The following is a 144,179-nucleotide window of genomic DNA, read 5'->3' as shown; positions in this document are numbered from 1 at the left end:
ACCATACCAAGGCAGATATTCAATAATTTTCCAATTTTTCTGCAATCATCGAAGAAAAGACGGAAAACAAAAGATAGGAAATCTTCCTGAATGCAGATCAGAAGTGATTGTTGTTGTACAGCACACAAATTTATTATGGCATGGTTATAGTTACTATAATTTGTATTATTTTAAGCCTGTTATTTTCAGCTTCGTCTCCGTTAATATGTAACTGCTATGTTTTTCAGTCTGAAGAAAATTATTTTGAGAAATTATTTTATAAAGTAGCTGCAAAAAATCATATGGCAACAGTATTGAACCCATGACTTTTGTGCCCTAAGAACATTATGCATAAATTAACAATTAAATTAAAAGTTGGATTCTTGATAGCATGGATTTGACACGTGACGAGGGGGTGATTACGTTCGGTCCCACGCTCTGGGGTACGTGACGTCAGCCACACGTGTCAACGGCGGAAGAATCTCAAGTCATTTTTGTGAACTATTTCAAAGCGCGTGTACATGGCGTGACCCAAGCCAAGTCAAAAAAATATAGTGCCTATCAAAGGGGGTCAATCATCTCACAAATCGAACCCGTAAAAATTTTAAATGTCCATGAACACTACCGCCAGAAATGTAGCAAGCATGTAGTCACTTTCAAAACTCTTGAAATTACAGTTTAGTTAAGTCAGAAAATTTATAGAAATTTTCTTGGCGGCCGAGGGAGATATCCGAAGAGAGGGGGTAACTGCTATAAATATGAAGGGACGCCATGGCGAAGTCTCCTTCTCCGGCATTTGTGATACAAAGCGGACGAAAAATTGTTGAGCTGCTCTGCGAAATCAAACCAACGAAAGTAGACTGAGTTCAACTGCAGATTTTAGCCATTGTGGCTAGGTCTTGTCTCCATGAGTGAAATAATTGTACCAGATAGGACGGTCAAAGTACTGAATAAATTCTAATGTGATTAAGTAATTCGTGTTCGGAAATAATTATAGTCCATCGTGTGCGCTCAGCAAACAAGTGAAGGGTATTTTTTTATGCTTTACTCCAGGAAACCTGAAGAAACATAATGATATGTACAGCCATGAATGTAAAAATGGCTAAAATAAAATGCCAGGGTCGCAGGTGAGCCCTATGATGAACAATGGTGTGACTACATGAGGTAGATGACTTTCCATCTTACTACCTCTTATATTTTGTCTCATGATCTCTAAAAGTGTATTTGAATGGAGATATACGACGCAGTGGTCACCCCTACTAAGTTTTGTAAATGTGAGAATACGACTAAAAGAGTTATTTGTTTTATTTTCCACTTGGATAAATTTTTGAAGTCTTGCGAGTGCCGTATAATGTTGTAAAAAGTTGTTGAATAGGGTTCCGAAGTGATATCACGTCCAATGTAGATCGTCATCCGTGTGAGTGTACTGCCTATATTTTGTGATGTCAAATTAAGATGTTCATTCGACGTAAAATTTTTCTGTCTGCAATTTGACGTTAATAATAATAATCCATAGTTACTCATTTTCTATCGAGTGGAAGCGCGCTGTCGGGTGAGAATCTAGGGTGATGAATTTGGTCACGGAGAGAAACGTTTTTCTAGGCCCATTTTAAACTGTGTCTGACTGACAATAAAAGATCTAGTAGAATGTTTCAGTCATTTTCTCGTAAAAATCAAGTTATTAAATACGATATCATTTATGCGAAGTTATTCATGATTAATGCATTGTGCGATATTAGACGTCGAGATTTCTAGTAAGGATTTTATTCCAGTTCTTTGTCGATAATAATTGTGGAGCTGGGAAACAGAGGTTAGTTTTGTTGATATGAGATTTGTGAATCAGGTTGGACCTGTCATTGAAGCCGGGACATGGAAGCCCGAGGAATGTTTTATATGAGTTGAGATGAGCGAATCAGGTTAGAGTCCTGTCATTGAAGCAGGGACACGATAGCCCGAGGTATATTTTATAATGTTGGGAATGGAAAGAAATACATAGAAATCCATCGCGGTATTAATTGGCGACGCGTATAATTAGTGTGGGCATCTTGAAGCATAATCTGTGCATTTTGTTGGTTAGAATATCGTATTTGTTTAATTATGTCGGCAGAGTTTAAAGGAGAGCATTTTGAGAAGCCAGTCAACTGGAATTAACCAGGTGTTTCATGTAACTGCCAAGCGAACTTGGGGACGAGAGGCCTCAGCTGTGATAACGGGACAGGCGTGGAATTGAGATTGTACTGTATTCTCGGCCGGGGAAAACGGTAAAATGCTGGATTTAGTTGAAATTCATAGCCGGCAATGATCCGAGTATTGTGAAATACTGTGAAATTTGTTTGATTAGGGACGTATTGAACATTTGAAACCATGAACTTCGAGTATAAGGAACAGAGTAACCAAGTTCAGGGTTGTCCAAAATATAGAGCGATGGTCGTGATGATTGGTTTGTCTGTGAGGGGTGTGCAAAATTCATAAATGGTATGACGAGATATGACATCGTAATTATATGGCGAGTTGTTTGGTTTGTACGTAGATCCTTAGGATATCCAAATGTTAATAACGGTTAGGACTAGATTAGATTTTAAAGTGTGAAATCATGAGACAAGATATATAACTGGACATGAATTATGTAACAAGTCTTTTCCAGCCAGATAAATATCACTAGATCGAATTCACATCACAGCTGCATAGGAATTTGTGAAGAAACCAGAGTCCGCGGAGATAAAATTTACTGATCTTTAACATTTCGTTAAACCATTTAAATTTATTTAATTATTAAATTCAGTGAAACCGCATTTTGAAATAACTTTAATCAACCGAATAACTTGGAGATGCATTCTGGAAATTTTAGTTTGTTTTTCTGGGGAATATTAAAACATAAAGTAACGATTAAGGGGACATATCCGAAGGAAATGGATTTTACTGCCACAAAGTTTGTGAGCATTGCTATTGTTGTAATTATTGAACTTTGATTGATTGAGCAGTGAATGTGCTGGGGATAGTAAAGTGGAAACTTGGGTCATCAACCGATGTAACTTAATCGTGTTTAGCCTTCAGCCTAGAAACATGGATAGTCAGGGGGTCATCAACCTCAGTGACTTAGATTAGGGCCATATGCCATTGTAGCATCATTTTCCTTGCGGTCATCATCCACAATGACTTTAAAGTAACTTAGAAGTTTAGATGTCGGTCCATGACATGGACGCAGGTCACATCGATTCAATTAAGGGTCCATGCCGTAGAACCACTGTGTGCCACACACCAATTGGACTGCCTTAATTATACCCAGAGTCCAGAGTTCGTGTTACGAGGGCTGGACCATAACGAATCACTATGATGGTGCATGTGGTCTCACATGGAAGCCGAATTTAAGGATTTCCAGACTTTCCTTTCTTAAATAATTAATAATTGAGACAATGGTTTCTAGTAAGAATGCCCATCAGGCAGTTACGTTAAAGTCTCACACCAGTGTTCTGACCATTATGTTAAAATGATTGTGGTGTCCAGTGGACACAGTTGACTTCTATGATACCGTTGACATATCAGATTGCTTCAGAATTTTCCTGAATAAATAGGAATCTTTTAAATAGACCTTTCATTCCAGTAGATAGATTAGAATTACTGAACCCTACCTTTACCTCAGGAAGTGACGAAGAACCCGATACGACCCAAGAGACAGATCTCATGAACTTTGCTGATAGGTAAGAAAGGTAGGTATCCCTCAATATGGACCAAAGGGTTCAGTATTATACCTGCATTCTATTTTAATTAAGTCGTTTCTGTCTCAGTTATACTACTGTTACCATATGTGTTCTTTTGAAGGTAGTTTATAAACTGATTAGTTTCGACAGGCTAAATATGATATGTCATTGTTTAGTAAAACTTCGGTGTGTAAAATAAATTTCCTCTGAAAAGGAGTTATTAATTAATTACTTAATTTATTACTTTTGCGGGTTTAATGAAGATGATAATGATTGTTGTTTAAAGGATTCTAACAGGTAGGTCATCGTCCCTTAATGGTACGACGTGCAATTAATGAAATGATATTGTAAAATTCAAAATATGTCCACTGGATGGAATCTAAAACGAATCATGACGAGAAAATAACCATGAATCCAAACCAATCGATGGATCCAGTTCACAATGCCGTATTTTCTGAGATGTTTGTTGTCCAAAGGGATCCAAAATCAAGGTCACTGGCCCCTCATAATAATACTAATCACTGGCAAAGAAGAACGATGGTGTTCCTCCTATAGTTGTACTAATCATAGGTAACGTAGGATCATGGCGTTCCTCGCATACGAGTACTACTCCCAAGCAACGCAGACGCGTAGTGTTTCTCACTTAGTGGGACCCAGAACGGGCACCGGCTAGATCCGTGATGTTCGACACATAGCGGTACTGTCACAGGCCACATATACTCATGGTGTTTCTTATATAGTGGTACCACCCACAGGCAACACATATATATGATTTTTCCTCACATAGTGGTACTAAGCATAGGCAACGTTGACCTACAGAGTCACTCACATAGTGGGTATTAATCACAGGGAACGTCCAGACCCGTGTTGTACTAATCACAGGCAAAGTAAACCCATGGTGTTCCACATACAGTAGTACTAATCACGGGTACTGTAAATCCTCAGTGACCCTCCCACGATTATCCTAATCACAGACCCATATACAGCCGACCCATTGTGCTCATCATGTTATGGTAGTAACCACAAGTACTCCTACAACAGGCAGGGAATTCCATGGGTATATTCTTCGTCTGCATCCCCCACCCACACAGTTTTTATTAGTTTAATGTCCTTCTGACTATCTTTTCGTTTTCGTTTTTCTGAAGCACTGAGGTGCCGGAATTTTGTCCCTGAGGAATTGGTAACGTGCCAGTAAATCTACGGACACCAGGCTGAAGTATTTCAATACCTTCAAATAGCACTGAACTTAGTGGGGATCGATCCTGCGAGCTTGAACTCAGATGGACAGCGCTCTACCGCTGAGCTACCCATTCTGGCAAGAAAAGAGTTGTTAGATTTGTACAAAATATATTACCTATTAGATTATCATATTTGTTTCGTTTAATTGTTATGAAGTACATATTATACGCAGGATGTTTTCATGATTTTGTTTTATATTCATCATCTATTAAAGTAAGCGTAATACAAGGTAAATACTCTCAATTATAGCGAGAGTTTGCAGTGCTCTAAGGTGGGGGATGAGTAACGTCAGAAGCGGTGATCAAAGACGGTAGCGTCAGTCAGATTTTAATGGCACCAGCCTGTATAAAAGGTCTCCATGTTACTATCTGATATTCTTTGTGAATGTGGATTCTGATAAAATTTACCTGCGTTTTCATGAATACGCACATTTACGGACGTTTATACAATGCACACACTCTATTCATTTGTAGAATCATCTCTCCATAGAAACAGCCTCTTTTTTCTGGATAATCTCACTTTGTGTTTCATGTATATATCCAGCGATGCTCCTTTTATCCCCTCTGTCATACTTTCTGATGATATGCTCGTAGCTTAGTTAAATACACAGAGGAGTTATTTTCAACCTCCTGGGCAGTAAAGAGATGCTAACCACACAAGAGGTTTGATAATAAAGCCTTAAGGAATTCGAAACATAGTCTGTATGCTCATTAACAAACACTGCTAGTCGTACAATTTCTTAGTAAAAGTGTAACAGATATATCCGCAACAAGAGAAAGCAACAAATATCTCGCAGATCTTGGTTTAGAGGAACAAGAACATCTTACTCGATAAACGTACTCACTTTCTGCTTACAACATCAGAGTAGAGTTTAGAAACCGCGAATTCAAGAGATGGCGTAAATGACTTCACATAGGAAAAGGTGTGGCGCTATTTGAACAATATAAGCCCAAAAGTGACTGGGTGAGGGAACAAAAATGAGTGTTAATGTGCACGCTGTTCGATCTGTTCCTGGCAGGTTCCAGAACGGAAAACTCTGTCGGCATTGCCCAAAAGAGAGAAAAACACTTCCTTGCGTTTAGGAATATTGCTCTCATGGAGAGATGCTGCGGAATGCCAGGCATAACAAGATTCGGTCTTTTATAGCAGATTCCCTCAGAAAGAACAATTATGAGGTCGCCGAAGAGGTATCCGGTCTTGCCGATAACGGTAGCAGTAAAGGAATTGACACCATATATACCACTATGTGGGATATATAACAGACCACACAGTTCGTTTTGATATCTCCACAGACTAACCACAATACGTTCACAGGTAAAAGAAGCTCAGGGCCGATGACCTTAGATGTTAGGCCCGCTTTCAACACCAAGGATCATAAAAAGGAGCTTACCTATGGACAGACCATAACTTATTGTAAAGATAAATTTAGACTGAAGGACATTTAAGTGATCGGATTAATGATGGGAGCTCGAGGGACTATTCCTCGATTCGTTGTGAATTTTTGGGAGCAGTTTGATTTAGAGGTTCCGGAACTACAAACTATGTCTTTGTTAACTTTACGAGGCTCCATTTGATTACTGAAAAATCATTGCTACCTGTTATAACTCTTATAGTTTAAATATGTTATGAGAATAATGTAATCAACAAAATTATTGTAAACCAAAATTATAACTTCATTTGTTTCGTTATGCTTTGTCAATTGTGGCAACCTTGAACTGAAGGAAGTTTTGTAAATGAAATGAAGGGAAGACTAAAACCCAGGATACTACTATTACTACTACTAAAAATTATACGAACCCCTGAGGTTCTGCAACGCGCACAAGTAGCATGTAGGGTGGTTAGCATAAACAAAAGGAGTCTTTGAGACGGCATCGAAATGCTGTTTGTTACTCTACCATTACAGTATCTCATACCATTACCTGTATGTTTTCAGAAACAGATGGGACATAAACAATGTATCATTGGTACTCTAAATACTAATGTACAGGGTGACCCAAAAGTCGCTTAACATTTGAGGAGACAATATTTTACGGCATATTGGAGGTAGAGGGGTAATAATTGGCTCACATTATTGGGATGACATGGGGTTCTATTGACACGAAAATAAAGTACACAAGAAGTGCCAAGTCTTCCGAAATCATCCGACCTCATTAGGGATATCAAAAGACAATATCGACGGCAATTTCTCACCTTACCTATGGATATGCTGTAAAGTTCTGTTCAAAATATTGTCCCTCGACTAAAGCTATTGTTGATGAATGACGGCCCACATGCTAAGCATGTGATAAATAAAGACCATCGTCTTTGCTAAACCTGGATTGTTATGCTAATTATTGCTTGTGTATCGTACGAATCGCCACCTGTTGGTCATTTTGTGTACTTTACATGAAAAAGTGATATGTTACCTCATGACAATACAATGCAGTAACTGGCTAAGATATACTGCTGTAAACAAGCTGAGTTTATAAGTAGTAGGGAGGGATATTAATAGGGCTACTCAGAAAATTGCTTCGACCCAAAGCCCTGGAATAAATGCAAAAAAACCAAATTATTAACCTCCCACTCTTCGCTGATGTTTCGTTCACTAACTGTCCATAGGAAGAATATTTCTGTCATGTGAGTTCTGTCTCAACACCATCCACCACTGATATCAATTTCAGGGAGGAAATAGAGGTAATCTGTCTGGCCCCTGCCCTGGGATGTTTACATCGGCGACGGGACTTAAGTATACGACGCGTATGGGAAACTCGCATCTGTATCTGATAGAGTCTTAGAGATAAACAAGGGATTTATTTTCTCTACCATTGTCCGTGAGGATCACACACACTGTGAATCAACAGACCTTACATGATGTTATCAGGTGTATTATATAGCAAAGGAAAAAGTAGGAAATATATTATATCTCTCAATATACAGACTCAGGTAGACATAAGAAAGCTGACAGCGTTTGGATTTCATTAAAACAATCATACCACGGTGATGCCGGGTTTCATTTAGAGATGGTTATATTTTTCAGTTTACTTTGCCTACCTCAGATAGAATAAGGATACATCAATCGCCTTGATTGAGATACCCGAGAATATATCGTATTTCAGTACTCTTTTCCATGAAATTTATATTTATTTATTTTATCCATTTACATTCCATGGGTTCGTTTTTCCTCCGGCCACTTGGGGGCAACCCAGTCCCACCACCTCAAGGGCAGTATACTGGAGCGTGCAGAATTTGGTTGGGAGTACAACTGTGGAGAAGGACCAGGGACCCTGTGGGGGATGCGAAGATAGGAAGGGATAGAGAAAGAAAAGCGAAGGAAGCGACCGTGACATTCAGTTAGGTACCATTTCGGCATTCGCCCGGAGAGGATGTAGAAAATAACGGAAAACCACTTCTAGGATGGCTGAGGTGGAAATCGAACCTTCAGTACTCAGTCGACCTCCTTAGGCTGAGTGGACCCGGTTCCAGTCCTATGGGGTTGGCGGCTAATCAAACTAATCACACTAACCACTACACCACAGAGGTGGACTTCTGACTGATATATTGGGTGTTATTAAAGGCAGGTCATAGTTTGAAGAGAGAAAGAAAATGAACGCTTTATATATTCAAGATTTGTAAAGTTGTTCTTAGCTTACATGTTCAGTTCATTTGCTGAAGGTTTATTGAAGGGTTGCAAAGATTTCAGGAGCCTGGGTTTTCTTTCCAGAGGTAAGTTAAAGCTGGAAGTTTTTATAATTGACAGCACGCTGGATAAATGTACTTTAATAACACAACAAAGAATCTCCAACCGTTAGCCACGTGTCTTCGACAGTGTAGCCAACATAAAGACAGTGAAATCTTCTCGTGATGGGTGAAAACCACAGCCTTCTAAATGCAATAATTCTAATGATATCTAGTTATGAAGCATGAGAGGTGAAAAATGAAATCCCTTACTTGAATGCAGGTATACAATGTATTTAAAAATTACAATGAAATAATTCGAAGTCGATTCCCTTAATAAATTATACGTCATTGTAATTAGAAAATTCCTAAAATTTAAAGAAGTTATTTTCAGATAAGATCATACTATTAAAACTTTTGCCCGGAATGGTTCTCTTAATGACCGGTGTGTTCGTGAAGTTGGTTATCTTTCACCACTTGTTTAGAGGTCTTTTGTAAATCTATCTTATTGTGAAACATAAAGATTACCTGCAATTTTTTACTTTCACAGTTCACAAACCCTAATTATATCATGTCCATATTATATGCTATATTTCCTGAAACGCACACGTTTGCATTCTAAAATCAGTCAGTGTTATTTACTGTACGTTAAAGGAAGAATCCTTCGGAGGTACAACTACAGTATATACTGACATAAATGAAAGAAGAGAAATATTGAGCATACCTATTATGAAATAATTCGTCATTGAGAACAAACTAAAAGCCACGAAGTGAAGGAAGAATTAATTTACATGAAATAAAATACTCACCAGACAGGAATAAGTAAGTTCATAGACTACTGAATGCAATCCTTACCTGAAACAAGAAAAGGCAATATTTAGATAGTTTTTGTAATGTCGCTCAAAAATTGAATTACATAAAATCTATATTCATTTGAACAAAATATGAGACTACGTTTTATAAATTAATAGGTACAGTTTTCCGCAGCCTATCACCGAAGGTTTGAGGCTCAGGTCTTTCGTTGGCGGGGGACATTTAGACACCCTTTTGTGTATCGTCGTTACGCCTTTGAAAACCGCTATATCACTCTGGTGTTGAAAATACTGAACCGCAGCACAAACCTCATTGACACGTTGGGCGCCATTCTTAAATTTTGCTCTGTGGGCAGAAACTTTAATTTTACCCTCTGCAAGTGAGCATTCGTTTCCGCCTTGGTCTACGAGGACATCCATTGCCATCTTGATAGGAATAGCGAAACAATCTCTAATGGAACTCTGTCGAGGTCACATTGAATTAAAACCACGTGAAAAGTATTGCTAATGAAATTTACCAGTTAGGATGAGTTTGAATTTCTCTGTTGACAATTCACTTCTTAATTCTAAACAAATTTACTCATTTTTGGACCATGAGTTGTGAATTAATTTTCCGTCACTGGGATAGTAAACTTGAGGACGTGATGAACTGTCAATCTCACATCGCAATCTGTAAGCGACTGTCTTGCCACCTATCCGAAAGGCGAGCAAGCACCATGCCTATTGATTGCCTTACATCAGAGTAAAATCACGGAGAAACCGGAAATAAAATCTAGTAATATTATTACCTTATTCATCTTTCTTTGATAACTGTCCTACAGTTCAGCTACTTTCCCGTTCTTCTTCTGATAATGCTATTATAATAATAATAATAATTATTATTATTATTATTATTATTATTATGGAAAAACTGTGATCATCGTCCTCCTTTTTGTAATTTTGCATTACTGTGGATTCTGCGGTACTATTTTTTTAATGATTAGATCCCTAAATTGAGGTATAGTCTACCGAAACTCAAATTAAAATACTATTTCAGAATTTTCAATACATCAGGGCTATACCCTAATAGCCTGGCCCTATATTATGCCTGCTCATATGCAGCATTGTCGAAAACAGAGTTCTGTTAGCGTTAGTGCTACGAAAGTCTTACAACAAAACTAAATAAAAATGCAATGAATAAGTTGAATATGATCGAGAGTAAATTTCAGTTGGAGTGAGGTGAATGAAAAGAACTAAACAAAGATTTGACAATGTTATCATCAGTTCTGTGTAACGTGTAGCGTCCGGATTTTTTGGCAGTAATAAACTATTAAGTTAGAATGCAAACTTATTGAAACGGGTAACAAGTATAGTCTACACTAAAGAACGGTTATGTTATGAGTCTTGCATAAAATTAAGGGGTACAGCCCATGAGAACCCCTAGAATGTATGTTATTCTTGCTACATAACTGGAGAACGTGCTAGACGAAACTTCCTAATAACCAAATAAGTTTGCATTCTAACCTATTATTGCATAAACATTTGGAGTGTTGTAATGTAAGTCTAAGATAGTCTGTGGTACGAAACCGTACTTTGAAAGAGATTACTAAATTAAAATCTTCGTGATTATTAATATTGCACTAGAATGGCTAAATTCCTTTATCTATGGAGTTCGAAGAGTTGAGGTGTGTCGGCCGCGGCTCGATACTAGAATTAGCTCGACCTCTAATGAAGGCAATTACAAGTTAGAGTTTGTTTGCTATATCAGGTCTCAACTCGCTAAACTGTAATGTACAGCTTATAAATGGTATTTAACCAGTGCACAGCAGTTAAAATTACCACTGATATCAAGGGTCACGGAGCCTCCGTGACTCAGGCACCAGCGCGCTGGCCTTTCACTGCTCGGAGCAATGGTTCACTCATGCGAGACTTGTGCCTGAAAAAGGATTTTCTCCGGGTGCTCCGGCTTTCCCTATCATCTTTCATTCTAGCAACACACTCCAATTTCATTTCACCTGTCAGTCATTCATCATTTCCCCAGAGGGGTGTGACAGTCTTCGGCGGCCGGCATAATTCCTATCCTCACCGCTTGAATGAGGGGTTCATTAATTATATTCCCGACCTGCTCGAATGACTGGAAACAGGTTGTGGATTTTAATTTTCATCAAGATTCATGCTAGGAACAGTGTAAATATGATGAAGCGCAAGAATATATACTGTGAAATTTTCAAGGACCAGATATTAAGCTATTTAACTTGTTTATATCACTAGGTAAATATATTTCAGAGCTTCAAATCCGCACAGCAAGAATGGAATCATCATTGAACTAACTGTATGATATAAATCCCATTGGGGACAGCTGTATCAGGTGGAATTAATAGAAAAGTGATATTAACCAACTTACAGTCCGGTTATTATAAAGAAGAATATAGACAGAATATTACAATCAGAGGATAACATCTGCAGTGTAACGTAACGGTTGGCGCTATTAGTTGTCTTCATTCGAACCCGAGTTCGATTCGTGGCACTGCTAAATATTAACGAATGGCAGGAGATTTGGTATGTGATTAGAAAATTGAAATGCAGCTTGCCGTTATTGGGAGAGTACCTTCATTATGAGGATACGCATTTACATTATAATGCTGGGAGCCCAGGAATGTCCGACTCGTTGGCTGAATGGATAGCGATGGGGCCTTCGATTCAGAGGGTCCCGGATTCGATTCCCGGTCGGATTGTTGATTTAATCGCGTCTGATTCATTCTTCTGGCTCGGGGGCTGAGATTTGTGTTTGCCCCAACACACTCCACTTCATATTCAGACAACACACCTCACTACCAACCAGCACAGAAACACACAGAGCGTCAGGGAGGGCACCCGGACGTAAGACGGGGTGAAATATACATTTTCTGCATAGTGCGCCCCGCGATCCCTGTGGGGAACATGGTAGAAGAAGAAAAATTCAGGGATCCTGGGAAACATTCTCGTAATTGTTTTCCCAGTTTTGAGCTTCTTTAGGGCAAAAAGATCTATTGATAAATATAGTGGAGCTTTCATCTAGGCTTTTGAGGAACCATTCGTTTGATGAGCAGTAAAGAACTTCAAAATATTGCAATTCAACAATGATACTGGGTTGCACATATGTGAAAAGTCCATCACAAGAGTCTTGAAAGTTTAATACTCGTTTTAGTATTTAATCTGAGTTATTTAGATCATTAAGTACAAATAAGGAAAGGAAAAGAATGTTTAGTTAACTTATTCTGGTCTTGGATAAGTAGGTGTAACACATCTGCGAATATTAGGGCGAGCAATATCAGATTAAAATCGTACGTGAGAAATACACCAATTAAAGTCCGGGAGTTATATTTTACAGCGAACTTAAGCTACTTTCTCAACCGGTTCTGACATTCACAAGAATATCAAGTAAAGGAATGAGAGAGAGGGAAAGAGATGAAAAGAATTTCACCCCGAAAGGTATTTCTAATCTCCCACATCCTTCATATTTATCTTCATTCAGGGTAATTCTCACCATCTATTACGGTTATTAGTTTCATTCATTTTTCCTAAGTTACAGAGAGAAAGGTGTAAGAATGGCGACATCACTCACTTCTTTGTTCCCACTATGTACCTCGGTTTGTTAGCTTTATCTACACTTTATAAAAGAAGTTTCACACCATAAAACACGCACTCACCTGCTGTGTAAGATGAAGAACCTTTTTAGAGTTCAACAGCACGACTTTTCTCTGCTATACTCAGTTGTTCTCCGACTTTCTATCTCCAGTAGCTCTAATAGGTTGCTAGGTGTCCCTTTTAAGCCACGTGGCCTCTTGAGTAATGGGGTGATAAGGACTTTCTCCATAATCGTTGCACCAAGTGGGGTTTAGTCGCCAGCTTTAGGATCAGCCTGCTGTCTTCACGTCCAGGAATTAACTGATTGTACATATCAATGCAGGCAGAGTAGAACCCCGGGGTAAGTAATAGAACTCATGCATTTATCAATTCATTCATTCATTCATTCATTCATTCATTCATTTATTCCCAGTTTATGGGATGTCGAACAGGGCAAAGTATACCACATGAATAGCGTTAAAATATGACGAACAGTGGTTGTTAAAATGAATTGTAAACGTGGTTACGAATAATTTGAAGTGACCCCCTGATCGATCCAGGAGGATGTTATTTGGAATCCTCAGTTTTCGTAGATTTTTCACACAAAATGTAGGCATTGATGTTCTAGTCCAATAACTTGAACAATTCTTGCACGTCAACTTTTTGAAATGAATGTCTTCTAGTCTAGAATAATAGATTTCCTCCTTTATCAAATCGGTCTTCAGTATTTAGTGTATGAACTGAAGTCTCCGTTGACAGCCAGAACTGTGCCCTCTCAGGTGTAAACATCCCTCACATAAAACAGTAATATATTTAACCTTGAAAATCTCCCCTGGTTCTTCAACACTCCACATTTTACAACACACCATTAGAAATTCCCAAATATGAATGTATTAACTTTTATTTACTAATTAAATTTAAACACAACGTATACATATAGGTTAAAGTTTAAAATTTGTCATTATTTTTCTCTTGGTACATCAATTCCTTTCTACCATTCCTTAGCAAGTGTTCTGATACGCTGTGTTTGTTTAGTACAGTTCATCAGGTTGTACCTAGCACAGGTCATGCCTCAAAGACGGCAGATATATTCTTCACCTGGGGTGTGGAATCTAGTGGTTAGGCATATTTATCCATGGAATAGTGGACACCGAAGCGTCTGTATACATGGCATAGTTTGTAGTTTGGTCCCCTCCACTCATTATTCTTCTGTTTCGTAGAAACCTTCAGGTGTCTGCTGGGATTTCTGTCCCCTATGTTCAAGGACTGAAGTCCATGTGGCGGTATCTGGTAGTCCGAATGTTTGTTTGATGTCTTCCAGAAATAATTTTCCGGCTGCTATTATGTATGCCATTCGATTCTCAGTAAATTGCGAGACTTGCAGGATCCGTTTCAAGTACCTGGCCTTTATACTTCCTATTCTTTTCATGTTTTCAACAGTTAGTTTGTGCCATATTAATGGTATCCCGTATGTAACTACTGGGGCAACTTTAAACTTGAGTAGTACTCATTGAGAGGTTCTGCAGCTTGGGGATCTCGTACATTGCTTTGTTTGCGGCCGCTGATTTTTCTGTTTACGTGCAGTGTGGAGGTTGGGCCTGTGGTCTTCAATGAAATGACAGCATCTCGAGTTGTTCATTTCCGTTACAGCAGACGTCAAATGTTTCCAGTTTCCCTCCCCTTCTAAATATCATAACATTTTGTCTTAGCACTGTTGATGGTTAGCGAGTTTTTATCCGCGCATTCTCTGAGGTTCAGTGTTTATGAATAATACGCGATAAATATTTGAAATTTATTGGGTGGGTGGTAAATTAAGAAATATACAGCTATAACAATAAAGTAGCCCAATCTTTCAAGACACGTTCCTCACACGGACAGGAAGAAAATATGTTATATGGACATGGATCCAAGAACGCATTTTTTCGGTGTTAGAACTCATTTTCTACAACTATACATAGAACATTAATCATGGGAAACCCACAGGGACAAAACGTACCAGCATACGACACGAACTATTCAAATTGCATCACACCGCCGCTGTATTGAATCCCGGATGTGCTGATGTATCGCCGAAGTTTTGCCAATGGTTTATCAGCCTTCCAAAGTACGTACACGATGACACCCTGTATCGTGTACCGCAGAGCTTTCAAATGTCCTCACAAATAAAATTCTAGTGGGTTTAGGTTCGGAGAGTGCGGAGGCCAGGGAATTTTCTAACTTTACCTACACATCTGTCACAGAGCCTATTAATTAGAAGCTGATGGAGATTAATACTGACATAAAGACGAATTTTGCCTTCCATGAAGAACGCGTTTCGTCTCACTTATAAAGGCACATTGTATATCAAAACCGGTAGAGTATTCTCTAAGAAGACATGGTAAGTTTGTTCGTTGAGCCTGAATGGAAGGACATGAGCACCTAGCAGTCAGCAACAATGCTGACCCAACCATTGACAGCAAATCTTTGTTGGTGCGTGATTACGTGCTTCAACAGTTGAGTGAGGAGTCGCGTAAGCCCATACGTGGTGATTGTGAAATTTACAACGTGAGCACTAGGGAAATGATTTTTAGGCACTAATTGGTAAGAATTCAAACATATTCAAAGAAAGCGAAAGTGTCTTCTAGTCCGCACAACGGTTCTGCGCAAATATTCGCGATCTGAACTACCAGAGCCCCTAAAATGTATGCAACCCACCTACATAACTCTAGGGCGGCTATTGATACTTGCGCCTTGTTCAAATAAGTTAGCATTCCAAAGTATTCGTGCACTAAAAGTTATTTTCGTACTGATCGCATTGAAATGACAGCTGATCCGAGCACAGCACAGTTACACTATGATCAGGGTTGATACAGTGTCGAATAAATTATTCGCTGAAGTGGTACACTGTAGTGCCTCCAGGTACTCAAGGTGTTTGAAGATGCAACAGGTTCTGATGTAACATTTACCGAACTGTCATGTGGTCAACATTACTTGCTGCAGCTAAATGTCTTATGGACACATTAGGGTCGTCGTCAACTGCATGAAGAATTGCCTCCGGAATAATCCTCATACAGCTAGAAGGACACTTGCACGACATCGCAACATCAACCAGTTGTATGTTATGCGAATATTTCAGTCCAATATATTTCACCCGTACCATCTGCAGTTACGCCAACAGCTCCGCGGATGTGATTTCAATGCTCGAGTAACATTTCGTCAGTGACCAATGACGCAGCCTTTCTCTCAAGATTCCTCAACATTTCATAACAATGCCACTGTGAATTGGCACAATATGCACTATTGCTACATTTATATTCGCATAAATCTGGATAGTTATAAAATCCACATTAAAATTACTTTTCCAGTGGCTGTCTCAGTGATGGACCTAGTCATGTCTTGGCACTGTAAGACATGGAATCTTGTACATTGTCTATAACATAATATGCACACAAGTGTTGTCAGGCTTGAGAAAGGACCTTGCTGAACACATTTTGTGGTGGAAGCCACTCACTGCCAACCATGTTACCACATGCCTTAAATCTTGTTGCGCTCAATGGACGCACTGATGCCGTTATTTTGATTCCTCTTCTCTATCGTTTTCTGTATGAAGATTTCATATCCTGCTGTGGGTGGAAGTAGACGTCCCAATACGCACTATTAGATCATGGAGACAGGACGCACTTCAAGTGCAGTGGGCAGTATATTTCTAGTGTGAAATCTTTGTTGACTACATACTATGACCATATTTATTGTACAAATATCTGACGGGAGCACTCTGCCTTCATTTTATTCAAAATGAACTCCCTTAGTTGGTTGAGAATGTGCTTCTGCTCAACCGATTACGAATATGGTTTGAACAGGACAGGATCTCACCCACAGATCAGAAGTCGTACGGGAGCAAACTCATCCCTCATATCCTAATAAATGTATAGGAAAGGGAGGACCCATTCTATGGCCAGCCAGATCACCGGATCTTACATCTCTTGACTTATCTTCATTAGTCACCTAAAACCGGTAGTGTATACAGCATACAGCAGCCACAAGATCGCGGTCACGTTCGACACCTGATCATCGAGGCATATCAAGCTGTTTCAACGAACAAGAATGTCTTTAAAAGGTTGTTCTAAAATCTGTATAAACCGTCGTGGTCAATATTTTGAGCACTTGCTCAGCTCAATATGCAGGGTAAACTGATTCCTACCTATCGACCATCACGACGTAGTCCATCCTCGCTACGTAACATCCAATCAAATAAGTTCCTTTTCAGAATCTAATAAAATTTCACTCCTTGGAACAAGTAGGTATTTGGCCAAATCGCAACCACTCTAAATGGCATAAATTGAACGAAAAAATACCAGCCTGCTATTTGAACCAGTTTCCTCGCAGCTAGTATCCGCAAGAGCAGTGATGTGCGATGTAGTTACCTTGGTGACGATAGCCGTGGTGTATGACTGGCAGGTATGGAATCTGTTCGTAGTCCTAATGGACACTTCCTGTCCAAACGTAAGATTTAGAGCTGATGACTTTATCTATATTCTCGAGAAAGAACTAAACGGTCCTCCTCTGTGGTGTAGTGGATAGTGTGACTAGCTGCCTCCTCGGGAGGCCCGTGTTCGATTCCCGGATCTGCCAAGAAATTTGAAAATAATTACGAAGACTGTAACGGGGTCCACTCAGCCTCGGTTGGCCAATGGAATAAATGAGGATACGATTCCAACCTAAGGCATCCTCGAAGTTGTTTTCTGTGAATTCCCACTTCTTCTCAATGCAAATGCCGGGATGGTATATACCTTAATGACACAGCCGCGTCTTTCCCTCTTTCATGCCTATCCCCTCCAATCCTCCCATTCCCCAACAGGACCCTGTTCAGCACAGCAGGTGTGGCCGCTTGGGCGATGTACACGAACTCCTTTCCAGTTGTATCCCCGACAAAATGGCCCACGCTCCAGAACACTGCCCTGGAGATGGTAGAGGTGGGATACCTCACTGAGTCCACGGAAAATTCAATCCTGGACGGTAAACAGATCAAACAATATTAATCTCAATGGTACAACAATTTTATTAAAAAATAAAAAATCAGGTACCAAAGATTTTTTGTTGGCTATGGCATACAGGAGTTGATGATATAAGAGTTGGTTGGGTCGCATATCTCCGAATAGTTACAAAAGAAAGGGGTGGGCGAGCCTCCCGGTATATTTAATGAAGTACACTGTAGACATGTCCGACTCGTTGGCTGAATGGTCAGCGTACTGGCCTTCGGTTCAGAGGGTACCGGGTTCGATTCCCGGCCGGGTCGAGGATTTTAACCTTCATTGGTTAATTCCAATGGCCCAGGGTGGGTGTTTGTGCTGTTTCCAACATCCCTGCAACTCACACACCACACATAACACTATCCTCCACCATAATAACACGCAGTTACCTACACATGGCAGATGCCCCCACCCTCGTCGGGGGGTCTGCCTTACAAGGGCTGCACTCGGCTAGAAATAGCCACACGAAACTATAAATTAGTATTGTAGACATGATACTGTATAGGCTTTTGGGCTTATGCCGTGTAAAGAAAATAAGGTGAAATTCTTTACGTTTCGCAGAGAACTGTGCTCTGCGTCATCAGAAGGAAATCTCGACTGTCCACGAGAAAGGCTTCTTAAACAATTATTTTTGAAATTAAGACGTTATGATAGAAGTGGAAATGGTACGTTCATTCGTCACCAGATGGCTCCCCGGACGTGGCACAGCGCAAGCGTTCGAAGCGGAAGCTGACTGAACCATCAGAATCAGTCCAAGATTGTCACATAACATGTGTACGTAACATATGACATTGACAAGTATATGACATTGACACAAGCCTGAAATGAAACACCTGGCAACGAGGAAAAAAACACCGAGACGAAATAACAATAGTGAAGGGACAGGGAAGGGACGTAAATCCGTAATGGCTGGCAACCAGGTATTACTTAATTACTTAATTGATAGCCAGTGCCCCTGTTGTATTCTATATTAATCAATCACCTTCATACAAAAGGAATGTTAATTGAAATACTAATTACGAAATAATTCGTCAAAATTAAGTTTTAAAGCTATTTACCGTATGTTTATGTTTGGAATAAACAGTTGAACACTCCTAGCGGTTTATATCGTTTCAATCTATTGAGCGTTACGTTTTTGAATCACAGTGGTCAGCAGACGTAAGCACCTAACAATTCATGCATGGTGGTCAGCGTCAGCACCCACCTGCTTTAACCTTTTCACCATTCACACGGTGGTCTCGTTACTAACCAACCACTCGTGTTGGGTAAACTGATATGCGAGTGATTTACAACAAAGCATTTTAACTCAATATCACATTTACACAAAAATAGCAATTTTCTGAGGTGAAAGTTCTTTGAATTAGCAGAATACGAGGGCTGTAAACAAAAAAGTAGGAGTGCAGTTGAGTGAGTAGCAGGATATCGGACTTTCGTTAAGGGATATGGGAGCGGTCAGGTGGTGCTGTTATCGAAGTGTAGTGTGTATTTGACGGGCATTCAGTTCGTAGTGTTTTTACTGTGTGGGGTTGAAGTGAAGAGTGTCGATTTTCTCGCTCTAAAGCAAATTTTCAAAATGTGATCAGTGTTCGTGGATTAACATAGAGTTGGCCCCTGACAGAAATGCATCAGATTGTTATCGAGGATTACGTGAAGCTTGTGGCGAGAATGCGTTACCGTATAGGATGGTTGCACGATGGAACACCCTCCGCACTCTCCAGACATGTGTCTTTGTGACTTCGACCTGTTTCCGAAGTTGAAGGAACCTCTCCGAGGCTGCCGATTTCCTGACGTTGCATCTGTACACCGCGCATTAGGGCGCTCTGTCGCTGACATCATCAGAGAACGTCTTACCAATCGTCCTGAATGCCTTCCCCACATTTGGCAAAAGTGTGACTACATTAAAGGACTGTGATGCAATTGTAGTTGTTAGTTCGGTACGTATCACGTTCTATCAATATTACCTCTATTTTACTTACAGCTCTCGAATATGAATGTAAACTCAACTAAATTAATTAATTAATTAATTAATTAATTAATTAATTAATTAACGTAATATACAATAAATAAATAAATTTCGTTTAATTTATAGGAGGTTCTGTTTCGGTACTAATGCGTTATTAAAATAGTTCCTTCCAATTACTGTTTATTTTATTCCTCCTTATTCATTGTCCAGTCCCCAGAAGTCAATTGTAGTATGAACCGAGACGAAAGCTATTTTAAATTTACAGCTGCGAGTATTATTCATTGTTACAGAAGGTTTCTTGAGCCTTCCGGATAGATCCATCCACCATCTGGGTTTATCACCTCGAGTGTGCAGCAATCATCTACTGTAAAGAGCTGCCTTTCTTGTTTAGAATATCTGAAGTTTCTTTCAGTTTATTGTAGATCCCCCATTCATCAAACGTAATCTAATAAAAAAAAAAGATGTAAACCCGAGGTTTCAAAATACAAGTTATCTTAGGAATTAAAGGGAAACTTCATTAAAACAATAAACTAGTAATCTTGGTTTATTTTCAGTCCACTGTAAAATATGAATCGCGGTATTACTTCTGTAGCTTTTGGAACATCTTAATCAGTATCTTCAGTCACCTTGGTGTGTTTGAGATAAAACATTTGCCTTTATAGCTGTAGTGGCGAGAGGGTAAGGTAGCTATCACCCATTGTGAGGTCGGTTGTCACACGCAGCAAGTTGCGTAATAGCATCATAACAGGCGGATTACAAAGTTTTATTGTAAAGTTTTATTGCAGCCAATGGCCATATTTAATAGAGTGTTTAAAGAACTATACAGATGCACAGAAACATGTGCACATACTCAATCTGTGCTTAGTTCAGTCAAGGAAAAATTCAGTTTCTTGCATTTAAGGCCGTGGTATCTGTCACACTGCCGATGACACCACATACACTGTGAATCTGGTACATGATACTTCTTGAGTCCTTTTGATGAGACCCATGTATGGCAACACGAGTTACTGAGTGCCTCAGTCTGTATCCACTATTTGCTCACAACACTATAACGTACGCACGAGTAAAATAGTTATTAATATTGATGTTTTTTATGTCTGGGGTTCATCTGAAAACTTGCGTCACGAAATTTACGACGCGATGTTACCCAGCAACCGAGAAAGCTGTGATGTGAAGTACTGATGGATGGCCATGACTGAGAGAGATATTATCAAAGAGGGGCATTAGAGTTCAGATGGTGGATATGATCATGAAGGCTGTGATGGGAAGTATTGATGGATGGCCATGACAGAGAGAGATATTATCAAAGAGGGGCATTAGAGTACAGATGGTGGATATGATCATGAAGGCTGTGATGGGAAGTATTGATGGATGGCCATGACAGAGAGATATTATCAAAGAGGGGCATTAGAGTTTAGATGGTGGATATGATCATGAAGGCTGTGATGGGAAGTATTGATGGATGGCCATGACAGAGAGAGATATTATCAAAGAGGGACATTAGAGTACAGATGGTGGATATGATCATGAAGGCTGTGATGGGAAGTATTGATGGATGGCCATGACAGAGAGAGATATTATCAAAGAGGGACATTACAGTACAGATGGTGGATATGATCATGAAGGCTGTGATGGGAAGTATTGATGGATGGCCATGACAGAGAGAGATATTATCGCAGAGGGTCATTCGAGTACAGATGGTGGATATGATCATGAAGGCTGTGATGGGAAGTTTTGATGGATGGCCATGTCTGAGAGAGATATTATCAAAGAGGGGCATTACAGTACAGATGGTAGATATGATCTTGAAGGCTGTGATGGGAAGTATTCACTGAGTGACATATATCTCTTACCAGAGAGACCTCTTCTCATCACACTCTAGAAAACTGATTACTTCATTCGCGGTAGTTTCATAGGCCCTCAATCAGTTCTCCCCTTTCGATACATTGAATCGTAACTGCTCCAAATTACATACGGATGTCCCTCAAAAGCGATTGGTTAGATGAAAATAGATTAATCATTATCAATTTGAGTGTCCTTTATTGATGATCAACTCATTTTCCCAAGGAGAAATTAAACCCTGTTTTTAAAATATGTATGTAGCTGTAAATAATGCATTTCAATCATTGTTTGTTTAACTTGTATACTTCTGCCATACGAAATAAATGAACAAATAAAATAATTAAATTCACTGCCGGCTCAAATTAGAGACATTCTTAGTACTCAGCTCTTCAAAAGAAGGTGTTGCAAATATTACTTATACATAAGAACATAACCTATAGCGCACTTAATAATAATAATAATATTATTTGCTTTACGTCTCACTAACTACTCTTTTACGGTTTTCGGAGACGCCGAGGTGCCGGAATTTAGTCCCGCAGGAGTTCTTTTACGTGCCAGTAAATCTACCGACACGAGGCTGACGTATTTGAGCACCTTCAAATACCACCGGACTGAGCCAGGATCGAACCTGCCAAGTTGGGGTCAGAAGGCCAGCGCCTCAACCGTCTGAGCCACTCAGCCCGGCAATGTATTTTCTTCATATCAATATTAACCGTAGGAAATAGACAATACGTTTTTTCGTTTAGTCTATAAGTTGCACAATTTTAGTACATTGTAATTTTTTTTTTTTACAATTTGTTTTACGTCGCACCGCCACAGATACTCCTTATGGCGACGATGAGATAGGAAAGGGCTAGGAATGGTAAGGAATTGGCCGTGGCCTTAATTAAGGTACAGCCCCAGTATTTGCCTGGTGTGGAAATGGGAAACCACGGAAAACCATCTAAAGGGCTGGCGACAGTGGTGCTCGAACCCACTATATCCCGGATGCAAGCTTACAACACCGCGTCCCTACTTGCACGGCCAACTCGTCCGGTGCGTTGTAGAATTTAACGCAGATTAAACCACCTTTTCGGGAATAACAACAGGCCTGTGCCACGCCAAAGAAAACAAGACGATAATTAATTCATTAATTAATTTTAAACCGTATACCCTCCTGGGTTGGTTTTCCTCAGGACTCATCGAGAGGTCTCAACTCTACCGCCTTAAGGGAAGTATCCTGAAGCTTAAGACGTTTGGTCGGGGATACAACTGGGAAGGGGACCAATACCTCGCCCACGCGGCCTCACCTGCTATGCTGAACGTAGGACTTGTGGGGATGGGAAGATTGGAAGGGATAGACAAGGACAAGGGAAGGAAATAGCCGCGCCCTTAAGTTATGTACAATTCCGACATTTGCATGGGGAAGAAATGGAAAACCACGGAAAACCCCTTCCACGATGCCTGAGGTAGGAATGGAACCCCCTCTATTCAGCTGACTTCCTGAGGCTGAGTGAACTCCGTTCCAGTCCTCATACCACGCGTGGCAGAGTCGAAAATCGAACCCGGGCCTCCGGGAGTGACAGCTAATCACACTAACCTCTACCCAACAGAGGCAGGACCACATGTTTGTACCCGTGTAATGTGAGCGATCGACTAACATCCCACGCTTGAATCCTTCCGCAGTCATGACAAAACAAGTTCCACTAACGCACGAGTTGTACAAATAACTATTGGACCTCACAATATATCAATAAAGTGGAAAGCTCGTACTTCGCTCTTCTCCAGTTTATAAGAAAAGATGAGTAGGAATTATTTATTTATTTTTTCCTGCGTCTGTTCCTAGTCGATACCCTTCTGATCTTTTAAGTTCGACGTTCCCGTCTGTTTCTCGTCTGACGTTTAGACACTAAGCAGCTTCTGGCCCTGGAGTCACATCTGACGTACGTTACCTCAGTTGCGTGCAATGGTCTAAAGCTCCTTTTTCTTGATAACATGTAGGAAATATGAGAGCGTCTGTTATATGGAGTTAGTGAGGAAGAAAACCTAGGAATTGAGAACTGTAAACCCTCTTCATCAGAATCGACAAAGCTTTTCCCTTACCTGATAACATATATCGCCCAGATCTTTGTGATGTATTTAACCACAACGAGGTAATAATGAACATGTACTTCATTTTACTGCAGTAAAATTATAATGTCTTATTTATTTAGGTATATGGATCCGGTAGTTCTCATTGAAGTATTTTAGAAATAATGCTTAGGTTCATTTAAGTTGATACGTACAACAATGGAATCTCTTACCAGTGGACGTCAGAAGCATATCCAGCAGCTTAGCTTTTAAACATGCCTGTGTCGAAATACTAGGTAAACATGCATGAATCATCAAATTATGACCTGAAAACACCTACTACTACCGCCTCTTCATCATAATTTCCCTCTTCCTTTCACAGATATTCTTCTTCTTCCTCTTCTTCTACTTCTTACTAATCCTTCTCTTCACCTCTCAACTGAAGGCGATATTTCGGTGTACTGTAGAAATGTATATATTTTCTAAACTTTTTCTTAAGTAGTTGTTATAGTACTCATTATTCATAATTATATTCTGCACTTTCGTACGATTTATATTATATAGATGATATGATCTTTTTTTAAAAGTGTGGTTACTTTTGTTAATGCTATTACTATTACTATTGTCCATATTATCATATTATTCTCATCAGTAGTTATTATTAAGTGTTCTAGGTTAAGACTGGTTAAGTGTAACAAAGGGAGTACATCCCTAACTTTGCCAGGATAAATAAAACATATTACTTACTTACTTACTTACTTATATTACTTACAACTTATAGTAACTTGCAAAAATGCTGGTAATATATAACATTGTTTTCATCAATGAGTATAATATTCACATTAATGCAAATTAGTTTATGTATAACTCTGGCTTTCTCCTATACTAGAAAATTGGTATTTTAATAATAAAAATCTCTTAAATGGAATTTTCAGAATCAAAATTCTGGGTTTTCATCATAACTAACTATCCATTAAATTTTGATGCACTATTTTCTTTAATATACAGTATATGAATACACGGTCTCTCCAACAGAGGAAGCAACCGACGCATTGACATTATTGCTTTTAAGCCATCCTGTTCTGAAGGTTTCACCATTGATCCAACAATTAGATTTGAGACCAACGAAAACAAGCCGGAAGAGGTCGATGCAGAAAAAAGAAGAATTTATGAAGAAACGGCAGACTTCTACAAGCGAAAATATAAGCTCTCATCCATTTCTGTAATCGGTTTGATGTTAGGTGCTCGAGGAACCATACCTACATTTTTTGTCAACTTCTGCAATACCTTTGGGCTAAATAGAGATTTTATCTATAACATCGCCGTTACCACACTCAAGAAGTCCATCATGATCTTCAAGAACCATGCTTGCGGACCTCAAATAAATGTCTGACATGCCTCACTCGACTGCCTACATTTAACATCATACGATCACATTATCTATTGTATCCACATCCATCATTGTTGTGAAGGTACTCTTTGTCTTTGGGCAACCTGCAGCTGTTGTAGGAAGATTGTATAATAATAATAAAACAATTTTAAAACAATATATTGATTTTTCAGGCACGTTTAGAACTGCATCCGACACAGCGAGTGGCTATGCGGTTGGGAAAACGTAGCTGTCAGCTTGTATTCGGGAGATATTGGTTTCGAACCCTACTCTTGGTACCTCTGAAGATGGTTTACCACCGTTTCCCATTTTCACATCAGGCTATTGTTGGGGCTGTACCTTAATGAAGGCCACGGTCGCTTCCCTCCTACCCCTAGCCCCTTCCTATTCCCTGGTCGCCATAAGACCATCTGTGTCGGTGCAACATAAAATAAATTGAAAGAACTGCACGTACTTTTCATCTGAAGAGCTTCTCGACAGGATGAAGCGATTTTACACCATATTCTAGATAAAATGTCACGAAGAAACTTAAAAATATCATAGGTTTATATCGGATAACTTATGATTTATGAGGGAAAAAATTCTTGAAAACATAATTTGTGGAAAAATGCAATAAAATATTTCGTTACACATTGACATATCCAGCACACTGACGTTGTAAATAAAAGTTAGAGCATGTTGCCTTATAAATAAAAAACTAAGATTGCAAGTATCAAATATTTTTTTCAAATATTCATGGATCAGTTATGAATAAGGCAAAAAATATTTTGAAAATTTGACTTCTAGAAAGTATTAAGATGTACCTCCCACATTTTCAAAAAAGATAATTCATGTAATTTTAAGTTTATTAATTTAGACAATTTTTCACCAAATTTCCTCCACGATTATTCGTACATTCGTGATAGATTTGCACGCAATTATTTAGTATAGTGTACGTTGTCAAGGTCATTTCTCACACAGCTTTAAATCATATCTAACACGATTATACCAAGTATCCTATGGTAGGTATACCAACAATATTTGACAACACAGCGTGCCACGATAAGTTGTACGTTTAGAGCAGTTCTCGGATATGAAAGAGGTTACTAATTCAAAATTTTGGACGTGCTGTGGAAGCTTCTCTAAGTAAGAGGCATTCCATTTCATCTTATTAGACTAATTGAGGCGCTGCACAACGTAACGAGCGTCACAGGTGTTTCGTTTTTGTAAAGGGGTCGGGTAAGGATGTGTAGTGTGTCCCCAGTTATTCAACAGCTATGGAGAGAACATTATGAGAAATGCACTAGATGGATGAAATGCTGGAATCTTCGTAGATGGAAGGGAGATAAGTAATCTCAGTTTGTTGGATAATACTTCTCTATTCTCCATCAGTGAGAAAGAGCTTTCTATAATGTTGGAAAGTGTTAAGACACAATTTCAGACGACTGGTTTTGGTAGTTCACAGTGGCAAGCTATTTCTGCTCACTTGTCCCTTGATGCACCATTTTTATATTTATTTTCATTTTATTTATTTACTTGTTTTAGCTGTTGATTTAACATTTCACTAACACAGGGAATGACTTGGAGGGGTAGAGTGGTTAGCTGTACGCCAGGCCGCGTTTGCTCTCATAACTACTCCTTTGTAGATATATTCATGTATATCTTCAAAATATATATTTTTTACAGGTAGCTTTCCATCGCGGCGCTACAAAGATACGTATTATGGTGACGATGAGATAGGAAAGCGCTAGGAGTGGGAAGGAAGCGGCTGTAGCCTTAACTAGGTACAGTCCCAGCATTTACCTGGTGTGAAAATGGGGAAACCACAAAAAAGATATTCATGGCTGGTGAGATTCGAACACACCATCTCCAGAATACAAGCTTACAGATACGTGATCATAACCGCATGACTAAATCGCTCGGTTTGACCTATCATGAAGGGAGATAGTGGGTTCATCCCCACTGTCGGCAGCCCTGAAGATGCTTTTCCGCGATTTCCTATTTTCGCACCTGGAAAATGCTGAGGCTATACCTTCATTAGGGCCATGGCTGCTCTCTTCCCATTCCTAGCTCTTTCCTATCCCATCGTCATCATAAGACCCACCTGTGTCGTTGCGAATTAAAGCAACCTGTAAAAAAATGGTATATATATTCAAAGGCTTAGTTATGAGCGATAAGACTATGAAAAGGAAATTAAAAGAAAAAATAGCCCTTGAACGCTTTTCAATATGTAAGTGGAAAATCATCTGGCATGATAAAGGAATATCTAGAAATAACTTTCTTTTTACAAGTTGCTCTACGTCGCACCGACATAGGCAGGTTTTATGGCGAGGATGGAAGAGGAAATGGCTAGGACTGGGAAGGAAGTGGCCGTGGCCTTAATTAAGGTACAACCCCAGCGTTTACCGGATGTGAAAATGGAAAACCACGAAAACCATCTTCAGCGCTGCCAACAGTAGAGTTCGAATTCACTATGAGCCTATTGCGAGTTCTCAGCTGCACGTCCCAAACCGCACGGCCAACTCAGTCGGTCGAGAAATACCAAAACCCACTTGTTGCAGACACTTACATTCTATCTTCTTGGATGATTGTGGAACCTCGATTACAAATCTACAGAGCATCAGAGTAATGACATCTTCGAAATTTGGTGCTGAAGAAGAATACTACGAATGCTATGGACATAGAGAAGAACGAATTTATCAATCAGGAATTAGCTGGGCTTCCGAATACACGAGCAGATCTGCTGTAAGAACTCAAACTAATCCTCTAATGGCAACAGTTATGCTAATAGTGAATACACGACATGACTGTCACTAGCACGTGTTCAGGGGTGAATAACACAAGAACAGCCAACTACATCATCATTACAACAAGTAGAGGCAGACAAGGAATTGTCATGACAAAACCCACATCGATCAGTTAATGACAGATGCATCCACAGAACATTAGTGCTTGCAAACTAAGCACATAAGATTTCATTTCCGGTTCTATCGCATCAGATCAAAAGCGAGAATATGATATCAATTAGACTCTGGACTTTTAGGTGGGAGCAGGTTAGAATGCAAACTAATTTGTTCACTATGAAATGTAGTAAAGCCCGATCTTTCGTAATGTAGAGAGAGTAACATACATTCTAGGGATTCTAATGGTCCGTACCCCTAAATTTTATGCAACACTCATAACTAGAGTTCGGAAGTTTAATGTCTATAAATTGCCCAAAGGGGGCCTTAAAATGCATAAAATGATCAAAAAGGACCTAAAAACTAGCAATTAGCACGTAAAAGAGCGAACCAAGTATTAATTACATATCTTTTTAGAACTTGCTTTACATCGCAACGAGACAGATAGGTCTTATGGCAGCGATGGGATAGGAAAGTTCTAGGAATAGGAAGGAAGCGGCCGTGGCCTTAATTAAGGTACAGCTCCAGCATTTGCCTGGTGTGGAAATGGGAAACCACGGAAAACCATCTTCAGGGCTGCCGACAGTGGGGTTCCAATCCACTATCTCCCAGATGCTAATTCACAGTTTCACGCCCCTAACCGCACGGCCAACTCGCCCGGTAAATACATATTAATGAAGGCATATATGGCTTTAAAATGCAAACTTCTGGTAGCATGCAACATGCAGTGCAAGTAATATATGGGTGAAATACTACTACTTTTTAGATTAACGTAATTTCAGAAAGAAATTCCGTGCTTGCAGAATTTAGAATGAAATGTTTTTGCACCTAGAATGAATTTAGCGAACTCGCAATGGACATCTTGGAGAAAAAAATTAGTACAACTGGAATCATATTTGGCTTAACAACGCTAGGGTTACAGTAATTGGAATTTGGACACCTTCCCTCAATTGGCTTTGCCGTATATCACAATTGTCATTTCCAGATTTTTAGGTACAGTTAATTATGTCAAAGTTCCACCTTGTCAACACGATTCAAAATGCATTATATATATTAACTTACATATATGTACACATATATATATATATATATATGTGTGTGTGTGTGTGTGTGTGTGTATCATATCGTCACTTTTGATCTGATGCGATTCAACCGGACGTGAAATCTAATGTGGATGCATCTGTCATTAACTGTATTTGATAATTTAGATAAATAATACATTTTGAATCGTATTGACAAGCCGGAACTTGTACATAATTAACTGTAGTAATTAAGTCAATACGGACCATTAGTGGCCGTCTTGGTCAAGGCAATAGATATAGGTTCTTAGATGTAAAAGATCATCGGTTTTTAGACACCACGTTGCTAAACATCGAGAAACCACATGAACAGATGTTAAAGAGTTCATACTTGAAGCAGGTGAGATCCTTCACTTCAAAAAGACTCACTTCAAAATTTTCTACTTTCAGTATTTCACTTATCTTGCACATAATTTGATACCCCTCCTTTTTTCAAGCTTTAGTTTCATTTCTCATTTCTTTTCATTGTATTTTAATTTCATTTTGTCCCCTACTACAGAAATACGTTTAAGAGGTAATGGGTGAATTAATGATGATTCGAAATGAGAATAGACAGTATAAGTATAGTGGAAAGAAGATGAAGATGCGGAAAAAGCCTATAAAATATCTAAAAAGACCAAAAAAGGACAAATAAAACCCACCATTTTCTAGCCTACAATGACCCAGCATGAACATATATTATGTTGGTGTCGTCTTAGGACACGCGAGAAAAAATGGACTTTTCCTCAAATTCTTGGCCCTCCTAACATAACCGTTGTGTAGGGTAGGCAATATTTGTTACCTGATTCAATAAGTTTGGATTCTAACGCCTTACTGAATAAAATCACGAGCCTTACTATAATATTAAATAGAGTAAACAGATATTTTGTTGCTTCATTTGAAGATTCTTTTTAGAGCACAATGTGTATCAACATCAGTCGTTTAACTCATTCCTGAGTGTTGTAACCCTATAATGTTGTATGTTTTGTTATTATTTGCGTATACTCTTGATGTAAGGATGAGAGGACATGCAGGCTAATAAATCGTTATGTACGAAATTCTATTTAAGCCCACTGCACATATGAACATTCAGTTTATCGTGTTCCGTAGTTCAACGTGCCTTTGTCAGTAGAGATCCGATCACAAGAACGGCTCACTTCTTCAGTTTCTTCTTTTGTTTTTGACGGTACTAAATTTATACATACTACAGAGACTACGTTTTTTGCTCTTCTCAATCCCATTCTTGCTGACTGAATGCTGAAAGACATAGCAGTCTTTAAGAAAGTTGTGTGGATGTCATTCTTAACCATACACTGCATAGTGTAGCGATTTCGCTACATAATATTCTTCTTGTAGTTCAATAACATGCAAACAGCTTGCAAACCAAACTATGTATATAATACATATGTATTTCAAAAAATGATGCTACAGAGGGCAATAATTTTCTCCATCTATGTGCTATGTTGTTTTTGTCTGAGACAGTTGGACATGTGTCACAGCGGCTGTACGTGTGCAAGCAGCATAGAAATATAATTCTAGGTCTAATAAACAACACGTCTGATATACTGTGCTGGGGTGACATTTGTACAAAAGTAACCTACAATTCCTGGTGTAGCGTTTTTGCACACTCCATAATTATCCCCCTTTTGCTCACCAGTATGATCAAATACATCAACAATCTGTTGCCAGTATGTTGTGACATATTCAATCTCCTTGTAAATATTTTTTCGCGTCAGAGTTGCGGGTGTAAATAAAATTATTCAGTGTAGGGTTAAGCTCATAATTTCGAAATGCAAAGTTCAGGAACACGATATTTCACCTGATTAAAATATTATCTGACAATTTTATTCTCTGATAGAGTAATATAGCAGTTCATTATTTTGCTTTCTGAATTCATATCTATTTTCTTCGGTATTTCCACTTTTTCGTTTCCCACGTTTCTCCTGCTTATTTATAAATTCCAATTATTTTAAACTCATTTCTTCTTTCTGATTTGAAGTGTGCTTATTTAGCTCCTTTTTTCTCACATCTAATATTTTGCATTTCTTATCTTTATAGCCTATTTGATGTATTATTATTTTCGTTCAGCGTGTGCTGGTCTTCTACATTACTATGAGTCTATTCTGCTCAGTCCATGATTCCAGAAAGTATCCTCTACCGAACTTCACCAAAATATACTTGAAAAATAGGATGAATTGCAGGAATATATGTAGTTCGATTCGTACCAAACATAATTTAAACGTATCTATTGAACAACGATTATTATTTTATATACTAGAAGTTCTTTAGAATCCTCATGCTTTTTGTACCGGGCGGTACAACTCCAAGCCCCTCATTCAAATATTGCGCCAATTTAAACTCCTCTACAGGAGAAGTTTGGAACCTTGAAAACTGAACTAATTCTACTATTTCTTAAAAGAGGTCACTACTGTAAATTTGGTAATCTTGTAGTGTTCTGAACTGTGTCTATTTTGATTTGTGTTTGTTTATTCCGTATCAAGAAGTGTGGACATTCTCTTCTAGATGTCTCTATAGAGAAAAAACTAGGATTACGCACTCTGTTGCAAAGGAATGAACCTTCTTGAAGAAGTTCTGTGTTCATAAGTTTTTGACCTTACTAAATTTTGTTCTGTGGCTTGTGGGTTGGCAACATTAATCATTTCTACCCGCTTGTTTTGAATTTATCCAATCCCGAATTTCTCTAATTAATTTTTGACCAATAACGTATGTCTTCTCCGATATGGAGATGTTGCTTTAAGCTATCCAATAAAGTTGAGGGGGGTGTGTGTACTCATTCTTGAAAGGTCTCGAATGTTCCACGAGGGTATATAAACTGCTGATTTTCTTGTCTCTGGGCCACTTCATCGACATCTTGCTTAGTGTGTGATTATGTAGCAGGGGGCGGGAAGCGCCTCTTTCATCGGGCAGCAGTTCATCCACAAGGTGATGGCCGCTTAATAATTTTCTTTCTTGCTAGCTCAGCAGTTTAACCCTCGGGGCAGGTTCGAAACTTTTCTCATGTAACCTATCTTTAAAATGTAATAGACATTTGGTAAAATTTCGTCTCTTTAACTATAAATTGGGATAGAGAGTGCCTAACCCTCTCGAGCTTCCACTCATATTGTTTTGAGGTGACTACGTTTTGTTAACCGTTTTTCTTCTCTTCGTAATGTAATAAAGTTTTCTTATCGTGTCACCTCCTTAGTATGGGATTAGCCCTTGCGTAAGCGGCCTAGTGCCAAGTAGGTTTTAAAAATGTATTAGGAGTGCAAGCTTCGCCTCCATTCTATTTTGTATTATGGGCCGGTAACTTAACCTGATGTTTTATTTTCCTCATGTAAAGGCCCTGTAGGTTGGGTATCAAATACCCCTGTTTCTTGGTGTGCCTTAAGGGCAGATAGAAATGAAGTTTGTTGTAGCCTTTGATAGGCTTGTCAAATTGAGAGCGGGTATGCTCTTTTTCTTAACACTGTAATTAGGAGCAAGTGCTCCTTGTACTTAGGAGTTTTATGCCCTTCAGCAATGGTAGTTGTGAGCTGAGAGCTCAGGAATTATACTTGGGGCTTGAAGCCCAGATTTTGGTAATAACCCCCGAAATCTTGTAATTTCTTTGTACCTGATTTTGGCTTGTTGCTGACTTGCTATTTGTTGAGTTTTGAAAGTCTATATGAAAATTGTTAAACCTTATTGTCTGTTGAAAATGTAACCTTTGTCAAAGTTTTAAATTAACTTTAATTCTGTAGTTGAGACCTATTCCAGCCAGCACCTTCTTTCACCTCTGCAAATCCACAAAACATCGTAACACTTTTATTTTACAATTATTAAAGTCGTCATCGGCATGACTAGTTTCACTTTCGTTCTGTGGAAATTACATCCAATTCTGAAATCCGCATGCATCATTTTCGTTTCGTTCATCCCCCTTTAAAATACCACTAACCAGACACGAGACTTATCACGTAACCTACATCTTAATTGCTAATTATAATTAAACTACCCTGTACATTAATTTTAATTTATCGTAATATGATATAAATTAATTACTAGTAGTGTAACTTGCGAATGAACTTCTTTACCACACTAAAGAGTTTAATACCCTCTTATTAATGTGACACCTCATCACTATCAGTTCTGATGGTAGGCAACGCTTCAGAAAGTTTGCAAAATTGGCTGCTGCTAGAGGGCATAGAGCTTCGCTTCGAGGTGAATAGCCCTCTCTGTAGCAATAGGCCAGTATTAAGATAACGCATTGATGTAACTTGCTATCTCTCACTGTCAACCTCAAGACATTATCTGGGTACATGTCCAGTGACCCTCCATGAACTTCGCCAACATTACCAATAGAGATGATACAAAGAGATAAGAAGGAAACATATTCCATGCTTCATGACAGCTGTGAACGTCACTGAGGACAACAAACACAATATTAAAGTCCGAATAATAAAACGTTTTCTTTCTCGTAAGATATCTAGGGACATATTTTGGTAGAGATCAGGAATTTGTGGAATAGATCAAAGAATAATGTTTCTAGATATCGTAAGGTATTATCATAAGCTGGGAAAATTTAATAAACTACCATAAATGATTTATTTTGTACGGATATGTTTAAATTTTGCAAAGTAGTGCACAAAAGGCGAACAAATGTTCGGATTTTGGCAATCGTAGAGAACGCAATGTGTGTGCCGAAAAGAATATTTATTTCTAGATTTTATCTCCTATGCTGTAAAATCGGTCAGTAGTTACCTTCTTTGCGATCCTCCAACAGGTAGAGAAAACGCTACACTCATCAAGTTTTATCTTATTAACTTACATAAATAAACTACGAGTTTGTGTCTGCGCTTTGCTCAGAATGTAAAAAAATGATAGTTGTATGTCGGGCATATCTAGAATAAAAACGAAATGCAATTTTTTCCTATCATCTTCATAACTCTCAGCCTTAAGACGTTATCTCGGTCTACCTTCAGTGACTCGCAACGAACTTCCCAAGAGTAACCATAGATGATACAAAGATATATGTATGTACCTCACGAAAAAACGGCTGAAGGGATTTGAATAAAATCGATATTTTAGGTCAGATGAGACGATAGTACCAGGTCGATTATGCACAGTGATATGATAGTTTAGTGGAAATGTAAAACTCCGTTAGGAATTAATTCCGTTGATACTGGTACTATCGATAAATGCTATGGGACAAAATTAGTAGAAAATTACATTTACAATTTTATTAATTAATCTTACGACGAATAATGACAAATACACTGGTGAAAAATGAAATACCAACACCAAATAACATCAGTTTTGAGGAATGCAATTTAGAGGCTACGCAAGGTTGAAGTATGAGCGAGAAGTCATATGACAAGGTGGTAGGTAATAACTACTTTAGTCTACACTTTTGAATGCAAGCATGAAAATATGCATTGTGTCGTACAGATGTCGTATGTCATATTGTAGGATGGAGTTCCACGCATGTTGAATTCGGTCAGTCAAATCAGCAACCGTTAATGTTAGTACTGGTTTACGCTGGATTTGTTGTCCAATAACGTCCACTACATGCTCAATGGGCGAAAGGCCTTGTGATCTTGGAGGCCAAAGCAGCTAGTCGACACTCTTTACAGCACGTCGGGTGACAACAGGGGTATGAGGAAGAGCTGGAGAATACTGCGAATGAATAGCTGCACAACCGATTCAATCGCCCGTCTGATATACAAATGCGCTCAAGGTTCTTGGATTAACAACAAGAGTGCTCCTGCTGTCAAACAGCTTGATTCCAATCGCTCACCTGGTTTCCTTCTTACCAAACTATTGTCATCATCGGTACCTAGACAAAAACGGCTCTCATTTGAGAACAGAGCAGATGTTAATTCGACCCTCCAATGAGCTCCAGCTTGACTCCATTGAAGATGGCAGTGATTCGGAGTTAGTGGCATCAACACGGCAGGATCTCTGGCTCGGAGCTGTCCCTCAAGTAATGGTCTTTTACAGTTCGCTGTGTCACTATGGTACAAACTAAAGTTCTAATGGCTGCTGGAGATGCAATGCAATCCACCACAGCCATCCGGCGAATACGGCGGTCTTCCCTCTCCGCAGTGGCCCGCGTGCGGTCAGATCCCGACCTTCTTGAGAAAGTGCCTTCCCGTAGCCACAGTTGCCAACACCGATGCACTGTGGATCAATCCGTGACATGCCTTTCTGCAATGTCGCGGGAAGAACATAGACCTTATCGTAGTCCTATTACATGGCCTCGTTCTAACCCAGTAAGCTGCTGATACCCCCTTCGTGCACGTGTTGTCGTACTGGTGCCGTATGCGACGCCTTGTAGAACTAGGTCAGTCATATCAGCAACGGTTAATGCTGGTACGCTTCTTGCATATACGCACACACATATCTTCAAAGTAACATATTGAATTTACACATGAGAAGTCACGAATTTATACTTTAATGATTTCTGCGACAAATGTATCAGGCAAGATATTTTTTCTTCTTCGTCTTTTGACATAAACATGCCTTATATGGCATGATTGACTCACACCTACTTCATAACGTCTACACTGGATGATGACTAACGCTCACGAAGCGTAAAGCGCGTATTTAAAGCAAACATGATTTGCAAAGTCATAATGGCACTACTAGCACAACTCTTCCTGCAAATCTGAATAGCAGTCTTCTTTCAGATGTGCTAGCACGCCTCCTAAATCTAGCACAACATTTTTTGGTACTGGGATTTGATTTTCCGCCTGTATATTAAGGAGTTTTAGAAATTTATATTCTGTGTCTCACCGAACCGATAGTTCCTTTTTAACGTAAGGATCTTCTATGCTTTATACATTTTCATCATAGAAGAAAGATTATCGACCTGGATACTCGATTTATTGCCTATCCCAAAGCACGCTGTGAGTGGTGAAAAATGACAATGTGTGGAACTCTTCATCAGATCAAGCATTTCTTAGCATAGAAATATTTCAACCCCATCGTTTGACTCCGTTTATTATATTTCAACAAGAATACTAAAGTCGTTGTCTGATTGACAAATATATTTTATGGCTGGTTGCCATCTGAAGTTAGCAGCCGCTGATAGATGACCATGATCGGGATATATATATATGATCAATTGATTTTCGTAAAGAGAAAAGTAGTTCCTTTCATAAAGTCTTCTTTGTTCTCTTTTATTACTTTATATTTTGTCTTAGCCTGAGTGTTTTCTAATAATATTCACGGCATTATATGTATAGGAATTAATCTTCATGGCTGGCCTGTCGAAGACAAGTACTAAAGTATAGCTAGCGATAGATAAATCAGTCACCGCCTGGGAAGACAAATCACATCTCCTTAAACAACGACGCATTCTATAGTTTTATAACTTCATTCATCCAGGTCTCATTTTGTTGTAACAAAGATTACACTTCAAATCCGGATTTTATGGCTGCTTTTATGGCCGGCGCCTTGTTATGTTTTAGAATTAAGACGAAGACATCGCCTATCAAAACATTTAATATCCCAAAGTTAAGAGTTAAGAACAGCTTCTTTGGTTCTTCGATGAAATTCCTTCTGCCTGAATGTCTCAAGTTTCTATGTGATATAATAATGTCATTTACTCGACGGATTACAAAACATTGCCCAATCCTCATTGTTAACCTGTGTCTGCTGAATTCAATGTAAGATAGTCATCTCTTGTTAAGATGCTATTTTTCTCCATGGGAGCCTAGATTTTATGTAGGGAGAATTTCACCCTATTATGCCCAGGTTAATTACAATATCGTATAAGGATAGTTTGCTATTACAACTACTTATTATGAACTCAAATTACTCTTTCATATCCAAGTTATAATCTAATTATGTCATTTGCTTTACGTACCGCTAACTACTTTTACGGTTTTCGGAGACGCCGAGGTGCCGGTATTTAGTCTCTAGTAGTTATTTAACGTGCCAGTAAATCTACCGACACGAGGCTGACGTATTTGAGCACCTTCCAGTACCACCAGACTGAGCCAGGATCGAACGACCACGTTGGGGTCAGAAGGTCAGCGCCTCAACCGTCTAAGCCACTCAGCCCGGCAAATGATAATCTTTCATTTATTTCAAGTATTTCATTTTAAATGACGTAATTGTAACAAATGACATAGGAATAGATTACAATCTATAGGTTTCACAAAGAATTACTTTTAATTTAACTATCAGTTAAGATGTGTTTGACACAGAAACTGGATCTGGTAGGAAATATTTGTTTGTCCACTCCTAGGTATAGGCTACTTTCCGTCAATTTTTATCGACATCTCCTAGAAAAAATGTGAATAATTTAAATACTAGAATAACAACTGTATTTAGGATTATTACATTCAAAGGCCTGCGTTCGCAATTTGCAAGGTTTGAGATCGATAATTCATGGCTGTTTGGGCAGAAGGTTATATTTTCCAACGCTCTTCCAATCCATTAATTTCCTTAAGACTCGTCACGCCTTCCAGCCACATAAGGATATGCAGTCCATCAAAATAATATTAGATGTGTTCATTTTCCTATGCTTACTCGTAAAGGAAAATGAACCTTAGCGTACCGCACTCTAGGAATGTGCGCGTGCGTAACTTATTTACGCACTTTCCCTTTATTCGTTAGCATAGGAAAATGAACACAATGAAAATTATTTTGATGGACTGCATATCCAAATGTGGCTGGGAGGCGTGACCAGTCATAAGGAAAATAATGGATAGGAGGAAGATTGTGAGATATGGCCTTCCGCCCGAACAGCGAAGAATTTAACTACATGAATAAATTAATAAATTATGAGATACAGTATATGATATTCAATAGTTTCTCATATTCTTTGGTATTTTTATTTAAGTGTGTCTTGCATGTACACATCGAATTTATATGGCAATGATTTCTGCGACAAATATGTTATGCAAGATATTCTTCTTCTTGTAACATATATTTGCCATCGAAATAGTGTCCTGTAAACAAATTTATGACACAATGTTACGTAGCAACAGTACCTTGAGAGCTGCACAGGCCATGGCCATCCGTCAATACTTCACATCACAGCCTGCACAGTTGCTAGGTAATATCGTGTCACATATTTTATTGACAGACATATTTATGATCAGTTGATTTTCCAAAGGGAAATTTAATGACATTTTCCTTCCTGACCACTTTACAGATATTGCAAAGTAAAAAGTAGTAAAATTTTATTGTGCGTTCAGAACTTCACTCATCGAGACTCACGTCGCATCTATGCTGGATGCCAGTAAAAATGTGGTGATTACGATTATAATACTCATGTTATTCATAATTATATTTATAGAACCAGTATCTTACGTTGTTTTGTTCAGATTTGTTAGTGACGAAAATAAAAATGTTGTACTTTTATGTCCATGAATGTGGTAAAAATGTATCCATCTTATATCTTTGCTGGACGATTGTTGTCAATGGCGTTCAATGCTTGTACGAAAGTAAGTCAAAAAGTATGTTTATCTACCTTATTACTCAGAAACAAAATAGGAGAGTTTACTACAATTTAAGTATCCGGCAATTGTCAGTTCCACCAAAAAGTAAAGTAAAGGTGCGCGAGACGGTAGAACAGGGTCTTCGCGATGAGAAAAGCATGAAGTCGCAAAATTATTAATTGATATGCTTGCTATTACATCGCCCAGGGGTAATGCACTGTTCAGAAAAGATTATACGGGATATGTATTACTTATGTCTATATATTTTATAATTAAGATGCTACATGAACTGAAATACTAGTGGAATATAAAAAGAAACGAATATACAAAACGTACGAATATTGCCCTTTGTCTGCTAAACATGTTTGAGCCGGGCTGAGTGGCTCAGACGGTTAAGGCGCTGGCCTTCTAACCCCAACTTGGCAGGTTCGATCCTGGCTCAGTCCGGTGGTATTTGAAGGTGCTCAAATACGACAGCCCCGTGTCGGTAGATTTACTGGCACGTAAAAGAACTCCTGCGGGACTAAATTCCGGCACCTCGGCGTCTCCGAAGACCTTAAAGAGTAGTTAGTGGGACGTAAAGCAAATAACATTAATTAATTAAACATGTTTGAATGTTTATGCACAGTGTAAAATATTAATTAATTAATCATCATCATCATCATCTTCCTTCCAAGTATTGGGCCATGTGACCCGTTACGGTCTTGCATTTTACTTTTTGCAAGACTTGAAATCAATCAAATGACCTTCCGACGGGTTGCTAGCCTGAAGGAAGTTAATTAATTAATTAATTAATTAGTAATTTAAAATCAGTAATTAAGTAATTAATCACTAAATTATATATAAGTGACTAAACGAAAAGTACGATAGACGTAAACCAAATTTCCCTTTCATCATAAATCTGTCTCCAGGTCATGGCCATCCAACAATGGATGCTATTTTCAGGTGGCAGCTAGCCATAAGACATAGCCTGCACGGTTGCTATGGTTACAACCTCCGCCACATATTTTGTCGCGTCACGTTAAACAAATTTTCAGACGATCCCCAGACATAAGATTTATTCGTATCAAAATAAATAAATAAATAAAAATAAAATCTTGAAATATGATTGTATATGAATTTAGGACGATGCAGAGAGTTACACTGGGAGATTATAAAAGAGAAATACTTTCTTAGTACGATCAGTAATTTAGTTACACAAAATAAATTCCCAATGATCTGCGTTTAAAACGTTTCCAATTTGTATTGTTCTGATATTCGCAGGAATTATGCTCCATTCGCGAGAAGTGAAAACTGTGAAGGACTTGGTGAACGAGGTAGTTCCGAGGATACGAATTTTTGCAGGAAGACATGTGTTTGCGAGAACCAAAATATGGACCTTGTCAACCTCCACAAGAGGATAGTGTCTCTATACAGAGAAGAGGTCATGTATGTACAATATGCGTGTGGAAATGGATTTGCAGTGAGTCAAAGTGTCATCAGCCACACTCTCCCGACACGTCATCTTCCGGCATCCCTCTGTCTGAAAGATTTCATGAAGATTTACGGGAGGACGACTTTCTAATATCGGAGAGGTGAAATACGGAAAGGCTCGACGAGTAAGACGTCAAATTCTATCATCGGGGAACTTATTAATTTGGATTAATTTTATCAGTGAAAATAATTGCGTTTCGACATTGCAAAACTTTCTTCAATCCCTTGTGCGTAAGTTGTTTATTGACCGGTCTTATTTTATGACTGTCAAGTGAATTGGTATATTTCTTATGTTTTGTAGCCTTATATAAATATATATGCGGGCCCCGGGGTGTAGAGGTAGCGTGCCTGCCTCTCACTCAGAGGCCCCGGGTTCGATTCCCGGTCAGGTCAGGAATTTTTACCTGGACCTGAGGGCTGGTTCGAGGTCCACTCATACTACGTGATTAGAATTGAGGAGCTATCTGACGGTGAGATAGCGGCCCCGGTATAGAAAGCCAAGAATAACGGCCGAGAGGATTCGTCGAGCTGACCACACGACACCTCGTAATCTGCAGGCCGTCGGGCTGAGCAGCGGTCGCTTGGTAGGCCAAGGCCTTTCAAGGGCTGTAGTGCCATGGGGTTTGGTTTGGTTTTATATATATATATATATATATATAGAATGTTTCTGTGTACGTGAACTATTGATATAGAATAGGTTTATGTTGGAATCAAACATTTTTAAGTTAAATATACATGTGAGATTTTACTCCGAGAAACATTAGTGAAACGGATTGTTCTATTCATCATCATCATCATCATCATCATCATCATCTGTTTACCCTCCAGGTTCGGTTTTTCCCTCGGACTTTGCGAGGGATCCCACCTCTACCGCCTCAAGGGCAGTGTCCTGGAGCTTCAGACTCTTGGTCGGGGGATACAACTGGGGAGAATGACCAGTACCTCGCCCAGGCGGCCTCAGCTGCTATGCTGAACAGGGGCCTTGTGGAGGGATGGGAAGATTGGAAGGGATTGGCAAGGAAGCGGGAAGGAAGCGGCCGTGGCCTTAAGTTAGGTACCATCCCGACATTCGCCTGGAGGAGAAGTGGGAAACCACGGAAAACCACTTCCAGGATGGCTGAGGTGGGAATCGAACCCACTTCTACTCAGTTGACCTCCCGAGGTTGAGTGGACCCCGTTTCAGCCCTCGTACCACTTTTCAAATTTCGTGGCAGAGCCGGGAATCGAACCCGGGCCTCCGGGGGTGGCAGCTTATCACGCTAACCACTACACCACAGAGGCGGACGATTGTTCTATTTTGTACGATTATTTTTTGTTCGTTTGTTCCACCGCCGCGTGATATATAGCTCGATATTCAATCAGTAAACTTCTGTTCCAGTGCGATACGCCTAATTTTGTTTTAATATTCAACTTCAAGGAAGTGTTTTTCTTGTTGAACAGGTTTTGCGTGCGAAGGAAGCGATCGTAGCCTGGTATGAAATTGAGAGGAACCATCTTCAGACCTTCCAACAGTGGGATTCGAACCCCAAGCTGACAACTACGTGACCCAAAATGCGCAGGCACTGGCTTCGTTATGCAAATTTATTTTGCTTCCAGTTTATGAATATAAAATTCTAAGTACAGTCATCTTTCACATCCCTACAGTGCAATCTGTGCAGAAATGTTGTTAGAATGTTGGCCTTCAATTTCGAAGTGCATAAGTTCAAAACCGTTGGACGTAGAAGAACTTTTGGAGGATGGAGGGGACAGATCACTCATCTCTCCTGTTCGATGTCAGAGTATGAATCATTCGGTGTTTATTTCTTTCTTCCTTTATCTGTTTACCCTCCAGGTTCGGTTTTCCCCTCGGACTGAGCGAGGGATCCCACCTCTACCGCCTCAAGGGCAGAGTCCTGGAGCTTCTGACTCTGGGTCGGGGAATCAACTCGGGAAGATGACCAGTACCTCAGCCACGCAGCCTCACCTGCTATGCTGAACAGGGGCCTTGCGGAGGGATGGGAATATTGGAAGTGATAGACAAGAAAGAGGGAAGGAAGCGGCCGTGGCCTTAAGTTAGGTACCATCCCGGCATTTGCCTGGAGAAGAAGTGGGAAACCACGCAAACCACTTCCAGGATGGCTGAGTTGGGAATCGAACCCACCTATACTCAGTTGACCTCCATAGGCTGAGTGGACCCCGTTCCAGCCCTCGTACCACTTTTCTAATTTCGTATTCGAAGATACCGAGGTGCTGAAATTTTGTCCCTCAGGAGTTCTTTTACGTGCCACTAAATCTACCGACGCGAGGATGACGTATTTCAGCACCTTCAAATACCACCGGACTGAGCCAGGATTAAAACTGCCAAGTTGCGGTTAGAAGGACAGCGCCTCAACCGTCTAAGCCACTCAGCCCGGCTCAAGGAGAAGTAAATGGAAGGAGAGACCCAGAACGTAGACGCATTTCCTGGTTGGAAAACCTCCACCAAATTCATCATGAGTTGGCTTATTTAGAGCAGATGTCAGTAAGGAGGTGTGGACCATATTGACTGTCAAACGTCCCTTGAGGATATGGCACTACCGGAAGTAGAAGAAGAAGAATATGGAGAAGAATAAGTGAGCTGTTTAGGAGGTGGATTTGTTAGATTCCCAATAACGGCGGTTACCCGTTGGATTCCTCTCTCTCTCTCTCTCTATCTCTCTCTTAGGATTATATTTTCCTTTTGCTATATTAAAGCTGAGTGGTTGAGCTGGAAAAGAAAATTCGTTTTTAAAATAAATAATTGTTAAAGAGAAAGGCAGAAAACTTTAAATTCCAAAAAAAAGCTAATGAGCGTTAAAATCGAATTAGCATTAGGAGTAGAATATCCTATTAAATTGTAATTTGTTAAAGGTGTACGTTAACGGCTGTAGTGAAGGCTGTGTATCTATCGATACTAGTATGGATCGATAGATGCGTGTGAAGCGGACCGAGAAATCGCCTGCAGGTAGCGCCGGCTTGTGCTGTGAAATCTCTTTCAAGCCAAACTCAGTGAGGCGGATCATTCTACCTTGCTTAACATGCAAACACATAACACAATGCATCTTCAGGTTCCTCGCCGCAAATGTCGGTTTATAATCGTTGAATATAACGTGATGTCTTGAAACATTTCTCATTTCAGCGTGAGAAGCCTCGAGAGACATCTGTGAAGAATCAGTTCTATGAATATCAAGGACAGTTTCATAACCAGGGCAGAATTTTTGTGAATGGGGTCTAAACTGAACATAGTGAAGGATGTCGTGTGTAATTGTGGTCAGTAGACAGAGGGAACCAGCAAAGGGTGCCAGGGCTCAATTAACACACAAAGAACTTCTCCTAAATCTAGAAATACAAAGGGTGGAAGTGAGACTAAAGGATGACATGAAGTTTGTCTACAAAGCTATAAATTCTACCATTGAAGACCCTGACTTTTCATGCCTCTTGAGCTTCCACATGTCCTTCTTTAATGCGAGGAGAAAATAAATGTAACTTTTCAGAATAAGAGTCAAAACAACTGCTCACAAATGTTCTCCACCGGGCGAGTTGGCCGTGCGCGTAGAGGCGCGCGGCTGTGAGCTTGCATCCGGGAGATAGTAGGTTCGAATCCCACTATCGGCAGCCCTGAAGATGGTTTTCCGTGGTTTCCCATTTTCACACCAGGCGAATGCTGGGGCTGTACCTTAATTAAGGCCACGGCCGCTTCCTTCCAACTCCTAGGCCTTTCCTATCCCACGTCGCCATAAGACCTATCTGTGTCGGTGCGACGTAAAGCCCCTAGCAAAAAAAAAAGTTCTCCACTTTACAGGCCATACATTGTCTACAACAGTGCAGTTCAGAAAAGTAATTCTTTGGAACTCTGTTTACCTCTAGACCTGTTTCTATAAAAACCCACCATCTCCATGACATGTTTCTAAATTACTTGTAATATAGTTCACGCCTTCTACATTAATCCCTATCCCAGAAATATAATCATACGAGTTATAAATAAAAGGAAGGGAAGTGAATATAACACAAAAATAGAAAGATGGAGATAATTCTATACAATTGCTAAAATATCAAATAAAGAGTGGATTACACATAGAGAAGAACAGCAAAATTTATTTGTATTTTAAATAGTATGTGTAAAAAAAGGAAATGAAAAACATAAAAACAAATACAAAGGAGAGGAATTAAGGATAAGGATAAGAGATCTGCTTGTACTAGAATACTGAAGGTTATTACTAGTAGGTTAAAAATAATGTCATTTGTAGTAGTATATAAATTGTTGTATTGTCGTGCCATTATATTTTGTTCATAATTCAGCCGGTAAGCAAGGAATGTTGTTAATGGTTGGATACTCCAAAAAAGACTTGTGACAAAGTAATTATTAAGAAAGGTAAGGAAAGGTACATGTTATTCTAGATAATATAGCATTGTTAAGGAAAAAATAAAATATATTTAGTGTATTAATAGTCAAATAATTATAACAGAAAAATATAATGCATACATAGAACTTTAATGAATTGCAATAAAAGAGTACTCTCTCCTTAATTTCAGGCTATCCGGAACTAGGAGATGGGAGTACTGTATTCTATTGTATTCTAATCAACTAAAAGAAAAGAATAGTTACCTTGATTTCCCCCCTACTCTGATACCCTCCAAGGTCCTCCATTCGCCTCCATTACCATAGTAATGGAATAATTGTTACTGTTCTTAATCTGGTAGGTGATTTACGAGAAAAGAATCAAAATGTTTCTGGTCAACATAATCACCAGGAGAAGTCCCTCCATGATGCAATTTTAAGCTTGCAAGAAGGGGCAACACAAATAATCATTTATGACCTTGACACAGGTACTTAAATTTTGTTAAAAGTTTTTAATATATGATACGTGAACTAGATATTTTATTACAATAATGATTCACTACTATAAATTTTAATACGTCAACAATCTTCTGATTTTCCTCCACATTATATTGTTGCTACGTTTTGTGAATTTGTAAGCGTGTTTTACGAACATTAATTCCAAGAACGAACTTACCAACAATTAAGGAATTAAAGTATATCCTAAAAACATCATTAATAAGAATGGATTTTATACGCTAAGTGTTTACATTTGTAGCAATATATTTGCAACCTTCACCTTGAGTCCAGGAAAACAAGAATGGTTTGCAGGTACATTTGATATCATTCATGAAGAGAATGGTACACATTGCATTGCATATGTGTAAAGGACAGTTTAGTATCCTGTTGTGCCTTCTTTGTGAGTTTACTAGTGTGCATTTACAGTAGTAATATCTTGCACATGAACTCGCCTGATGCCGCTGATGTTGTAAAAAGAAAACAATATTTTATTTTATGATTTTTCTTGCTAATTATCTGGAGTGTTGTAAACTATAAACAGTTAAAATGTTCTATACCTCAGAGAATTCGTGGGCAAAGGCATCCCTAAGATTTTAGTGTGATAAGGGCTACAGTAAGCGTATAGCATTGCAAATACTGATGCGAAAAACATTCAAAACTCTTAATATTATGACTGATCCTTTAAAATATAAACATTTATTTGGCATAAATATGTTTCTGTTAATCTATTACGTTTTCAATGAAAATACATCGTATTTGAAGGAAATAAAGAATTGCGCATTTAACGGTTAACTATTTCTTAGTGAACATAATAAATATTGACAGGGCAGACTCGTTAATAACCCGCTGTGCTTCATTTGATGATCTCAATCAACATGGACCTATATAGAATCGAAAATTTGCAAATTTGTTCATTCTTGTAAATATGTGAATAGTAATCATTTGACTGTTCTTTCCTTCCCTTGGTAGGGTTTGGCTAACGGTGTCAATAAAATATGCACATATGTGAATAGTAGTCATTTGAATGTTCTTTTCCCCCCCGTGTGTGAAGGCTCAGCTAACCGTGTTATGACTCGATTGATTTGAGAGCTGAAGAGAAGAACACCATCACATATGTAGGCTGTATTCTAATGGAGAACGGCTCATGCAGTATTCATGGTGGGAGAAAGGATTTGCCACCTGCTGGTCGTCGGACGTCATCTAGGATTCCGTAAAACCAAGATAGATCCCAGCCATTCATCTTACCACCCAGCGGCTGCATGCACATTCATCATCTCTCCTCGGGCTCCGCGAGTAAGGTTGTAGGGGTTAATCCCATACGCCGGCAGATGAATATGCGTTCATAATATTTAACTCTAATTCTGCTTGGCTGTGGAATGGGGTGAAACTCAATTATCGCTCATCTCAATGTCAAAATATTACTATAAAACGAGTAGCTGTTTCCGTCCGCCTATTATGTACAATAATTATTAGAGTCGTATACGTAGAGCAGTTTAATATAATGGTAATGACTAATGAACTATAATAATCTTGATTTCGTGGTACCGTTTCGAAATATCATTTTCATCCAAAATAATATTTTAAAATAATAAGGGACTGCATCAAGAGAGATTGAGCATGACTGCACAAAAACAATACAAAATGTTCGATGTTTCTGGTAATACTTACATGCTCGGGTAACATACACCCATAATCATTATAAACAGACTAATTTCCGTAACAAGAACGTCCCTGCAGAGTGAGGCGTCAAATCAGAAATCTTTATATTTTACGTCAACTCAGGGGGAAACAACTCGGAGCCAGTTTGATCCCCGCTATTGAGTAACGAGAGCAGCTGGGCGAGCATGGTGTGGAAGTGCATGACGTAATACGTACTGAAGACCAGTGGGGGTAAACGCTGTTCTCACTCCATACGGCGCTCAAGCCTATATTTATTTTCAATAAATGCGCGTATCCCAAAACTTTAGTCACTTAACAGTGAAAATGTATTTATTACGGACATATTACACACTGCTGTATTTGTTTTCATCGATGAATAATTTTCTTGTCCTGTTATAGTCTGTACCCTGATCGTATTGCATGATCCTTGCTCTAAATTATTATTATTATCAATATTATTATTGTCCATATGGAACTTTCTCCGTGTATTTACTGCAGGTACCACCACGGTATGCTGCTCTCTTCCCACGCGACACCAGTCGTCCAGAGCGGAGCAATTAGAGTCTGCTCCCTAGTGCGACTACTTGATGATATCTGCGGTAGACCACATCTTTCTTCATGTAGTATTTTTATATATTTTCATTCTGACGTGAAAACTTCTGTATTTTTTGTCCGACGCCGGGCGTTTTTTAGCGCTGAAATGCCGTAACAAAACGCGACGCCAAATTTTAACGGCGCTTCCTCCGTATCTATTAACGATTTTGGCATTCTAATTACATCGCTACGAATAAGAACTCTTCAACTACAAAAAAACACAAAAACAAATTATTTCAAGTCGCCTGTCAAAATAATAAGGCCGGTAGCGCGTTCGAGGGTAATCGTTAGGCGCCTTCTTTCCTATTTGGAAACGCAAAGTGCATTTTAGAATTCTATATAATACCCTCAAAATTGAAAAAAATTCATTTGTTGAAACAATTAGCGACGGACGTCTCTTGGAGAAAGTATTTGGCGAAATGTCTAACAAATTTCCATTTGGGCTGGGAAGACTAAGTGGTATGTTCCGATCCGTCATTGGAGAGAGGGAGTAGAATGACACTAGTACACGAATAAATTTGAGTGGTGTTTTAAATGTAGGAAAGATCATAAGATAAAGTTGGAATTCAAGAGGACAAATTGGTTCAAATATTCGTTTATAGGAACAAGAGTTAGGGATCCGAATAATTTACCATGTAAATGTTAAATGAATTTCCAAATTCGTTGCAATTATTTAAGGAACGTCTATCTAATCAACAGATAGGGAATCTGTTACCTGGTCGACTGCCCTAAATGCAGAAGAGTGGTGATTGATTGATGATTGATTTATCCTCATGTACTAATCACTTGTTTCCGAAGGAGGGCTACAACGTGCTGTATTTTGGATGCTGTGAAACAAGTAGCAGTCCTTTTACAGCACACGTTCCATAACTGAGTGCATTCGTAAATACGCCAAAGATGTGGAAAATAATATTTAATAACTTATTAATGTATATGTGTGTTGACATTCCACCCTATGAAAGAGTTGTTTGTTTGGAACAAAAACCAATACTGTTCTGCGAAGTACGTGTGTAGAAGGCAACACGTCTGTTTGGAGCTTCGGCTGCATTCTCACCAGATTAAAATGATGTCTGTGTTTTCTTCGTTGCAGATGACAATAGCCATTGTCGATATACAGACAGCAAATGCAACCGCCTACTACTATGCGATACAAGACGAGCCTTACCAATGCAAGCGGTTGCATTAGACGGTCAGCGCTGACGAAGGTGCTGCGGGCGACCGTCTGGTTCTTATCTCTTCATATTCTGATGTAACCTGCCTGCTGTCAGGAGTTTCCCTCTGAAAATCAGTTGGTAGATATCCCTTTCATCGTTTGTGCCATGCGGGACATTTATAAGTAGAAAGTACGGCGCTCGCGACCAGTCTGGAATATGTCTCATTTATTGTATATAATGCTTAAGATGACCTTAATACAGGTCGAGCCGGGCTGAGTGGCTCAGACGGTTAAGGCGCTGGCCTTCTAACCCCAACTTGGCAGGTTCGATCCTGGCTCAGTCCGGTGGTATTTGAAGGTGCTCAAATACGACAACCCCGTGTCGGTAGATTTACTGGCACGTAAAAGAACTCCTGCGGGACTAAATTCCGGCACCTCGGCGTCTCCGAAGGCCTTAAAAAGTAGTTAGTGGGACGTAAAGCAAATAACATTATTATTATTATAATACAGGTCGAAGCATGTTCTTAGATATAATGTTTAGACAGGCCATTTATTTTAAGTCGTAATAGTTTACTGTATTGAACAAGTGTACAGTACATACCTAAACTGTTATTAAGAATAAGTATGGTATGAAAATTAGACTTTCGAAGATTAAATTGATGTCAGTAGGTAAGAAATCCAAGAGAACTGAATGTCAGATTGGTGATACAAAGCTGGAACAGGTAGATAATTTCAAGTATTTAGGATGTATATTCTTCCAGGATGGTAGAATAGTAAGTGAGATTGAATGAAGGTGCAGTAGAGCTAATGCAGTGAGATCGCAGTTGCGCTCAACAGTATTCTGTAAGAATCGGTCTGTTTTGAAATCAACTTTGCTTTACGGGAGCGATAGCTGGGTGGACTCATGATCTCTTATTCATAAGTTAGAAGTAACGGACATGTAAGTAGCGAGGGTGATCGCTGGTACAAACAGGTGGGAACAATGGTAGGAGGGTACTCGGAAAAAGAAGATAAAGGCTAAGTTAGAAATGAACTCGATAGATGAAGCTGTACGCATAAACTGGCTTCGATGGTGGGGTCATGTGAGGCGAATGGAGGAGGATAGGTTACCTAGGAGAATAACAGACTCTGTTATGGTGGATAAGCGAAGTAGAGGGTGACCAAGACGACGATCGTTAGACTCCGTTTATTACGATTTACAGCCACTAGTCGCAAATATAGGATTGTGGCGACGTTCATAAAATTAACACAGTCTTGCGGACTGAACGCTGAAATGCATGACAGTCTATAATAATGATTTATGTATGTTTTTAATTAAACAGAGTATAATGGCTGCAAGGAGGTTGCATATACTTCCACAATTCTCACTTTATCAAACTGACTTATACAACTATAAACCAACATCTCCAAAATGGGCTAATTGGATCTTTTTTTAAGGTTGTGTCTCCGTACGTAGCCTTTAAGTAATCTGCTTATTGTTAGGGGAAGCCGATATTGACTTAATGTTGCCATAATAAATAATTAATGAATCGATCACTCATTTAAAAGACATTGAACGTTATGAACAAATAATTTCACTGCTATAACGTCTAGAGGACAGAGAATTTCCGGTTTATTTTTTACATCATTTACGTGCACGTTCTACAGTCGTGAGAAATGAGTCTACGTTCCATAAGAACTAATTAGAGTGTAACACTCAGCTGCCGGAATGTCGAAAGAATTCTGACGGACGTATTATAATGTTCGTTTCAATTCAAATTACGTTACGACTGAGGACTTGCCATTTCAATATTTAGACAAGTTACAAATCAATTGTGCGGAGTTCTCAATTCATATGTCACGGCTGTCATAGGCATAGAGTGTTACCACATCAAAGCATTAGTCTTGCTTGTGAGAACAGGCTGTCATTACTGCACGGCAGGAGAGAGTGTGTGTAGCTTACACCACGGGTCAACAGCTGACAGGTTCCTTCGATGTGATGTGTAACCCTGGAACCCAACCACATACATAGAGATCGAGGGTCGATACAATTTATAAGTAGCTGAGTCCAAATTTTAATGGTTCATCCCTGGTATTTACCAACACGTGTTCGTACCTAAACTAATAATAAGTATATCTTGATAAGTGTAAGTAAATAGCCTCGTAAATACTCTAAAGGCTGTGGCCTCCTGCAATGCAGAGATAACGCTCAGTTTAACTCATCAGGTGAACAAGTCCTGAAGAGCATTGTTATATAGGTTATTTCCTAGTTTGTTCGGTGAGAACGTATTGCATCGTATTGTACAATTGCGTAGTCTCACTAGTGGATGAAATGGTGTCTTTCGAGATCAACAACGAGAAAACCTATTGTTACATTATTGGTACTTGTTCAGTTTTTCTCAACGGAGGATTGAGATTCCTTCTTTACGAAAGTGTACCCCTAATACCCCTTGCATAGCTTCTCCTTAGAACATTTGTACAGGTGTGTTTTAAGTTCTTGTGCTGCTTCCCACGCAGAAATTCTCTATTACATATGTACCGGGCGGTACACCTCCACGCCGCTAATTTAAAATGTGCGCCAGTTGAAACTCCTCTGCTGGAGGAAGTCTGAACTTTATTGTCGGTATTAATTTTCAAGTTTCTCAGAAGATGTCACTACCTGGACATTTTAGAGTTTTTGAACTGTGTCATTTTCGACGTATTTTTGTTTCGCTTGTAGAAAGAAGTGTGAACTTTCTCTTCTAGAGGACACTACTGAAGATCAACAATAGTGCACCCTAGTGCGGAGTGAAAGAACTGTATTTTTGGAGAAAATTTTTATTTCAAAAGTTTGTTTCTTGTTAACTTTCTTTCTGTTATTGTTTAAGTTGGCTGTATACCCCTCTCTTTCCCCTTGTTTTGTATTTAACCAATCCCGAATTTCTTTTATTAATTTCTGACCAATCAGAGGTATCTTCCCCCAACTTGAATATGTTGCTGTATCCTACCCAATAAAGAGTTTGTGGGAGGGTGTTTTCATTCCCCTAACGCCTCGAACCTTCCGCGAGAGGATATAAACTGCTGATTTTAGGGTCTCCGGGCCACTTCTGTTCCATCTTTCAGTGTGTAAAGTACATAGCAGGGGGCGGGAAGCGCCTCTTTCTTCGGCAGCGGTCAACAACAAGGTAATGGCCAATTAATAACTTCTTTCTTTGCTAGCTCAGCAGTTTAACTCTCGGGGCGGGTCCGAAGTTTTTCCATTATGTAACCTTCCTTAAAAATGTAAAGAAACTTGTATCTATTCTATCTTTTAAACTACGTATTGGGATAGAGAGTGCGTAACCCTCTCGAGCTCCCACTCATATTGTTTTGAGGTGAACTTATTTTCTCAACCTATTCTTCCTTAACATTATGTAAATTTGTTCTTTTCTAAAGTCACCTCTGTAGTATGGGATTAGCCCTTGCATTAGTGGCCTAGAGCCAGATTAGGTTTTAAAAACAAAGTGTATTAGGAGTGCAGATCGCCTCCTCTCAAATTGTTATTTTGGAGGTCACGTAATTACCCCTTTTCATTTAATAGACCTCAGTAGGTTGGGTATTTTACCCCTGCGTCTATGTCCAGTGAGGACAACTTGAAGGTGGAGTTTGGTGTGGCCTTTGAGAGGCTTAAAGTTGAGAGCATGTGGCTCTTTTTCGAAAATTGAGTGTTGGATGCCTCGTGGAGGCTTTTCGGTGTAATTTGGAGCAAGTGCTCCTGAGCATGAATGGGGTTTTCTGCCCCTCTGTTAATACTCATTTTGAAGTAAGGTTGGGCTGATTGCCCAAGCATTGTGAAGTCAGGGCTCGAAGCCCAAATTCTGTAAATATTGTAATTACCCTTTTGACTTGCTACTCTGTACCTGCCATGTTTGTTATTTCTTCATTTTAAAAAGAAAATATAACCTTGTTAAATTTTACATTAACTTTGATTCCGTAGTTTGAGACCCGTTCACGCCCGCACCTTCTTTCACCTCTACCTACCACTAAAACACGGTAACAAGTGGTAGCAGAGCGTGGTTGAATGGGTCTCAATTTAGCCCCTTTTGACGGCTAAACATTGTTTTGTTCCGAACTCTAACAATTTTCTCAGTTGCTGGAATTTTTTTGATTTTTTCAAAATTGTTCTGTCATCATGCCCGGCCCTCGCGATGTTCTCCATCTTAACTATTTGCGCAAGGAGGAGTTAATCTATGAATTAACTATTAGAAATGTGCAATCTGGAGGCACGGTTGCAGTAGACACAAATAAGCTTAGAGAGTCCCTTGATTTGCCCATTTCCACCCCCACCTTGGGAGAGAAAGAAGTTGACGACTCTCTTTCCACGATCGTCGAGAATATTACTGGGCTAGCTTCTGTAGTTAGTTTTTTTGATGAAGATGATCCTTCTCCTAATCAAATTAAGCGTGTGCAAGCCAGGCTACATCACTTTTCAAATAGAGTTAACGATCTGTTGTCTCTGAAGTTGAATGACGTTCAGAGGAAGGAAGCTAGTACGCTGCTTGAAAATATTTCTGAATTGTCTAGCAAGGTCACTCAATTGTTAACGGGGGAGGTTCCTCCCAAAAGCGATCTACCCACCACAGTGAATGTAGGTAGTGAGGAAGAGCCTCCTAAGGGAGAAACAAATAGGAAAACCATCGCTGCTCAAACAACCTCTGCCCCATTGGACGAGTCTGAACGCCGTAACTCATTAAATAATGTACGTTCTGAATTAACTTCCTTGCCATTGAAACCTTTACTTACTATGTCACCCGGGTTTAGTAGCTTGCCTCATCCATTGGCAATGTTGCTCAGAGGTATCTCTAAGTTTTCCGTTAATACCACCAGTGACGTAATTTCATTTTTAAGATTTCTAGTTGAATTTCAGGATCATACCCTTGTGTTTTCTCTTTCTCCATGTCAAACTTTGCAAATTATGTATCCTTATGCAATTGGTATTCTCTCTGACAAAATAGTAAGAGCCACAGCTGAACAGTCATCTATTGAAGATTTTCATGCACACTTGCTTGCAAATTTTATTCCCGCCCGCGCGAGGTCATCTCTGATTCAGAAGTACTATTACCGTGTACAACGCTTGGATGAAAACTTGGCTGATTTCATACAGGACATTAAGTTTTATACTAGGGTGTTTGCTCTTCACTTCCCTGAGGATCAGATTGTACAAGCCATTGTGGAAGGTATCTCACCATCCTATAGGTCATATTTGTGTTTCGCGGCGTGCCCGCAAACTTTCTCTGAACTTGAAGCATTGGCCGTCTCAGCGGAAGGAGTTAGATACGCCGATTCCTTGCGTGTCGCGAAAGAACCCCCACCTTCCTTTAGTAATACTCGGCCTCCACCTCGCCGACCAGTCACACCCCGTAAATGTTTTGCTTGCGGGTCGCCCGACCATCTGCGCAATAAGTGTCCACTGATCAAGTCTAGTAGGGCAAACAATGGAGCTGGTTCATCACAAGGCTGTTTTAAATGTGGGGCTTTCTCACATATCGCCAAGAATTGCCCAAACTCAAATAGCACCCCCTCCTGCTCAACTTCTGGTGCAAATTCCACCAATGCCAATAATAAAAAATGACTAGTGACTTCGGCTGAGTCGACTAATCCTGCTTCCCAAGGCTCAGCCCCTGGCAAAAAGGTCGTGAATTCAGGGAACAATCAGTCTTGAAATTCATCCTTTGAATGCCCTAAAGAATGTCTTAGGATTGCGGCGGATACCCCTGCACCTGTTCCTTTTCTTAAGATTGAGTTAAATAACGAGCCTATAACCGCTCTATTAGATTCAGGCAGTGTTTGTTCAATTATTTCGGACCAATGGCATTCAAAATTTAAGTCTGTTTGTAAATTACCTGACTATGATTCATCTCCTGTTCAATATGTTTCGGCTAATTCATCCCCATTAGAAATTCTAGGTTCTGTAAATGCCAAAATTCGTATTTTTAAATTTACATGGAAAATCAAACTGTTTGTGGCTAAGCACTTGTCTTGCCCCATCATACTGGGAGCGGACTTCATTTCTCACACTGGTCTTGTGCTCGATCTCCAGAGTAAGTCGTGCACATTCAAGTTTGCGTCCAATTGTAAAATTCCCTTGTTAAAGTGTAATTCTGTATCATGTTCATCTATTTCGCCTACCCAGGATGAGATGTTGTTAGACCTTAGACATCTACCTGAGGAGCAGGCTGATAGTATTCGTAAATTATGTCAGTCATTTCCTGAGGTGTTCTCTGATACTCTTGGTGTTACTGGCCTTATTGAATACAAAATTGAGGTCACGGATTCGATTCCTGTCCGTTTTCCACCATATAGGCTGTCTCCACCTAAAATGAAGGCATTGAAAGAAATCATCGATCAAATGTTGAAAGATGGTATTATTAGGCCCTCTAAGTCGGCGTATTCTTCGCCTATTTTTCTAGTCCCGAAACCCCAAGGAGGCTTCAGGCCTGTCATTGATTATAGGGCTCTCAATCGGAAGGTGGTGTTACAAACTGTGCCCCTTCCTGACCTTCATTCTTGTCTTTCATGGTTTCGTAAGGCCAAGTTCTATACTATCTTGGACTTGAATCAGGCCTATAATCAAATTCCCCATGCCGAAGAGTCTAAACACCTTACAGCGTTTGCCACGGACTGGAACTTATACGAATACAACCGCGTGCCTTTCGGGCTCCCCACCGGAGCAGCTGTACTCACTAGGCTACTAGATAGGGTCTTCTCCGACATCAAATTTGAGTACTTATATCACTACTTGGATGATGTCGTCGTATTTTCCGAGACTTTTGAAGAACATCTAGATCATCTGCGAGAAGTTCTCGATCGCCTTCGTAAGGCTGGGTTAACTGTCAAGTTGTCCAAGGTTGCCTTTGCTAAGCCCTCTATGTCATTCCTAGGGCATATTGTGTCACCTGATGGTGTAGCAGTCGATCATTCTAGAACACAGGCCATCCGTAATTTTAAACCTCCCAAGGACATTAAAGGTATCGCCAGGTTCATTGGTATGGTGAATTTCTTCAGGAAGTTTATTCCTAACTTCGCTAATAGAGCGGCGCCCTTAAACCTTCTTCGTAAGAAAGGCATCAAATTCTAGTGGGGACCTTCTCAACAAGCCGCTTTTGAAGATCTTAAATTAGCTCTCTGTAATGCCCCTGTACTTGCTATGCCTGATTTCTCGAAGAAATTCATCGTCCAAACCGACGCGTCGTCGTCAGCAGTAGCGGCAGTCCTTCTTCAAGAGACTGAACTAGGGAGGCGACCCATCGCCTATGCATCTAGGACTCTATCGGCTCAAGAAGCCAAGTATTCCATCTATGAGCTCGAAGGTTTGGCAGTCTTATTCGCCTTAGAAAAGTTCCGTCTCTATCTGGAACACGTCAAATTCGACCTGGAGACAGATAATCAAGCTTTAAGCTGGGTCTTAGGTAGGCCGCGTCGTACTGGTCGTATAGCCCGTTGGGCCATCCGTATTTCTGCCTTCCAATTCGATGTCAGGCATATCAGAGGTACTGAAAATGCTGTTGCTGATGGACTCAGCCGTATGTTTTCCAACGACGTCGAGACCCTTGAACCGGTCGACAGTTCATTACCTCCCGAGTCCATACTATCTGATGTTAATGCCATCTTAACTGATGCTCCCATGCTCTTTAGGGATATCGAGAAATACCAACGTGAAGATCCGACGCTGGCTCCGATAATGGAAACCCTTTCTTCTGGGGAACCTGTTGTCCCTTATGTTCTGAGGAATGTTGTTTTATGTTGCCCATCGAGGCATGATAAGATGATGAAAGTTGTCGTTCCAGCTGTTCTTGTACCTATGATCTTCAAGTATTATCATGAGACCCCATTAGGAGGACATCTTGGTATCTTTAAAACTCGTGAAAAGATTCGTGAAATGTTCATCTGGAAAGGTATGGACGGTGAAATCCGTGAACTAGTGAAGGCTTGCAAACCCTGTTTAATCAGTAAACCCACCATGTCCACCAAGGTAGGCCTTTTGTCTTCGCATCAAGCGTCGCGCCCCATGGAACGCCTGTATATTGATTATGTAGGACCCTTCCCCCAGTCAAAGGGAAATGCCAACAAGTTCATCTTTGTATGCGTAGATGGTTTCACAAGATTTTCCTGATTATTTCCGACTAAGCTGGCTACCGCTCAGTCCACCATTACTTGCCTAAATTCTATTTTTGCCTCTTTTGGTCCGTGCCAATATATTGTATCTGATAATGCTAAGGCTTTTACATCTAATTTATTTCGTAAATTCTGCGTTGACCTGTCCATCTCTCATGTGACAACTTCTGCTTATTACCCTCAACCATCTCTGGCTGAACGGGTTAACCGTAATCTCAGATCCGCGCTTATTGCCTATCATCATGAAGATCATTCCAGGTGGGATACGTCCCTGCATTGGTTAGCTTTTGCTTTGAATTCGGCGGTTCATGAATCACATAAATTTACTCCAGCCTCTTTGATGTTCAAGTTTGTTCCCAACACGCCGCTTTCTAACCTCTTGTCTCTGAGTGACATTCTACCCGAGACAATAGATCCGGACAACATTAAAGATCTTTGGAAGATAGCTAAAGCCAATCTTAAAGTGTCTCATGAAAAGGTTAGGGAAAGGTATGATCGTGGACGGAGACCCACCCCTTTGAAGGTAGGTGACCAAGTTATTGTCAAGAACTTTGTTCCCGCGGGCAAGCTTGCCCCCAGATTTCATGGGCCTTGTATCATTCTCGATTTTCTTACGCCGGTTACGTTGTTATTAAGTAATCCAGCCACCGAGAGGATATTTAGGGTTCACCTGTCACAGGTGAAACCAGTGTAAATTTTGTGTCAACTTGCTTCATATAATTTGAAAGGAATATGAAGGTTATACGTTTTTTGAGTTTCACTTTTAAGGCTTTCTGCCCCTTCTAAAAAATTTAGTTTCATATGTAAGTATTTTTGTAAACCCTCCCCGCACCGTTAAACTGCCATTCTGTCCTTACCACGGCCATTACCACGCTCCCGTCTCCTGCTATACACACTGTGGCTTGCTTATATTAAATGCCATGGATATCTGCACGCCGCTGGCCCCTCAACCTCTCCACCAAGCCTGTGCCCTCAAAAAATGATGATGGTCCAACTATTCTGCCGCCTAGTTTTAATGTTTCAGTGCCCCCGCAGCCGCGTGGCGCCGTGCCGCGACTGGGCTAGAGGAAGGGCCCCCTCGACCCCAGCGAGGACGATATGTGCATGGCGAGCCGGAGCTCTCCTCCCGGCCAAGGCTGATGTGCGGCGCACGACCTGCTACTTGCCCGCAGCCTGTATATGTTCACCGCGGGCGCGGCGTGCTTCTACACCACTGCTCCCCTCATAGTGCGGGCGAGCGGTATCTCAGGGTACTTGAGGGGTCCGAGCGGCCTCCTCTGGACGCAAGCTGCAATGGCCGGTCTGGCCATCCAACTTAATCAACATCAACTATATGGACATTGCAGATCAACTTTACTACCTTTTCTTGGGTATTCTACTGCAGTTTTTGGTGGACTTAGAAAATTTTCCTCAACTTTAAAAACTAAAGTTTTCCTTCTGAATTCAACTTCTACAAACATAAAAACTTTACTTCTCCAGTTACAACAAAAATTGTGAAACTGAATCAAACCACATTAAGAAAATCTTATAAATTCTTCGGCAATTAATCTCCATATCTATATCAAAACTTGGACCTTGTTTTCAAACAAATTCATGTGTCACCCCTGGAGGAACATTTGGGGGGGAGGTCTGTACCGGGCGGTACACCTCCACGCCGCTAATTTAAAATGTGCGCCAGTTGAAACTCCTCTGCTGGAGGAAGTCTGAACTTTATTGACGGTATTAATTTTCAAGTTTCTCAGAAGATGTCACTACCTGGACATTTTAGAGTTTTTGAACTGTGTGTCATTTTCGACGTATTTTTGTTTCGCTTGTAGAAAGAAGTGTGAACTTTCTCTTCTAGAGGACACTACTGAAGATCAACAATAGTGCACCCTAGTGCGGAGTGAAAGAACTGTTTTTTTTGGAGAAAATTTTTATTTCAAAAGTTTGTTTCTTGTTAAATTTCTTTCTGTTATTGTTTAAGTTGGCTGTATACCCCTCTCTTTCCCCTTGTTTTGTATTTAACCAATCCCGAATTTCTTTTATTAATTTCTGACCAATCAGAGGTATCTTCCCCCAACTTGAATATGTTGCTGTATCCTACCCAATAAAGAGTTTGTGGGAGGGTGTTTTCATTCCCCTAACGCCTCGAACCTTCCGCGAGAGGATATAAACTGCTGATTTTAGGGTCTCCGGGCCACTTCTGTTCCATCTTTCAGTGTGTAAAGTACATAGCAGGGGGCGGGAAGCGCCTCTTTCTTCGGCAGCGGTCAACAACAAGGTAATGGCCAATTAATAACTTCTTTCTTTGCTAGCTCAGCAGTTTAACTCTCGGGGCGGGACCGAAGTTTTTCCATTATGTAACCTTCCTTAAAAATGTAAAGAAACTTGTATCTATTCTATCTTTTAAACTACGTATTGGGATAGAGAGTGCGTAACCCTCTCGAGCTCCCACTCATATTGTTTTGAGGTGAACATATTTTCTCAACCTATTCTTCCTTAACATTATGTAAATTTGTTCTTTTCTAAAGTCACCTCTGTAGTATGGGATTAGCCCTTGCATTAGTGGCCTAGAGCCAGATTAGGTTTTAAAAACAAAGTGTATTAGGAGTGCAGATCGCCTCCTCTCAAATTGTTATTTTGGAGGTCACGTAATTACCCCTTTTCATTTAATAGACCTCAGTAGGTTGGGTATTTTACCCCTGCGTCTATGTCCAGTGAGGACAACTTGAAGGTGGAGTTTGGTGTGGCCTTTGAGAGGCTTAAAGTTGAGAGCATGTGGCTCTTTTTCGAAAATTGAGTGTTGGATGCCTCGTGGAGGCTTTTCGGTGTAATTTGGAGCAAGTGCTCCTGAGCATGAATGGGGTTTTCTGCCCCTCTGTTAATACTCATTTTGAAGTAAGGTTGGGCTGATTGCCCAAGCATTGTGAAGTCAGGGCTCGAAGCCCAAATTCTGTAAATATTGTAATTACCCTTTTGACTTGCTACTCTGTACCTGCCATGTTTGTTATTTCTTCATTTAAAAAAGAAAATATAACCTTGTTAAATTTTACATTAACTTTGATTCCGTAGTTTGAGACCCGTTCACGCCCGCACCTTCTTTCACCTCTACCTACCACTAAAACACGGTAACAACATACGTTACACTTTTGTGTCCACTCTTCACTATGTGTTCCGTGATGGCTTATAAGTAGACCCCGGATGTTTATGACCTAAAAGTTTTAGAAATATGTTAGCATTTATGATCTTAAAATACATATATAAAAATATGACAATTGATATGATGAACATCTTTTTGATCGCATTTTTGAAATCTTCATAATCTTGCCACTGTTTAACCCTTAATCGGGCGCGTAGCGGTCTAAACGACCGACCACTAAAAATTTTGGTCAGGGAATCCATCTGAAGGTCAGCTATGCCCCCCTCCTCCAGACTATCTCCCCCAAGGGATCATCTAGCCACCTAATAGGGTGGCCCCTTCTCAGACACCCTGTAGACAGAAAGGTAGATGTTCGAGTCAGTCTGCAGTCTTTTACACCGATGCGCCCGCTAGTGTAACTTGTGTCTCGGTCATTGTGTGTTTTACTAGATTCGTTTAGTTTCGTGTGCATATACATCTCAATATGGATCCTACTGAAGAGGAAAGGTTCCTATTATTGATAGAGAGTGTCGAAAAGGAAGAAAGTGAAAGAATAACTGCATTTGTGAAAGACAGAGACAAAGCAGTAGGATGCCTATTGGAAGAAGTTGATGAGGCAGCAGAAGATACTTCCAGACAGCAGCCACAAAGTGATGATGGTGAAACTGACAATCTTCAGGTTACTGACCATGATACAAATAGTGAGCTATCTGGTGATGATGGATGCGTTGCTGGTGTTTCTGAAGTGGACTTGACAGGCAAGTACGGTAAGACAGAATGGCATGCGCACCCAACATTCGCAAGGACTTGCCGTGGACCAGGTAATAATATTGTAACACGCCTTAAAGGGCCTAAAGGTTTATCCAGGGATGTCAAAACTCCAATTGAAACCTGGGAGCTAGTTTTTCCAGACGATATTGTACAAAAGGTTGTCGACTATATAAATATTAGGTTAAAACAATGACAATAATTCTTCAGTGTGTTCACATAAAGGAAATATTGCAAAATTGAACTTGAATATGAACTCAAATATACGTAAGATATTCTATAATTCTCTCATATACACGTTTTTCATAAAGGTTGTTGTTATGCTGCAAAATTAGAAGTTTTTGATTTGAAATTCAAAATTTCCTGAAAAAACTGTGTTTTAATTTGATTACTTACGCCAGAAATATTACAGTGACAATGGATGAAGGAGAGGATAAATATATATCTACTTCAAACAGCTTCCATTTTGCAAACCAGAAAAAATAAATAGAACGAAAAGTTCTTTTTTCAAAGCTTTCAACATTGATTTGTAAATCAACTCAATTTTCAACAAGTTTTTATTTTTCTAATCCGGTCATTGAGTACGGAAAAATGTTTTAAATATTATCTAAATAAAAGTAAACTTACTTGCAACAGTATTAAAATTCAACATTTTTATTAGATTACAAGACCGTACGATAAATTATGAAAATAATCGCTGCGGTCTAAAAGAGCGCGCGCGCCCGATTGAGGGTTAAATTAACGTTATATTGAAAATATACTTTTAAAATCTAGAGCATTCAATGATAAATAAATAATTATTTTAATTTTATTATTATACTTTGTATAGACTTAATTACTCATTCCAGGGGTAACTCTGGACTCTGCACAGAATTAAATAAAAGTCACATTTTGATGGACGATCAGGAAGAATTATAATAGCAATTTACATATATTTTGAAGGTTTCAAATAGGAACGAACTTCTATTTGCACTTGTAAGGTGAAAAAAGACGCTCGACGTAGCAGGATGTTATTGACCCATATTTGAAATGCGTCAAATCACTAGAGTTAAGTTTAGGCTCACTATTGTGTCGCTTTATACGCATCTGTGTTTTTCTATACCGCTCACCCTCCTAATTCACAAAAATAGATATCTAAGAAAGATAATTGTAAGAAATTACAGACCACAATTAGATGTGAGGAATCCGTCCTTAAGACGACTGTGAGCAGGTATGCGAAAATGGAATTAAAAAAGATATAAATATGAAAAAAACACGAACATTCACGGAGAAATATGACCACAATATAAAAAAATTACCGCAAAAATGACAATAAACGTTAAAAGAGCCAAAATATGACTTAATATAATCTGTAAAAATTGCATAATTTTATTCACCGTAAATAAAATCATGCTCAGTTTGTGTTTTCCATGGGAACAATATAAAGGAATAAAATATGGCATGTCATGAACATCCAGGCCCTGCTTATAAGATCGTCAGTTCATGCGAACGTCTTAAAGTCTACTTGACACCAGTCGTGTTACTTCCCTGAGTGATCATGATTCCCTCTTCGTGGAGGCGTACTATAATATGATGTATATTTCACCCCTGACCTGAGGACGTACTGCAACATACTTTACATTTCCGTGGCTTCTTTCCGCATTGATGTTTTTTATGCTCACCACTTTATAAAAACCTTTTGTTGTATTCTTGGCATTTTTACTGTTTTATCCCGGAGTGATCAGAAAGGTGACTTTCAGGTTTCCCACCTTGTGGAAGCTCACTGTTGTATATTTCACACTTGCACAATGTCTATAATATGTATTTTAATCGACCTAGCGTAACACAGGGCTTGAACCAAATGCGAATCTCGTCTGATTAGATAACTCGTATAAGGTTACTGATTTCTTCGCACTATTTTTACCTACGTACTTCCACTCTTGCCTTGTCTTCGTCTCGCAAACCAGTCTGCCCATCTAGTTCTTTGCCTTCCCACGTTCCATCTTCCTTCTATGGAGGAGAAGGGATCCCATATTGTCATTTTGTGAGTCTATCCTTTTTGTCCAGTCTCGCTACGTGTCCTCCCCATTTCCACATTAGCTGATTGGCTGTCGACAGTGCTTCTTTCATGCCGGCTCTCCTTCGTATATCTTCGTTCCGTATTCTGTCTCTCAATGAGAACTGGAGGATTTTTATTCCCATTTTACATTGACATCTATGTATCGTTAGACTACCTTTCCTCTTTGTTTGAGAAGTGCATAGATTTTTAACACTGCATTAGGAACGTACTAAAAGTAGCATCAGTGATCGCGTCGTATCTGAGAGATACATGAATTTAATCCATCAACACACACCTATATCATTTGTGGAAGGTAGAAATCAACATAAAATTAATTTAAAGGTTTATTTACAACAAATCCATAGAAATTTTGAGAAAGGACACTGACATATTTGAAACAATGAAACTAATTTTCCGATTTTTCTTTTCACAATCTTCGGGATTCTTAGATCGTAGTTGGTCAAACAACTCACTGAAAAAACAAAGTTCTACAAATCGTATTTATTTTCAGTTTCAAAATATCTTGAGCTGCAAGCACTAGCACATAAAATAATGAGCTAATTCATTGCAAATGAAACGCATTTTAGATATAAAGATGATAATTACAAATTTACTCGCGTCGTGTCTGTGAGATAACGCTCGTGACATTTGTATTGCACAAAACTGCTGGGTGCCACCACTTCGAAGACAGAAAGCTAGGACGGGAGATGAGCTTCTAGCCGCAAACAAGCTCGAGTTGCAGTACATAATCCCCACCCTGTATCTCTAAGGTAACACGCGACTACTGTAGTGTTAAAGTGTCAATAACATATTTGCACGTTGGGCGAAGAGACATAGGAAGCTCCAATATATTACAATCAATCAATCAATCAATCAATCAATCAATCAATCAATCAATCAATCAATCAATCAATCAATCAATCAATCAATCACTACTGATCTGCATTTAGGGCAGTCGCCCAGGTGGCAGATTCCCTATCTGTTGTTTTCCTAGCCTTTTCTTAAATGATTGCAAAGAAATTGGAAATTTATTGAACATCTCCCTTGGTAAGTTATTCCAATTCCAAACTCCCCTTCCTATAAACGAATGTTTTGAATTCCAAATTTATCTTCATATTGTGATATTTCCTACTTTTAAAGACTCCATCCAAACGTATTCGTCTACTGATGTCCTCCCACGCCATCTCTCCACTGACAGCTCGGAACATACCAATTAGTCGAGCAGCTCGTCTCCTTTCTCACAAGTCTTCCCAGCCCAAACTTTGCCACATAATGGTCTCGGTCCCCGAGAATCCGATGATCGAGATAACCTAGTAAATCTATTAGTGCCTGAGGTAGTTGCTTTGTTAGCTGTCGTTTCCGTCTGTCAGTAAGTTGCAGAGAATGGGGAAATCATCATCGATCTCGGTGTCACAAATAAGTTGTTGAGCCTTAGAGGATGCCTTAAGTCGTTTTCGAGCTGTGCATGTTCATGGTACGTGAGAGATATTGTATTTCCCTCACACCCTACGGAAAACTCAGGCGAGCGCCAGTATCCGCCACCTGGGACGCGTCGGACGGGGAACAGGTAAACCCCCACAGGATGTACATTAGAACGCAAGAAGGCACTCAGAGAAGGAATGAAGAGATATTATGATGAAATCAAGAAACATTGCACTAAACAAGTTCAAACATGCTCCTTATTCGGGCATGACGAATCTGTATACGCAATCCTTAATTATGCTTGTCATTCAGAACGATATAAAGAAAACGAGAAGTTTTCAACAGGTGAAATTGGTACCTGTTATAGATTTCTATGTCTTCCTTACAGGAACAAAACAATAAATCTCTAATGAAAACGACTTTTGTACTTTTTGAAGAAAAATGACGCGTCTGAAGCGTCGCTGTTGGTTATTGCCAAGGAACACAGAATAACATGGAGTTTGCGACTCATAACGCAATGCATTCGCTCGCCAAGACCAAGATTTGTTTATTTTTTAGAACATAACGTTCAACCAGTATTACGAAGGAGCTCTGATATACACTGCAGATTCCTTCCATCATTTTTCTGGTCAACAGATGGCTGATTTATACCCAGGATGGGCTAGAAGTGCTCTACAGTCCTCTATACTCTCCGGACTTGGTATGTCCTGAAGGTTAAGGAAAACTGTTTGGCATTCGGTTCCGAACTGTTCCAGATATTCTTCAAACGGTATCTTCGCCCCATACAGATATCAAGCACTCTCGCAGACACACCAAGGATTCCGCTTCGCTGGCAACGAATTCTGCACAATACTGGTGACTACATCGAGGGGCTGTAAATGTTTCACTGTGGTATACCTTTTGTACTGGTTGTAATAAAAATTCACATGACGCTATAAAACTACCAACCCCCATTCTGACAATCGCACTTTTTTCATGAATAAACCAATTCAAAATTGGCATTCTTCACTTTTACTTCTCAGGTGAGACGCACTGAGGGGTGTAGAAAGGGACACAATGAAGCCTTTCCCACAAGGGAAACTATGTATGGACGTCTACGGAAAATAAAAGCAATAAGTCAGAGACTTAGTTCCGACCTTCGCCATGTAAGAACCTAATGCTGTATATAGATAATAGACCGCATCGTTGTAAGTGGTAATTATTTTTACGATAAGTCAAATACGTCAATTGATTTGGTGCTTCAGATAGATCTTTTTTCTTCTTCTACCTCTTATTCTTCCTCTTCATCTTCATATTCATTCTCATCATCATCTTCATCTTCATCCTCATCATCATCCTCATCTTCATCCTCATCTTCATCTTCATCCTCATCTTCATCCTCATCTTCATCCTCATCTTCATCTTCATCTTCATATTCATCTTCTTCTTCTTCTTCTTCTTCTTCTTCTTCTTCAAGTGCTATACCCGGTCCGACAAGCGTTTGTGATCACCTTGGAGGAAGCACCCCTTCTTTAGCTACCTTGGAGAGTTGTGTTCGGTCTTGTTGATACCAGTCCAGTCTTTGATATTTTGGAGCCATGTCATCGGTGGTCTACCAGTTCCTCACTCGCCTACTATCTAGCCTTCTAATATGAGGTCGTACTTTCTACCGCGGAGAAAATGGCCTAAATAAGCTGTTTTCATGGCTTTAATGATGTTTTCCAGCTAGAAAGCAATCAAATAAATAAGAAAATAATAAACAGAAACCGGGAGTTCACTTCACAGTTCTTCCATAAATTTAATTTTCGTAAGTCGAAATTTGTGCATTTGAATCACACATTTACCTCATTACGGGGCTAATTACACCAAAAGAAGTTGAGAATTGAGAGTAAAGAACTCGAATGGCCAAAAGGGAATAACTTTATCCGTTGCCAGGCTGAGTGGCTCAGACTGTTGAGGTGCTGGTCTTCTGACCACAACTTGCCAGGTTCGATCCTGGCTCAGTCCAGTGGTATTTGGAGGTGCGCTCAAAAACGTGAGCCTCGTGTCGGTAGATTTACTGGTACGTAAAATAACTCCTGCGAAACTAAATTCTGGCACCTCGGCGTCTCCGAAAACCGTATAAGTAGTTAGTGGGACGTAAAGCCAATAACATTATTAATAGTTCATCCCTTATCTCAAATCTCAAAATACGAGTTTCTTACTCCGTTCGTATATTTGCCTACCTGTTTAGCCTAAACTGTTTTACAGATTTTATATTTAATCCGTTTAAACCCCAGGGTTGGCTTCCCCCCCGGATTCAGCGAGGGATCTCACCTCTATCGGGCCGATGACTTTCGATGTTAGGCCCCTTAAAACAACAAGCATCAAGCCTCATCTCTATCGACTCAAGGACAGTGTCCTGGAGTGTAAAACAATTCGTCGGGATGAAACTGGGAAGGAAGACAAGTACCTCTCCCAAGCGGCCTCACCTGCTATGATGAACAGGGGTCTTGTTGGGGATGAAAAGATCGGAAGTGATAGGCAAAGAAGAGAGAGAGAAGTGGCCGTAGCCTCAAGTTAGCTACCATCCCGGTATTGCCTAGAGAAGAAGTGGGAAAACCACGGAACTTGGATGTTCACTGAGATGGGAATCGAACACCCCTCCAATCATTTGATCTCCCGAGGATGAGTGGACCCCGTTCTAGTCCTAGTACCACTTTTCAAATTTCGTGGCAGAGCCGAGAATCGAACCTAGACTTTGGGGGTGGCAGATAATCACACTAACCACTACACCACAGAGACGGACCTACATAATAAAAAATAGTCATTCAGTAAACCAGCCTAAGTCCATCCAACGATGAACGATCATCATCTTCAGATATTTTACACCTTCCCCAGAGCCTCGACCACATTACAGCAAGTCTCTGCCGCACTACGATCAATGTTAGTTCATTAATCAATGTCGTGGGCAACTCACCCCTTCCTGACATGATACGCACATCACCCGTTCATTAGTAACAATAAACTGCAGTTAAGTTATTATTAACTTCCCGTGATGCTATAAAACTGATATTCGATCAGCTGAAAGAGAGATCACCTGATAAATGGTAAATTTGTTACACAGCAGCTAATGCGTGAACTTTGATATACAAATTAGAAAGGTGTTTTTGAAGACTTTCGTCTGGAAAATGGCACTGTATGGGAGGGAAACATGGATGAAAACTAGCTCAGGAATAAATACGATAGATGCTTTTGAAATGTGGAACTAAAGAAGAACGCTGAAGGTGAGATGCATAGATCGAATCTCGAAGGGAGGAACTAGAAAGATGTTTTTGCATACCTTCGTCTGGAGCATGGCTTTGAAGGGAAGTGAAACAGGATCAAGAGATACTGAATCGAATTGGTGAGAGGAGATCGATTTGGCTAAATTTGACGAGAAGAAGGGAGAGAATGATAGTACACAACTTAAGAGATCTAGGATTTGTTCAGTCATTTTTGAGGGGAAGTGTAGGTGGTAAGAACGGTAGGGGAAGACGAATGTATGAATATGACAAGCAGATTAGAGTAGGTTTAGGATGCATTAGTTACATAGGAATGAAAATGTTAACACAAGATCGGGCGGCACTGAGAGATTCATCAAATCAGACAATGGACTGATGACTGAAACAACAACAACAACAATGCATGAACACTACCTAACAGCCTACGTTACAAACTAACTTGTATGTGGCCCCTTTAATTTATACTGCAGATGTTACAATGATACCCTAGAAGTTAGGTAACAACACATACACGATCTCTAGTAACCTGTACATCTATTCTTACACAATTCTGTCCAGTTATACAAAATGCTCCCAAAAATGTTGGAAGTAATCGAGGTGTGTATTGTACACCTCAAATCAACACAAATTATCCTTATTAACATAATTTTGTTCTGGGGTCAATCGTTTGCGAGTTATGCCTACTTTTACAATCAACCGAAATGGAGGGGATATATCGTATTAATTTTGGAGACATAAATTATCTCTTAAAGTATCGTATAAATTAATTTAGGAGTATGATGATATCTGTTATTTCTTCATGTCTAAATAACATTATGATCCTCTCGTTGATAAATTTATTCGCGATTCTCAAACACTTGAAAATAGATCGAAAGCTATAAACATTGTGACATATTTTAGGTACTTCTTGTTCACAGACATGGCTACAGCTGACCGAGGTATTCTGTGCCAGCTAGAGCTATTGCCAATTATTCCAGCACAACTTTCCAACGCTTTAACCTGTAAATGATCAAACAAACGACGTATGTTCATAGGGATACTTTGAGTTATTGCAGAGTGTAATTACGATGTCCCGCTTACTGCCCAGATTTTTTGAAACACCGTAAAAACAGATTTTATTACACGAAGGTCACCTGTTTAATACGGCCGCTATTTCTTTAATAATCAAAATCTTATACTGTATTATGTTTATGAAATGTTAAAATTCGTAACTTTTGTATATTCGTAGGTAGTATCCTTCTTTAAAGCAGGTATGACAAATTCGAAGGATTTCGGCGGAAAATATATTTTTTGTATAATAAAATTGCCCAGTCAATGATGTACCAGAGAAAATAATATATTAGTTTGCATTCCGACATCAATAATTTTAATAAGAGTCATAATAGGACAGTTCTGAGGTGAGGACATGGTTGTCACTCTTTTAGGTGTTGTTTCCTCGTTTTCACATTTTGGTAGTTATGCTCCTCGTAACAGAATTTTGCCCATAATTAGTACAGAATATATTTACATGTCGTTTTATATGTCGAGATTAACACCTGCTTTTGATGTTTTATATCCAGTGGGTGTAACAGCCTTAATTTTCACATTACATTAGGTCCATGCCCGTAAAAATAATAATATTAAAATCTCAATAACTATAAACCTACTGACTGCAATGATCTTTACAGAATTATAAAATGTATAGCAAATTTTATTTGTATACCCACGATGTACATTTTTACTACACTTGGCTCCATTTCTCAAGAAATGTGTCACTAGGACAGTATTTTATTGTGAATCAAACATCGTAAAAGAAAGAATAACTTCAAATCCAAACAACCGAAATGAATGAAATTTAGTAAACAGCTTACTAGTAAGAGTCTATGCATGTGACATAGTTCGAAAAATGTAGTTGAAGTTGGAAATTCCAGTCATGCCCCCCTTAAATGCAGAAATGCTGCTACAAAGCCTCAATTATATTCTTTGTAAACTAATTCACAACACACAAGTCACAATAAGAATATGCAGTATTATACGATAAATAAATAATAGTATATAAATTTAATTTTTGACTCGTATTGACAATTTTATATAAGTTGAAAACCTACTATACTGGTTCCACCTAGCCAGTTCATACAAGATTATTTACAATTCAAAGCTGTAAAAACATCATATTAGAATAACGTTACATGTTTCGACCGCATTAGGCCATCCTCCGCTGTCTATAAATAACATTAAATTTAATGTGTTCAAACTTTCAAAACGTGAGTACAATTTACATTAATATGATATACTTTTAAATTAAAATACGTGAATGTTGAAATATTTAAAAGTATATCATGTGAATGTTAATTTTGTGCACGTTTTGCAACTTTCAATACATTAATTTTAAGTTAAAGCTATGTATAGATAACTGAATATGGCACAATGCGGCCGACATGTGTACTATTTTTCTAATATGATGATTTTACAGCTTTGAATTGTAAAAATTTTCAATGTATTGACTAGGAGGAACTAGGATACTAATCTTTCAACTTTTAGATATAAATAAACATATAACACATCTTCATTATAGACTTTTTCGCCTTTTAACATCCGGTCTGCAAGTCTCTGTGAATTTATAAACCAAATACACAGTACTCTGTTTGTAACTAGCTCGTTGGCATCGTTTATTCCCATACCTTTTTATCTAACTGAATCTAAACACAGTCTTCTTTTTCTCCCGATACTTCACTTGCCCTCCATGACAGAATCCATTATTCTCCTCTATTCGGCTCACATGACCCCACCACCAAAGCCGGTTTATGTGCACAGCTTCGTAAATCGAGTTAATTCCTAACTTAGCCTTTATCTCCCCATTCCGATTATCCTCCAGCTATTGTTACCATCTTATTTTCAAGTCTTTTATGTCTCGCTTATGAATAAAATTATTCTGAGTCCATTCCAGCTTTCACTTTAATACAGCAAAGTTCGTCTGAAAACAATCCGGTGTGAAGAAATATAGTTTTATCCGAGAGCTGACTACTTTCTTACAGAATATTGATGATCGCAACTGCAAACTTTCTGACTTACCTTTGCTGCACCTTGATTCTATCTCATTTACATTACTAACATCCTGAGAGAATATACATTCCAAATACTTGAAATTATCCCCTTGTTCCAGTTTTGTATTCCCTAATGACATTTGTCTTGGACAGCGTGATCTTCATATCATACTCATTGCACATACATTCAAGTTCCATGATATTAGATTTTAGGCTTTCATCACAATCTGCCAATAGTACAAAGTCGTCAGTAGAGACCAAACTGCTTACTAACTGAATCCCTCTCCGCCACTTTATACCTTTCATTAGATGATCCATGCAAACTATGAACAACAAAGGTGAAAAAATACAGCCTTGTGTAACCCCTTGGACCAAGAGCTCAATCTACCAACAATTCTCGCTGTCGCCAAATTGTCAGTTACTAGGGGAGTGTCGACTTACTTTGTGAAGGAGTTAAGTTCATTTTTATTAAATAGATATTTTTAGAAAGATTATGTTATTCACGCGGATACAGTGCTCACATGAAAATGGAGGAGAACAGGAAAGTAAATTCTAGGACGTAGTATCTGAAGTATGCAGAGTTACTAACGATCCTGTCGAGTGTGTTTACGTAAGACAATTCTTTTTGGCCACATGTGGCAGGGACACTCACGTAGAGACCATTACCTGCAGCGACACCTGCCGCACTCCCACATTACCGATCCCGTATATGCTTTCTACCATCCACATACACTAATGTGCATAAATATTACAACCTACATATTATCATTAGTTTACAAAATACAGTACATGCAGAAGGAAAATTGCACATGATATAAACGTGTTCAACGATTATATTTCAAGATTTTCTGGGGGACTGAATATCATATTCACGTGAAATAGGCGCGTAAGAACGGAGGCCTGACACACAATAATAAGGGTGTGGTGGCCTCTCCTAGACACAGCCGTTAGAGTTGTGGCGATGATGATGATGACGACTGTTTAAATGGGCTTAACATCTAGGTAATCAGCCTCCCGCTAGACTTGCGTACGTGAATTGTCTGAGCTCTCTGAAGCGAATAAGAAGTACAGACCACCCCGGACAACAGTTCTGCTTTGAGATTTGCATAAACAACAGGGGCCTTACCTAATAGAACCTCTTGAAATTATGTCATTCCGCTACATTACTGAAGAGAGAAGTAGGCCACACTTCCCACTGTCCAACTTTTTTTTTTGCTATAAGCTTTACGTCGTACCGACACAGATAGGTCTTATGGCGACGATGGGGCAGAAAATGGCTGGGAATGGGAAGGAAACGGCTGTGATCTGAATTAAGGTACAGCACCAGCATTTGCCTAGTGTAAAAATGGGAAATCACAGAAAACCAACCTCAGGGCAGTCGACAGTGGGGTTCGAACCCACTACCTACCGAATACTGGATACTGGCCCATAATTAAGAATACGTAAGGGGTAAGGAAGAAGGGAAAGAAGAAGTCTGGTCCCGAATTAAGAATAAAGGAAGGCTATGAAGAACAGTAAGAATAAATGTGATTGCCATTTAACAATACGGAAAGGTTGAGGAATAATAGGAAAAGAAGTGTGATTCCGAATTAACAATAGGGAAAGGCTTAAGATTAGGATTATGGATAATCTGAGAAAGAAGAAGAAGAAGAAGAAGAAGAAGAACATTGATCCCGAATTAAGAACGGGGAAAGCCTAAGAAGAACCGTGACCACGAACTAAGAATTGGGAAAAGAAGAAAAGAAAGAAGAAAATAAGAGGAATGATGAGAAGAATCTTGACCAAGAATTAAGAATTGGGAAAAAATGAAGAAGAAGAAGAAGAAGAAGAAGAAGAAATAAGACCACGAATTGAGTTTCGGACTTTCATTTGATATGTCGTTTGTTTTCACAAGAAGTCAGCGCAGCAGGCTCCAGTTTCCGACGCACTTATAGCTATTCCTTCTGCAGATGAAATTGGTCAATTTTATGTCACAAATCCTTCAAAATTTTGTTAATTTATAGTCACGTTTCAATTTTTCTGGCATTTTCTGATAGTTCTCGTTACGACAAATTAAATGAGACCTCTGCTCAACGTTTAGACGTCAAGCTACACAGCGTGGTAGGTGAATTTCTATAGTCAATATCATACGTTAAATTGGCGCCCAACTCGTGGTGGCATCAGGTCAGTGACCACGCTCAAGATTCCTGCACTCATCCCTCTAATTTAAAATAATAGAGGTTCATCCAATTAACGCAGTACCGAAGCTGATGTCAAGCTATCACTTCTCGCCAGCGGGACAATACGAGGCAAACTGGAATCACTGCCTCGAACATTCTAGTGCGCTTCAGAAGTACTCCCCCACCAATAATCTATCTTCTTGAATAGATTCCTCGTGGAGCAGATTACGTTTACTCTAACTCCCGGTCCTTTCGTTGACATAAGACTCATTCCGTAGGTCGGAAATTGTAAACAGCAGCTAACATTGTTCGGTTATTTGGTGTTCCATATTAAATCGCTCCTGGAACTGTTCTTTAAGGTGAAACAAACTTGGCCCATTCTGGCACCCCACTCCGTGCTACTGGAAATGATACTCACTATAATAACCTTTTCTATTCTGAGAACCCTAATTACATGAATGACTACAACACTCGATTTACAATATACCAAAACATTATATACAATAAATAAATACTGCATTGCTACGGAAGTGTGGACAGCAGATGATCAAAAATTTCGGAGTTGTTTGTCTTGACATATACCGTATAACGAAGATATAGCAGATATCTTGGATTCAGGAGGTCAAATGGACTGTAACGTGATTGACTTCTCAATGGTTTTTGATACGGTGGATCATGGGAGACTACTGGCAAAAATGAGTGCAATTGGACTAGACAAAAGGGTGAGGAAATGAGTTGCTTCATTTCTAGAAAATAGATCTCAGAGAATTAGAGTAGGCGAAGCTTTATCTGACCCTGTAATAATTAAGAGGGGGAATTCCTCATGGTAGTATTATAGCACCGTTATGTCTTCTTATATAAATGATATAAGTAAAGAAGTGAAATTAGAGATAAGGCTGTTTGCGACTGATGTTATTATGAATGGAGTAATACATAAGTTACAAGATTGTGAGCAACTGAAAAATGACCTCGAAAATGTTGTGAGATGGACAGCAAGCAATGGTATAAACGGGGTTAAAAGTAAGGTTGTGAGTTTCACAAACAGTAAAAGTCTTCTAAAATTTAATTACTGCGTTCATGGGATGAAAGTTCCTTATGGGATCTCCATTGGGGTAATCACATAAATCGGATTGTAAATAAAGGGTACAGATCTCTGAACATTGTTATGTGTGTGTTTAGGGGTTGTAGTAAGGATGGAAAGGAGTGGACATACAAGTTTCTGGTAATACCCCAGCTAAAGTACGCAGTATGTGGGACCCTTACCAGGATTACTTGATTCAAGAACTGGAAAAAAATCCAAAGAAAACCACCTCGATTTGTTCTGGGTGATTTCCGATAATAGAGTAGCGTTAAAAATGTTGGGAAGTTTGGAATGATCATAATATGAAAATAAATTTGGAATTCAAGGGGACAAATTGTGGCAAATATTCGTTTATAGGAAGGGGAGGAGAGACTGGAATAACTTAGCAAGGGAGATGTTCAATAAATTTCCAATTTCTTTGATATCATTTTTTTTAAATCTAGGAAATCAACAGATAGGAAATCTACCACCTGAGTGACTGCCCTAAATGCGGATCAATAGTGATTTATTGACCATGGATTGAGCCAAGCCCAAATGACACGGGCCCAAATATCTTATCTCCTACCCCACAACTGAAGTCTTTCCTGCAGATACTTTAAACTCTCAAAATTTGCCGATTACTTCTTCCACACTGCATCAAATTAAGTTTTCAGACCCTCACATTTCTCATACTGAATTACTGGGATATTGTAATGATTACAGCCCGGATATTAAGTCAGTAACAGGTTAGAATGCCAACGTATTGTAGCGGGTAACATGTGTACCCTACACTGCACAACAGTTATGGTATGAGATTTGCATAAGTGTTAGGGTACGACGCATCAGAACCCCTAGAATATAAATGTTACTCTCGTTACATTACCGAAGAGAGGGCTACGCGACACTTCCTTGTTATTTGTTCCAATGTGCTTTACGTCGCACCGACATAGATAGGTCTTATGCCGACGATGGGAGAAGAAAGGGCTAGGAATGGGAATGAAGTGGCCGTGGCCTTAATTAAGGTACAACCGCAGAATTTCCCTGGTGTGAAAATGGGAAACCGCGGCAAACCATCTTCAGGGCTGCCGACAGTGACCTTCGAACCCACTATCTCAAGAATACTGTATACTGGCCACACTTCAGCGACTGCAGCTATCGATCTCGGTGCGACACTTCCTAATAACCACATTAGTCTGCACTCTAATCTATCGCAGTACAAAAAAACCGGAGCCTAGTTAATGATTGATGCTGCCATCGAACAAACATTGAAATTACAAAAGCAGTAAACACATGTATTAGATTTATATTCTCAGTTCCATTTTCTACTCATATCTTCCTCTTTATAAAATACTTTCATGGTTAGAAGTCGACAGACAAACTATGGTATTTTCGTATTGCAACTCTCGTATTTCGTCTTTTGAATGAAAACCTCAAAGTTTGATTTACTCTCCTCTTCTCATTAACATATGACACGATCGACGTCTACATTCTGAATACCTGTGCATCTTTTATCGCGATATTACCGCTCCTTTCAAGTGTCTGCTGCAAGGCTATGTAATTCCCTTCCAGTTAGTGTTGGGAATTGCACCTCTTTGGTATCTTTTTGAGATTACCTACTAAATATATAACCAAACCAAACCGCATGACACAACAGCCCTGGAAGAGCGACCGCTTCTCAGCCCGAAGGCCTGCAGATTGCGAGGTGTCGTGTGGTCAGCACGACGAATCCTCTCGGCCGTTATTCTTGCCTCTCGAGACCGAAATATATAACCAGTTTGTGTGAATATCAGTACGAATACGGGAATCAATGTGGTTAGGATTTTATATAGTTTAATTATCATGTTTTCCGAAGTTCTATGTATTATTATACAATCACTTCTAATTTGAACAAAGGGTACACTTGCACTTTTGCTACAGTGCGAGTCCCAGCCGCGTGTGGAGGATGGAGGAGGGCGTGATGCATGGGGCGAACGGGAGTGGGAATTTTTTACATTCCTTACAGACCCACAGCTGAAAAGCAGTCAGTTATAACTTCAAATGGCGATAATAATCTTCATAAGTGACAACAATGGAAGTGCAGGATTGATAGTCCGGTTATTCGACTTTGAGACATTCCGCCAGAGATGAAATCTGTTACATGCAAGTTTAAGAGGAGGGGGGGGGGGGGTGAGAGGTCAAAATTTCACCGCTCTACGAATGTGTATTATAGGAACTCAATAATAATAGAAATTGAAATAAATACTATTAGACAAATTATTAGACATATTAAGTGACAACTACTTAAAATATTCTTTTTCCAGATTAAAAATTATTTATTTTATACCAAAAATCAGACAATGCGGCGAATTTTTGCCCACCTCCTTGGTAGTTCTAGGATCAAGTGTAAGAGAGGGCCGTGAACCCTTACTTCACCGCAATTGAAGCCATGAGGCGGAAAGTAATATCCAAACACAAAAAAGGGGCTGTGCTAGATTAACGAACGTTGGTAGCCGTGTTTATACATCTGAAAGACGACGTTGATTCAAATTTCCCGCGAATTACATTAGCGTGGCGCTAGTAGCGGCCCCGTGACTTTCCACATCAGGTTTGCTTTGAATACGGGTTGTACTGTGTGAGATTGGACGTATTCACTCTCAGTGGGTCAAGAATGAAATGCCTTTACGACGACGAAAAGGCTAGTATAAATAGCTCACTGCGGTTGAAAGGGGCGGTAGAGTAACGTGAAGGTGGATTTTCCTTCCGCGCTATTGCAGAACAACTTGGCAGTAATGTCTCCACTGTGCACGAGAAGGTACGCTCGCAAGAAGACCGGGCTCCGGTCGTCCCCGTGGCTCCACCGAGAGGAAGGACCGCCGTATTCAGCGTATGGCTGTGGCGCAGCGGACTGCATCTACAGCAGTAATTCGAGCCGCAGTTGGCACCGCAGTGACGCAACGAACTGTTCGAAATCGGTTACTTGCATTCAACAGTCAGACGATTCCACCAGTTATTAATGGATATTAACCTGTAGTCTTGTACCTTTAATCAATTAAATATGTTACCTTGACAAGCATATTCAGAAAATTTCCCTATTTTACATTCCTAATTTCATGGTGTTTGGATAAAAACATCCGTCAGTGTAAATAAGTGAATAAATGGATAAAATGAATACCAATACCAGTGATAAGAACGTGCCTTTCACTAAAAATATTCTAAAGAAAACATGGAGATATGCAAAATAGAAGAGAAGCACTCGTAAATGGTTTTCATTCAGAATATAAGATGAAGAGACTCAAATTCTTGCGATTTAATGGGTTTCTGATTATTAACTCTAGGCTTTTCTCTCCCTGCGCCGCACTACCACAGGAGAATTATTTATGTGCAATTCTTTCGTTCTTCAAGCTTGCATGAGGCAGGGATTGAAAGGATTTTCATCCGACTCGACCTCATTTATAATAATGCTGTTGTTGTGAATGGGACAAACATGTTTAAATTAGTAACAGAAGCTTTTAAGGTGCTTTATCTCGCACAGTGTATCTCATTATTTTCACTGTCTTGAATTTTAGAATTCCCGCTTTGTTTTACCTCAGATCTTGTATTAATCCTTAGCATACAGTAAAAAGTGTATTTTTCTCGTCCTGTCTTGTTTTCAAGTTATTGGAGTCGGCACCTGCTAAAGTTTTACGTCCGCATGCCCTTTCGAACGTAACCCTACATGGAGGAATATATCCGCTAATGACACCATACAGCGAATTCCCTGTAATTTTAAAATTGTACACTCTATAATTCCGAAGGAGTCCCACTCCATGGTTCAATGCTTAACGTTCTGGCCTTTTGTACAGAGGTCCTGGGTTCGATTCCCGGGAGGGTCGGACATTTCAGCCATCATTGGTCAATTCCGCTGGCATGGAGGCTGGGTGTACGTGCCATGTCATCTTCATCATCATTTCATCCTCATCACGACGTGCAGGTCACTTAAGTGCATCAAATCAAAAGACCTGCACCTAGCGAGACGAACATGTCCTCGGACACTCCCGGCACTAAAAGCCATACGCCATTTCACTTTTTAATTCCGAAGGGACAAATGACATCATACATTTCTCTACAAAAATTATAAATGTACAACTGACAACTCTGAATTATTGGCACTTTTAATATTTCATACAGTAAAGTACACATTGATACGTTATAATTAGTCAATTGTGGTAACACGTAATTGCCGGATGTCGCTGATTCGTTCAATAATTATATATAGAGTATTTGAAAATAATTTACGAAACGTTTGTGGGCATCATAAATCCAAAATTATAAGAGGATCCATCATCCATTTTCCCTAAACCGTTTTGTTAATAGCCAGGGGTAATTTGTTCAGATCTCTTGTATTCTGTGACGTAGTGCACTGAATTCGCAACAGGAACTTCAGGTTAAGAGTGATAATATTAGGATTCAAAATTCCCAAGGAAAATGCATGGGGTTCGCAGAAGTGATCAGAATCTTTATTGTGAACGGAGTAATGACAGGAGTGGCTGACTGAGGACCACACGGTATGGTCCGTATTTATGTCCTGTTGGCAAGTAATATAGTAGAATGCATTGCGTGATTCAACGTATGTTGTGAAGGGGGGGTGGACAAGCGGGGCGTCGGGAAAGAGAAAATAAAAGCATCATGCCCCGTAAGTTGTGCCCTGCCCCGGGTGAAATACACTACAAAAATGAATTAAAAATATTAATGTACACAATAGACTATGTAAGATACACAAACAATTAAGAAAAATCAATTATAACAAAAAATATTTCCCCAGTGGCCTCAGGACTCTAAAATCGAGCTGTAAAATTACGGCCTGTTTTACGTCAGGAAATCTAAATAACGTAAAGGAAGTATTCGGCATTAAGTGTGTGCCCTTATGGTTCTTCTTCTTCTTCTTCTTCTTCTTCTTCTTCTTCTTCTTCTTCTATATGCATTTTTAAGTCTCCCTGACGTTTCGGGACTCAGTTGATGCCGTTTATTTCGAAAATTTCATTTAAGAATGAGTTCCATGTGGTATCCTCTGATGACCCTATGCGCCATATAAAATACGTCGTGTGTTTTATCTTTATCCTAGCTCAGAAATTAGTGCAACTTGTGGTGATCTTTTGTATCATACAACCTGCGTTTTATCTTTGTAATTGTTCTATTGCACGTTATAGATGGCTGCACGGTGTAAATGTTAAAATATTGAATAGTCCCGCTTGTATCAAATGTGATACAACCAAAAATAACCTAAGAACGCCTCTCAAAAATATTTAAAAAATACCGTTCTTACAGCTGTGTTGTATTTTGCTCCTTACGTTCGAAGTGAACAGAAAAGAAATTCAAGTTAATGTCAAAATCTCTCCCCACAGGACTCCCATATGCCCCCCTGACCAAAAATTTGCCTCCAACTAAAATATTATTTTTACAGACTTCCCATATTATTATGGAATAGCCCATTACGTTAAAATGATTAATGAAAAAGTCTAAATTTGGTCTGGGTCTTTAGAGGGTATACCGATATACCAGGTGTATGCATACGTTTTTTTACAGTGTTTTAGTAAACAAAACATGTAATGTTTAAGGGAAACATTTTTTTTTTAATTCATAATGTTGGCCATAGGCTTCTACACACTTCACCCACGTTTCAGGTAAGTTATGAATACCATGCCGGAAGAACTGCTTGTCTTTTGCGGTAAAACATCCATCGAGCCATTTTCCAGCTTCCTAGAATTCTGAAGTTCTGCTCTGCGACCGCGTGCCCCTTTGATACGAAGAGGTGGTAGATTAAACCAGGTCGGCGTAGTACGGTGGATGCGGAAGGATGTCCTTTCCAAGCGATTTCAAGGTCTTTCAGTGGTTTTGCTGTGTGTGAAAAGGCGCATTTTCGTGTAACAAAATCAGTTTGCTATGTCTCAGGCCAATTCCGGGCGTCTTTTGCTCAATGCGTGATATAAATTAATCATTAATCATTTGTGGGCGATAGTGCTGTGCTTCAAGAGTTCATGATACACAAGACCGCTCTGGTTCCACCAGACACAAAGCATGGTCTTAAATTGGATACTTAACAGTAGAAAGGTGCGAAGTGCCAAACTTATGAACAGAAGTTATAACCAAAAATCTGTCCATAATGCAGTGTTTTAATTATTAATTCCTGAAACGTTTGTAAGTTATAAAGGAGACTTTCGTCTCATATATTATTGTCCGTTTCATGACACAGTTGGAATTGTTTGCTGCTGAAGGCAATTCAAACATCGAAAGGTGCAAAGGCCCGTCAAACTTTTCTAGGTGTTATGTCCTCATTCACCACAGATCTCCATGTAATATTATTTGTGCTCATTCCTTTAAAGATGAGGGATCATAGCAATTAAATCCTTCTTTTTTCCATCTTTACTAAGTGAGTTCATTGAGGAAATGGATTCAAAAACAGCCGATCAAATGTCTTTTGCATGTTTCCCCTTTTTGAGGACGTTTACCTTAACGACCCTTTCTATCTCCGTGAAACACTATTTTACTGATACATGTTCTACATCTGATGGCATCGTATGTGATGCTGACAGACATTTCTGGAGATTATCGCATCTGCCACAGCTCGAATGTTAAAAAAATGTGAACTATCCATGGAAATTACTTTGGAAGTTTTAACAACCTTTGATTCCTCGACCATTTTGCATAGGTCACAAGGTACAAATGCCTTCGTCAGTGACTTCCTTCTCTCTATTAAGCCAAACTCAGAGTCACAGGGAATAAAACTGTGCCCACTAACAAGACAGCGTTGTTCTATTCTTGTGAACATCCCATTTTCCACTAGCAAAATGAAAAGAAACACCAACATTCGATTCTTTTTCTGTGCAAGCAGTCTATGCATACACGTACCAGGCAGCGCACCAAAGATAAACAAAAACAATTGAATGGCACATTGCACTTTTCTTATGAAATCATCAGGGAACTTAGAACTACTGGCATCTAGTTGTGGTATTTCTATCAACTTGGAGTTCTCAGCGGACTTAGCCCTTTTGACAGGTAATGCTCCTCGGTATCCTGCACCCTTCAAACCACTTAACCACATTTTTCATGAATTTGGCACTTTGCACCTTTCTACTGTTAAGTATCCAATTATCAAAACCTTGTCTCACGTGTTATAATCGATGGAGCGTGCTCACTGTATGTTTCTACCAGCAAACTATGACTTTCCACAGCCTTTTTCTTTGGGTTAAATAAGGAAAGCAATGAATGCCGCAAATGTTCTTTTTCAGGCACACACGTCGACAGGATCACTGAACGATACAACACAGACGCTAGTGTTTGGCGGACTCAACTTGTGTGTGTTGGTAGGTTAATGTCAGACGAACAAACTGATGTATGTGCCAAATTCATACGCTGCGCACTGTTCGCTGGCGCCATCTCTTAGTGAAATCGAAAAAGGCTTATGCATACACCTGGTATTCTGTTCCTTTGTGTATCCCATAATTATGTAGAGTTGTGTAATAGGAGTACTAGCGTGGAAATAAACGGCTTCTACACCCAATCTTCTACGTTTAGCTACGCGTGCTGAAATGTTGGCAGTACCTTAGTGTTATACTATTCATAATGGGGGTGTAACTTAATTAAGGTGTAGGTGCTTCCTTCCCAGTCCTAGCCGTGTCCTATCATATCACCGCGGGAAGAACTGCCTGTGTCAGTGCGACGTGTAACCAATACTTAAAAACAACACAGTTCTAGCCCTTCAGGCAAGCAAATCAATGTTTAGGTATTCGAGCTTTGAATTTTAGATAAATAAAATATAATAACGCATGAGAATGTATTATTTATTTATTCCAAAAAATTGCAATCCATTTCTTAATCATCGCTTTCCGGTCGATCAGATTAGCAGTATGCCTTTTTCCACCACTACGAGCGCTAATGTGAGTCAACGCACGGTTTCACTCAAGCACTTATAACTGTATTTAGTGTGGACATTTTCCGAAAGCTCAAAAACCGCCTCGGGGTATTGAACCAAGGAACCTATTACAGAAAGAATAATGAAAATAAATTGATTTGGCTACATGTAAGAAAAGAAACAACCGATTTAGATTGTTTCTCCGGTACTGCTCCTAGGCCGGATATGATTTCCGAAATTTGTTTTTTTAAGTTTCATAGAGATATCAAGAACTCACTATTTGAAACCTACAAACGTAGGAGTTATTCGCAGTGTTAGGCTATGTTCTGTACAGTTTGTATCACTGAATTACACTTTTTGCTAACGATTCGTTTAAGGGCTGCCTGTCTGGGTTGACGACGTGTTCGGTTCTTCCTGAAAGCCGTGCGTTCGACTCCCCGTCAGGAGATCGTGAAACTTAAGGAACGAGATTTCTACTTCCGATGGCTCAGCCTAAACCAATAATGAGTAGCTGGTTAATGCCTAGACGAAAAGTGGCAGGTCATAGAGCTAACCCTTTCCCACTAAGTGCCGAGGTTAAGAATAGTGGAAGCCTTACATTCCACCCCTCAAGGGCCTTCATGATCTGTACGGGAACGAATGTAAGCTCACCGGACAAAAAATTATTCACCCCTGGAGAAATCACTACGAGCATAATTTAATAGCGTGTCACTCCACCTTTGGACTTGATAACCGCCTGTATTCGGTCAGGAAGCGAGTCCACAAGGTCGTGCAGGTCCGTCACGTGCAGACTAAGACCCTCGCTGAGGATTTGATCGCGCAATTCCCCCAAATTGCGGGGATGCTAATGTCGGAGTTTTACCCGCTGTTCCAAAATGTCCCACAGGTATTCAATAGGGTTCAAGTCAGGTGATTTTTCAGGCCAGTCTAGATGAATAGGGGAGTGTTCTTAAAGCTAGTTACATATGCGCCCAGACAGATGATTATTGCTGTTGTCATATTGAAAATTTGGGGTATCAATAGCATGCACATCATGCAGATATTGAGTGAAAGGCAACACCAGACATTCCACAATGTTTAAATGAACATGCTGGTTCACGAAAATTGTCACTTAAGTGAGCGGCCCAATCCATTATACGAAAACCACCCCCAAAACATAAATTTCTGCCGGGTTTGGAAGCGATTTTGAGTCAGAAACGGTGGAAAGCATCTCCGATCCCTCTCAGTCAAGATGTTCTTCCAACCACAATTCTGACGTCGTGCTTTCTGGCCACGTGTAGTACACCACAGCTTATAGACACGTTGAACAGTCCGCTGCGAAACACCAACAAAACCAGCAACTTCACACACCGTATGTCCATAGGCACGACCAAACACGATTGCCCCGTTTTGCCACTCTGTTACATCCTTGCATCGAAGCATGTTGAAGTACAATGTCCAACTGAACTTACGCTCACGAAGAAGCAGTGCGTGCGCACTAAAGTAACAAACTTTTTGTCCAGTGAGCCTTCTTTGCTTTTCTTTACTAACAATTCATATACCGTACGTCTGTATGCATCTTAGCTCTCGAAGATACGGAAGATTATAAAAGAAATTTCAAGAACCTTTTACACCTTTTCATAAAATGCTGTTTCTAGAACCGAAACTGATAAATAGAACAAGGGCCGGAAATTTATTATGAGGATAATAGTCTCAAACTTTGAGATATGAATGCGTATGAGGAGAGCCTGGCCGGCGAACTACTGCAGCCTTACCAGACCAAACTAGAGCTAATTTAATGAGAGATTCATGATAAACTAATAATATCATGGAATTGCATACACAATTCTACACTGGCTTACAAACAGATCTTTAGTAATAATGTCACAAATGACTACATAAAATTAAACCCTCCATACTAATCCCAAAAGCGTTTGCACTGTGTTTCAATTCGAATAATCAAATTACCAACTCGATCAATAATTAATTTAGTCCTCATACAACCACCACAACAAATTCTGGCCACCGATTACGTTAGAAAAATATACCTGTCATTGACATGGAACAACAAATATTGATAACTGGTCCAGTCAGTGAGGAATGCGGGCCGGAGGGACAGTGTGTAGACATAAATAGGATTCTCATTAGTCGAAATTCAGAAATAATGTTGTTCTATAAAACGTTGCTTCAATCATAAAGTGTACGAATTTTTGGTATCATCATCTTATTCCAAGTACAATATCAGGTCCTCCTAACGTTGGTGGTCACTAGTGTCCAGAATCTAAAGCAGTAATATGTTAGAACTAGTGGACCCGTGCGCTGTTCCACAGCATTCCTTATAAATAGGTCAGATAACTCATCTTGATATGCCTGTTGTAGTCATATTGTTTTTCCTGCCCATTTCAATAATTTTATGAACACTTAATACCGATAATATAACTTAGTTTATGGATTTTCGAAAAATAAAAAAATTGTGTTGATTTTTATAGAAGATTCCAAATACCAATGTTAACGTCTGTAACATTTTCAGTTGTACGATCCCGCCCGTATGTGTGTCTTACCCTACAGTTTTCTTTCCCAAACAGTAAGTCATAATATGTTTACCATACTGATAGGGAACGAACTTCGACTTAAACAACATTTAGAGTGTCACAGATCATCTCAGCTACCCCAAAGACAAAATTCGTTGCTAATATCGTCATTTTCGGATTTTAAGTTTCACCCCCTTCCTTTAGGGTTGCTAGGAGTTTCTTGCCCCTAGAGTATTTTTTACAGATAAAAGCAGAAATAAGTTTTAAGGAACAGATCATAATCTTTACATACTGTTGGGTAGGCAACCCGCTGATCGGACTTGTCTTGCGGTTTGCTTATCTTCCCCTATTTTATTTTTCACCCCTTAGCGCCGAACTACCAATCAGATTGCGTTCAAACTACTTCATAATCCCTCTCAAATTTAATAAGTACTAACTGTGGAAATTTCAGCGAACCGGTCCAGTAGTTTTTGAGTATATTAGCTTCAAACATACTAACATCCAATTATATATATATATATATATATAAGATACAAAATTATTGAAACGAGTAACAAATATCCTATACTGCACAACGGCTATGCTATGAGATTTGCATAAACATTAGGGGTACAGCCATTCAAGACCTCTAGAAAATTTATGTTACTCGCGCTACATTGTGGAAGGATGGGTTAGTCGACACTTTCATTTTTTTTTACTATTTGCTTTACGTCACACTGACACAGGTAGGTCTTAAGGCGACGATGGGAGAGCAAAGGCCTAGGAGTGGGAAGGAAGCGGCCGTGGCTTTAATTAAGGTACGCCTCAGCATTTCCCTGCTGTGAACATGGGAAACCACGGAAACCATCTACAGGGCTGTCGACAGTGGGGCTCGAACCCACTATCTCCCGTATGCAAGCTCACAGCTGCGCACTCCCCAAACGTACGGGCAACTCGCCCGGTGTCGACATTTCCTAACGGCCAAATTAGTTCACATTCGAAAATGTTATTGCCTAAATTCTGGAGTTTAATGAACACATTGGTGAGTGTTGTGTTGTCTCTCGCCAGATGGAAATGCCTTTCAACAGTGTGAATACCTGTCAATTTGTTTGTTCCCAAATCACAATGTACGTCTCCTACCGACTCTTCTTCGACTTACCATTTTACCTTGTAGAATCCAGCGTTTTACCATCTAACACATCCATCGCGGTTATTACTATACTATATTATTATTATTATTATTATTATTATTATTATTATTATTATTATTATTATTATTATTATTATTATTATTATTAGCTCAGCTCTTTGCCTTCTTGTCGCGCCCCCAGGTTTTCATCCTTTCGGTGTGTGGCATATTCCGTGCAACAGAATGGACATGTATCAGTCGAGTTGGGACTTCTTCTTGCTGAGTCTAAGTTTGTGTTTCCGTGGTTCTCGGATTTGAATGCCTGTTCATGTAATTCCATCCTTATGAAGATCCTTACTGATCTCCACCAACTGAGGAAGAATAGTTTTAGGACATCTAAAACAGGATAACAAACGTTTACAGATTTTTTCACGTGACATTCTGAAGAGGTGAACATAAAAACTTATCCTTTTCCGAATTACGCTTGATATCTTTTCGTTGTGGGTGTATATTCATAAGTTGCTCCAAAATCTGCAAACAGCATATTTCATGTTGGTAACAAGAAATTTTTGGATAATCCTCGTTTCCTTCATGGCGGTTTTCAAGCAGACTGTGTGTTCGAAGCGTTAACCATTCTGCAGGTCTAATTACAGTTTGATAATGTCCAAGTTTTTGCATTTCTGCAGATATACTTTTGATTATATATGTTTTGAGTGAGTCGGAAGTCTGTTTCAAAATTGTTTGCTCGTTTGAAGACGGCGAACTTCTCAGAATAGTTGGATTTACCCCTCATAAATAAATTTGTAACTTTCTACTCTCAATATTCTACCTTGGATTGTCAGAAGATGTGGTGGATCATGTATGATGTTAGAAATGAAGTGGGTTTCGGTGTAAGAGATTTTGCGGCCAATTATAACTGCGCATTAATGAACGTAATTTATTTCTTACGTAACTAATTCCGGAGAGGAAATAAGGAGAGTTGAAGTCATCTGCAAAAGCAAGATGATGATGATGATGATGATTATTATTATTATTATTATTATTATTATTATTATTATTATTATTATTATACCGTAATCCGTTCCCTAAACCTTGTATACTACAAAAGGAATCATCAGTTAAAATGTTACAGGTTTTCGTCGTCTAAAGTTACTGAGTTATTCACTTTATGGCGTAGTTGCATTTTTAGTTCAATGTATGCTTTGCTACGTGATTCCACCAGACACACACACACACACGCACACACACACGCACACACACACACCTTTACTGAGCTACCAGTAGCTGAGAAGACAGACAATGTTTATATCAAGGAGACAGTAATTAAGTTACCCTAATTAAGTCTTGACAAATGTTCCGAGATCACTGGAGTGCATTTATCATGCTACACCGAACTTAATTACGTAGGTACGTCGCACTCAAAACTTGTTTTTAATGTCCGCTTCTTCTCTCTTTCTCTGTTACTCTTTCTTAGAGACTGCGGTACAAATTAAGTTTATGAAAAGGTATTATTCCATAACAAATATATTCATTATAAAACGTCATTATCAAACAGACCCACAATGCTGTTCTTGATATTATTTACCGCTGAGGAATCTATATGCACTAGTAAGCTAGATAGTAATTTTCCCTCAACAAAATCACCAGTTTCTCCACCATGCATAAGCGTTCTGTAACAAGTGTTGCATAAATTGAAGGGGTGATAGCAGGTCGTACCTGTGCCCATCATGACACTCTACCTTCAGGGGCATAATATGACATGCATGACCCTAGGTCAAATACTTTTATGCATCAATCAAGTAACACTAAGGATATTAGCAAGCCGTATATCTGTCCGATCTAAGAAGAAACCTGAAGGTGAGCATATAATATTTTCTTCGTTCATAAAAAGTTGAAGCGGCGTTTTTGATTGTTCTCTTAAGGGGAAAAGGTACTGGATTATCAGTTTCATTTAACACTGAGTGCCACAGGTCACACCGGTGACTGTTTTTGGATTTTATGCTAGGCCACGACGGACACGGGTAAAAGTGAAAGTGTCGGCCCACAGAGCAAAATTTCAAAACAAAACAAAAATGAAAGAATGGTACCCAACGTGTTAAGAAACACAATAGATAAAGAACAAGAATTCCACTGCTTCAACTGGATACAGAAATAAGAATAAAATAATGATTGGTGAGATAATGTAATGTCTTCTAGGTCTTGCAAAATGGACACAGTTAGGGTCAGAAAGGAACTATTTGAGCAAAGGAGATTGGTTCCGTATGATTAATTATTTGGAGTCCACTCTGGATAAGAGGAAACATTGTCAGATTTTCTTCAAGTCTCATACCTAGCCCTTCGATGGTGGAAAGAGGAAATACCTACAGTCAATACAAGGAATGAATTGCCATCATAATACAACATCTACGTATCTTAAGAATAACATTATTGTATAAAACAGACTTAATTTCCTTGAAACCGAATGTTTCTTTTTTTTGCAGAAAAATACCTTGCAACAATTCAGAAGAAATGAATTGGTGTAAAACATGCTGTATTTTACGTTATTATCAGAATAACTTTGCACAATGATGTTTGACATTATAAATAAGTTATATGATTGATGAACTCATCTGAAATTTGGGAGATATTGAGTTACACACTTGTGATATTTTTACCTGCAACATACGCAATATTCAACATAGAGTTATGTTCCACAAAATTAGAAAATAAACTCTGTTCCCTTAAGTGCATTGAACACTAGGTTAGAGATCCTAAATGGCGTGGCGTAAATGATGGATGCTAACTTGGAAAATGGAGACTTTACAAGACCAGGATAATAAAGAGATCATTATCTAGATTGCTTCGATCCGGTTATCGAAAAGACCACTGGGCTGGGTAGGTTTAGGTGCGATTAGTAACAAGTTCATTGAGCTAGAGGTAAGGAAAATATCTGTGGGGGCGTGTGTGCCCCACAGGACTCTCTTCCTGCTAAAATATGGCAATGCCAGTTATTTTCTCCTAATCAATACACGGAACACCGACGACGAATATCGTGCGACCGCACCCACTCCACGCCATGGTACTCTTCAATTCTACTCTTTCTTTCTTTCTTTCTTTCTTTCTTTCTTTCTTTCTTTCCTTCCTTCTTTCTTTCTTTCTTTCTTTTTATTTTTCCTACAGAATTTGTTAATTCAGTGGCCATACGTCATACGATCTCTATCGGAGGCAATACTCAGAGCTAATCACAGCTGGCCAATAGGAACAGGAAAAATAGTAGCAATCCCCACTTTGAAGCTGCCTCGACTGTAATGATTATGTATTACTACATTCAACAAGTTCGTGGAACTAACGCCTATAGTGTAGGCAGCAGGGCGTACACTTAAGTACTACAGTCAATAACTTTTTGGACTGGTGACTAGAGTGTAGGCAACACAGTGTACATCTATGTACGTACTACAGTCAATAGCTTCGTGAACTGGCACTAACAGTTCAGGAATCACGTAGTCTTTTGACGTGCCATTCCGCATCTTTTTTTCCCGTCGCGGTGATCCGGGCCATATTGATTTCATCATCTCAAACGTTTTGCTAGCGGATTTGACTACTGTTTGGCAGGACTTCAGGTTTGTCCATTGCTCACACTACGACATTCTCAAGTTCCGCAGCTGACATTCAACTACCCTTCACAACAGAGACCGTAGTTCTGCACGCAACTGCCTCTTGCTGGGACTAGCGAAGAACTGCCACGGCAACGTCCTGCTGTGTAAACTCTCCGCTGTAGTGTTCCATAGCAACACTAGACGGCCAATCCACGATTTTAACTTCGTATAAGTACTATTTGGAACGGGAGGGGTGGTGAGATATAGTAAAACCTGATATTTATATGATTCCAAAATCCGGAGCGTGTATAGAAGTATAACCTAGGTGTTTTGGGGTATGAAAGTGACTTACCACGATCTATTCTTACAAGTTGCTTTACGTCGCACCGACACATGTAGGTGTTATGGTGACGATGGGATAGGAAAAGGAAGGAAACGGCCGTGGCCTTAATTAAGGTACAGCCCCTGCATTTGCCTGGTGTGAAAAATGGTAAAACACGGAAAATCTTCTTCAGGGCTGCCGACAGAGAGAACGAACCTACAATCTCCCGAATACTGGATACTGGCCGCGCTTAAGCGGCAGCAACTGTCGAGCTCGGTAAAGAAATTTTATTTAAAGGATTATTGACAGTGGGATTCAAACCTGTGACTTCTCGAACGCAAAATTCTTGAAAGTTTAATTTTTTGTGGTTCAGGAGGGTAGAATGTTGCAGAAACGTGAATTTATAAATAAACTACTGCAAACTGCTGAAAGACAGAAGGAGTCATACTATCTTCTTATTTGCGTCAGTTCGACTAGGTTCAGTTTGAAAAGCATCATGCTGGAATGTTGTCAGACGTGCGGTGTGTTGCGTTTGAATTTTTGGGCTATGTTTTCATTTCGTGTAGTACCACGCTGTCGCCATAGCATGCAGTGTGCTCGTCACCAGTTGTTTACCTTTCCACATGGTCAGATATCCTGGAAACTAACAGCAATACAAATGTATACTGCAGTAATTAAGTAGAGTAGAAAATATTGGCACAGAACTGATCGTAATGGAAACCATAATGAAACAAGTGTATCCATTAATAACCCACACAACATAATGAGTTAAAAAAGAGGGGACTGATAGAAGAGTGGTATAGTCACTGAATTCTCATCAAGGTGGACGTGGTTCGAATCCCGTTAAATGCATGTGAGGTTTTACAAATGAAGTGTCACGTCCATATAGCCGAGATTTCATGTAAAATTGGTTACATGGTTACATGATCACGATATCGATAGTCACGTAAAATATAAACGCGCTAGTTTAGTTTAAATAATAAACCTTAATAATATTATTGGCTTTACGTCCCACTAATACTGTATTTTTCGGTTTTTGGAGATGCCGATTCGCCGGAATTTTGCCCTGCAGGATGTCCTTTGTGTACCAGTAAATCCACCGACACGAGCCTGACGTAGCTGAGCCCGTTCAAATACCACCGGACTGAGCCACGATCGAACCTGCCAAATTGAGGTCAAAAGGTCAGCGCCGCAACTGTCTGAGAAACTGAGCCGGGCAATAATAATCCTTAGAGCTCGCATGTTCAGGTAGTAATAAGTTAGAATGTAAATTAATTTGGCTATAAGGAGATGTCATCTAGCCCGATCTCCCATAATGTACCGAGTGTAACACAACGTAGGGTTCCCAGGATCCCTAATGATTATGCAGATCACAAAGCAGATTTGTTGTGCGGGCTTGTATACACTTGTTACTCGTTTCAGTACGTTTGCAATCTAGCCTGTAAAATCCTAAAAATTCCGGCTGTAATAATCGAAAAGCTAAACTGAATTATGTGGTGGGAATTTATCTTGCACTGAAACGAACTTAGATGTCGGAAATCGAGTAATTGCTCCTTGGTTGTAGTGGTGCAAAATCACGGATATTCTTTATGATCCAATTGAATCTTAAGGCAAAGGTACAATGTTCCAGTATATCATCCTACGGGTAATACTGTATAGAGCTGAATGCTGCCAGTGACGAAGCGACATGAGTAAGCTCTATATGTAATGCAAATAAAAATTGACCTTTGGGAGTCACGCGGATGAACCAAATCAAAAACAAGTACATCCGACATACTCTTGGAATGACACAGACTCCAACGAAATTGAGGGAAGCTAGACTGAGGTGGTATAGGCACGTAATCATAAGAAATGCAGCTTCAGATGGAAGAACAACCAGATGGACGACGACTAGAAGGAAGACCTCAAAAGGGGTCTGCTTGCCGAAAGACATGCAAGTTGTTGGTGTTACCCGGGCGAAGCAATAGACAAGAAAAATGAAGGACACAGTCGAAAACGGTGTACCCAACATGAAAGGGAAATACACCAGGAAGTAGACTCTTTTAAAATATGGTGCCTTGAGTGTTAGGCCAGCATTTCACCGCTGTTCTGACATCGTCATCAATACTTTGAAAGCTCACTCTGTAGCTTAGTCGTGGAGTGTTAGCCACTGGATCCCAAACCACGAGTTTGAAACCAGCAGAAGATAGCCGGATATTTGAAGAGCAGAAAGAAGTATATCCTGCACTTCACGTCGTATCATGACACTTATAACAGGTCACTGATGACACATTTGTTGCTAACCCGACAAAAATAAAACTCTCCCATAGATCTCCTAATAGCGATCCGTTTCTATGTCATATGGTATAGTAAATCAATTTCATTTTACATTTGGCCCTAGCAACATTCTGAGCATTTTCTTTTCTCTCCTCCGGATACCTTCAACCCCACTTTTCTCAATCATATCCAAAGTTTCTGCTACGTACGGACACCCAGGTTTAAGGGGAGACGTAGGCAGAAAACATGAAAAATCACAATTTATTTTTATTGGTTTTCTTGAAGGTATATATCAAGGAGAATATAATCCCAAAATTTTACATTGAAATTCGAACTACAAATGGCATTAAAAAATTAAAGAATCATGCAGTGCAGTATGACACGCCCACTACTCAGCCTCTGTGGCAGTACAAGATGTCTTCTTACACAGTTCTGTCAGTTAAACTGATGGCAACAATTTATAGAAGGCCAGATGTTTATTCCTTCTTGACCAGGCAGTTGTAGAAAGAAGCCAGCATGATATAGAAGGCTCTGGATGACAAAGGACTGCATTCAATAATTGTGTGTGTGTTTTGTAATTGGTGTAATTCAGTGGTTTAGTGATCACTTGGTGTAACTGAGCGCTTTAGTGATCCCTATATGTATTTACACAATGCCTAGGATTGATAAAGTGTATAAGAAGTATAAACACTCATATATAAACAACAAAAAGTCAACAAGACATGGTGAGGCAGGGACAGACCTGAAATTGTGAAACTGGATTCATCTGTAAGTTCTTCATATCAGAAAGTTGGAGCAGGGATTCTGCCAGAAGAATAAAATTATGGAGGAAGGAGTGGGTATAGAATTATTGATATTGTATTATTAGCAGAAGTAATACAGAAAGCTTGTAAGTGTTCTGCTTGTGGAGGAAAGGTGTCTTCGATGGATGATGAGAAAAGATCAGATTTAACATGTACATTACACATTTTGTGTGAAAATTCCAACAGTGATATACCATTGAATATATCGAAGGCCAATAACAGAATTTATGAAGCAAACATTACGTTTACTTATGGCCTAACGTGTGCTGATCTTGGTATAGAAGGTGGGAACTTGTTATGTGGTATTATGAAAATGTCTGCTCGAACATCAAGATTCACTGCTATGAACATGTCACTTTTGAATGCAGTGGAAGAGGTTAGAGAAGAGAGTATGAAATTAGCAGCTAGGTAGAGAAGCAGAGCAGACAAGAGAGCAGCAGGGGATGCTAACCAAGAAGAGGAGTATGGTTATGGGGAGTTTTAGGAGTGGTGTAGTCTTGAAACTTTAATATGGAAAGTTTTCTTGGATTTTCTGAATTTCACATTTTTCATACTTTAGGTACAACTATCTCAAGAACTACTTGATGTAATTTCATAACATTTTGAGCACAAGTCATCCAAGTATATTATTATTTATCGTATGATGTGCAAAGATAGATTATATAAATAAGTATACAATATATGCACAATATATACAAGCAGAAGCCTATAGTTCCAAATCAAGTCCATTGATCCATTTCAAGGCCTCCTCAGTTGCGTTATGAATGTCCTCCAAAGGACCTTGAAATGCTCTCCGTGGACACTCGGCAATTACATGGTGGATGGTCTGTGAGGTAGCTCCACAATCACACCCAGAAGACTTCTGCCAGCCCCATTTATAAAGCGTATAACCGCATCTTCCTTGATTGACTCTTATCCTGTATAGAGTCCTCCATTGACGTCTGGGTAGATGGAATCCAGGAGGTTGAACATGAGGTAGAGTCACAAGATGTTGATTGGGAACAGAAGACTGCTGTCATTGGTGTAACCAGGCGTTCGTGATGGAGAACCCAGATTCTTCCAGTGTAAGTGCAGTGCGCCAGGGTGGAGATCTAGACTTAAGTCGAGGAGGGGCAGGTTGAGTAATATCCTGGTGAACGGGGAGGTTGGAGTCCTGGCTGGTCTTCTTCCACAGTTTTAGAAGAGCTTCAGACCTTCTTAAGCAAGGTGGAGGAATATTACTGAGTGCAGGCAGCCAGGCCACGTTTGTAGAGTGAATACAACCGGTTATGATGCGCATTGTTTGATTTAGTTGAGCATCAATCTTCGCAGTATGAGCACTGTTCAGCCAAGTTGAAGCGCAGTATTCGGCAACTGAATAGCAAAGAGCTAGAGCAGTAGATCTCAACACTTGGTTGTTTGCGCCCCAAGATGTGCCGGCTAATTTTTGAAGAATATTATTCCGACTTTTAATCTTGGCGGCTGTGTTGTTAATATGATGTTTATATGTTAGGGATCTGTCTAATGTGACACCTAAATATTTTGGGAAGGGACAGTGATGTATATACAAAGTTTGAAGTGGAGTAGAATTTTAATATGTTGAATAAGAAAAATTTTATACATTAAAATATTTTTTTAAACTAAGAAAAAATTTCCATTAAGTGCAAAAAATTACAGAAAATCAACAAAAATATTTAGGAAAGAGTTACTGCACTTTAAAGTCTCTATGCTAGTGTAGATTATTAATATATTTTGAAACTGAAATTTAAAGTCATACCTTACTCAAAATGTGTACCGAAAGACAGTGGCGTATGAAAAATTTGATACTTAAATAACTTAAGGAAAAATTACCAGTGTTCCTTAAACATACACAACAACTCACTAGGTCATTTTTAATGAGTGTACGGAGTTTCAATTAGATTTGATGAAAATTGTGCAGGATATGTGTAATCAAACATGTGACTGTAATTCTGCCTACGTCTCCCCTTAACAAAAGCTTATAGATGCCTTGATTTAGCCCCGTACGATAGAACCTTTCTTTCTTGTAGGTGTGCCTCCACATTTAAAATGCCATTTCCATTTTCCTCTCCAGCTCCTTAATTGCATTCTTTAACAACTCATTTTCTCACAATTGTTCAGCCAAATACGTAAAATTTGTAACGCTATTTATTATTTTGTCTCCCAACTTCAACAGCTCTGTGGTGCCTCATTTGGTATTTATTAATATTGCTATTAGGTTCCTTGGCTGAACGTATAATGAACTGGTCTTCGGTTCAGAAGCCTCCAGGTTCATTTGCCGGCATGGTTGGGGACTTTAACTTTGGTTAATTTCTCTAGCTCGGGAAATGGATGTTTCTGTTCCTCTTAACACTGATATCCATTTACATACAACACATCACATTGTAAACCACTAAAGAACCACTCAGCAGTGAATACTTACCTTTACACACTGTTGATGACAGAAAAAGCATGTAGCCATACAAAAGCACTGACGCCACAGAACTGGGAAAAGGCAAGGAAGATGATGATGATTATTATTATTATCATCACTTTGAAATCTATAGACTTACATATATTTTCTGAATGCCGGAATGAGATCAACATTTACATGGTGCTAGGTCAGGAAAATACGGAGGATGTTCAAAAATGTTTCACCGAAACCAGTAACACCATTTTAGCACATCCACACATTGATTGCACCAAATGGGGATGAATTTCCATTAGACGGCACATTCCTTGGGTTGAGAAATCGACTAACAGGATGAACTACCTGCTTGGACCATTCCTCCAGCTGACCCTCCATCTTCAACTGGCTTTTATTACCAACTTCCTTTCGTTACCAACCGATACGAACATACCAAGTAAACGAAAAGGAAGTCCTATTATAATTGCAATCAATCTAACATCACACTTACAGATTATAAACATCTTGACAATTTACTTCATGAGTCCCCCTCGTACTCGCATCTTATATCCATCCTTCGTCTGTACGATCTTGTTCCTCTTAAAAATATTTTGTATTCCCATTCACGTGATCTTTTACAGTAACTAGCAGTTTGCGTAGTGTCAATTTTCCACTTCTTTAGTGATGAATATTGTTAACATGGGGATGATGTATCAACGCTCAAATTCCGGAGAAGTATTTAAAAAAAGCAGCACATGGCCCTCATCAAGTTTCCTCTCCTTTAACTTCCTGTGCTCTCCAGTGCGACAACCACACGCTAATTGTTTTGGTAGTCGCAAGAGTTCGCTGCTTCCGCACGTGAGTCGGAAATTGCGTTTAGCAGTTTCAATGCAAATTAAATTCGGCAAACCACGTGACAGACAGTCAGCGCTGCGCCAGCAGCACAGACTGAAATTAAAGTCGAGATAACGGAGTGCTCTTTCACCTGGTGAAGATGACATCCGGTACCTAAGCTAAAGTAATTGTTCCCTTTCATAATTAATTGAATGTATGAGTGAAATGTGCCCTGCATTCAATCAAGTGGATAGGACCATTATAAAGCGTACAGTATTCACTGTACTAAATTTTACAAGAGATACAATATAGTGAGTAGATCAGTAAAAGTGAAATGAAATTTTTTCAATGATCCGTTTTCATGAAATTCGATAAAAAATCATTCGGATATAATCAGGGATGTATTCCCATTATATTTACAGGGTATTTTTTAAAATTAGGCCATGACTAATCCCTACTTCCAGATCGCCAATGTCTCAAAATTTAGCGGTTGGTGCTTCATATAAATCGTACTGTATTTCTCGTAAAATGACGGCTTAGGCTTCGTAATATTACTGACATCGTTTTCAGATTTTCTTTCATGGCTCAAACTACCCATTTTCAACCAATAATCCATATTTCTTGTTGCTGAACAGCATGTTATATGTTCTCAGGCAAAGAAACTCTTACCCAACGCGTAAGTCTGTACAGGACAGTGTTGGAAACTCAAGAAATAATTAGTATTCTAATTGAAGGATCAAACTAATCAATTATGATATGTTATATGTAATTATAAAATATGCAAAGCTATATAATAACAGTACGATCCTATACGACAGGTAGCTGTTTTATACACTCTATTATAAAACACACCAGCAAAATGTATTGGTAAAATAACAATATTGGTAGCACTAGGTACAATCGGACATGCCTGATACCTTGAAACCTAAATTGGTGGGCTGAACTGTGTTTGCAACATCCGTAATCAACGACTGCTGTCTTACCCGTAACGACCACACTAAGGGTCGGTTGCTAATAGAAAGTTGCTCGATATTTCTTTGGAATACGCTCGAAAGCAAACATTAATTCGCAAATTATTCAACAGATTGCGGGAGGAAATTGGTACACACATTTCGTTCACGATTGGTATGAGCGCAATGCTTAATTATGACACTTTAAAACTTCGTCAAAAACAGCGAAATCAAATCAATAAAGCAAAGCAGAAAATATACGCTATAACTCAGAAGATATACTCTACTAAATGAAGTTAAGCAGAAGGCATACGGTGTATATCCACGTATAATCTCGATTATGGCCCTGGATGTAACACGATTTGATCTGTACAGTATGACAATACGATCTTTTGCGATTGTATTTACTTACTTCAATTATTTAACTTATCTGATGGGAATGAATGCTCTTATTACACATTATAAATAAGAAAGTGTATAAAATGGCCGTTTTTCATGTTAATTTTCCCCTACAGTGAGGTCTTGCTCCACCATCAAACTAGAAGTGAGCTCAGTCTGTCCAATATTGTCGTAAACGAATCAAACCTAATTTACAGTATATCCAACATTAGAATTCAGTGACCTTCCATTATATCCAACGGGGCATATAACATGATTTTCACCGGCGATTTCTTTTACACAATGAACGATATGATGCCAGTGTCAATATTTAAAAACCGCATTTGTACTAAGGAAATATGTCATTCGAAATATTCGGGTTGCGCAGCACGAGAGACCACAAGTAACTACACAAAATCGCATCAGAATCGATCTTGTCCATGAGTGGATATCATACGGTTTGCAAATATGCCAAAGAAAAAACTGGAATTCTCAAATTGAAGTCTGATTTTAATTTCAGGTAAGATAACGTAGCGGAAAGTATATTATCGCTGCCCCTTGAAATACCGCTATGTGACAATGTTGAGGGGACAAATACTGACCCGCAGTACATGTAAGACAGAACGAAAATTCGTTGATTTAGTTCGTGCAATACTGAAGCCTAGATGACAGAACCTTTCTGGTCAGAGTTCGAAGCTGAAATATTATCACATATTGGTTTTATAGTCACTACGACGTTAACTTATATTCAATATTACTATCACTAACAACTATTAAATAACAGTTATACTTTCAGTAGCACCAGAATGTAGGTACGATGGCTAGTTCTTCTTCTAAACTTGTCAACCGGCAGGTTGGTTAGCAGCAGTTCTCCAAGACACTCGGTCTTGTTCCAGTCTCTTAAGCAGCCCAGCTCCCTGTCTGCTAAGTAAGTCAACTCTTCCATCTCTTTCACACTTCCCCCTAGCAGATTGATTTCAACTTCGATAAGGTGCCTGCTTTCCATAACTATCCTTGTCTTGTCCGTATTAATTTCTTTCTCGCTGTGCCCGGATATACCCATTATTTCTAACATTGTAATCAACTGAGGAGTATCTGTTTCCTAATATTCGGTATTTCATCCACATTCACTGCAGTAGCTGAACACTGTTAATGCCATGGTCAATGAAGACCAAAAGATGTTGTCTGATTCCTTAAAAGATTTACCATACCTTATCATGGGTACGTTCCATGTACCTTTAATTATACATTCCTACCAAGCGAGTTTGCTATGCGGGCAGACTGTGAGCATGCAATTGGGAGTTCGAACCCCTTCTTCGGAAGCCCTGAAGATGGTTTTCTGTGGCTGAAACTTTTCACACCATGCCTGCTAAATCCTATCGACGCCATAAGACCTACATATCAGTGTGACGTAAAGCAAATTGCTAAAAGATAAGAACCTTGAATTCTCCTACAACTTTCTTGTGGTGAAAATAGCATACTTTGAGCACGCACTCCTGAACTCCTACTCGCTCTCTGGCTGATACTTGGGAAATCCAGAGGATCCTTAATACGGTGGTTTCCCCTTGCATAGAAATACATTTTACGGCTGCATCAGTGTCCTCATTGATGTCCTGCATTGTTATGTAGAACTTTCGTGGCAATCGATAGCGGTATAAGGCACGTGTACAAGACACAGTATGAGTTCTCAGTTACCTTCCTCTTACGCTTCCAGTACTGACAACTGCCATGTTGGGTTCTTATTCGATTTAATGACTACCATATTTTTCTGGACAGGTTGAAACCAGGAGGAGGGTTTACTGAATCCAGGATTAAGCCTATGTTGGCTGCGTTTAAAGTGAACCACATATTGAGCCATGTTGATTCTCGTTAACTTTGGTGTGAGCAGTCCAAATGTATTGACAGGGAAGAATTTTAACGGCATGTAATCCATTCTTTCTCCATTGTTGTTTGTCTTCTAAAGTGATATCAATGATTGCTAGAAAGTTCTGGAAACTATTCCAAAGATGTAGACTGAATGGTCCCAGGTATAGTCCTCGTTGTGTCATTCAAATGGGTTACAATTTTCTTTTTGTGAGCATTATAAATCCATTCTGGACTCCAGTATTCAACTGGTGGGCAAACTAAAGCAAGAAAGCAATATATGTTGTTCTTGATAGATGCAGTTGTACCCCAGCCTGTTCCTATGAGTTTGTTTAGGATGTTGTTACGGGTTTTGACTTACGCGGATATTCTGTTGAGATGTTCCCTATAGTTCAATGATCGATCCAATACAGCGCCTAGATACTTTGTATTAGGTTTAAACTTCAGTAGCTGTACACTGAACTTTACTTGAGAGGTGTAGTTTTCTTGATTTTTGTTCAAGTGAAAGTAGTTGACCTCCGTTTCGGATATGTTTGGTTTCAGTCACCAAGTACTGAAGAACTTACTAAGTTTAAGGAGATTATCTGTAAGGGTAATTTCAGCTGTTCTAAAATAACGGGACTGTACAGTTATGGCAAGATCGCCAGAATATATAAACTTTCTAGCATTTGTGGAGGGTAGTCTGCCGTATATTAGTTGAAGAGCAACGGGGAAAGGGCTGAGCCCTGAGGTAATCCATTGTTTAGTCTATACAACCTAATTATATTACCATTCAGATAGACTAAAAACATTCTGATGTATAGCACGTTGTTCAGTATTGCGGTGAGAAAATCGCATTTTAAATTTCGAAGTCAACTTAGAATTCGTAATTTCTAAGTAGTATCCTCTTATTACTGTTGTGTTCACATTATTATCTCAAATAGTATTTCGTCATTGCCGAGAAAAAACCTCCTATGTGATAATATTTTTTGAGTTATACTGACCCGCAGCACATACATTATGAAGAGCGAAAATGCCTTGACAATATTCATTCAATATTGCACCTTAGATGACAGAACCTTACCGGCCAAATTTCTAAGCTAAAATATTTCACATAGGAGGTTTCGTCCCGGCAACGACGATTTATTGAATTAAATTCGATTATTTGACATCCTGGTATCTCTCCAAAATCGATAAGTTTTCACGATCGTATTTTTGGCATATAACGATATGTGATGATTGATATCATATTACACGAATTTGTAAATACGCTCTTTCAACATTTCAGATACAGCAAATTTCACACTTTCATGAAAACAATGAGTAAATATACGACTTCGGCAGTTCTTTTAAAGAAAAATTTCATTGTTCCGTATTGAAAAGTATGAAAGTTAAATTGAAATAATAAATATGGTAGTTCAACCTATTCAATACAAGTAAATAATAGATGTAGAGATTACATTCTTATTTAATTAAAAGTGGAAATGGTACCGGTTTCGACCCCAGTCTGGGTCATCATCAGCCGATTATAACTCGAAAAACAACGCATAAGTAAGAAAGAAGTTAACGATCAAGTCCACGCAATATCAGTTGAAGAGGCGATTTAAAAATGACGGGGGTAGGCACTGTAAAATTCAGACGAAGTGGAATGTAAGTCACTTAAAAGAAGTAATGCATAATCTTCCGAGCATTAGCACAGCACACGCAATGTTTGGTAAGGTCTCACAATGTTCACGAAAAGCAGAGAGCAGTTAAATGAGCCAGACTGCATACACCGTCAGGCACAAAGTCACAACACAATCCAAATAAGAAGATCTAAAGTCATGAAGAAGCCGGAGACGAGCAGCCCAACCGAAGTAACTTGCAGGCTCCAGGAGATCGGCGCGGTGCATACACGTTTTCATTTGTTTCTGGTATTGCGCGTTTTACCATTTTTTCTATTCACTATTGTTTTTTCATGTCAACTGTTCTAAAAATCTTCAAGATCATAATTACGTATTCAATTATATTGAATCGTATTATAATCATATATATATATATGTGTACATTTTCGTGAACTAAGCTAATACTTGATCATTAATCTGTCCTTCAATCTCCGTCAGCGTATGAAACTACAGCACTTGACGATGTAAACACCGCGCCGATCTTCTGGAGCTTGCAAGTTACTTCGGTTGAGCTGCTCGTCTCCGGCTTCTTCATGACTTTAGATCTTCATATTTGGATTGTGTTGTGACTTTGTGCCTGACGGTGTATGCAGTCTGGCTCATTTAACTGCTCTCTGCTTTTCGTGAACATTGTGAGACCTTACCAAACATTGCGTGTGCTGTGCTAATGCTCGGAAGATTAAGCATTACTTCTTTTAAGTGAATTACATTCCACTTCGCCTGAATTTTACAGTGCCTACCCCCGTCATTTTTATATCGCCTCTTCAACTGATATTGTGTGGACTTGACCGTTAACTTCTTTCTTACTTTTGCATTGTTTTTCGAGTTATAATCGGCTGATGATGACCCAGACGGGGGTCGAAACCGGTACCATTTCCACTTTCAATTAAATAAGAATGTAATCTCTACATCTCTTATTTACTTGTATTGAATAAGTTGAACTACCATATTTATTATTTCAATTTAACTTCGGCAGTTCTAGTAAAACATAGATCATTTCCAATGCAAATAAACTGTGCATTTAACTCAAAATCTCAGTGTTGTCATTGGTAAGTTTGACATATGGAGGACAATGTATTTGTTCCTCTGTGCATCTGTATCAGCACCAACTTCCCCTGTTCCCTCTTCATTTCTTATGACTGCTCCGGTAAATGACTGCCCCTCGATTCCTTCTGCTCGTGAAAAAGGCTTGTGTTCAATGAACGGAAATAAAATGTCTTCCTACTTCTATTGTATTTGCTCCAGACAGTTACGTTATTCACAGTCGTGAATATAAAGACCTTTGAGAGGTCTCCTTGCAGGAGGCCAGGCATCGCAAAGCACGTGAACTGTTGACGTCAAACTTACGGAGCCAATTGTTTCCATCCCAATGGGGACTATTGTACTCCATTGTTTGTCCAACGAAAGCCTTCCACTAGGAAAGGGGCAGCTGCCCTTTCCCATCTCACCCATCCCCATATTTATTCTAGATGAAAGAAAGTACGTCACGTGAAAATAAAACGACCTCATTTTAAATGAAATGCAACAAATTTTGTTGGCAAGATTTAATTACTGAGAATGTACTCAACTTTGAAAGAAATGTAAGAATTTCAGCATAGTACTTACCTCAAATATATTTGTGAACAATAATGCTTGGTGCTTTCTTCTTCCTTTATTCATCGAGTCTGTTTAATAGCTCCTTTTAGCGTTGATCTCAAAGATCATTTACTACCATGTGTTTTCCTTCATCCCTACCTACTATGTAGAGATGAGAAGAATGCAAGAATGAAGAATGTGGCCTGCAAGCACGAACTTCCTGTTCTGCCCAGACAGATCGACTCTTATCTGCTGCACGAAAATATTGACTCACACTTTGTAGTTTACTGGATTACAACTGTCAAGAGCGAAGTGCTGCCGGTAGAAGATAATACAAAGTCGCCTGGGTAGTAGCGGAGTTGCTATGGTAACCATTGCGCCACTGGCTCTGTTGGTGGAAACCCCTTCGCCCCGTGCCTCACCGGGCATGTGCATTCTTCTGATCTCCCAACAATAGTTATGCCTGCTCCCTTCAAAACCTTGCAGGTCCTCCTTATTGGGTCTTCTCAGATGTTTCTTCTCTTTTCACCAGGTAATCCCAGTGTGGAGATTCTAATTCCTCCCAGCGCCTCACATACAAAGAATATGTGTTTAGCTGATTCTTCCGCATCGTTGCATTTCATATATACACTGTCTCTTATTACTCCAATTCTATGTAGATGCTTTTTAAGATGGCAGTTTCCAGTCAGCAGTCCTACTACCCATATTATATTTCCTCTGCTGAGTTCTAGAATTTCCTTAGTATGCTTCTTTATTGGGCTCTTTGTTAGTTCTTCCAAAAGCCTGCATCCTGGGGCAATTTTCCACTTTTCCATTTGTTTCCTTTGTACCCTCTTACCTATGTAGAGGCGGACTTGTCTATAAGAGATCCCACATACTAGTTCTGGGCCCACAAACGGTGTTTCTGACCCTTTCCTTTCCAGTTTATATGCTTTTTCATTACCTTTGTATGCCTGCATGCCCAGGTACGCATATTATTTTAACAACATTGTACTCTGAGAGCTTCAGGAGAAGTGTATGACAACACCAAACAATTTTAGATGTAGCCCGGACAGCTTCAAGTGTTTTAATGGCTGCCTGGCTATCTGTAAATATGAAAATATTCTTATCTCTGTAGTTCATTTTCAAGTTTTCCTCAAGGCATGTAATGATGGCTATCACTTCAGCTTGGAAAACTGTAGTGTGTCTGCCTAAGCTCATTTAGATTGATCTCTCAGGTCTTCCCACGTTGATCCCTCCTCCTGTCCCCTCCTCAGTCCTTGAGCCATATGTCCACCATGTGTTAATGTCCCAGTCTTCCTTTTTTGTTATTTGGGTCTCAAGTGGATTCTCAAAGATTTGTACTTTGGAATAACATAATCAGTTGGCATGTGTAAAACTTCCCGTGTTATTACTCTGTTCATTTTACAGTGATCAAGATTGGGCCTTTGAGCCTTCGAGCATCCATTTTCCTCCAATTGATATGAGCTATGCTTTTATTGTTTCTTATTAATGGAACTACCTAATATAGGAAGCAGATGCGTTCTTCTTTCATATGCAGGAATGTAAGTTCGATTAATTGCGAAGTAATCGGCTAGTTTAAAAACGGGACGTAAGTTTTAAGAGGATCATGGGCCTGAAATTCTCTCAGTCTCCAACAGAAACATAAAACAGGGGAGCTAAAACGGATGATATACGATTAACCACTCTATTCCGCTCAGAAACGTAGTTACGAATTCTGAAAACCTTACGGAAAAACATTCAGAGTCTCCTCGGAAGTACTGTTGCTATTTAAATTTTGTAATATCATTACAGCCTCGAATATTAGGCAATGATAGGTGAGAATGCAAACTTACTGAAAGGAGTAACAAGTATATGCTAGTCTGCACAACCGTTCTGATATGAGATGTGCATACATTTTAGGGGTACAGTATATCAGAACCCCTACAATGTATGTTTCTCTCGGTACATTTTATAAGAGCCGGTTGCAGGACACTGCCGGTTGCAGGACACTGCCTACTTAACAATTTATTTTACAATCTAAATTATCACTGTCTAAAAATCCGGGGTATATTTATCATCAACAATTGGGAGTTGCACTTGTGGGGTCGCAGGTGCGAACTTTTCCAAGCATGTGGATTTGGCCCTCAGGAAGGGCCGGATGCCCTTCCTGACGCTAGCGCTTTATGGAGGGATGTCATCGCTATTACGTGTTTCTGTGGTAGTTGGTAATGTGGTCTGTTGTCTGAATATGTAGAATAAAGTATTGTTGGTACAAGCAAAAAATCTAGTCCCCGAACTAAAAGAATTAATCAGCCAAGATTAATCACGTCGACTCGGCCGGGAATAGAACCCAGGATCCTCTGAACCGAAAGACTCAATCCTGACCATTCAGTCTACTACTACTACTACTACTACTACTACTACTACTACTACTACTACTAATAATAATAATAATAATAATATAATTCCTTTTTACAAGCTGCTTTATGCAGCACCGGCATACATAGGTCTTATGGCAACGATGGGATAGGAAATGGCTGTGGCCTTAAATATGATACAACCTCAGCAGTTGCCGAGAGTGAAAATGGTAAAGCACGGAAAGCAATCTTCAAGGCTGTCGCCAGGGAGGTTTGAACCCCTCATCTCGCAAAAAGTAGCTACACGGGTTGAAATGTTCAACCAACTCTCCCAGTTATAGGCTAACTAATATATTCTGAAAACTTTTAAACGAGATATATGTCGCATAGAGTAATGTTCAAGAGAGGACTGAATAAATGCTATCCTTTATTAAAAAATGACAGCCATTTCACTTAAAGTGGGCAAGTTTAGAAATTGATGTCATAAAGACAAAAGGATCATTACACCTTTGTCCGTACAACTGGGATAAATGTCAAATAAAATGGTTGCGTCATTACTTTGATATATTCCTGTAACTGTCCAACAGACGAGCTGTAGCTAGAAGTTACGGTGGGGATGCACAGAAAGAAAATAAACCCTTACACCGCGGACAGAGACTAATGGCAGCGAACGTGCCTTGAATAGGAAAGAAATGACGGGAAATGAGCGTGTGTTGCATATATCATGGGCATGTCACACCTGTCCGAAGAAGTTGTGTGGGGGCGGTGTCGTTACTTCACCGGGGATTCAGAGGAACGCTGTGTTAGACATTTTCATATTATTGATATTGTGCTTATTCTAGAATATGGACGATGTAGGTAGAATATCCCTACAAATGGTCAAACCAATATACCAAGTGTCACCACCAGCACCGTATTTTCTACCTATAAGTGTCCCACATGCACTAATGTTGAACGGGATGCCTAAGGACTGAGTTCAATAGGGGTATTACTGACTGCAGGTTAACTATGCCGGGATAGGGAGAGATAACAACTGAATGACCAATCGGTGCGTATTCCTCAGCGCTACCCGTCAAATGCGCCCCCTTCCGTTAGTAAGCTAAGCCTCGTTTTCGAATGCTCAGTAGTAGACTTATATTTGGTACAGCAGCACTACTGTTGCTGTCAACTAATCGACAATGGCTAGTGTGTCCAGCAACGACAAATATACAGGCATCATTTTAATCTACGGAGCATCTGGTCGAAATACAGTCGAAACTCGCAGACGGCACGCGCACGAATTTCTCAATAGCCGCCTGCGTATTTCTCCGAACATAGTTGCAATAAAGGGATTATAGATCGTTGTTAAAGGCACATACCACATAGACGCAACTTTGATAATAAATTCTTTAATGTTGAATATATTTCTTAGCAGGCAAAGCAGAGTTCCCCATACTACGTAAAATTAAACAATTTCCTCAATTGTGCCGAAAGTTGAAGGGCTAAAAGGACCGGAAAGGTTTCAAATTGTGAGTCCTCCATAGCTCTATCGAACTAGAAAACAAATGTCAAAAATAACTTCTGGCCTAAATGCAGTACCGAAAGACTTGCTTAAATGGTTTTTTCCTTACTAGTTTCCTTCTCTTCATTCCAAACCTAGACAAATTAACTTATTTGCATAATTCTTTCTGTAATGTGTTCCTTGGTTCAATACTCTCTGATTTTTTAATAATGTTGACTTAAGTGAAACTCTGCAATGACTCACATTTGCGCTCGTAGCGGAGCGTAAGTGAAACAGTGCATTAACGATGATTAAGGAAAGGATTGTAATTTTTAGGAATAAATAAAGAATATATTCCCATTAACTTTTATTTACCTAAATTTTGTAGCTCATATCCCAAGGATGTTTTCAACATTGATTTGCTTACATGAAGCGTTGGAAGTGTGCATTACATTAGCAGTTTGTCTTTTTCTACCACAACGAGCGCTAATGTGAGTCAGTCCAGAGTTTCATTATTTAACGACGCCTGAGGGTATTGAACCAAGGAATGCATTACAGAAAGAATTATGTAAATAAGTTAAATTTCGCTAGGGTGTGAATAAAAAAGAAAAGGAAAAAAAAGAAAAGCAATTTTAGTCAACTTTCCCGGATCTGAATTTAGGCTGGAAGTAGTTTTCGAAATTTATTTTTTAGTTCAATATCGTTATCCAAAGCTCACAATTTGAAACCTTCTCGGATCAGTCATACATTCAATTTTCGGTAAAATTGAGGAAAAAGCTTAAGTCAACGTGTTTAGTAGTATAAGTACCCCTACGTTGTTTGCTAAAATGCTTTAAGCATTAGAATATTGGAGTTCCTTAGGATTTTTTTGTAAAAGAGGCACGTTTCTTAAAGTGATTTAAATCAAAGTTTGATTTTCTGTTAATTTACACTGTTCACTGTCTCATCAAACTGGTGTAAATTCGATTAAAATTGATCATGAAGATGATGATGATGATGATGATGATTGTTGTTGTTTAAAGGGGCCTAACATCGAAGGTCATCGGCCCTAGTGTAAAATTAACGAAGATATAAAACTCAATAGAGTCCTCCTTCCACCCCCCCCCCCCCAGTCGCTTTAATAGTGGAAATGAAACCTCTCTTTTTGCTCATGGATAGAACAAAGGTAGCGACATACTTTTATGTGCAGTACTACTTAAACGTTGCAAATATATTTAAAATTCAATAATACGTTTTCGTATACTGTAATTTCTTTGAGCAGTAGCACTATGAGGTGTCACACAATTACCTATGTGGCAAAGAGCGCAACAGGGCGCATAATGTGCAGTTGGAATAACAATCCATGTGTTTCTAAACAGTTGAACAGTGTTGACGCAGTCTGTCCGTCATTTGTTCCGCCCACTTGTTGCTATGACAACGTGTCTCTACATTTGCCCCTTTCAACTTAACATCAATAATACTATCGTTGTTGTAATGCTACTGCTGGAAATTTAATGAAGAGACTATTTCACATTTGTTGGCTCCAGTAAGTGTTATTTTAAGGGGAAAAGGAAACGATATTTTTGAGCCTTCTTTATCAAGGATGACACAGATAAATTGTTTTCTATTCCTCTGAAGTTGTTGCCTTCTCCTGGAAGTTCGTCATCATTATAATATTTTTATCTATAAATTATATAGAGTTTAAATAGATTCCACGTCCAACTCTCCTTAAATGGAATTAATTCTCACAGCTTTCATTCTCTTTTACCCTGTGATCTTCCTTGTAAATATAAAAAGAACCAGCGGTAATAAATTATCAGCTTTTACCACGAGCACGAGCCACTCCTTCAACTTTCCTCCCCAGTTACTTACGTATTTCTGATTAAGACATTTTCACAAACTTGAAACAAAAACATTCCTCTAGTAAACCGTCCTGTTTGTGATTATATTTGCTTCTCTCCCGTCTAATACGTGAAGTGTCACGAACCGCACAACTACACAAAGGAACGCCTGCCTTTTGTTTTCAATTAGACGCGTTGTCATGGACACAGGCTGCTGGCTGGTTGGCTGGCAACCAACTTCAGGTCTGATGAAGAGGCTGCAGTTCAGTAGCAAGCTAACCAGATCTGACGAGCTCTAAAGAGGTCCTTTCCCGGAATTCTACTCTCTTCCTATCTCTCTCTTTCTCTCTCTCACACACACACACACATCGATCGCCAGGTTCAAAAATGCGACAACTCAAAAGTGGTGGATTTTTAGTTATTTTATATTGAGTCCTGCAATAAGTCGTATCGTTAATCAAAACTGAACTAAAATGAAAAATAAATATTATAAATATGTCTACAATTGTCAAGTTCAACTTTCCTCAAACGTACTTTTCCGAAATATAGAAGTTTTAAACGGGAACAATATGTGATTTGTCATTATTTTATAAAGGCTCGGGACGATAAAAGAATAAGAAGCTACCGTAGAATGTCTATTTCTTTGACACGCGTGAACTTTCAATCTCATCTAACTCAGAACTAGCTTCTTTGAGATGTATTACTTTTGAATCAGAGGAGCGACATAAAGTCGTCCAGCATCGTTCTCCAGGTTATCACACAGGATGTTGCCGTCTCGTGGGACTGATCTCAATTCCCGACACTACGAAGAATTAATCACTGAAAGAATGTAATAATAACACTTGGGAACACGATTTTTGTGCCTAAGATATTATTCACTTTTTGGGTGTGTTCTCGGGGCGTAGATTCTGAAAACAGTCAATTTTTTTTGCATATCAGCTAGGATTCGTCGTGCTGACCACTCGACACCTCGTAAACTGCAGGCTTTCGGGATGAACAGCGGTTGCTTGGTAAGTCATGTCCCTTCGAGGTTTTTGCGCCACGGGGTTTGGTTTGGTTGTTCCAAAACGCAGGTAAAGAAATACTCATACTTGAACAAGGTAAAATTTCTTAGTTTTAAGTTAGTTTTTGTCCATCTCTTGTTCATTAATAAGATCATTTAATTCAGTCTGACTGAAAATTTTGAAGTTAGAAATAACTATCATATTGGCCATCACAATCTTCTCTCTCACTAGTCGATTCATCTATCGCTTCAAAAAACTCAGGAAGGCTAGAGTAAGTTGGACAAAGTATCTCTTTTGAATATGCAATACAGTGCCTCACAAAGGCTAATTCAGAATACTTCCACTGACTCCTGTTTCTCCTGCTGATGCCCTTTACATTTGAGGGATATTTGTAAGTAGAAAGTACGGCGCTCGCGGTCGCCAGGTATACATCTGGTGGGGGAAAAAGTCTGTTCGTATCGTCATTTAGAACGCCTGGAAGGTATACACAGCCACCAAACAGCGTGAACGGACAATTTGCCGGCGTACCTCCTAGTTATTCCTGTGCTAAGACATCTGTGTTTCACTGCTGTAGAGCGGGTTGTAGCCTCCCCAGGCTGAATATTCCTGCTGTGCGGACTACGATGCGAACCATACCAAAATTATCTTTATGTCGGTTTTTGACACAGAATGAAGAATACATCGGGTTGAGTTTAATTCTTGTCTACCTGTTTATCTGCTGCAACATCATTGGAAAGCTGATACTTCAATTTAGCTTAAAGCTGTGCTAATAGGTCTACAGAAACGGTACTTTAGACGGTGGCTGAAACTTAAAACTCCTTTAAGACAGGTTTTACAGAAAAATTGATCATGCCAAAATTGAGAGAGAGAGAGAGAACAGTTATTTACAAATGAGGGTCCCCAGTTGAAAAGAAGCACATGCCACCAGAGTTTATTTTGTAAGGAAAGGAATTAAGGAAATATGATTCTGGATAGTAATTCGAACTCCTGCTGTTCTACTAACAGTTGTTACAGTAACTAGATAGTGTTTTACAAACACGATTATATATTAGGCCATTTCATTGCAATATTAAAGTAAATAATGAAATGAAATCCTGGATATATAGTCACATTATATAGCGCATTATACAGAGTCAAACTCTTCATCAATGTTTTCCAGATCCATTGGATCGCCACTACCATCATTTATTAATGACTGATAACAATTTGAATATATTCGAGGCTCAAATTGCAGTGAGATTAGAAGGTCCTTGAACTACACTCTTTTAATTTGACGTCCATTACTTTTGGAACCTTCCTTTTCTTTGGATACGCTTTATTCCACTTACTAGACTGCACTAATCCAAATAAATAAGCACCTTGCTTATTATAATCTCCTAAATTATAAAACTCAAAACATATTCTCCGTCTGTCCTTTATTCATTGTTGAGTATTTACAGAAACTTGTTTTGCAGCATGGTTCATTGGCACTATTAAACACTTTCTCAGGCACAGTCTTACACTTTCGGGATTTATGTTCTTTTCCTGTGTTTTTTAACCTCTTCCTTTCATTATCTTTTCAGTCATTTTTATTAAGAAGTATTTTCTTACACGTACTGTTGCATTTTCTTCTCGAAGAACATTAATAGGAGCACCTATTGCTGCCATCTTGGAAACCCTTTCTGATTGGTTGTCCGAAACTAAGCCGACCAATGTGAAGTTTCGACTCACAAGACATAAAGAAACTGATGGCATGGGCCTCTTTTCCACTGGGAATGTGTCAGTCATGAATAATAGCAAATAAATAATGCTCTCTTTCAAAGAATGGACACACGCCATTGTGATACAAGTTCCTGCTGATGATACTAGATGGCACCAGCTGTCTTCCTGTACCAAAGTCCCATAAGTACTTCAAGGTGGCATGTGCCCCTTTTCCACTGGCCCCCTCATTTATTAAACAAAAATAATTGCCATCAGTGCGGTGGCTTTGTTCACGCCATACCATTAGGATGGTCAAATTTCACGTTCTTCCTTTTCCCATTCGTTCAATGTCGCGGCTGCTCTGTACACATTTTACATACGAAATTTGGTTCAAATGACTTGTCTCGGTCCCCTGGTTTCAAATGAAGTAAGCAAAATGGGCTTTTTTCACAAAGTACGTTTTAACTTGTATCCACTGAGAGAACGTGTACACCCCACAAAAGGGATCAGGTTTGGTAATACATCTCATTGAAGCCATTTATATATATTTACAAATAAATAAAACACTCACAACCTTTTAATTTAGAGATGCATATGTGTAATGCGTATAAATGATAAGCGAACGTTAGTGGGAAATACATTATCACAAAATTAACGATATCTAAAACACTTGAGCTGCTAGAACAAAACGGACTGCAGTTTTGGAATCAGCAGTGCAATATACCTAGAATCAGTTTTAAAATTCCAGATACAACCCACAATTTTCTTTTTCTTTTCCACAGTGTAATATTATTAGTTTTATTACCTCATAACAATCCTATTCTTATGACTTTCGGAGACGTCAATGTGTCTGAATTTTGCTGTGCAGGAGTTCCTGTACGTGCATGAGGGTGACGTAATTGAGCACCCTAAAATACCAGTTGTACTGACCTGTAATAGAATCCACAAACTAAGGCTTATAAGGTCAGCTGTCTACCGTCTGAGCTTCTTAGTCTGACTAACTCTGAGCGAGTTGGCCGGGCGGTTAGTGTCGCGCAGCTCTGAATTTGATTTCTGGAGATAGTGGGTTCAAACCCTACTGTAGGTAGCCCTGGAGATGTCTTTCAGTGGTTTCCCTGCAGCTCTAAACTTATCAAGGCCAGGCCGCTTCCTTTCCACTCCTAGCCCTCTCCATACCCATCATCACCATGAAACGCATCTGTGTGGTGCAACTTAAGCAAATTGTAAAAATATAGAGTCTGACTAACAGGCAGTGTGAACTCGGACACAGGCCAAATATGAAGCCCTTTCATTCAAGACAAGGTTTCCCCATTTATGTACAAAATAAGTACTAAGATAAGTCAAATGCCACTGTCCTTCTTTTCGATGCAATCTTCCACACAGCCGAAGCAGTATAAGGGGAAAAGTTTGGATTGGAATACGACGGATGAATTAAGGAAGAACAAGCCAGTTTTCTGAGGCAATCTTTAATAACATTCTCCACATCGCCTTCTACAGTTCATTTTTTCCTTTCTAATTGTCTACGTGACTTCACCTTCCCTAGTAAATCATTTTCCCTTCCAAAGAAGTACAGATATATTTTACCATGACTGCAATGACATCAGTACTCTTGATCTACGTACTTTAATATGAGTACTCATCCTCTGTATTGTTTCAACAAAGGTGTAAGCTGCACCGAAAAGCATCAAAGATGTAAAGACTTGCATTTACCCTTGTGCTATATTTTCTAATATGTATGCAGATTCGCTGTAAAGAGGACAGCAGACTCGTTCATTAACACACAAAGGGTATGCAGAACACTAAAAGAACACCTCCAATTTTCTGTAACTCTTTTAATTAACTTCTAAAGTATTTCAAGTGAATCACAGCATAAATTTCACGTCGTACACATTTGTTCATAAACTTCTTAGTGAAAACTCCCCACATATTTTCCTGATTTGAGACCTACTTAAAGCCGAACAATATTTTTCATTGAACAGCCTTTCTTTTAAAAAAAATTGCTTTACGTCGCACCGACATAGAGACTTTTTTGGCGAAGATGGGATAGAAAAGCGTTAGGAATGAGTAGGAGGCGACCGTGGCCTTAATTAATGTTTCAGCCTTGTGTTAAAATTGGAAACCACGGAAAGCTATCAACAGCATTGCTGAAAGTAGGGTGCATTGTATTTCGATGTTGATTATTTTGTTTGAAGAGGCTTAACAGCTAGGTCATCCGCCCCTAGTGATACGGGGTGAACGAAACGAAAATTAAAACTTAAAAATGTACCCACTGACTATAGTCTAAAACGAATGATAATAAAAAGCATGATCATGAAACAAAAAATGTCATTGGATCCAATTCACAATGCCTTCATTACTGGGATGATACGTATTATCTGAAAGGGCCCACAATCCAGGAAATGGCCCCTCGTAATGGTACTATTTACTGGTAAATCAGGTAAAGCAAAGGTAATGTAGACTCATGGTATGTCCCACACAATGGCACCACTCTCAGGCAACACAAACCTATCGTGCTTCGCTATGTAGAATCACAGCAACGCAGACCCGTAGTGTTCCTCACATAGTGGTACTAATCACAGGCCATGTATACTCTTGGAGTTGCTCACATAGTAGTACTAATTATAGGCAATGTAGCCCACGGTTTATCACACATTATGGCAATGCCCACGGGCAACACAAACCCGTAGTCTTCCTCATATAATGGTACTAACAACGGGCGCCAGCCAAACCCGTGGTCGAAACAGACTTTCAACGTATTAGGTCGTGTTACGTACATATAGTACGTGTTGAAGAGATGTTAAGTACAGAACAAAAATGGCCAGCCGGACACCAGTGGGATCCGAACCCACAACCTCCCGATTTCGCGTCGGTTCCTCTACCAATTGAGCTATGGTGGCCTAGGCCATCTTTGTTCTGTTTGAAAGGATCAGAGCTACAGGTCTGGCACTGCTGCTAGCACACTGTAGAGTGCGTTTAAGTCGCCCGTTGTGGGGCATGTCAATGAATATTGAATTTTCACGACCGCATTGTAATCGAAACAGACTTTCAACGTATTAGGTCGTGTTACGTACATATAATACGTGTTGAAGAGATGTTAAGTACAGAACAAAAATGGCCAGCCGGACACCAGTGGGATCCGAACCCACAACCTCCCGTTTTCGCGTCGATTGCTCTACCAATTGAGCTATGGTGGCCTAGGCCATCTTTATTCTGTTTGAAAGGAGGTTGTGGGTTCGGATCCCACTGGTGTCCGGCTGGCCATTTTTGTTCTGTACTTAACATCTCTTCAACACGTACTACATGTACGTAACACGACCTAATACGTTGAATGTCTGTTTCGATTACAATGCGGTCGTGAAAATTCAATATTCAAACCCGTGGTGTTCCCCACTTAGCGGCACTAATCACAGGCTACGGAGATCCATTGTGTTTCTCACAAAGTGGTGCTACTAATAGGTATCGCAGACCCATTCTGAGACAGTGGAACCGACTAGTGGAATACACACGATGACCACTATCACAAGTAACGCCCAGATCCGTAGTGTCTCCTGTATAATGGTAGTGCTCATATGTAACGTAGACCCAAGGTGGTACTGGTACTAATCGCAAGTAATGTCGAACATGGCATTCCACACGTAATGTTGCTAATCACAAGTATTGTAAATAAACTATTCAAGATATGTCAACCAAAGTATATCCATACTGCAACAACCATATCACAAACATTCGGTAAACATTTCACAGAATTTGACCCTGTAGTTTCTGAGAAAAGGTAGTATTTGTTCCGGAAGAAGTGGATGAGTAAATTTCATTTAAAGTTAAAGGTTTCCGTACAGCACAACTACTTCAGAATAGAAGCTTTAAAACACCCCGCCAAAACAACACTACATATTGCGATTGCAACACAAGCAGAGTGACCAACTAATAAAAGACATATTTCTCTTCAAAGCAAGCCAAACCACAGCCTCGTACAGTGAATAGTCCCTGAGATATGTGTAAATCAGTGATACATTGTACAAAATGTGTCGTGAAACAGAAGTGCATCAATATATTAAATAAATTATGTAAAATAGAAAATATTCGAATATTTGAATGAATAAATACCACATTAAAGAGACTAAATCACAGGTTAACAAAATGAAATTCTCCGATTTGGAACTTTGCGACTTCCTTTAACATTTAAACTGCCACGACTGAGATAACTCGAGCGCGGTAGTAGGTCACGTCTTTGCTGCACCCGAGATATGTCGTCGGCAACTTCAGCTAAACCTCTGAAGTGGAAATTGATACCTTTATAAATTTTTGTTTTTCAAACTTGAATGGTAGCAAGCTACATCATTTAGGATCATAATGGACCATAAATCAACATGCAGACTTCAATTTAACGCTATCTGCGGTTAAACATCTGAAATGATGCACTAAGCTTGGTATTGCAAAGTGGGTTGGCAGTCCCGCAATGCACCTTATGCAAGGCTTGTAATCGTGTCTCCAAACAGCGCACTGCAAGTGCTTACGGAGTTCGAACTTGCAGAAGCTCAGAATATTCGTGAATTCGAATATTAGTACTCAGATATTAGTAACTGAATGTCGAACGTTTATAGGATAGTGCATTTGTAGCCCCAATTGACAGCCCTGGTTATATCTGTTCTTAATTCTTAAAGGCTAGTACACACCTAGCGACAAACTTGCGAGACACTGTCCCGCGTCCACATCTACAGAGCCAGTTGCACCACAGGAATTGGCGTGAAATGGCGCAAGAAATTGCTTGTGTGCTTTTAATGTTGTGAATATTTTTCTCCATCTCGTGAATGGACACAGTGAACTTTTTAGCCAGAGACTCCATTGCTTCCCTCCTTTTGTCTCTGCTTTTATACTCGGTAGACATAACATCCCAAAGACAAGGGAGGGAATGTAAATCCTCAATGGTTTTTAGAGTAGTTTCCATCGCAAAACAACATGTGGCGGCTATCTGCACACTGGTATCGGCGTGTCCCGTGACTTTGTCTCGCGACACGTCCAGACTACATCATGTTGCGAAACATTTGTATCATGTATCCCATTTCGAATGGGAGACCTGCGACATGCAACTTCTGTATCGCGACATTCCCAAACACGGAAAAAATGTCGCAGGGCATCTCTGGAACTTGTCGCGATACACGTGTTCCGCAACTTTGTCGCTTGCTGTGTACTAGCCTTAGAGCAAAGGCGTAATAAAACTGAAAAATATTCTGGAATTGTTTTTCCAGTTCAGATGACATTTCTTATTAGAACTAGACTCCCACAGTTTCAAACTTGTTTTAAAGGAAAAACTATCAAAATCCGTGCAGAATGAACAAAGACATGCTACTTTTAAAACCAGGGATAACTCCGTATTACTTTTCTGGTTTCTTACTGATAAGGTATAAAACGGAATATACACAGGAATACATGAAAGCGAATAAATCTATATCTCAACAACAACTGATTAATTGGTCCGATTGTACGTTCATGCGTAAATTAGGTTATCTCCGAATGGACAAACAACAAACTGATATAGAATATAAACTCAAAGATACGAAGTAAATGTTAAATACCATCCCTCTGAGACCGTGCCCAAACATTTCTTTCACGCTTCAAATTTCCCACTAGATCGTTCAAACAAATATCGCACATTAGTGTAGGATTTGTTCCCCCTTCTTCAAATAGTTAATGTTTCAACAACTGCGAAGAATTTGCAAGGCGTAAATTTGAACTATTGATTTGCAACCGTCCGTATAAAGGAATTGCGCATAATTTTAAAAATTCCCATGAAGTATGCATTATGTCGCCTCCCAAAAGTCCAACCCCACCTCCCCACGGCGTGAGACGGGAAACGGCATGAAGTAACGGATGTCAGTACAGCGGGGACTTCGTGCGCCCCGGGACCGCCACGTTATCTGGGAAGGCCTTGCAGGGACCCTGAAGAATAAAGTCTTACGAGGCTCTGGCGAACTCTACCGAAGTTCTCAATGGCAGTGAATGGGAAAAGAAGAGTCCTTGGAACGATGGAACTGGCAATAGATGCAACCCAGCTTTCCGGGGTAAATAGGATTAGCATCCACTGCCTTGTGGGAAAGGGAAGGTATTCCTAAAGCCTAAGGGAGAGAACTCCTACAGAAACCTACCACATGCCTGAAGCGGAAAACGACCTATGCTAATCCGAATAAACCTCATCAGAGGAACTGGTTTCGGCCCTATGCTACTCAACATGAGTTTTATGAATTAAGTTAATGCAACCCGTCATTTAACTCCTATAAATGTATATAATTAGAGTATTTCTGAGCCTTTTAAACGAACGAAGCTGATTTAGAAAATCTCATCAATTAAAAAACTTTTGTCACCCTGTAAACTGCAAGACTTTGTCAGTATATGTCAGTTAGCAGTTAAAATATTGTGTAATTACAACAAGGGCCATTCAAAAAGAAACGAGCCTGAGGCTATAAAATAAAAACCGGTTTAAGGATCGTAATGTCATTGCCTGCGGAAGAAGATGGGGTTCCCTATAAGAGCGCTGAGTTCCCAAATTCGCCGCTAGGGGGACACGGACGCACAATCGTCTGACGACAGAGCGAGCATGCGGACGTGGTGACCGCCCTCTTCAGTCAGTCGTGATGGGGGCTTCAAAAGAAGAGCAAAGGGGTGTAGATCGATTCCTGACAGCGGAAGGAGTGCTGAAAAGGTTATGCTGAGCTGCTTCAGAGACCAAGAGGGCCTTCTTCATGTGAACATCCTGCAGCACGGGACAACGGTGAATGTGCTGCGGTACTCGCAAACCTTGACCACATTTCGCAAAGCGATCAAATGGAAAAAATCAGCAGAGCTCAACCGCAGTATCATTCTGCTGCACGAAAATGAAAGGCCCCATACAGTAAACGCAGTCAAGGAGGTCTTGCAGACATTAAAATGGGAGGTCATCAGTCAGCGTCCATACAGCCCGGAACTGCCTCTCTGTGATTATGCCATTTTTAGTGGACTGAAGAGGGCTCGGAGTGGCAAACGATTCACCTAGGACAACGACGTCAAGCAGTACGTTCGGAACTGATTCACAACGCAGCCCCAGGAATTTTACGAGACGGCCATTCACCGCCTTGTGTCACAGTGAGACAAGTGCCTCAACAGTGCAGGACAATACTTTTGAAATAACGGTACAGCTTTTCGTTTTATAGCCTCCGGCTCTTTTCTTTTTTGAATTGCCCTCATATTATAAAGAAAGCCAAAACTGAGGGGATTTGTCACGCTTATCATGCGTCATTTCGTAAACCTCAGGCCTCCAGTCTGATTAGCGGTCGGTCGGTAGGGGCATAGGTCCATCAGAGCTGTAGCAACATGAGGTGTGCTCTTTTGTTCCGTAAATTTGTGTATTTGGTAGTTCTTGATACATTTTGAATGTTTTTCTGTGTAATTTGTCATTTTCAAAGAGACGAAATAGGACCTCACATATTCTGTAGAAATATAGTATCCTCCGAACTAAAATACCTACAACGGGTGTGCTAGCTACACTCAGCCTGCCTTATTACAGTGCACCCCTTATACGAACGCGGCAAATGCGAAATATTTCATGAAGAGGGATTATGTGCTGAAATCACACAAGAGGATTTTGCAAGATGTATAGAAATAAACGAAGAATCAGAGAATGAAGCATGGAAAGGGATTAGGCAGGCAATATTGTGTGCATCACAGGAAATACTGAGAAACAGTAAGGTGTAACAAAGACACAGAACGTGTACTGGAGAAAATGAACAATGACAGTATGATACACAAGATACAAAGAACCAGAAGATCATTATTATAATCTGGAATAAATTGAATGCAGAAAGGAAGCTAAGACTCAAGGAGAAATGAAGTGGAAACATAAAATGTACTTAATGGACTTACCCGACAAGACTGCAAGTACACATAAGAACACGAGGTATTAAGGAAGTATTTTGTACATTATGAGGATAAATGTCATATTTTTTGCAATAAAATTGTCAATAAAGCTATTGGGAAAGAATTTGGCGTTTAACAAAAAGTGGGTTTTTTTTTTGCTTCTCCTATATTATTAGTTTTCAATCTTAGATGCCGAAATGTGAGTCAATTGTGACGGTGAAATGGTGATCGAAGTATCACAATCCACCGCCTACAGACAAAATAATTCGTAGGTGATGCAAGAAATTCCAGTAGACTGGTTGCTTACGAGATGCTAAAAGATGATGATGCTTCTTGTTTAAAGGGGCCAAACATCTAGGTCATCGGCCGGATGCTAAAAGAGCTGGCCCACCAGCACCAAATAAGCGTGCGAGACGAACATATGTAAGATGCCATAAGAAGTCAACAGATCATGCAAGTCGAGAATTACAGATCGCTCAGTTATCTGTCTGGCTTATTCCACGCAAACATTTACGATGGCAACCCTACCGGCTGCAGCAACTGCAGGCGCTGAAATACAGTATGATGTCTGCCATAGTTGTTGCACCATCAGTGTTTCGAATCCCACGGGGATTTACTAGTAAACCTGCATTTTAGCTCTCAGAAGAAAGTGAAAGATGTACATGCCTTGCCCAACTTGTTACTGATCCACTGAATAGACCCTTGTATTATTATTTTTTGATAACAACATTGTCTACATCTCATATATAGCCACTATATTCTTATTGAAGGTAAATTCATATAATCGAAACAGACTTTCAACGTATTAGGTCGTGTTACGTACATGTAGTACGTGTTGAAGAGATGTTAAGTACAGAACAAAAATGGCCAGCCGGACACCAGTGGGATCCGAACCCACAACCTCCCGATTTCGCGTCGGTTGCTCTACCAATTGAGCTATGGTGGCCTAGGCCATCTTTGTTCTGTTTGGAAGGATCTGAGCTACAGGTCTGGCACTGCTACTAGCACACTGTAGAGTGTGTTTAAGTCGCCCGTTGTAGGGCATGTCAATGAATATTGAATTTTCACGATCGCATTGTAATCGAAACAGACTTTCAACGTATTAGGTCGTGTTACGTACATGTAGTACGTGTTGAAGAGATGTTAAGTACAGAACAAAAATGGGAGGAAAATATATATCAGAAATAAAATATTTCGCTGTTGACTGTAGGTAAGAAATATCAAAAAGTAGCTGTAATAAGAGGCCTGCGAGTAGAAGTTATAAAAAACTAATTTCTTAAGAATCTCTGCGGCAGGCAACATGTGTCAAGCGCAAGAGGCGAGAAAGATTTAATGTCTCAAGTTTTGCGGGTGATAATATGTCAGGAATTCTGTAAGCGATTCATCACTTTCGCTGCGGTAGCGGATTACTTTCTTCCGTCTAGAGATATATTACATATGTCGCAGTGTGGCACAAACAAATTACACTTCCCTTCCGTGTTTCTTGCTTCTTGCATTGCGTCGATATCGTCGGTACCAAGCCTGACACCCCAGCTTGCGTACAATATTATACTGACATTAATGGTAGATGGCGGAAGTTACCGTCGAACACCAGAGTACTGGGTGAGTTGATCGTGCGGTTAGGGGCGCGCAGATGTGAACTTGCATTCGAGTTTGAATCCCACTGTCGGCAACCCTGAAGATAGCATTGCGTGGTTTCCAATTTTTACATGCTGGGGTTGTACCTTAATTAAGGCCTCGGCCACTTCCTTCCCACTCTTAGTCATTTCCTATCCCATCGTCTCTCTCCGCCTGTGCGACTTAAAGCCGATATTGTAAAATAAAGGAAAGGAAATACTAGAGTGTAACATAGTAGAAGAGCAAATGGGATTTTGTTCCTGTTCGGAACAAGGACCCTTTTGCGTCTGTCTGGAGGCTCTGCAACTTACAGGCTTATTGTACCACTCTGTTTAGTGTTACCACCAGTTCATTATTCCTGTGTTCTTACTTGACGTATGCAGCCTTCTTTTAATAAGTTCGTTTTAAATAAAATTCCTTTGGTACGATGACTTTCATCCCAAATACGTTGTACTCCCTGTGGGCTAGAGCCTGGATTATATAATGATTAGTTTATCTCCTTCCAGAAGTCTGTATTCTGAGTTGTTCTTCAGAATTCCCATTTTATTTCAGTTCTTCCCTACAGGTTCATATACTGTGAAGAGGGCTACCACAAATCTTCACTGGGTTCTACAATACTTCAGGGCTGCTGCAGTTGTAGAGAGTGAGTTAGCGTGCTGAGTGATGGCATGAGTTAGAGTGGTAAGGAATCTGAGTGAGAGAGTGATAAAGGAATTTGGATTAGTTAGAGCGATGCGGAATCTGAGCGGGGAAGTCAGTGAGTGAGTGAGTGGGTGAGTTCGAGTGAAAACGAATGTCTACGAATCTATGAAATGAGCATGTGACATAAAGTGATAAGTGTTCTGAATGAATGAGTTAATCAGTGAAATAATAATGTTGTTGTTTTCACGTCCCGCGAACTATTTATGACTGTTTTCGGAGACGCCAAGATACTGGAATTTTGTCCCGCAGGAGTTCTTTTACACGCCAACAAATCTACCGACACGAGCCTGACGTATTTGAGCACCTTCACATACCACGCGACTGAGCCAGGATCGAACCTGCCAATTTGGGTTCAGAAGGCCAGCACCTCAACCGTCTTAGCCACTCAGCCCGGCGTTATGAGATGGAGTGATGACATATCTGAAAGAATGAGTTAGAGTGATAGATTTCAATGATATGTTAAAGTAGATGTTATTTCCTTTTCAGTTTCGGATTAGTAAATATGTATGTATAACTTTAACTTTTCCAGTATGTCAAAACTAATACGAGATTATTAAATATTCTAAATAGAGTCCAGTCGTTAAGGCAGTAACAGGCTAGAACAAAATCTAATATGCCTAGCAGGATGAGACTAATTGTAATTAGTACCATCATACGAGGAACACCATGGTTCGTCTTTACTTACGAGTAGTACCACTATGTTAGGTAGCAGCAGAGGGTGGTTCACTACCTGTGATTAGTACCACTATATGTGGAACACTATGAGCTAGTCTCTGATGATGATGATAATGATGCTTGTGTTTGAAGGACCTAACATGTAGGCCATCAGCCCCTAATGGTACGAAATGTAATGACAATTTAGAAGTCCAAAACTCATCCATTGACCAGAATACAAAACGTGATGATGAAGAATGAATGGACGAATGAATATGAATTTAAAATAATCAGCGGAGCTATCTCAATACAGTGTCGCGAATTAGACAAGCAAATGGCCTCTCATTAATGTGCGTTACATTATGTGTCTGAGGCAGAGTTCATCCCCAAATGTCCTCTCACAGATGGAACACATGAACAGACGAACACGACTGTACGGACATGCTTAAGGCTGAACGTTATAATAGTCGTCTCCCAGTATGATCAGCAAACGTACTTAGGCCATCTCTCTCTCTCGCCCCTTAAAAGCCACCCCACACGTGAGACATTGGAATAGCCTTCTATCATTATGATTATCAATGTGTCTCCTAAGAGAAACGACCGTTCAAATGCACTGCTACAAATAGAACAACCAACGGGCCTACCCCCGCTATGTGTAACGCTACGTGACCCAAGAGAGGATTTTACCTCAAGAAGCTCCAAAGGAGTTTTATAAGAGGTCCCACAAACGGAACGGAAGTCGATCCCCACTACGACTGCTAGTGACTACCTGGCAATGACTATCTGACTGTGCACATTGATACTCTATGGAATTTAATTACCTATGTAACCTAATCATTGTGTATTATTGCGTGTATGGCCATTGATTGCAATAAATTATTTTTAAAAAAATAATCAGCGGATCCAGGTCGCAATGCCCCACCTTCGCACGAAACTAACTTAAATACCAAGGGGCTGCTTCCACACGACAACCCTGAATCGATGATGCTTGATGTCTAAAGGGGTGTAAAATCCAGGTGAAGGGCCCCTTATAGTGGTACTTATCGCTAGGAAAGTAAGAACCATGATATTTTTACGTAGTAGTACTAATCGTAAATAATATAGATTTACGGTACGACTCGCAGGTAATGTAACGTGAATAGGTATCGCACACCCATGATGTTTCACACATTACGGCACCACTCATAGGCAAAGTCAACTCATGGCGTTCCTAATATAGGTGTACTAATCACAGAGATTCGTACCATCCCGTGGTATTCGTCATAAAGTGGTTACTAATCACAGGCAACGTAAGCTCATGGTGTTCCGCATATAGTGGTACCAATCATGGGTACTGTACAACCCATACTGATTCACACTCTGATGCTACTTACTAACCACAAATCTATTGTGTACCTAACATAGTGGTACTACTTGCAAGTAAAGGCAACCCATGGTATTCCTCATGTGATGGTACTACTTACAAGTAGTCTCATGGTTCTAATTTAATCATCGCTTGGTCACCCCTTTTAGTTACCTCTTACGTCAGGCAGGAGATACCGTGGGTGTATTCTTCGTCTGCGTCCCCCACCCATATGGGTGGTGTGTTTGGTCCACGAGAGCCATTTTATTTCGCTCAAGTCCGCCAGGTAGGACCCTACCGCCCCCCCCCCCCCCAGCATTAACCGCCACCTGGTTCGCGACACCTGGGAGTATCACCTCTCCCCCTGCTGAGCCAGCGTAGTGGGTTCGTGCGGTTGGTCGTCTACCCGAGAGTAATATAGTAATTTCTAGGGGTTCTAATACGCGAGAACCCCTAATGTTTATGCAAATCTCATAGCAGAACTGTTGTCCGGGCTAGACTATACCTGTTACTCTCTCCAGAAAGTCTGCATCGTATCCTAGAAACATCCGGGATTTAACAATAAAATACCTCAAAAATTAAAAAATAACTAGCCATAGAAGGAGATGTTTCGTTCTTGAGAGAGCTTCCTTAGTTCTATTAAATCAGACATTTTTATTGAGAGTGGAGAATACTTTGAGCGAGTGTAAAAACTTTTTGGTACAAATTCCTTTTGAGTCAGTTTTGCATTCTATTAGCTCCTTTACGTCCGGCTCCATGGCTAAATGGTTAGCGTGCTCGCCTTTCGTTACAGGGTTCTCGGGTTCGATTCCCGGCATGGTCGGGAATTTTAACCGTAATTGTCTAATTCCGCTGGCACGGGGGCTGGGTGTATGTGTCGACTTCATCATAATTTCATCCTCATCACGACGCGCAATTCGCCTACGGGCGTCAATTCAAAAGAACTGCACCTGGAAAGCTGAACTTGTCCTCGGACACTCCCGGTACTAAAAGCCATATGCAATTTCATTCACCCTTTTTACGTTTCTGTAAATGCCGATGTACAGAAAATTTTGCCCACAGAATTATTATACGTGCCACTAAATCAACCGGTACGTATTTGAGTACCACTAAATACCACCGAACTGGGCGGAATCGAAGCCGCCAACTTAAGGTGAGAAGACCAGCACACTTCGATCTGATCCACGCAGACCATTAATTTCCTAATGTACATATACACTACGTGCTCATAACCGTGACCACAATGAGGCCGGAGTGCTTCAGAAGTGACAGTCCTATAACATCACCTGATCTATTGCACATGCAATAAATTCACTTCCACCACTGGGAGTCTCGATTGAGCTCCTCTATTGTGGTTTTCAGCAGACAAAGCGAAAAAGAGCAAAAGCTAACATAGTGGCTATTAGCATGGAAGGCAATTTCTCCTTGCGTCACTACACTGGCTATAGCAGTAGTGTGACGGAAAATGGTGACTCACTAGACTGGTGTACTGCGCCAACAGCACGCATTATGTAACCAGGCATAGTGGCTTCCAGCTGCAAAATGGTTACTGCAAATTCTTTTGCTTGTAATACTTTTGTGCAGATATGAATATACAAAACTAGAGGGTATCCAGCGACGAGAAGAATGTTTAGTTAACAAACACATCCCTTTGAACACAGCCAGGTAATTGTCACCAGTCAACTCGTTATATAAACAAATAGACGTAGCCTTCCTTAAGAAATCCCTGACAGACAACACACAACTCTCCCCTTTCCATCACCTGCAGGTTAATTACCGCCCTGTTAACAGTGGCCAAGGAGTTACTCTTGTCCTTCCCATCGCCAGATCAGCCTCATATTTAAATGAATTTTACGCAAGGTCTCCTCGTATCCGGAATCTTCTACAATCTGAGGAGAAACTGATTCCTCTTCCTCACTTCCACCACGCAGTAAAGAAAATGTATATATAAATAGAAACACATATGCGATGTATATAATTTATATAAATTAGAATTGAAGGAAATATGTGTGCAAGTACAGTTCGATGTGAGCGAATGTGAATGGGTGCCCGTGTGAGAGTGGTTGTGTTCAGTGTGTATACAGGGGTATGAGACAGTATAAATGCCCGGGTCATCTTACTCTAATATGTATAGAATAAATCAAGATAATTTTTGTTCTAAGAGTACAGTGTTTGGAGTGTAAATCATCATCATCATCATCATCTGTTTACCCTCCAGGTTCGGCTTTTCCCTCGGACTGAGCGAGGGATCCCACCTCTACCGCCTCAAGGGCAGTGTCCTGGAGCTTCAGACTCTTGGTCGGGGGATACAACTGGGGAGTATGACCAGTACCTCGCCCAGGCGGCCTCACCTGCTATAGTGAACAGGGGCCTAGTAGGGGGATGGGAAGATTGGAAGGGATAGGCAAGGATGAGGGAAGGAAGCGGCCGTGGCCTTAAGATAGGTACCATCCCGGCATTTGCCTGGAGGTGAAGTGGGAAACCACGGAAAACCACTTCGAGGATGGCTGAGGTGGGAATCGAACCCGCCTCTACTCAGTTGACCTCCCGAGGCTGAGTGGACCCCGTTCCAGCCCTCGTACCACTTTTCAAATTTCGTGGCAGAGCCGGGAATCGAACCCGGACCTCCGGGGGTGGCAGCTAATCACGCTAACCACTACACCACAGAGGCGGACTGGAGTGTAAATACATTTCAAAATTGTCTACATGTATGTAAATATTTCAGTAGATTTTACGAACACATTCATGTGAGGATGGAGGCACTTGCCCGTTCTCCATCTACCTCCCCTACAGTGTACGTGTACAATTTAAGTGAAATAAATGAATGAATGCATGAATGAATAAATGAATAAATAAATAAATAAATAAGTAAATTAATTAATTAATTAAATACATAAATAAGTAATAATACTAATTCTGTTAGTAACAGTCTATGAGTTATAAAACTAAAGTGTTCTAAATAATATTAAATAAATATCGTTCTAACAATGTATTGAAACTATCTGCTTCTTCCATTGCCTTATATGGTTTGGATGTTCGCTACCAGTATTCACTATCTTCGTTTTGTAATGTGCGTTGTGGAAGAGCTCTAAGGTGAATATACCAAAATATTCCTTCAAGTTGTCGAGGCAAGCTGTACGACTTCTGCAAAATTATCTTCTGCCTTCAATTAATCCTAGAAGTATTACTTGTAGCAGACGGTACAGTTGATAGTTCTAATATATATACCACGCGGCCCGCGAGCGCCGTACCTCCTACTTACAGTTGTCCCGTATGCACTAGTGAGGCATAGGATGCCTAATCACTTTTTTTGAAGGGGCGCTACAACGTGCTGTATTTTGGATGTCTTGGAACAAATAGCAGTCATTTTACTGCACACGTTCCATAAAAGGGTGCATTTGTAAATACGCCAAAGATTCAGAAAAGTAAAAGTAATAACTTGTTACTTCACACACGTGCAGTCATTCCACTCTTTTATAGAGATGTTTGTATGAAACAAAAACTAATACCGTTCCGCGAAATACGTGTATAGAAAGCAGACATCTGTTTGGAGCTTCGGCTGCATTCCGACCAGATTCTCCATAGATTAAAATAATGTCTGTGTATTCGTCATTGCTGAACACACTAGCCATTGCCAATATGCAGACAGCAAACGTAGTGCTGCTGTACCATACATCAGCCTGGTACTATGTGGCCGAAAACGAGGTTTACTAATGCAAGGGGTTGCATTAGAAGGGTAGGGGCGAATAACATGCTGCGAGCGACAGTCCGGTTGTTATCTCATCTCTGCATATTGTGACGTAACCTTCCTGCTAGCAATAGTGCCCCTCTGAAAATCGGTTGGTAGGCATCCCATTCATCATTTTGTGCAAGAGGACCATTTATAAGCAGTAAGTACGGCGCTCGCGATCCGCCTGGTATTTATTGCAGTTTCTTCGTCCTAACTGTTTCTTCAGCTCAGATAGTATTATTTCACACGGTCCATCCAGAAGTATTTTTAACATTTTCTGGCATATTCACATCTCGACACCTTCCATTATCTTTTCTGCGGCTGCCTCTATATCACACAATAGGGTGGAGAGTGCATAAAAGTTCCTTTTTGAGATCTAGGCTTACATTACTATATCATATAAGTTGCCGCTTGTTCAGTAAGTTGGACGTAGCTTTCTCCGTCTGACATTTGATTTTGAGAGTAGGATTCAATTCCTCGTTAATGTTATACCTAATGAATATACCAATTTTTAAAATGTTTGATCTATTCATACATTGTTGTATTTATTTATCATTAAAAGGTTATTTACCAAATTATAGACGATTCAATAAAACATTATATACATCAATATACATAATATACAGAACCGAATCTCTGAAAATAACGACCATGTTTAAACTAAGTCTAGAGACATTTATATACGTAGGAGAAACATTACGTTCGTGGACTGGCCGTCTAGTGTCGCTGTGGTGCACTGCAGCGGAGAGTTTGCACCACACGATGTTGCCGTATAGTTCTTCGCAAGTTCCAGCAAGAGGCAGTTGCATGCTTACAGTGTAAGCAGAACTACGGTCTCTATTGTGAAGGGTAGTTGAATGAGATCGGCGGAATTTGCGAATGTCGTAGTTTGAGGAACAGGCAAATTTCAAGTCCCGGCAAAAATTACGCATATACGCTATCACCACGACGGAAAAAGTTTCGGAAAGGCAGGACCGACGACTATGTGGTCCTGGAACTGTTAGCGCCAGTCCACGGACATACAGACAGCAGTATGTACAAAGATGAGAACAATGTTGCCTACAATGTAGGCGCCAGTCCACGAATTTGACTGCAGAACATGAGTGTATGCTATATTGCGTACACTGTAGGCACCAGTCGACGAACCACATGTTCTTGAGACTAATTTTAGGGGGTGGTGAATGTGAAATGATTCACTGATTCACCCACCTCATTAAGTGAAGATAAATACGAATGGCAATTTGGTTCGTCTATTTTCTAACACTAATTTAAATTTTGCCCTACAATAAAATATGTGCTCGGTTTCTCGAGATTTAGTTAAACATGTCTATGATTATCCAATACAAAGAAGGAATGGAAATCACTACTTTGGATCATCAATTATCAAAGTATTAATAGCGCCAAGATGTTGAGGCATATTCGAATGCAAATATACTGAAGCGATTATCACGTATATTCTAGCCAGGACAACAGTTCTGCTATGAAATTAGCATAAACATCAGGTGCCAGGCCTGTTAGAAACCGTAGAAGTTATGTTACACTCACTGAATTACGGAAGAGCAGTCTGGACGGCACTTCCTACTAGCCAAATTAGTTTTCATTCTAAAGTATTACCTTCAAAACATCCTGGCTGTAAATATTAAGATTCATACTGGCCTGCTTACAGTAGTTGCATCCAAGCAGATGAGCTGATGATTACTGGAACTCACCTACAAGAGGAAGAAGACCGATTAGATAATATTCCTAGTACTGGAGAAAGAAACATCCATGACATGTGTCTGCTTTTTCAATTATATTCTGTATTATATATTGACTTTAAAAATTATAATGAATTATTACAATAAATTAATATGTGTGCTGATTTCAATCGCTTTTGCATGGCTGTTCTCAGTTTTCTCAACAGGAACATTTGATAAATGTTCATGAATAAGAGCAATTTTAATTACCTATACCTCAATGGAATTCTAAAATGAAAGATTTGAATTTCAAAAAAAATCTGAGTAACATAGAATATCACAGTCTCATTTATGACAAAGTACAGACATTCGTATTGTGGCTTAAAAAAATACAAATAATTCAAATTTAGCTATTCTCCGTGCGAAGATTTGTTACACAGATTATTTTATCTAAACGTATTTATTTTATTACAAGAGTATACAAATATATTGCGAGGGACTTGAAATACCAAAACAAATTATATTTAACTTCTAGAGTAGTCTAAGTTATGTATCCACTGAGGTGTCGCTGAATGTCACCAGCGAAACGTAAAGATAATCTCCATAATAATCTTTCACACTAAACTCAGTTGCAAAGTGGTGTGCACAGTAATGAAATCAACCCATTTTTTGCTAGTGGTTTAGGGTGTTGCGCTAATACATTAAAGGTTTCGGAGACGAATCGATGTTAAAGGGCTAGGATTGGGAAGGAAGTGGCGTGACCTTACTGAAGATAGAGCCCGAGTATTTTCCTGGTGTGAAAATGGAAAACCAAGGGAGGCCATCTTTAGGGTATCCAAGGGTGGGATTGGAACCAACCGTCAATATAAAGTATAGACTCCATGGTTTTATTTGACTATTTTTAGTGAAATAATGATTTCCCTATATAAATTAAAAACTGAATTAACTTTTATTCGTGTATTCAGAAAATACTCTGAGTGTAGACTGGTTTTATAGACAATTCTTACTCTCCTATTTACTAGGCAATAGAGCTGTGAGGATTACTTTCAATAAAAGTGGCGTTCCAGTTAGTACTGCGTTAGATTCTCGATTAAAATGCAAAGAATGTGGAATCAGTGACTACGTAAAAATGTAGTACTTGATATCTGTGAATCCTAATTATTATTGTTATTATTGCTTCAAAGGACGGAATATATAGGTTCTGATCATCAATAATTCTGCTCGTATGAGCTAATTTCAAACAAAGTACTATATTACAGGTAGAAAAGGAATAGACAATAGAGAAAATAACATGGAAGTAAATAATGCAAATGAAGCGTATTACTCAAGAAACACTTACTAAAATCGCTAAATATGATCGTTTCTGAATAACATGGGGGAAAATATGATACATATTTGATACCCCTCAAAACAAGTAGGGAACACTACAGATTAATTCCACTTCTACTCACAGAGAATTCAAGAAAGGTGTGGTCTCACAAAATTTATGATAGTCTATGAGGCAAGAAGTAAGCCTATATAAGTCATGCTAGTACTGCTGGCATTTGGGATTTACATTAAAGTGATTCGCTGATGATATACGCCCCCTTAATACACTATTCCGCATTATACTCTTTTTCAGGTCGCTCCACATCTCATATATTACTGTCAAATCCGGTCTCTTACGCTTCATTTCTTCAATATATTCAATATTCAATGTTGAAAAACAATGTAAATATTCATTATTGATATAAAAATATTTTATAGCAGGAGGTCATCTGAAATTAGCGATACAAAGTGTTTGACGCGATATTATGTAACACACGTGCAGACTGTCATGCGTATGGATGGCCATGGCTGAGAGACGTATTATCAAAGAAGGTCGTTAGAGTATAGATGATCGATGTGATCTTGCAGGTTATAATATGAAGTACTGGTGGTTGGCAACAACTGAGAGATATATAGACGGCTCTTTTATCAAAGAGACCTCATCATTCTCATAATACTCTAGAGAAATGATTATTTCATTTTTGGTAGTTTCGACCCTGAGTCAGTTCCTCACTTTTCGATGCACTGAATCTAACACTTATCCACTCCGAATTCCATCCATATCTCTCGCAAACGATTCCTTATATGCAAATGAATGAATCGTTATCAATTTAATTTATATATTGAAATACACATTTATGAACATTTGATTTCCCCAATTGGAGATCTTATACGATTTTCGTACTCGCTAGGGTAATTAACCATTCGAATATTCTACAAGTTACTTGCTGACTCCGCTGACCGTTACCTGGTTTCTTTAAGCCTATACCTTAACAATACTGTGATTGTTCTTATTTTACATCTCATCTCACACGCTCACATTACTTAATTCTCATTTTCTTTCCCATGGTGTCCTGGTGTATCGAAGTGCCTACATGATTGAGATGAGTGTTAACCGAAAAACACTTTCATTGTTGGATAAATCGTAATGAAGTGTGATGAAAACACTGACTCATTGGGCATCCCATTGTCAACATTAGAAATAACTATAAAGAATCGCCATCCAATTACTACAAATGCGTCGTTGCGATGATACCACGTAGAAAAGTAAAATACGGAAAACATCACAAGATTTTAGTCGAATAGCTTTACTAGTCTTGGAACTCAACAACGTTACATACACTGACTGAGAGAGCAAATGCAACACCAAGAAGGAGTGGTCAGAACTTTATGCCAATTGCAGGGTAGACTGACGTCACTGAGGTATGCTCATGATTTGAAATGCGCCGCTGTGCTGCGCACGTAGCGAACGATAAATGGGACACGGCGTTGGCGAATGGCCCACTTCGTACCGTGATTTCTCAGCCGACAGTCATTGTAGAACGTGTTGTCGTGTGCCACAGGACACGTGTATAGCTAAGCATGCCAGGCCGCCGTCAACGGAGGCATTTCCAGCAGACAGACGACTTTACGAGGGGTATGGTGATCGGGCTGAGAAGGGCAGGTTGGTCGCTTCGTCAAATCGCAGCCGATACCCATAGGGATGTGTCCACGGTGCAGCGCCTGTGGCAAAGATGGTTGGCGCAGGGACATGTGGCACGTGCGAAGGGTCCAGGCGCAGCCCGAGTGACGTCAGCACGCGAGGATCGGCGCATCCGCCGCCAAGCGGTGGCAGCCCCGCACGCCACGTCAACCGCCATTCTTCAGCATGTGCAAGACACCCTGGCTGTTCCAATATCGACCAGAACAATTTCCCGTCGATTGGTTGAAGGAGGCCTGCACTCCCGGCGTCCGCTCAGAAGACTACCATTGACTCCACAGCATAGACGTGCACGCCTGGCATGGTGCCGGGCTAGAGCGACTTGGATGAGGGAATGGCGGAACGTCGTGTTCTCCGATGAGTCACGCTTCTGTTCTGTCGGTGATAGTCACCGCAGACGAGTGTGGCGTCGGCGTGGAGAAAGGTCAAATCCGGCAGTAACTGTGGAGCGCCCTACCGCTAGACAACGCGGCATCATGGTTTGGGGCGCTATTGCGTATGATTCCACGTCACCTCTAGTGCGTATTCAAGGCACGTTAAATGCCCACCGCTACGTGCAGCATGTGCTGCGGCCGGTGGCACTCCCGTACCTTCAGGGGCTGCCCAGTGCTCTGTTTCAGCAGGATAATGCCCGCCCACACACTGCTCGCATCTCCCAACAGGCTCTACGAGGTTTACAGATGATTCCGTGGCCAGCGTACTCTCCGGATCTCTCACCAATCGAACACGTGTGGGATCTCATTGGACGCCGTTTGCAAACTCTGCCCCAGCCTCGTACGGACAACCAACTGTGGCAAATGGTTGACAGAGAATGGAGAACCATCCCTTAGGACACCATCCGCACTCTTATTGACTCTGTACCTCGACGTGTTACTGCGTGCATCGCCGCTCGCGGTGGTCCTACATCCTACTGAGTCGATACCGTGCGCATTGTGTAACCTGCATATCGGTTTGAAATAAACATCAATTATTCGTCCGTGCCGTCTCTGTTTTTTCCCCAACTTTCATCCCTTTCAAACCACTCCTCCTTGGTGTTGCATTTGCTCTGTCAGTGAGTGTATATCCGTTATACTGTGAATGCTACTTGGCTGTCTTCCGTTTATCTCACGAGAAATGTTGTGCATCATCAACTACTAGTGGGTTTCTTTTACCACGGTTTAAGGGTACTTATGTTGTGCCATCTACCGCAATTTAAAAATTATAGATTTTAGAAGACATCCTAACAAATATTTTAAATGTATAAATACCATCAGATGAGCGAAGGTGATTATGTGAAAGGCTTATATATTCACTGCAGATTTCTTGATCCACAAGTTCAGCTTCGCCTATCAAATCTCTTGAATTAATCATGTTATCATCCAATTATTCGCTCTCAATTCCTGCGATCCTACTGTAAGCTGTAGATAATCACAGGTAATATTTTACCTTGTTTAAGCTCAACTAATCTACAGCGCATCCAATTAAAACAAAGCATGAAACTAGCAGTAAGGAATCTATTTTGGAATTAGAATACACGAATATGAGGTTTATGGATAGTATCTAATTCCCCACCTTCTGAACCCATCACTGTTATTTTGGAACTGTTATTTAAAACTGTTATTTTGGAACTGTTATCTTGGAACTGTTATCTTGGAACTGTTATCTTGGAACTGTTGTTTTGGAACTGTTGTTTGGAACTGTTATTTTGGAACTGTTATTTTGGAACACAGTTTAGATAACGCAGCCTTGGTAGAAGATTAAAGTTGACAGTCTATCGAACAGTATTACGACCAGTAGTAACTTATGGTTCTGAAACATGGACATTGACCAAAGCAGATTAAGAACTGTTGAACAGATGGGAGAGAAAAATACTGAGAAAGATTTTTGGCCCAGTGAAGGAAGGGGAATTTTGGAGAATAAGGGAAAACAAGGAATTGGAAGAACTCTATGTACATCCAAGTATCGTAACCGAAATAAAAAGCAACAGATTAAGGTGGTTGAGACACGTGGAGAGAATGCCGGATAATAGGGCTGTCAAGAATATCTACGAAGGAAATCTAGATGATAGAAGATGGAAATAAAGACCCCGAAAAAGATGGCTGGATGAGGTGGAGGAGGATTTAAGAAAGATAGGAATAAGAAGATGGAGGAGGCGTGCAGAAGATCGTGAAGATTGGGCTACAATCGTCAGAGAGGCCAAGGCTCTTCAGGGCTGTAGCGCCGAGGAGTAAGCGAGTAGTATTTGGAACACAGTACTTAACCGAGACACAGTACTTTACCGAGACATGGTACTTTACTGAGATAGGAACCACGGAACTGTTCAAAGAAAACGAATAACTTCGCCCATTTCTACACCAATCTACTGCAGAAATGAGTACCAGGTTATTGCCTGACGATCCAGTGGTAAGCCTGAGCACGCTCTCTGACTGCACAATTTATTTACGGTTGCTCAATTCCATTACTGGTGACTTTCTCCTGTATGGTGGATCGTCCCGCCGTACACATAAAGCAGAATGTTTGTCAACATATAGGGAGTTGGGATGAAAACCTCCTTCTACGGAGCACCTATTACTTGCCGGGAAGTTTTAAGCCATTTTGGGTTGAAAATACCACGTTTAGATTTGCAATGATTTTGTTAGCTGAAAGATAATTTATAGTGTTCACGCGGTTTTTGCTGAAATATTACACCGAACGCCATTTAACGGCCATTTAAATGCCACGTTACATGTAAGAAAGCCACGCCACCTTTCTAGATCAGTTTCTTCTGTCCAGATAATTGGAATATTTTTAATTGTGTGGGCTAGTTAATTTATACTTCAGAATTTTGTGGATTCTAGAGTAGATGTATGTCTTGGCCAGCCTGGTAGACCCTGCGCATCATTCATGTGTTTGCTTTGCAGTCACACGATCTTCTTCCAAAGTGGAAAGACGCAAAATAAAAATGAGTCATTTTGCAGTGGGATTTGGACATGAGTGGCAAGAACAGTGTTTGTGGGGAAAAGGACATTGTTAATAGGTCTATATGATGCTGCACTGGTATTCAATGAGGGGAACAATGGTAGGATTAAGGTGTTGAAAAAACTGGTAACAGAACCACATGTAAACATGATTGGTGCGTACTGTGAAATGGGCAATTTATGTATCAGAAAGTCAGATATAAAATTTGAATCCAGTTCAAAGTAAGGTAGGATCTTACACAAAATATACCAGATGAGGGAGCGAAATGATGAAGTCAACCCAGATGGTCCAGAATATTGGCCTGATGCACATTAATGCAGGAGCATTATTTTCCATTTTGTTTTCGTTAGACAAATATTCCTTTCTCTCAGGAAGAACCGAGTGTAAAGATTTGAATATTTTCAGCAATACAAATAGTAGGAATAAAGGATTGTATGTGTTCTTGTGAATTTACCATAAATAGTAAAATTAATATTTAATGTTTTCGAAGCGAAAACAGTTCAGGAATTTAATTTTTGGAAAATAAATATTAAAAATGATTTACAAACATAGAGTTCTCAAAAATAGAATTTAATGAGGAAGTTCAGACATAAAATCCTGCGAAATTTTGTTCCAACAGGTCAAATACTTACTAAAATAAAGGAACATGAATAATACTAATAATAATAATAATAATAATAATAATAATAATAATTCTATTGGATTTACGTCCCAGTAACTAATTTTACGGTTTTCAGGGACGCTGAGGTGACGGAATTTTGTCCCGCAGGAGTTCTTTTACGTGCCATGAAATCTACCAACACGAGACTGACGTATTTTAGCACCTTCAAATACCACCGGACTTAGCCAGGGGTCAAAAGTTGGGGTCAGAAGTCCAGAAACTAAACCGTCTGAGACACTTAACCTGGCAACATCACGAATTTAACATGACAGAGAAACAGCTTACAACCTCCCCTTTAAGCCATCCAACATGTTGTATATATCTGAAGTGCAGTATAATTTTTGTTTGTTTCCACTGATATACAGAGAGAATTGTGAGGAAAGAAAGCAAGTTCTGAGAACTGTGTTCTGTAGTGTTCCACTGATATACACATATAATTATGAATAAAGAAAGCAAGTTCAGGGAACTGTGTTCTGTAAGTGTTCCACTGATATACATAGATAATTATGAAGAAAGAAAGCAAGTTCTGAGAACTGTGTTTTGTAGTGTTCCACTGATATACACGGATAATTATGAAGAAAGAAAGCAAGTTCAGGGAACTGTGTTCTGTAGTGTTTCCACTGATATACACAGATAATTATGAAGAAAGAAAGCAAGTTCTGAGAACTGTGTTTTGTAGTGTTCCACTGATATACACAGATAATTATGAAGAAAGAAAGCAAGTTCTGAGAACTGTGTTCTGTAGTGTTTCCACTGATATACACAGATAATTATGAAGGAAGAAAGCAAGTTCTGAGAACTGTGTTCTGTAGTGTTCTACTGATATACACAGATAATTATGAAGAAAGAAAGCAAGTTCAGAGAACTGTGTTTCACTGATACACAGAGGGAATTATGATGAAGGAAAGCATCTTCGGTGAACTATGTACTGTAGTGTTTCCACTTATATACAGAGAGAATTATGAAGATGGAAAGCAAGTTCGGTGAACTTCATTGTTTCCACTACACAGAAAGAAGTACGAAGCAGGAAAGCGAGCACAGTGTGCTGTAGTACGTATAATGAGGCCCGACTGGAGCCACCTGTTGCTCCCAGCTCAACTCTATTGATCAGGGAGCGCGCGCTCTCCGACCATAATACAGAGCGAGTGCTAAAAATAGAGGGAGAACAGACTCCCTCACCTGCACATGACCTCGGCGTCTTCTTCAGTGACCTCACACAGTGTGCTCCGTACATTTCACGTCATATAGAACACGAAAGTCTGTTCTGGCATTACGAATTATTGCACTGACAGCATACATCTGACAGTGGCATTAATCCACGTTATAGACTACTACGGGAATACACTCACTAGACATTCAAGCTGTACATCCATCTCCATTATAGACTGTAGACATGATATTGGCTTTTGGGCTTATGCCGTGTCAAGAAAATAAGGTGAAATTCTTTACGTTTCGCAGAGAACTATGCTCTGCGTCATCAGAAGAAAATCTCGACTGTCCTCGAGACAGACTGTTGACCCTTTCAGCGTTCAGTCTGCAGTCCTCTTTGAATTAACTAATCGATGTCACAATCCTCTATTTGTAGGTAGTTCAGTGGCCTCGTTTAGTTCTATGTCTCTTATCTTTAAATCGTTAGAAACTGAGTATAACCGTCGTCGTCCTGGTCCCTCTCTTATTCTCTTAACCTCCATAATAGAGTCCATTATTCTCCTAGGTAATTAATCTCCTCTATTCGCCTCATATGACCCCACTACTAAAGCCGGTTTATGCGTACAGCTTCATCCATTGAGTTCATTCCTAACTTAGCCTTTATCTCATCGATCCGAGTACTCTCCTGCCGTTGTTCCTACCTGTTTGTACCAGCCATCATTCTTGCTACTTTCATGTCTGATTCTTCTAACTTATGAATAAAATATCCTGATTCCGCGCAGATTTCACTCCCGTAAAGCAAAGTTGTTCTAGAAACATACAGATGTAAAGATAGTTTCGTCCTGGAGCAGACCTCCTTCTTACAGAATACTGTTGATCGCAACCGCTAGTTTTCTGTATTAGCTTTACTGCACCTTGATTCATTCTCACTCTTTACCATCCTGGGAGAACACACATCCTAAATGCTTGAAATTATCTACGTGTTTCAGCTTTGTATCCCCAAACTGACATTCAATAATATTGTTTTCTTAAATATAAAAGTACTGAATCACAAAGCACAAGATATGGCTACATTGAGAGCTTATCAGTTCTACTGCAACATATTTATAATCAAACGCAGAAAGTGATAATAAAATACAACAAATTTGCAAACGGAAAAGAAGATCAACTATGAATACCCTTGCATTTCCTCTTCTTTTTCGCTAAGGCTTTTTTTATTGGTATTTACGTTTTCAACGGAACTATTCTGAAGTGAAGTTCGCAAGTTATGGAACCTCACGTTGGATCTTTCATTAAATCATTTCTGAATTTAAGGACAATTCGAGCATACACCTTCGAAAATCGACTTGACTTTTAATTTTTAATTTACTTTAAATTTTTCGTCATCCAGGAGAAATGCGCCATTCCTTCTCTTAAAGTCTTTTATAATACGTACATTTCCTGCCTCCATAATCTCTAAAATAATATTCTACGTCTTCTGTAATAAAAATATCATGGAGGTCAACATAGATATTTTCCATTCCTTCAATGTGTACTTAATGGATAATTGGGATATTCTACTAACATTATATTACTGCCTACTGTAAATAGTAATAAAATACATTGATTACCCGTTTATTTTTCGTTATCCGCTGCTATACAACGCTTTTGCATGGTGTATATAAGCAATTCAGTGAATAACTAGAACAGATGTATGCACATGAGGCTTATACACGGTTCATTAGTAACATATTGCACATAAACGGTGTATAAATAAATACAACATGTTCTGCTCTTGGACAGGTCTTCACACATTCACACTCCATGCAATCCTCTCTGCAGCCAAACGCTTAGTTTCTTCGTAACTTCCTGCTATTCAAATCAATCAGCATTGATCTGCATTTAGGGCAGACGCCCAAGTGGCAGATTCCCTATTTGTTTTCAGGCCTTTTCTTAAAAGTTTGCAATGAATTTGGAAATTTATTGAACATGTCCCTTGGTAAGTTATTTCAGACCGTAACTACCCTTACCTATAAACGAATATTTCCCCAATTTGTTCTCTTGAATGCCAAGTTTATCTTGGTATTGTGATATTTCCTACTTTTAAACACACCACTCAAACTTAATCGTCTATTTATGTCCTCCCACGCCATCTCTCCACTGACAGCTTGGAACATACCACTTAGTCGAGCAGCTCGTCTTCTTTCTCACAAGTCTTCCCAGCCCAAACTTTGCAACATTTTCGTGACGCTGCTCTTTTGTCGGAAAGCACCCAGAGTAAATCGAGCTACTTTTATTTGTTTTTTTTTTCAGTTCTCGAATCAAGTAATCCCGGTGAGGGTCCCATACACTGGACCCACACTCTAGTTCGGGTCTTATCAGAGACTTATATGCCCTCTCCTTTACATCCGTGCTACAACCCTTAAATAACCTCATAATAATGTGCAGAGATGTGTGCCCTTTGTTTACAATCCCATGTATGTGATTACCCCAATGAAGACCTTTCCTTTTATTAACACCTAGGTACTTACAACGATCCCCATAAGGATATTTCACTCCATCAACGCAGTAATTAAAACTAAGAGGACTTTTCCTATTTGTGAAACTCACAATCTGACTTCTAACCCCCGTTTATCGTCATACCATCGCCCGCTGCTCATCTCACAATATTGTGGAGGTTTTTCTGCAGTTGCTCACATTCTTTTAACTTATTATTACTCTATTTTAACACTGTCCACCATCTGGTACCTTCTCCGTCCTGTTCTTCTCCTTCTATTTACCAATCCTTCTGTAGCATCCATCAGCAAACACTCTCTTCGTAGCCATTGCCCATGCGAGTTCCTCTTCCTCGTATGGATGATTTGTAATGACTTCGTCTTTTTTCCAACTCTCTCCAATACCTGGTCGTCCCGTACCATTTCCACCCAAAATAACTTTTCCATCTTTCTACATAACCACATCTCAAATGTTTCTACTGTCTTTTCGTCTACCTTCCTTAGTGTCCAGGTCTTTGCTCCATATAGCACCACACTCCAAACAAAGAATTGAGCCAGACTCTTCCTTAATCTCAAGTCCAAGCTTCCCCATAGGAGTCTTCTCTTTCCGTTGAGGGCTTCTTTAGCGATGGCAATACGAGTTCCTACCAGTGTTGCCAGCTATCCAGAAATTTCATGAGATCTCCCGATTTTTTTTTTTTTTTGCAACACACCAGAAAACCGGAAAAAACGAAGAAGCCCCTGAAATTTCTTCTAATCCAAATTTAAGGAAAATGAATAATAAAGATTAATGGTGCCTGCGTGACGTTTTATCGATAGCATCACTCCTTAGGTACAAACCAAAACCAAACTATGGCATTACACCCTTCGAGGGGCCTTGGCCTACCAAGCGACCGCTGCTCAGCCCGAAGGCCTGCATATTACGAGGTGTCGTGTTGTCAGCACGACGAATCCTCTCGGCCGTTATTCCTGGCTTTCTAGACCGGGGCCGCTATCTCACCGTCAGATAGCTCCTCAATTCTAATCACGTAGGCTGCGTGGACCTCGAAGCAGCCCTCAGGTCCAGTTAAAAATTCCTGACCTGGCCGGGAATCGAACCCGGCGCCTCCAGGTAAGAGGCAGGCACGCTACCCCTACACCACGGGGCCGGCACCCTTAGGTACTACCCCTCATTAATTTTAGGCTCAAACTGCGTAATCACCGAGCCCGATAGCTGCAGTCGCTGAAGTGCGGCCGGTATCCTTTATTCGGGAGATAGTAGGTTAGAACCGCACTGTCGGCAGCCCTGAAAATGTCTTTCCGTGGTTCCCCATTTTCGCACCACGCAAATGCTGGGGCCGTATCTTAATTAAGGCCACGGCCGCTTCCTTCCCACTCCTAGCCCTTTCCTGTTCCATCGCCGCCATAAGACCTACCTGTGTCGGTGCGACGTAAAGCAACTAGCAAAAAAACTGCGTAATCTCTCCTCTGTTAGTGAACTCAAAACTCATGCTTGACTTCATCATCCGAAGCGAAATCACCGACCCGCATATAGAATACAAAATCTGCATTCTGCTACGACATCAAAATTGGTACAGAATTTCTACACTTGATGAATAACTGCCGTGCATCTATAGGAAGAGTGGGGGTGAAGAAGAAAAAAAAGAAGAAGCATAGAGTGAAAAGAGAATACGGGTGAGTAAAATTGTATATTTTTCTCATAATAACTTCAAATGACTATTGCATTGTTTAATATAATTGTATTTTAACATTTCAGTGCTCGAGAAACTATCGAAATTTTCTTTAAAACTCCCGAAAAGTTTACGTACAATCTACCGATTTTTTTATTTGTAGACATGGCAATACTAGTTCTTACTTCCCTATTGCTTCTCATAATATCATTTATTATGCTTCCTAGGTACCTGAAAGCTTACACTTGTTCAGTATCCTTCCGGTTTATCTTGATATTTGCCTTGTTCGGTCGTACACTTATCAGTATACCGCGGATTTTTAGGTGGTAATAGGTTAGAATGCAAAGTGGTTTGGTTTTGGTTTGGTTTGGTTTGGTTTGGTTTGGTTTGGTTTGGTTTGGTTTGGTTTGGTTTGGTTTGGTTTGGTTTGGTTTGGTTTGGTTTGGTTTGGTTTGGTTTGGTTTGGTTTGGTTTGGTTTGGTTTGGTTTGGTTTGGTTTGGTTTGGTTTGGTTTGGTTTGGTTTGGTTTGGTTTGGTTTGGTTTGGTTTGGTTTGGTTTGGTTTGGTTTGGTTTGGTTTGGTTTGGTTTGGTTTGGTTTGGTTTGGTTTGGTTTGGTTTGGTTTGGTTTGGTTTGGTTTGGTTTGGTTTGGTTTGGTTTGGTTTGGTTTGGTTTGGTTTGGTTTGGTTTGGTTTGGTTTGGTGATGCAACCCGTTGTACCTAAATGTAGGAAGAGTAGCATAAATTCAAGGAGTTCTACAGGCTGTACCCCTAATGTCTATGCAAATCTCATAGCATAACCATTGTACACTGTTAGGTATACTTGTTACTGGCTTAAGTAAGTTTGCATTTTAACCTATCAATACCTAATAATCCGGACTCTACTTATCAGTATACTATTTGTCTTCTCCTTATTAATTTTCACTCCATATTGCTAACAGAAACGGTGCATAAATCTAATATAAACATTGTACACCGTTTATTAATACGAATGACAATGCATTACTTTGAATTTTTGGTCGTGACTTCATAAAAGTAATTGTTATTACAGGCTGACAGCAGTGCACACAATTTCATTACAACATGACAGCAAGCCATTGCATTCCGAAGTTGTTCAAAAATATTTGCACGCTGTTATTGTAAATACTATTCCGTGCCACGAAGTCATTCACCCCCAGTCGAGCATACCTTTAGTGGCCTAACCAGCCATGCAGCTGCTTTACCAATGTTATGTCTATTCATCCAAGCGTCCAGAGGCTCATCAATATACTGCACCATCCAGCCGTAAGGCAGCCCATCCACGCGCCTGAACACACATATGAAATATTACATTCATACGCCCCTGCATGAATATTCCCCCAACAGCCAATCAGCTGAAACCTATCTAATTTAAAACGCTACTCTGCAGGAAAGTGCCGGAACAAGGGAATTGAGAGTTCCTTGGAATTGTATCTCTTTTGAATTGGAAGTGTTCCAAACAGAAAAGTTGTTGCTAAAGAAAATAATGAATGCATGGTACTGGCTCCACACAGGTACACATTTCTAAGAAACCTGTAGGTACAATGTTTGTATTGGGTATCCAAGCTGGTTTTATCTACATGGGAGGTGAATTTTATTTCGACAATAATTAAAGTCTAATGATAAACCTGCCATAAGGCGTGAGATTAATAGGACCGGAAGCGGTTACATGGTGAGATATCCCCTCACCCATGAAATAAATGAAGAATTTCTTTTAGAATTTGTTTTGCGTTGCACCCACACAGAGGTCTTACGGCGATGGTGTGAGGAGAATTATCCTTATAGTACAGTTCTAGATTTAATGGATTAATTAAAGCTGTCACTATTTATTTACCTAAGATTTATTGAAGCTTTACAATATCTTATTTCAAATGTAGGGTATTCTACCTTGTTCAAACAGGATCACGAACATCTCTTCCACGTGTGATTCTTTTACGCATTTCAATTTCAGATTGGTGTAATGCACAATTCGTTTAATAGTGTCTTCGGGAAAAATAATTGCCATGCTTTATTAGCTGAAAGTACGTTTTGTTATTGTCCTCTAGCACCTGGTAGATGTCTCATGAGATTCCTATGTCTATTTTCATGTTTCTTATTTCTGCAGTGTAAATTCCAGGTGGTAACACATCTTTCTCTGTGTATAGGGGTCTATTTTGTGCCACTTGGTCAGAATTTGCAGCGATAGGTTCCGTTTCAATTCCCTAAAACTCAACTCGCTATTTTGTTCTATTCGTTCAACATTATCTAGTTCATTTTCACTGCAACTTTCAATTATATTATTTAAATATTCACCTGCTTCTTCCTTCCTGTTCATCTCGTTTTCCCCTTCATCCATCCATTGTAACACTTTCCGTGCAATCTCGTCATCCATAGTTCAATATATTTATAGTATTCAACAATGGAAGAAATACCGAGGTAAAAACAACTGCAAGAATTACAACAGCGCAACGCAAACGGAAACAACGAACATTCATCAACAAGCAACAGTCGCAAACTGATGAGGAAAATAATGAACTTTCAGTACGTACAAAGATAGACACGTGCGCAAAAGAAGTGCGGAGTGGGACATGATGAAATCAACGAATGAGGGATTCGCCCACCATGTGTCCGGGTTCAGTAGAAAAGCGCAAAATAGGCAACAAGATAAACTTATGCGCCACAATTTTTTGTGAGAGAAGAAGGCCTCTTCAGGTTCTCCAGGGCGTAGTAACGACCGCAAAATTCTTCACACCATCGGCATACACAATCATGGTTCGATTCATTGCACCAGTCAATGTATGTCTGAGATGGAGGCAATTTTGCCACCAATTGCCTGTTTTGATTGCATCCGATACATAAAAGTCACTCCAAATTTCTGCCATCTAAGATTTTCATTCATGAAACTTTTGATATTCTTTCGTAGATTGTAGTCATAGTATGTCCTCAATTAAGAAAATTCATCGAGGCAGTTCATATACAAGTCTTGAGTGTTTGTGTTTAGATACCCATAGTGATCTTTTTAGGGAAATTGCTTTCACCCTTCTTACCTCTTTTAGGTCCTTCGTTTTCAGGGAGGTCCATATGATTTCAATGCCGTAGGTCAAGACTGGTGCAATTTTAGACGAAAAAGTTTTAAGGCTGATTTGTTCGATAGCACTGAATACGCATCTCATTCGAGATAATACATGCACAGCATCGAGCAGTATCCAGATGGCTTAATACGTAGACTTTCACGACCACTATATGACATTATAATAATTAATTGGGGATATAATATCGTATAATGTTTATAATCTGCTGACTCGTTTCTACCCTGCGAACAGAATCCTGTTCATAACAATAACAAATAATATATCGGCAACTGTCACTGCACAGTAACCAGACTCAAGGCAGAGAGACCCTGTTAAAAACATAGTTCATTCCAGGGCCTCCAGAGTAAAAGAGAAAGATGTTGATAAATACTTTGTCCTGTGGATTGGTTTACGTTGGCCAAACATGTAGGAACGTAGCAACGATGGTTAAAGATCATCGCAGGCACTTATATCTTTGCCAGGTAGAGATGACTGCTGTGGCAGAACATGCCGTACATAATGACCACCAAATCATTTTATGAAACTTCTGTCATTTATAAAGAGAAATATTTTATAGCTAGGATCATTCAGGAAGCGATGGAAATTGCTAAACAGCCGAATAGTGACTTACTACTAGCTTAGGGATGTAAAGACAACACCATCATAACAATCTTAGCCTCTATTTCACAATTATGTAACTGTACTTAAAGAAGAGTTTGAGGGGTTGACCTTTAGTTACCTTCAAACAAGTAAACTTTCTCAGGAGAAACTTTTAACTGGATTCTGACATCGTTTTTTTCCATACGTTATCAAGAAGGGGTTTTGCAGTGATAAACATGTCAGTTGTCATTTTGAGAACACTGAAAGGATTCTTAACACTCGTTACCCTAATTAGTTCCATCCGTTGATTAGGAACATAAATGTAAGGTACTGGCCTATTTTTTCCTTCATAAAACCGAAGACCTGGTCGCAAAATAATGCATGTCCGCGTAGCAAATATTTATGCACTACATCATTAAACTTGCAAGATTGTGTCAGATACATCCAGAATTCATAGAAAACTCCAATTGTTCTAGTGCCTAAACCATATTCTTCATAGTAGGCCTGTCGGTTAGTACCGCTCTCCACGATCAAAGTGATCGCTCCACTTCTTATTAGGTAATAGAAGGATACTGATATCGTGTTACATTTAGTAGATTAAATTTCCTGGTATTTCACTTATCTTATTTTCGAGGAGATTGATAAGTTGATAGATAAAGAGTAAGAGGGATTAGGTTTTTACTGAAGTATCTCGTAAGAAACTGCCTTGGTACAATATCTGGAAAGGACGGTGGGGAAAAATAATCGTGCAAATACAAAAAGGTGAACTTAAAAATATGGATTAATTAATGTCATTTAAACCTGTCAAAAGATAAATTATCTAACTTTGTGTATAATCATTTAGAATATTCTGAAAGTGTGAAAATATTTACTAAGTTATTTTTAAAAATGAAAAAAAAATCTTACGAAATGAATTCTACACATCGTACAAGTCCCTGTTCTCATAGAACAAGAAGCTATGATTTAGAATAAGGAATGTAATATTTTGAATGTCTCGATTGTTGACCGATTTGAAATGCTGGTACACGTTCAAGCATCAGATTCAAATTTAAACTAAGACCGATTGAGCTTTTGCAAACAACGGTTTGTTTTTTGGCTCACAGTGAAAGACTTCAAGCATTGCTCCATCCCTTCTTTATGACGATATTGCGAGATGAATCCGACGTTGCCAGACGTAGCTGGGGAAGCTCAACAGCAGCTATGCCGCTTGCAGTCAATATAAAATGCAGATTCTCCCTACGAGGAGCGGTAATGGAACGTGGAGTGGCAGATTAACAAGACGAGAAATGGGACGAGCAGAAAAATAAAGTGCTAGGCAAGAAATGACAGACAGAGCACTTCAGTCTGACAGCAAGACGGAGAACGAGAAC

The sequence above is a fragment of the Anabrus simplex genome, chromosome 11 (assembly GCF_040414725.1).
Source record: "Anabrus simplex isolate iqAnaSimp1 chromosome 11, ASM4041472v1, whole genome shotgun sequence".
In the NCBI taxonomy this organism is placed as follows: domain Eukaryota; kingdom Metazoa; phylum Arthropoda; class Insecta; order Orthoptera; family Tettigoniidae; genus Anabrus; species Anabrus simplex.
This window is presented reverse-complemented; position numbering follows the sequence as displayed.